The 144179-nt window shown below is 36.1% G+C and overlaps 2 protein-coding genes and 1 non-coding gene across 3 annotated transcripts; 1 reads left to right on the forward strand and 2 right to left on the reverse strand.

Moving 5' to 3' along the window:
* The first annotated feature begins 4448 nt into the window (after positions 1 to 4448).
* On the forward strand, positions 4449 to 9302 carry LOC127838042 (uncharacterized). Its single transcript, XM_052365554.1, has 5 exons — positions 4449 to 4514; positions 5084 to 5305; positions 5622 to 5677; positions 6596 to 6704; positions 8952 to 9302. Exons 2-5 carry the CDS (start codon positions 5159 to 5161, stop codon positions 9036 to 9038), a joined length of 399 nt encoding a protein of 132 aa, XP_052221514.1. The 5' UTR covers positions 4449 to 4514; positions 5084 to 5158; the 3' UTR covers positions 9039 to 9302.
* A 1248-nt stretch (positions 9303 to 10550) lies between these two features.
* LOC127839535 (uncharacterized) lies at positions 10551 to 112173 on the reverse strand. The gene is made up of 20 exons (XM_052367927.1): positions 112020 to 112173; positions 106821 to 106968; positions 93809 to 93963; positions 93274 to 93421; positions 80783 to 80859; positions 79947 to 80118; positions 79229 to 79383; positions 78693 to 78840; positions 68512 to 68666; positions 67909 to 68021; positions 64482 to 64605; positions 63862 to 63963; positions 50359 to 50485; positions 46342 to 46473; positions 28318 to 28456; positions 24200 to 24320; positions 22582 to 22729; positions 19288 to 19403; positions 15603 to 15800; positions 10551 to 14658 (listed from the first exon to the last, which is right to left on the reverse strand). The coding sequence occupies exons 3-20, from the start codon at positions 93893 to 93895 to the stop codon at positions 14359 to 14361; spliced, it is 2562 nt and encodes an 853-aa protein (XP_052223887.1). The 5' UTR covers positions 93896 to 93963; positions 106821 to 106968; positions 112020 to 112173; the 3' UTR covers positions 10551 to 14358.
* Trnag-gcc (transfer RNA glycine (anticodon GCC)) lies at positions 89292 to 89362 on the reverse strand. The gene has a single exon. It is a non-coding gene; the product is annotated as a tRNA-Gly (tRNA).
* Positions 112174 to 144179: the final 32006 nt, after the last annotated feature.

Here is a 144179-nt window from a genome sequence, read left to right on the forward strand (position 1 = left end):
AAAATGTATTGTAGGTGCTTGATTTACCGTTCTATATTGACGAAAACCGTCTTGACATATAGTGTGTGGTCAAGTATGATGAAAAACCCTATCGATGAAATATTAAGCATGTGGATGTATTTACTGTGACATTGTATGTCATGCACTGCGTTGGAATCAATATTTCCGGCCTAAACTTGTGAATGACTATGTGCATGGTGATAAAACTATAGTCGATCCGGGTCCGGGGGTCAAAAAATTGAAAATTTGCTTATATAAGTCCTTTCTTGTGAAAACTTTAAAAATCTTCTTGTCCATAACCGTATGGCATAGGGCTACTAAATTTGGTATGTAGTGACATCTAATAGTCCTCTACCAAGTTTGTTCAATTTATGCCCCTGTGATAAAATTTGACCCCGCCCTGGGGGTCCAAAAATCGAAAATTTGCTCATATAAGTCCTATTTTGTGCAAACTTTAAAAATCTTCTTGTCCATAACCGTATGGCTTAGTGCTACCAAATTAGGTATGTAATGACATCTTATAGTCCTCTACCAAGTTTATTCAAATTAAGCCCATGGGATCAAATTTGACCGTTCCCCAGGGGTCACAAAATTGAACATATGCTTATATTGGGCCCATTTTGTGCAAACTATAAAAATCTTCTTGTCCAAAACCATTGGGCCTATTTCTATCAAATTTCGTAGGAAGTGACATCTAATAGTTCTCTACATTTTTTTTCAAATTATGCCGCTGGGAACAAATTTGACCTTGCCCCAGGGGTCACAAAAATGAACATACGCTTAAATAAGGCCTATTTTGTGCAAACTTCAAAAATCTTATTGTTCTTAATTATAGAGCCTAGGGCTACTAAATTTGGTATGTTGTGATATCTAATAGTTCTCTACCAAATTTGTTCAAATTATTCCCCAGGGCTCAAATTTGACCCTGTCCCGGGAGGTCACAAAACTGAACATATGACGTTTACCAGGGGAGATTACTGCGGCCGTTTCGCTGTGACCAACAACAACAACATCTTGTAAACATGAGATAAAACCCTGTCATTTAGTGCCATTTTAGATCAGATGGTGACTGCTTACAAAGGAATTGAAGTAAGAACATGTGTTCTGAATGTTTTTCTTATAAACTGAAAAAAGTCGGGATTTATTTAAATATGTCGAAAGTGACCATATATACGGATAAAAAAATTTCGGATGACATGTTTATTTAATGTCTTTTTTGTAGTGTTTATACCAGTTTAATAATATGTTATTGATTTTAAAACACAACTTCCATGAACATAATTGTTTCCAGAAAAGTCAGTATATGATACTGCATTGTAAACTCAAACTTTGTATCCAAGAGAAGGTGTTGGAATTAATGAAGTGCAATGTTCTTAACTATCGTATATGCTGCTTTTTAATAACTAATGATTCATTGTTCCATTTGTGAATTGTGACTCATGAATTGTGGAGATATTATTGTCAATTGCTCAACGATCCATATAAATTTCTGATCATTTTATAATTTTCTTAATATAAGTTATGAATTGATCTGAAAAGTCAAATGTATTACTTAATTAAATACATTTATAAATATAAGAAATAATCATTAGATTATCATAATATTCTCAGGCCTGTTGGTCTAAGGGATGTGTGGGTTGTCAATTATATTTATGCCCCTCTTCAAAGAAGAGGGTGTTTATTGTTTGGCACATGTCGGTCCGTCCATCGTCCGTATGTGCGTCTGGATGATAACTCAAGAACGCTTAGGCCTAGGATCATGACACTTCAAAGGTACATTGATCATGACTCGCAGATGACCCCTGTTGTTTTGGAGGTCACTAGGTCAAAGGTCAAGGTCACGGTGACCCGAAATAGTAAAATGTTTTCCGGATGATAACTCAAGAACGCTTATGCCTATGATCATGAAACTTCACAGGTACATTGATCATGACTCGCAGATGACCCCTATTGAATTTCAGGTCACTAGGTCAAAGGTCAAGGTCACGGTGACCGGAAATAGTAAAATGGTTTCCGAATAATAACTCAAGAACGTTTTATGCCTAGGATCATGAAACTTCATAGGTGCATTGATCATGATTCGCAGATTACCCCTATTGATTCTCAGGTGAAAGGTCAAGGTCACTGTGACCCGAAATAGTAAAATGGTTTTCTGGATGATAACTCAAGAACGCTTATTCCTAGGACCATGAAACTTCATAGGTACATGAATCATGACTCGCAGATTATCCCTATTGATTTTCAGGTCACTAGGTCAAAGGTCACGGTGACTCAACTTAGAAACATGGTTTCCGGATTATAACTCAAGAACGCTTACGCCTAGGATCATGAAACTTCATAGGTACATTTATCATGACTCGCAGATGACCCCTATTGACTTTCAGGTCACTAGGTCAAAGGTCAAGGTCACGGTGACTTCACACAGTGAAATGGTTTCCGGATGATAACTAAAGAAAGCTTACGCCTAGGATCACGAAACTTCATAGGTACATTAATCATGACTCACAGATGGACCCCAGGTCACTAGGTCAAAGGTCAAGGTCACAGTGCCAAAAAACGTATTCACTCAATGGCTGCCACTACAACTGACAGCCCATATGGGGGTGGGGGCATGCATGTTTTACAAACAGCCCTTGTTTGAGATGATTCTTTACAAAGAAAGATGCTACTATTGTATTTGTAATAAATCTGTGAAAGCCTCAAAGAAGGAACCAGAGATTATTAACCCTTTACCAAACACCAACAGGACTTTACGGGTTTATAGCTGACGACTTTATAAATATTTATGATTAAATGAGAAATTGCTCAAGATGAGCATTTTCTCCTTTTATCACAATTATTTCTACCCTACCTGATTATTTCCTTAATATTCCATTACAATTTAATTGTCGTCTGCAACCTTTTTCAAATTGGGAAAGTCCAAAATGTGTCGTTTGGTAAAGGGTTAGGGCATTTTAATTCCTACGGGTCTTGTGAATCTGTTTCAAATCAAAAGCGTATATTTGATCTTCAGCATCTAAAAATATGTGAAATAGAAAGAACGACAATATCGTTTGGAGAGATAAATGTACCTACGTTATAAGCAATGGGACTGTGCTTCAAAGGAACTATTCCCGGGCTTTTTAGTCTGTTTAGTTAACACGGTAGTAACTTTTTCCATATATAAAAATGCTCATCCTTCCAAATTTAAGCGCCCAGTGGAACGAGGGATAGACAGAGAAAGTCACATGCTTGAGTACATTTCAACCCATGCGCATTGCGCGTTTTTTTTTTCGCATAAAAAAACAGTGGAGCGATACAGTGTCATCATGGCCCTCTTGTTTACTAGAGCTTTTTGTATCCAATATTTACATTTATCAATATAAAGCATTTAATGACAAACTTCAAAACATGCCATAATCTGTGAAAAGGCCCCTTTAAGCGTCGTTCAGTATCGGAGGAACCTCCTCATCACTATATGTGTCAAAGCATTAAAATACTAAAAGATGTTTTCGATTTTGCAATGTGAGTAAGCTGAAGTTTGTTGCGGTTATGACGTCAAGTTGACACCTAAATCATACACAAACCTTTGTTGCGAAAACATACCATGTTGCGCGGTCATACCAATGATCAATATTATCGATTAAGGTAGGTAATTATTATTACATTTAAATGTCATTCTTAGTAAGTCGGTGCTTACAACCATAGTCGGGAAATTGTACAGCAGGTTGCACTCTATATTTATGTACATGCATGGCATATCATTGCAGCTTTCCTCAAACAATCGTTCAGTCAAACACAACTAGTTTTGAGCAACTCGGCCAAGACATTAACAGTGATACGATAGCTGAAATCATGGCAAGTTTGTAAGGTCGTAAGTTCGATAGTACTAGATAAGTTGTTATATTTTTTAAATTCATCAAATAGTTAGATATTACTCATATCCACTAATAGGAGCAACTTATGTTCTAAATAATTATATAAAGTATGGATTAAAACAGTTATTCTCTGACCTGTATAATATCCGAACTTCTGACTCAATAATAATGTTATGCTCTTAGAATCTTGTAAAAATAATTATGTTGACAATAATCTGAACAATTAATTGATCAATATATGTGTTAACATACAAGTGTACAAGTGGACAGCCTATATTGACGCTTTTTATAATCATCGCATCAGAAATGTTAACATGTACAATAAATACCAAAAACGAAGTTCTTGTTATGTGGGTTTTTTCATGTTTGCATGGTGCAACATTTTTTGAACAAAAGCAACGTTCAGTCAAGACGAATCAATGTAAGAATCCTCTTTAAAGGGGCCTTTTCACAGATTTTGGCAGGTTTTGACGTTTGTAATTAAATGCTTTATATTGATAAATGTAAACATTAAATTTTAAAAGCTCCAGTAAAATACCAAAAATAAATTTAAAAAGGAAATCAAGAAGCCCGCAGCAGGGCTCGAACCAGTGACCCCCGGAATCCTGAAGTAAAAACGCATAAGCCAACTGAGCTATCCTGCCAAGCATACATTAGGTGCGTATTTGATACGTTATATAAGCAATCTTCGTAGTTTCACAAATTTAAACGACAACAACAGAACTCTCCAAATTATTCAATCGTTTCGCGTTGCAACGCTTTATAATTTTTAGGTTTTTAAATCGCCAAAAGATGCATATTATTGCTATATAAAACCAAATGTTCAGTAATACTGTTCCTCACAAATATTATAACTAAACCGAAAATTTGCGAATCTGAAACAACTTTTTTCAATTTTGTTAATTTACCAAACCGTGAAAAGATCCCTTTAAATTAACGATTTATTCTAACGTTCTGTATTAACCCAGCCAAACATTTCATTTCACAAAGTTAACAAAGCCCGTAGTTAATATTTTATTCATTAGTAATATTCAATAAACAGTTCTAGCGAGGCAAAATATTCATGTTTCAGAAGCTAACGAATGGAATATTGAATGCTTAGAGAATCACACGGAACCGGTTTGTCGTCTGTCATGAATAATAAATCATGACGACGCATCAATAGTTTGTTTACTTAGTTCTAGTATACCGAATGTTTGCTTTAGACGGTAGATTATCTGATGTAGGATACATTTAATGCTGAAAAAAAATCGGAAATCTTTCCAAATTGTTGAACGGATATTGATATATCGAAGACATAAATGTGCAACATGTCGGGGTGTACGAGATTTGTCCTGGCCATTTTGTTCGGGATCTGGTCAGTTTCGGGAGTGCTAGCAATTTGTCAGAAGGTTCAGACAGATGTTAAATCAACGAGGGGTTTAATAGCGAACACTACTGTGCCCTTTGTAAGTAGTTTTTACGTTATTTGTTTTTAAATAACAAGAAGTAACAAAAATGAATTTATATAAATAGTTCTTTACTGTAAAGCAAGTGATTAGTTCCATGTATACGAGTAGTCATGGGTACCGTTAAGTTAAAAGTTTTTGTACCGAAATGGTAACATGACTGAAAGAAACGGATTATAAAATAGTATTAAAAAAACCATATACTTCTGTGCAACCAGCAAGGTGAATACGAAATCAGTTAATTTTGATTTATGATACTTATGATTAAATAAAGGTTAGAAGATTCCAAGTGTCTTACTATTTTTCACAATTTCAGCACACGATCACGCTACCGTACGGTCAATGTATTGAGCGGTGTTGGAGAACCTCATCGTAAGCATGTTTCACTGGTTCATAAGCTTCTTTATTACTTTATTTACACAAGAATTTGTATTAATGACTTAAAGTTTTACCCATGCGTTTTGTTTTAATAATTTTGTCGCATGCTGGTTTTTTATTATGTGTATGTTCTTCGTTATTCATTTAGTTGGTCTCAATCAATGCGACTAAAATATCCTTCTTTGTATTGCGGTATTACAATCTGTTCATGTGTTTGAAACTTGCAGCGTTTAATTCAGTCAGTATAAAATTATAGTCGTACAAGCGTCGAAAAAATCGAGGTATTATCACTTATCGAGGTATTATCACTTTTTGAACTTCAGCTTTCCCAACAGATTACAACGCAACATTTGGCCTTGACTATGGCATGTGACTAAATCGACAAAATAATAAGCACATTACACACACGAATAAAGACGAGCGTAAACAATAGTTGTTGGTTTCCACAAACCCGACCGACCCTTTAATTATGTGCCAACCCTTTACTTACATGGGGTATTTCGTTCGAGTGTTAGATTTTATTTGCTATATTTACTTAAAAAAATGATTAAGCATGTAATAACAATTAACTTTAATTTAAAAAAAAAATAACCGAAAAAATGGTTAATTAAAAATCGTAAGATTATTTATGAAAATGACCTACCAACCCCATTTTTGTGGCGACGGTAGAGGACTTATTTTGCCTTATCGAAAATGTTTCCCGTATATTTTCTTCTCTTTTCTTTTTTTCTTTGGTGCGTGTACCTGAACATCAAAGTTAACATCGTCAAAAAGTCAGCATTCAAATAAAATAATATTCATTTTCATAATATTAAATGATTGGTTTAATTAGTAATCAGAAGTTGCAGAATAAGTAAGTTACACAAGTCTATAAATTTCTCCTGTATTATTTGCCTATGTCCCTATGATCAGGTGCACGTTCATGCAGTTTGACGAAAGCACGTCCCTGTGTCAGTTGTATAACCAGGCAGTCCCAACGCCGGGGGAAGGGACGAGGCAGATAGTCTCCATGGCAGACTTTGTAAGTACTTTGCTATGATAATAAGACCTATCGCTCCTTTAATTAATGTTCATGATTACAATGTCCGACAACGTTGCTTTTTCGGGAATACACCTTATTTCAAAATACGCATATTTATTGAATTGTTGCCGTCGTTAAAGGTAATTCATTTTTAATCTTTTTTAAGTTGAAGAATCGAAATGAAAATTTGCATGCAATGTTAATAATATTAAGTCAATTGCTATTAGAGATGCAAACAATACTGTACGTGTCTCACCCATTCAAGAAGATCTTTCTTGTTGCTTACTACCCTTTTGAGACGTTATCCATAGTCAAATGGTCAAATAAAGAAAGGTCATAGAAGCATTACATCTCAAAACACATAATTGTATTATATCTTATATTCCGAAAAAGAAAAATAGTGTTATTGTATTCGACTCATTTAAAACAGTTAACCAATAACTTTAGATATGTTACCTTATATGGTCATGTGCAATCATTTTGTATACACATGTCAATGACCAATACGTTACAACTAGTTTCAATAATGCTTTTTTATTCATCTGTTTAAAACTACATGTTTTAACTGGAACTGGTTTTTGCTACTAGAGATAGTCAAACACAACCAGGCTTTGTTATTTGGCCTAAAACAACTGTATTGCGGCTTCTTCCTGCATTAAATGACGATGATCTGAATGTAAAAACTAGTTCGGATTTTTAATTAAGGCCACATGTAGTTGATACTCGTTTTGATTTCATTAACTGTTTATGTGCTCTGGTCGGTATATAACCATTGAACACTTGTACCTCCTTAATACCGCCTAAACACTCAGAGCTTTTTCATTGACAATTCCAAGACGGTGGACCCAGTTGTGTTTATGTTTGTGTGTTTGCTATGTGCGTGTGTGTGTGTGCTATCTAGTGCATTGGTTTGGGTCTGGTCGGCAGTATGTTCCTGGCCATAAATATAGGACCATTTGTATAATCAGCGTTTCCTTTCCTGCTCTTGCCGCTGATGTTTCACTTTATGTGTATTGGATTCAACAATGCCGCTTCATGTTTTATGCTTTGGAGCGAGACTTGTCAAAATAAAAATACTAGAATTAACATGGACGACTATTCGTCTTTGTATCTCTCTGCCATTTTGTCTTATGTCCGTATGCTTGAAAAAAAGATACTTCAGTGTCTCAAACTGTCACATAATTATGCATTTTTAATGTCTGTCCGTATACGCAAAACTGCCAAGCTAAGTTCACTGTTAAACTGCAATATTTAAACGTGCATGTATTGTTTTTTGCAATATGAATTTGTCCAAATTTATATCATCTTACGATAAAAATTACGAAAGTAAGCCACTTTTTCACACTCAAACTTTTTAAATTTGATTATGAGTAAAAGTTTTTTAGACGTTATTAGCAAATAACATTTTGTACATATCTGTACCCACAAGGTACTAGATTATTAGATTTATCATTTAACATCGAATAGTGGTGTTTCACCACATTTAATGAATCGTTACTAGAAGGTCATAGCTGATCACATTTAGGACGTCTTAGAATTGTTATACAATATATATAGCAAAGTAGTAATCTTTTCCCCAGAAACCGCAAGGCCAAAAGGCTCGTTTATTGTTATTGTTTTAAACGTGTATTGTGATCCTCTGCAAGACGTGTTCGAATCAGGCCCTGGGGTCGGAACTGGCACTGCTACGGGGTGTCATTTTTAGTTGCTACCACTTTCTACTTATTGCAACATGCAACCGGCGTCGGAGATTATTCGTTGCTTCTGTGACACGCTATAGTTCAAGTTACCCTTATAATAAGATTAGGTCATATGTCGCTTCTAACGGAGAAGTGTATAAATGTTCAGTAAAGATATTATTATGATAACTATTTAAACAACGTAAAGTAATTCTGTCATGTTATTAGGACTAAAAAATGCAAATTCAAAATAACGTGATAGAAATAATACCTTGACATTCGTTATGTTTGTTTTCATATTTGTGTAACCCTTCCATTTTTTTATTTTACATGTGTGACCAATGTTATGTTTAAGATATAAACCTTAGGAAACATACATGTTTCTTAAGCAAAAATTAAAGCGAGTTTACAAACTAGTTCTTTGACATTCTTTCAAATAACATTTTTACACTTACGACCGTTCTGATATATCATATAATTTAAGCAAATATTTTGAAGCATAAGGACTTTTACTTGACATGGTTGTTCACAGATTGTTCACAGATTAAATAGCATGTTCTGTCCACAGACTCCTGCCTTCCCCGCCTGTACCTGTGCCCCAGGCCACATGTGTGTAGATACGTCCGTTGGGCAACAGTGCATACGGCTGAAGTAACGCTCACAGACAGCAACATGGCATGGAAGAAATAGATCTTGTCTTTGAATGCCTATTTCTGCAAACGCTCATGGAATAGTTTAATTAAAAAAGAAACGAACAGTGTACCAACCAGAAAATATAATGCTGTAGAAAGACCTGACAAAGACTGTTGCATCTTCTAGAGAAAAAAACCCTTCAATTTAATAGATTCCTTTTTACTTTTACTCATTCATGTTTCAACAATTGATATTTTCAAATATAAATAAACACGTACATATTTTATCGGCCAATTATAAAGTTCTTTGTTATTACTATTATTATTATTACTATTATTATTTATTGTTTAAATAGAAATTTTCATAAGTGCTGCCGTTGTTGTTACTTTTATCATTGTTAACGCTGTTGTAAATAATAAGTATTTCTACTGCTGCTCATATGACATCGCGATTAATTATTATGACGTCAATATACATTATAATTGGCGCAATTATCAACCTATTAAACACCAGAAAGTATGCTCACCATTCATATAAGTTTAACATAAAGCCAACACCATCAAAGTCGTTGAAGATATTGAGTTGTTATAGATTGATTAGAGACACGCAACAGATACTGCAAATAGATACTGCGTGTCTCTAATAGATTTAAAGTTCTTGAATAGTCTTTGAATTATATTGAACAATAATTTCAAATAGAAATATATCTATTTCCTCGAAATAAATTAAAAATATTTTATGTGAATGTTTTAAAACTCGATACTGCAGTGCCACACGGGACATACATGTATGGCCCATGCATGAGTGAACTAAAAGACAGAATGATTGAAAGAGTCTTTGAATGCAACGTCATAATAGGCTCTCGGTGAAGTTGATGATTGGTTTGTGTTGCAGCGTATTATTTTCAGATAGTAAATCAATACACTTGCATCATATATTAATGAATATGCATAGCATATATCGAATAACTATTTCTCACGTAATTGTTAAGTACATGCACAACAGAATACACGCATTTCAAAGCTAGTTAGCTATATTACGGATGCAATGTATTAACTGTTAACTACATTACTATAAAAGTCCCTGTTGATGAATAACGTGAACATACCCACTTGCATCGAGTACACACTATAATTACATGTATATAATGTTGCAGTTTACAAACAAATGCTACGGTCATATACATTAAAGATTGTAACTGTAAGTGAAATTAGCGACAATTCGAATTTCTTATTAATATTTAAATTTATTTTTACATATGAACACATGGTACCTATTGATCAATCTGCCTTTGTGTTGTATCAATGAAATCATTATTTGACGATCAAGCATGATTGCACTATATTAAACAATAAGTCAAATGCTTTGTCTTGATTAGTGTTTCTGATGCTCTTTGGACGAGAAAAGCCAAAATGGTCCTTATAAATTGTTTTGACACGATAATTTCAATACTTAAAATCTAAGTTGTTCATTGAATACAATATGTTCCATACTTAGTCTCTACGAAGTATATTGAAAACAATAAGTCAGATGCTTTGTGTTATTATTGTTTATATATACAATGAGTCCAAAGTTGAGTCTTTAAATTGTTCATGAAGTAAAATAGGTCGAATTCCTTGCCTTTAAGTTGTTTATTGGAAACAATATATCCAATGACTGGTCTTTATGTTGTTCATGTGATTCACTAAGTCCAATGCATTCTCTTTAATCTGATTATTCTATACAATATTTTATAGTCTTAGGATTTTTTATGATACGATTAGTCCGTTTCTTGGCCTTAAAGTTGTTTATGAATACAATAAATCCATGTTTTAGTATACAAGTTTTATATTGCTTGGATAAAGCAATTTCAATGCTTAGTCTATAAAATTTTGTATCTAAAACTATTTATTCAAACCTTAATTATTACATTGTTTATTGAATAGAATAAGCCCAATGCTTAGTGAGTTAGTTGTAAATTAGATACAATAAGTCAGAATTCTTGAATTCGTATTTATCACAAACATTAATTGAAAATTTTAATTTTCCTTTTAACACAAGTGTGAGTCTAAGCATGTGCGGTAATTTATTAGATATAAGCATTTCACTTTTTGTGTTGTAAGCGACGGTTCTAAGGCCCCACGAATCCATTGAAAAACTAAGTGTACAAATAACAGTTCAAGACATGTTATTACAAACACAATGGTTATACATTTACAATTTATATATACATGGTACCAAATTCATTACCAAAATCATATTCTCATAATTTCAGTACATAATTCCTTAAGTACTATTTCATATAAAGATATCATCAACACGATTTTAAAATTATTTTCTTTCAAAAGAATCAAATTAAAAGTTCATTTAATACTATCCAATTATTAGAGTTTCTATAAAATCAACAAATCATAAAATTAAACATATATGATGACAACATTTGCAGCATGTAAAATGATAGGATCAATAAACTAGTAAATTATTAAGCATAGATTATCCAGGTGTCTATCAATCAAATTAAACTTCAATAAACAAACATAAAATCCCAGTACTTAGTTACCAGACAATTAACAGCTACATGTATAGAATAGTTGGTTCAAGTCTTAAAACACCAGCACTATAATAATGGTTAAAAGGCCAAAAACAATGTTTGTATTTAAACTGCACGTTACAACACTTAAATATTTTATAAATAGTAAAAACAAAAGCTTTAAAATGCATTTTCATTTCAATAATATAATTTGACATAAAAATCATTAACAGTTGCACATTTAAAGTGTATACACACACTTCTAACCTGCAGTCATTCATAAATTCCAATTATAAAGAGATACTTGTTTATATATGTATGAAAAATTCCCCATTGCAGCGACCATATATATATTTATATATATTTTCTACAAGTATCCATGCATAAATTCGCAATAACCATGTCCATATAAAGCTTCCTACCCTAAGCAGAAAAGCGTTTTATACAATTGATTTTCCATTATATTTATCAATTCATACACACATTCCTAATTGATGTAAAACATGAATAATCATAGTGATAGCACAATGATTTTCAATAGTAAAAAAGTTCATGTCGTTTTTGCATTGTCCGAACAAATGATTTTTGTTGTCAACAAATATTTGCAAATTTCTTTCCCAATTATTGTTGTTGACATCATCCCCCGATCACATAACATGTATATAAACATAATAAGATGTCTAATATAAAACATACCCAGTCTCAGCATCTATTCATGCATTTCTCAATCCCAATCACAACGTGCTCACACAAATCTAGAATAGCAACTTAAGTTTCAATCACAATGTCTATACACAAAGCTAGTATACAGAGTAACTTTTCAATCACTACATGTTAATTGAAATTATATTGCATTATAAAGATACATTTCAGCATGGGTTATTTTGAATATTGTGTTATTCTGATGACAAAGTATTTAAAATTTCCAAAACAAATGAATGCATTGTTTTCTGTTGCAAGAAAAGAAATAACGTTAAATCTATTCAAACGATGGTGCAATTGAATGTGTTAATCCACTATTTAAACAAAATAAATTCATAAATCATTCAAAGCAATAACAAAACATAATTCAATGTTTGTTTACATCAGATATCAATCCAAACAATCAAATATAATAACGCTAGAACAACAACCGAATGCAAATAGTATACAAACATAAATATATACATTTAACAATGAGTGGCGGTTGTTTTAAGGTTATTGGGCAACTAGATATACAGTTCATGACCCAACAAAAACTCAATACAACCACACCATTGAATAAACATAACAAAATTAATCTGATATACTTTAACTTGTAACATTAAATTTACTGATTTCCACAGCAAAATAACACCAAACAAAGCAGAGTCATTTTTTTTCCTAAAGAGTTAGTTACATTCATGGTATAAATTAAACATCATTCTGCACAGAAAATGAATTAATGTCACAGAATTAAAATATTGCATTAACATTCAAATAAAATATCTAAACAAAAACACTAAGTGGTACCAGCAAAACATCTATTCCCTACTAACAAGTATTATAATAACATTTGAATACCTTAAACTTCAAATAAAAATGTTGCATTGTGGAAATATCACTTGCAGATGATGGAACTAAAAACTATTTTACAAAAGATGAAAACAATTGTTTCAAACAAATTTTGATGCATATATACATGTATGCCAAAACAAAAATTACATGTTTATAAAAAGCAATGACAACAAGACTATTGCCAAGTAATAAAAGTCCCCTACCGGCTCCACCATTGTCAGAATACTTTTTTTATTTGTTACCACAGCAACCACAATTTTTGACGTAGGAACAAAATGAAATGACGTGCATAATTTCCATATTGCCATCTATCCATGTTCCAAGTTTCATTAAAAAATATTAAGAACTTTTAAAGTTATCGCAGGATCCAGAAAAACACCATTTTCAGCAGTATTTCTAGTCTATTTGTTGCCATAGCAACCATAATTTTAGACGTAGGAACAAAATGAAATGACGTGCATAATGTCCATATTGCCATCTATCCATTTTCCATGTTTATCGCAGGATCCAGAAAACCACCATTTTCAGCATTATTTGTAGTCTATTTGTTGCCATAGCAACCATAATTTTTTGACGTAGGAACAAAATTAAATGACGTGCATAATGTCCATATTGCCATCTATCCATGTTTCAAGTTTCATGAAAAAATATTAAGAACTTTTAAAGTTATCACAGGATCCAGAAAAAAACACCATTTTCAGCAGTATTTCTAGTCTATTTGTTCCCATAGCAACCACAATTTTTGACGTAGGAACAAAATAAAATGACGTGCATAATGTCCATATTGCCATCTATCCATATTCCAAGTTTCATGAAAATATATTAAGAACTTTTAGAGTTATCGCAGGATCCAGAAAAGTGTGACGGACTGACGGATACAAAACCGTAAGTCCCCTCCGGTGAAACCGGTAGGGGACTAATAAGCATTCAGAATGCTTGGGTGCTAAGAGATTCATATTCTTGATCTCAACTACTTTAAGTTGAGGTATACTCAAAAATACTTTTTTTTCATATTGTAAAATTATTTATATTCGTAAGCATGACATTTTGTTTTTTTGTTTTTTTCAAAAAATGACTTTTTTGTAGACATTAAATCCAGGATTTGTGATTATGGAAACATAATAGTAATGAGCATAGGTTATTTTTTTGATGTTTGTGTGTTAAATTTGTGGATTAGACAACCCATGAAAACAAAGAAAGTTCCACAAATAATGATGATTAAACAGTTTCTATAAGCCCAGGTCTTCGGATATGAAGCATTCCCTCATTATATGATACAACTGGAACTGTCCATATCCTACAACAGCTCATCAAAACAAGGCAACTGATTGTTCTGTTGATCATCAGGTGGGTCCCTCATACTCCAATCTCTAGCAGCATCGTCTGCTAAAGCATCATCTGTGAAAGGTTGATGTTCTTCTCCCTCATCTGTAACACCCGATGTATCTGCAGTTGACATACCACTTTCATCTGCTTCCTGTCCTGCATGTTGATCCTCTGCTTGGTCCACAACTGCTGTTTTATCATCGATGACTTTTGCTGATTGACTGAGAGTTACTACCAAACCAGTTGGTTTCCATCCTTCAGTATTGGGAGCCTATGAAAGAAATAGAAGACAGATATCAAGTCATAAATATTTATGTTTCAAAACACAACAATAAACTATACAAACAAAAATATTTACATAGAGCTATTTTTTAAATGTAAAATATCAATATAAAGTTTAAATAGTTTTGATTACATTTTAAAAGGGAACATTGTCCATCGAATTTTAGTATAAACAAGAGTTCCGCTTTCAGAGACATATAAACCCCTAAACAGGGCTTTAAACTAGTGACTCCAACTTCAATAGGGGTCATCTACTGTCCAATGCCAATATGTGAAGTATCAAGCCAATCAGTCAATTCGTTCACGAGTTACTGATCGGAAAGGATTTTCACACTTATTGTGACAGTGACTTTGACCTAGTGAACCCAATTTCAAAAGGGGTCATCTACTGTCCAAGGCCTATGCACATGGGAAGTATCAAGCCAATCGGTCAATTCCTTGACAAGTTATTGATCTGAAACGAACTGGTTTATCGACAGACAGACCGACCGCCAGACCAACCCAAGGGGGGGGGGGGCATACGAAGGCTAAATCTAGCTAGTTATGTCTGTTTTACAAAAGGGTATAAGTTTGAAATAGCAAGATGTTTTTGTGTGAAATCAAACTCACAATACAAACTAATAAAAAATCTTAAGAGATAGTTGAAATTTCTAATACAATAGATATTTCTGAGTTTAGAAAATAACTGCTTTACAGAGCAAACACTCTGATTTACAAAACATGGTCAATAAATGAATAAAATTTTGAGCCGTGCTCTATGAAAAGGGGGATATATGCATGTGCGTCAAGTGTCGCCCCACACAATGTCGTCCCTGATAAGCCTATGCGCACTCCACAGGCTAATCTGAGACGACACTTTACGCACATATATTAAACCCCCTATTTACAGATCACAGCCCAAATCATTGAAAATACTTTATAACATGATCTTACCTTGCAAATTGACCTTTCCGTACCATCTTGAGGGTCCAGTCTAGGCTCCTTGAAACTGGCTACAGGCTTCCTTCCTTCAGAAACCGTGTTCACCACTTCGATGTTGGTGGCGGGCAAGTTTTGAACAGTGCCTTCATGAAGGTCGACCAGTGTTGCAGGCATGTTCTCCCTTGGACAGGATACTCCCATGGTTTCATTCTATGAAAAGAAACATGGTAATGCCATGAACTAAGGTTTCAAACCAATTTTACCAATTTAAAAATGTAAATGTAAAACCAAGCAAGGGTGTATGTAAGCTACTAAGGCATATTTTCACCACTGGGGGAATGAGGCCGGAACCTTTAAGGAGGATTTTTTATGCATCATTACTTGAAACGGAGGAAGATTTACCTAGTGTATTGAATATAAACTTACTTTAAATATATAACCTAATTGAAAATAAGTGCAGCAGGTTTTTTGTCAAAAGGATTATTTAATATGTGGGGGAAGAATACAAATATTTGGTCAGTGAGGAATGTGGCAAAATTTGTACATAAAAAAATGGAACAAAATATGCTGTGGCTATCTTCACATAACCTTTCAGAACACAACAGCCATCCAAACTCAATGTTTTTAAGCAGAAAGGATTTTTCTTTTTTAAGTTACAATGACTTTAAATTGTCCCTTGAATGTTAGTAATAGCAAGACTTGCGCCAAATGCAGTCCCACAAAGGTCTGCATGTACACTTAATCACATACAATTTCAGTCTAAAACCTTTATCCAAACTCATATAAGTAAGTAAGGAAGTTTATTGTAAACAAAGGCCTCCGGCCCATAATACATCATGTTTACAAAATATATATATACAGATAATACAGAGAGTTGTCCCTACCTTTATATATATATATATATATACAATATCATTGAATGGAAAAATAATAAAAAAAACAAATACGAACAAACATACTTCCACTACAAGTATTACGTTCCATAAGAAGAATGTATTAAATGGTAAACATAAAAGGCTTTTTTTTAATAACAAACTCATTTTCATTTCTTAACAGATCAAAGAAATTAGAAACAGTTTGCCTGCCATGATACGAATTATACAAATAGATTTGCCTAATGTCAGCATATTTAGAGCATTCAAAAAATACATTATATTCATCCTCTGTTTTTACAGATTCATTTTTTAATTGACAATGTGCACATATTCTAAGATTTCTTGGTATTCCTAATTGTCTACCTAACTCTATTTGAAACCTATGGCTTGAACAACGAAACCTCGCTTACGCTTGTCTGCAATGAAATGGCATTGTTATGTCTAAATATCGTTCCGTGTTTAATAAACTTTTAAATTGTCTGTAAGTATCGCATCTTGAAGAGTCATTTATATTTTTGTGCCAGGTTTGAGTTGCACAATCAGTCAGGCGTTGTTTAAAACGGAGCATGAATAAATCAATATCACCAACATCCTGTGAGAGCCAAATAAAGCCGAACCCATATTTAAAAAGAAGCTCCTTTACATCCGTAGCCCAATTTCACCTTCCAATATCATCAAATGACTTTAACATTTTATAACAGTTTTTTGGATATCTTCTATCAGGCATCTGGAGAAGTTTACACCAGTATTTTATACATTTCGAGTGATAAATGACGTACATTGGTAAACGACCACATTCTCCTAAAGCTACACAGTTATTGATCGTAGTTTTTACGCCCAGAAAGTACTTGCAAGCTTCAATTTGTGCACGCTCTATTGAATCGCTATATATGAATCACCAGATTTCTGATCCGAATGTGAGTATGGGTGTTACCATGGCATCAAATAATTTAAAGAACTCTGTACAGCAGAAATATCCGAACGGAATTTGGTATTCTTTAATGGCAAATAATGCTTTTCGCCCCTGAGCGGCTAATTTTTGCAGCCGACCAGCATAACTTTGGGGTATATAGGATGCCCATATATTTATAGACGGACGTTATATTTATTGGACAATTATTGAAATACCATTTCTCATAGTGACGTAATGGACCCCCATTTCTAAATACCATAACCTCAGTTTTTTTAAGATTTAAATTCATGCTTTTAAGGTACAAAATTCTGCAATAGCATTTATCTGCAACTGAAGATTTACAGCAGTATCTGCACAATTTGCAATATCAGTATACAAAAGATGTCAGGGATATCGTTTGTTACAAATATTCCAGTATCGCACTTTTGTCGAATAAATGAACACAGATCATTTATATATAAAATAAAAATAATCGGCGAGCACAAGTCGCCCTGTCTATCGCCGATATTACAAGTAAACGGGCTTGAAATAGCACCGGGGCTCGTGCGTACATAACTTTTAAGTTTAGAATACATTGAGGTCAAGACTTTAAGTACGTTGCCCTGGATTCCTTTACGCATAAAGCATGTGAACAGTTTATGATGCACCAAGGAATCGAACGCCTTTAAAAAATCCACATATAACACATAGAATCTACCCCCAGGCTTAGAAATATATTTTTGCACCAAGCTCTGTAAAATAAACATATTATCGGAAACTGAATATCCTGCTCTAAACACAGCTTGCCCCTCATCAATTAAATCTAATTCATTTGCAAACCTGGTTAATCTATTATTAATGATGCCTGCAAATATCTTGTACATAACGTCAACTAAAGATATACCTCGATAATTTGAAGGATCACTTCGTGAACCCGATTTATATAAAGGTACTATAATACTTTCACTCCAAGCATCAGGAAAGCTGCCGGAAGTTAAAATCTTATTGAAAATACATTTAAAATAGGAGTTATAATGTGTTTAGTATTTATGTAAAATTCCGCCCCGATCCCGTCTTTACCTTGAGATTTTCCACGTTTAAGCTTACTGATACTTGTTTTTATTTCGTCGTCTGTAATTGGCGAATTTAATATATAATCGGCCTGTTTCTAAGTAACCTATTTAATATACTTGTTAAAAAGACTAAATAAGCCGGAATGGCTGCTTAATAGGCTTGAGAGGCTAAAGATGTATTTTTAAATACATGTAATAAACTTGCAAAATATGCTTAATACATGTAGGCGTAAAATACTGCTAAATGTGCAAATAAGAACGTATTTTTCAGCCAATGTTCCAAACTTGCTAAAAAGGCTAAATATTCTAAATATGCTAAGTATGATGTATTTTCCAACCTATATACTTAACTTGTTAAATAGGCTGAAAAGGGTGCTACATATGCTAAATATGATGCAGGTTTCAACCTATGTACTAAACTTGTTAAATTGGCTAAATAGGCTGAAAAGGGTGCTAAATAGGTTTAATAGGATGCATGTGTCAACCTATGTTCTAAACTTGTTAAATGGGCTAAATACGCTGAAAAGGGTGCTAAATGGGCTAAATAAAATGCATGTTTCACCCTATGCACTTAACTTGTAAAATAGGCTAAATAGCCTGAGAAGGATACTAAATAGGCTGAATAAGATGCATGTTTCAACCAATGTACTAACCTTGTAAAATAGGCTAAATAGGCTGCAAAGGGTGCTAAATAGGCTAAATGGGATGCATGTTTCAACCTTTGTACTAAACTTGTAAAATAGGCTTAATAGGATGAATGTTTTAACCTATGTACTAAACTTGTAAACTAGGATAAATAGAATGCATTTTTCATCCTATGTACTAAACTTATGACAATGCTGAAAAACCCCTGATACCTTGATGTTAATATGAGCTGTATCTTTAGCATCACTGATAGATGTGGAGTCCCTGCTGGTTGGTTGATTGTCTCCTCTTCCTCTTGGAGTCTTTTCCTGGAGTTCTTGACTTTCAACTGCAAATTTACAATCTTCATAATGAAACATAGCATACAATACAGTATGATATACAGTTTTCAAGTTGATTGACAGTCAACAGCAAAAATAACAACTGTTCCATGGTTGAAGACATATGCCCCCCGAAACAGGGCTTTGAACTATTGACCCCAATTTCAATAGAGGTCATCTAATATCCAATACCAATGCGCAAGGGAAGTATCAAGCCAATTGGTCAATACGTTGATGAGTTATTGATCTGAAACAATTTTCACACTTATTGTGACAGTGACCTTGACCTATGACTAAGTGACCTCAATTTTGATAGGGGTCATCTACTGTCAAAGGCCAATGTGCATGGGAAGTATCAAGACAATCGGTCGATTCGTTGACAAGTTATTGCATAGAAACGCTTTTCCTACTTACTGTGCCAGTGACCATGACCTTTGACCTAGTGACCCCAATTTCAATAGAGGTCATCTACAGTCCAAGGCCAATGCACATGGCAAGTATCCAACCAATCGTTGAATCAGGTTACGAGTTATTGATGAGAAACGATTTCACACTTAGTGTGTCACAGTGACCTTGACCTATGACCTAGTGAGCCCAATTTCAATAGGGGTCATCTACTGTCCAAGGCCAATGCACATGGTAAGTAACAAGCCAATCGGTCAATTGGATGACAAGTTATTGGTCGGAAACGATTTTCACACATAGTGTAATAGTGACCTTGACTTTTTACCTAGTGAAACCAATTTCAATAGATCTCATCTACTGTGTAATAGTGACCTTGACCTTTTACCTTGTGAAACCAATTTCAATAGATCTCATCTACTGTCCAAGGCCAATGCACATGTGAAGTTTCACATTAATCGGTCAATTGGTTGACGAGTTACTAATAAGAAACGATATTCACACTAAGTGTGAAAGTGACCTTGACCTTTGACCTAGTGACCCTATTTTCTGTAGGGGTCATCTACTGTCCAAGGCCAATGCGCAAGTGAAGTATCAAACCAATCAGTCAATTCGTTGACGAGTTATTGATCGAAAACAATTTCACACTTAGTGTGATATAGACCTTGACCTTTGATCTAGTGACCCCCAATTTCAATAGGGTTCATCTACTTTCCAAGGACAAAGAACGTTTCAAGTATCAAGCCAATCAGTCAATTGGTTGGCAAGTTATTGATCGGAAACAATTTTCACAATTTGTGTGATAGTGACCTTGACCTTTTACCTAGTGACCTCAATTTCAATAGCGGTCAAATACTTGCCCATGGGCAATGAAAATATTAAGTAACAAGACAATCGGTCAATCCATTGACGAGTAATTAATCAGAAACTACTTAGTGTGATAGTGACCTTGACCTTTGACCTAGTGACCTCAATTGTAATAGGGTCATCTTCTATCCAAGGCACATGAGTAGTATTAAACCAAACCAGTGAATCAGTTGACAAGTAATTGATGGGAAACGATTTCACAGTTACCTTGACCTTTGACCTAGTGAGCCCAATTTCAATAGGGGCCATCTACTGTCCCAGGCCAATGCACATGGGAAGTAACAAGCCAATCGGTCAATTCGTTGACGAGATATTGATCGGAAACGCTCTTTACACATAGTGTTATAGTGACCTTGACCATTAACCTAGTGAAACAAATTTTTATAGGTCCCATCTACAGTCCAAGGCCGATGCACATGTGAAGTATCAACCCAATCGGTCAATTTGTTGACAAGTTATAGATCGGGAACGATATTTCAACTAAGTGTGATAGTGACCGTGATATGTGACCTGGTGACCCTAATTTCAATAGGTATCATCTTCTGTCCTAGACCAATGCGTAAGTGAAGTATCAAGTCAATCGGTCAATTCGATGCCATTACTGATCGGAAACGATTTTCACACTAAGTGTGATATAGACCTTGACCTTTGACCTAGTGACCCCAATTTTAATAGGGGTTATCTACTTCCAAGGCCAATGCACGTGTATAGTATCAAGCAAATCGGTCAATTGGTTGACGAGTTATTGATCGGAAACAATTTTCACACTTAGTGTGATAGTGGCCTTGACCATTGACCTAGTGACCTTAATTTCAATAGCGGTCAACTACTGCCCAAGACCAATGCCAATATGAAGTTACAAGACAATGGGCCAATTCATTGATGAGTAATTGATCAGAAACTACTAAGTGTGAAAGTGACCTTCACCTTTGATCTAGTGACTTCAATTTCAATAGGGGTTATCTACTGTCCAAGGCAAATGCACATGTGAAGTATCAAGCAAATCAGTCCATTCGTTGACGAGTGATTGATTGGAAACGATTTTTACACAGTGTAATAGTGACCTTGACCATTAACCTAGTGAAACCAATTGTTATAGGTCCCATCTACTGTCCAAGGCCAATGCACATGTGAAGTATCAACCCAATCGGTCAATTTGTTGACGAGTTATTGAGCGGGAACGATATTCACACTAAGTGTGATAGTGACCTTGACCTTTGACCTAATGATCCCAATTTCAATAGGGATCATCTACTGTCCAAGGCCAATTCACATGTGAATTATCAAGCCAATCGTTCAATTTGTTGACGAGTTATTAATCGGAAGCGATTTTCACACTAAGTGTGATAGTGACCTTGACCTATGACCGAGTGACCCCAATTTCAATAGGGGTCATCTACTGTCCAAGGCAAATGCACTTGTGAATTATCAAGCCAATCGGTCAATTGGTTGATGAGTTATTGATCGAAAATGAACTGGTCTACCACCATTCTGACTGGCCTATGTCCGAGGCCAATGCACAAGTGAAGTATCAAGCCAATCGGTAAATTGGTTGAGGAATTATTGATCGGAAACAAACTGGTCTACCGACATTCAGACTGGTCTATTGACAGATCCACGGACAGACAATGTACCGATATCCAGCAAAACAATATACCCCTTCTTCTTTGAAGAGGGGCATAACAATTGCATTGAATGAATTCCATGTGTATAGAACTTGAATTTAAAATTGACTTCTTTTAAAACCGTCAATCTAACCAAATATCAATACACTAGTACAAGCTGAATGCATGCACAACCATACACATATAAAAGTAATCAATTATGGACAAGCATGACTTAAGTGTAACACCACTTTATATAAACCACGAACATAGATATTTTGTTGTCCCTAAAAACAAAATTGATATACAATACCATTTTCTTTCAGAACATCCAACACCTGAGACGAAGTCCATCTTTCGGACGGATTGTCCTTCAAGAGATTAACCACCACATTGCGATATAATTCTGTGAACTTCTTTGGGATGAATGGTCTATTCATGTGCAGCCATGCAAGAAATGACTGCAACATAAACCATTGTTGCAAGCCCCAGCACACAAGAAAATAACCTTTGCATAGAATTATGCCAAAACTTACTCAACAATATCCAATCATTAATTAGTGTATAAAGTAAGTCTTTTAAATACTTTTCACTATTAGCATTCTGTCTTGTAAACAATTATAGAACATATCACAGACAACAATTCTTCTAGAAAAGGTAGAGGTATTTCCCCTATTTAAAAATAAAAACTGATTTAAGGTGGCCACCCAAGACCTACCCAGAGCCACGTTTTTATGGATATGAACAATATTTTAACTCAGCCAAGATACTATTTGAACAAATCATCTGACCAAGTTTCATAAATATTAGCCTAAACATGTGATTTCTAGAGTGTTCACAATATTTCACTTTAGCAATAGAAACAGTATTTGAGCCACCAGGTTTTTCAATAGACCGGAACCATTTTAGAACTCATTTGATATATGATTATCATGGAAATTGGATAACAATGTGACTTCAAAAGCGCTCATAAGGTTTCACTAAAGCCATAGAATACTTGATAAGTACCATACAGTGTATGTAGATGAATATCTTGATTAAATATAGTAATATTGAATTGTTTCACAAAAAAAATTACCTGATTTTTTTTAGTACAAAGGGTAATAATACAGCTGAAATGTCTGTCAAAGTTAAGGGCCTTAGTCAGTGAGGGGCATAATTCTGCAATTCAGAGTTGTTGAACTTTCTTAGTAACACAACCCAACCATCCTGATCACATGTTTAAATGTTTAATCGATAAACAGTGATATGGAGATGTTACATGCCAACTTTCACAAGAGCAAAACGTTGATGCTAACATCATTGATGACGAATAGGTTGGCAGTATATCACAAATAATTGGATGAATAGTAAGCTTAAAAGTAATAATAAATAACTAGAAATGTTCCACAGGACACAGATGTCCCCAAATTCCTCGTTTGACTAACACTTTGTTAATTTAAGTATCTAAAAAAAATTGTATAATATCGACTTTTGTGCAAGGTACACGATTTAAGTTGAAAATAAAGAATTTTGTGCCAGTTAAAAATGTTCAGCTTGTAAGCAATGGCCATCCTTAAAGAGTTATGCCCACAACAATGAAGTTATTGAGCAGAAAACAGGTTTATTGAAAGGATGCCAGTCAGACAAGGGCTAATGTAAGTGACCCTCAACCTGTCTAAATTTAGGGTATAAAAATGTGTTTCGTGCAAGTTCAATCCACTTAACAACATAAGCAATCTTTGCAAAGAAATAACACACAGACCCATTTTCTTCCTAAATAAATCCCTTTTAAATCTAAGTTTGAGATGTATAGGATCTGGCACGAGTTGTCATATCATACCATATATTATTAAACGAGTTCAGGAATTTTGTTAGTAAGCGTGTGATAAAAAGATTTAGATACCGATCTCAAAATTAACTTATATCCTATCTTAAAGACTGTACATTACCTTTCCAGCTTTGGACGCATCTCCATCTCTTTTAAGAAAATGATTTCCAGTCAACATATACATCAAGACCAGACCAGCTGAGAACATGTCGGCCTTTCCGGCAATCTCTTCATCCTCACACCTGAAGATCGATTTAAACATCATTTAGAAAGTTATTTACCATTGTAAAAATGGCGTGTTTTTTTTTTAAATATTTGGAATGTATGATCATTACAAATTAAATAATTACCATAAATGTAAAATTAAACATTTCTCAACCATAACTTCAATGATGAAAATACATTCAATTTTTGCCCAACATAATATGTTATCAATAGAATCTGCTTAAAGGGACTGTCAACCACGAATGACTAAAAAAAGGAAAAGTTCATAAATACTGTATTTTTTTACAATTGTTTGTTTATATTGATTAAAATAGCACGAATGGTATATTACATTACTTGAAAAAAGTTCATATTTTTAGTACATTCGGTAATAAAATTTCGCGATGTGACATCGAAAGTACATCGCGAAAAATAGGTGACATAATGATTTACACACTATAAATAACGCAAGTAGATTGATCATTTTATATATAGAATATAAACAATTCACTATGCATGCACAATATGCATTTCTGGGTTAAACACGCTTTGATGATGATTAATCTGCAGTCGTAATTTATAGTTAACTGGTAGTTACCTGGAAGACATACCCAGTTAAATTTATTACCAAATATACAGAAAATATGAAATCTTCACAACTTTTTGCAAGTAATGTAACATACCAGTCGTAATATTTTAATCAATATAAACTAATAATTGTATTAATATGGTATTTTACAACTTTTCTTTTCTTCGTCGTCGTGGTTGACAGTCCCTTTAACAGTTATATAGATATCTTCATTATTGTGTTTAAGCCTTATCCAATCAATCAAAGATATGAATAGGTGAATAGTATGCTTCTGATTGTAACTCAAATATAATATATCAGGCTTATTCAAACATTAAGGTAGCGCACTCGTAATGGACACCTTTCCAAATATAATCTAATGTATTATTTTCTTAATCAACATCATTTCACTGCACTACATGCAACTTTTTTTTTAGGCTTTCCATGCTTCTAAAAAAATATACGGATTTTGTTAAAACCACCACCACGCTCGGCTTTTGTCAAGATAATTTGAACCCCTGGGGTAAATGAAAGTTGCATAATTCATCCTGATTTCCAAATATGGGCATGCAGTTGGTGTGTACAGATGCAGTAAAATTGTTTAAAGTTTTTAAAAGATGAAATAAGTATTCTTTTACATACATTTATTTTTTATAACTTGTTATCTATGGAAGAGCGCCATGAAATGTAAGTGGTCTCAGCCAAGTAGACATTGGATTGGTTAAAAACAAAGTGTCATAAAATTCAAAATAGTATCATTTAAGTAATATTTTGAAATTAGATTTTATAAGTTACACTATATACAGCAAAAATACCAAGAAATAGACAGGTTTACCGTTTACCTTTTGAAATAAAAATGCAACATGCATGATTCGTATTTTCGGCAGTAAATCACCCAATATAGCCATAACGTTATTTTAATTTTCAAAATTGAAGAATGTGCATACAAATTGCAACATATTTAATAATAAAAATAGCTTATATGCTAACTTATATCAAACAAGAGTTCCGCGGTCGGAGATGACCGCATTGAAGCCGGATTTTTGATTTAAATGACAGGAAAGTACCTTTCGTGTTTTTGTCAATGCAATACTTAAATTACTGAAATATTGTTCAAAGGTCAAAATAAAATGTAATTACTTTTCAAGGCATGAGCAAACCTTGTGTTATGTTTTGAATGCATGCATATACATGAACAACAATAACATTCAAGGTCACAGTGACCTTAACCTTAGAATGAATGACCTTGAAATGACCAGTGGTCATCTAAGTGTGCTTGCGAACCTTCATGTCATGTTTGAAGACTCTATGTCCAAGCATACCAAAGTTATAACAATTATAACATTTTAACATTTAAGGTCACAGTGACCTTGACCTTCAAATGAATGACATTGAAATGACCAGTGGTCATCTTCTAGTACTGGCCAATCTTTATTTCAAGTTTGAAGACTCTAGGTACAAGCATACCAAAGTTATAACATAAAATAAGAACTTTAACATTTTTACATTCAAGGTCACAGTGACCTTGACCTTCAAATGAATGACCTTGAAATGTCCAGTGGTTACTTACTAGTTCTGGCCAACCTTCATGTCAAGTTTCAAGACTCTAGGTCCAAGCATACCAAAGTTATAACAACTTTAACATTTTTACATTCAAGGTCACAGTGACCTTGACCTTCAAATGAATGACCTTGAAATGTCCAGTGGTTACTTACTAGTTCTGGCCAACCTTCATGTCAAGTTTCAAGACTCTAGGTCCAAGCATACCAAAGTTATAACAACTTTAACAATTTTAACATTTTTATATTGAAGGTCACAGTGACCTTCACCTTCAAATGAATGACCTTGAAATGACCAGTGGTCATCTGTTAATCCTGGCCAACCTTCATGTCAAGTTTGAAGACTCTAGGTCCAAGCATACCAAAGTTATACCATGAAATAAGAACTTTAACATTTTTACATTCAAGGTCACAGTGACCTTGACCTTCAAATGAATGACCTTGAAATGACCAGTGGTTACTAACTAGTTATGGCCAACCTTCATGTCAAGTTTCAAGACTCTAGGTCCAAGCATACCAAAGTTATAACAACTTTAACATTTTTTATATTGAAGGTCACAGTGACCTTGACCTTCAAATGAATGACCTTGAAATGACCAGTGGTCATCTGTTAATCCTGGCCAACCTTCATGTCAAGTTTGAAGACTCTAGGTCCAAGCATACCAAAGTTATACCATGAAATAAGAACTTTAACATTTTCGAGCACGCCGCCACCCCGCCCGCCCGACAACATCAATCTATAAGCCGAGATTTTTTCGAAAAAAATCCGGCTAATTACGTTAGAACAGAAATAAAACGCGTCACAAAAAGTATGCGTTGTCGGCAGAATTCGAACCTGCGCGGGAAGATACCAAATGATTTCGGGTCTATCCCCTTTACCACTCGTCCACAACAACTTCACATTAGTAGCTGCTTTAATTAGATATCCATAAGTAAACAGGTAAAAAAGGCTCTTCGATCTTTGAAGAAATCGCGGGAAATCATTACGGTGCGCTACCTTAATACATAGTAATACATTCACAGAATTTCATATTTGGGCCTTTCATGTAAAAATTTTTTTACATGCACAAATGTAGACATTTTTTCAAACATTTTTTTTGTACACTTTTATGTCTCATTCCATAGACGCTTTAATAAAAACTTTGCAACAATAGTTTCAAATGGATATCTTTACAGTCAAAATAGAATAATGCTTTGAAATCGGTCAGTTCCAGCAATATATTCTTAAAAGATATAGAGGATATTGGTTCATGTATGTGTAAGATCGTTTGTTATTTCACGAGTAATCATAGAAAATATTATTTTTCTATGACCACGAGTGAAATAACAAACGATCTTACATGACATGAACACATTTTCTGTTTCTCTTATGCCCCTTTTTCAAGAAAATAATTAACAGCTGTTTCCCTTTCGCTGAAAAGTTACCCTTTCTCCCGTGGCTTGCCTCAAAACACAAAATGACGTCATTTTTTCGACCAAATGACGTCACTATTTCAGTAAAACTCTTTAACAATGTAAATAAACGGTTAAAAAAAATAATAACAATAAAATTTATTGGATTCGGTGGAATAACGATTTTAATTAACCAGTGATCATAAAAATCTTGATATGATAATCATCAAATAGAAAAAGTAGTTTTGAAAAATTGTTACCTGTGAAAATAACAATTTGTTTATTCTCACTGCCGTCATTTCACTGCAGAAATGTCATATTTTATCATTAGGTATAAGAGTAAAATGTTTTCTGCTCAAATGAAGAAAATTCAAACATTTGACATTTTACAAAACTGAAAATAGTATATTATGAAATAAATGTCATTTATTTCATAACAATTGTTGTCATTTAGCAAGCATTACATTATTTTCGGCAGACAAGGACTTCTTTTAAGATATTTATTAAAATACTCGCCCTTGTTGTGGATATCTGTCAATGTCTGGAGCTCTGTATTGCGGTGTCATGCCCTTGAAGTCATTCACCTCAGAACTCATTTTGGCAGACCCAAAATCAATAATCTTGAGTAAATCTTGAGAGATGCATATGTTGGCAGCTACAACAATTCAAAAGCTATCTTTACAATTTTCACCAAAGAACTCATTTTTTGGCAAACCAAAAATAAATAATCATGATAAAAACACTGTGACATACAAAATGCAAGCTAAACAAGATGTGTTTGTGAAACACAATGTCCCCCTTTATGACGTTTGACCTTGTAGGATGACCTTGACCTTGACCCTTCACCACTCAAAATGTGCAGCTCCATGAGATACACATGCATTTCAAATATAAAATTGCTAGGTTCAATATTGCAAAAGTGGCATTACATGAGCAATTTTGACCCATATATTTGACCTTGAAGGATGACCTTGACCTTGACCTTTCACCACTAAAAATGTGCAGCTCCCTGAGATACACATGCATGCCAAATATCAAGTTGCTATCTTCAATATTGCAAAAGTATTCATAAAATTAGCGATTTGGGCCACATATATTTGACCTCTGACCTTGAAGGATGACCTTGACCTTTCACCACTCAAAATGTGCAGCTCCATGAGATACACATGCATGCCAAATATCAAGTTGCTATCTTCAATATTGCAAAAGTACTCGTAAAACGAGCGATTTTGGCCACATATATTTGACATCTGACCTTGAAGGATGACCTTGACCTTTCACCACTCAAAATGTGCAGCTCCATGAGATACACATACATGCCAAATATCAAGTTGCTATCTTGAATATTGAAATACTGCAAAAGTGTACATTAAATGAGCGATTTTGACCCATATATTTGACCTTTGACCTTGAAGGATGACCTTGACCTTTCACCACTCAAAATGTGCAGCTCCATGAGATACATATGCATGCCAAATATCAAGTTCCTATCTTCAATATTGCAAAAGTTATTGCAAATGTTAAAGTTGGCGCAAACCAACCAACCAACCAACAGACCAACCAACCAACAGACAGGGCAAAAACAATATGTCCCCCACTACTATAGTGGGGGACATAAAAAGTAATAAAAGCTTCCTTTACAATAAGTGTTGTAAGAAAAACATCCAAATGTTCTATAACTGACCAAAATCCATGTATCAGAAGAAACATAATTTAGGAATAATGTATCAATATTCATGATAGCAATCATGTTAAACAAATTATGTTATGAAAGAAAATCAGAAAATTTGCAGCATTTCTTATGTTGTTTTTTTTTCAAAATATAAATATGATAACGAAAAATATGGGTCCAGGAAACAACTGTGACAACAATATTCATTGATAATGGGTGCTTATATCCACAGTACGTACGAGCCCAAAACATAAGAACACAAACATTGATTCTTTCTGTGACACATAGTTTACAGGTATTAACAATACGATTGTATAAAATATATGTCCCAAATAATTATTATTGATCTAGAAAAGATGATGTGCTATGCTAGTTAATTCTAGAAAGATAATTATGTCTTCTCTTTAAGAACAAGAGCTATAACTAACAACGATTGACACACATATATAACACTTTTACAAAGTATGTTTAGAAAATACAGTTACGTGTGATTTCGGCAGAGACATTAAGGTGAAATAATTAAAGTTATGCAGTGCCCCAGATAATTATTAAGGAAATAGGGTTTTTACCCATTGATTTTGAAAAACAGGGTGTTTTCTTTCTTGAAATAGGGTGAAATGAGTTATAAACATGCATAACTTAACATCATTGCTGCTTTACTTCTGTTGAAGCTGCACACTTGTATTGATTCAATTTAACTGTAAACATAATTAACTTTAATGAACTGATGTTTGTAACATTGCCGCGTTACGATAATAATTCCAAAAAGAAAATACCGAAAATGAGCAAAGCATTTTCGATCGAAGCTTTTGTAGCGTACGCATCAAATTTGACGAATTTGCATAAAAGTCAAAAAGGTTGCATTTACAATACGCATCATAATGTATTTCTAAGCGCTTTTAAACATTTTAATAGGGAGAAAGATTCAGATATGCAGATTATCTGGGGCACTGGTTATGAAGCTGAAACAATAGTTTATTACTGCCTGGTATTTGCGTTTGATCATGTTATCTGACCTGAGCTTTGACATGAACAATATTTTATCACTGCCTGGTATTTGCCCTTTTACCTTGATTTCTACCCAGAACTTTTACAGACAAGCAGAACAGTACACCATTGCTATTTTCAAAATAAGTTCATAATAAGTGGCCTGGAAAACTGCATCATGGGAGACGGGTCTTACAGGTGAATCTCCACATGGTGAACATCTTTTTTGTTGTTTTTAATTTGCATGGTGAATGAGTAAGTTGCAGTCTGGTAAAGCTGAATTATTCTCAAATGTGACCTTTGACATCAAAGTGTGACCTTGAACTTTGAGGTGGGACCAGAGGTTTTACAGATGACATACCTTCTTGACAAGGTCAAACATATTTGACAAGTACTTTAAAAGTGCATAATAAACAAGGGTTGTTTGTAAAACATACATGCCCCCCATATGGGCTGTCAGTTGTAGTAACAGCCATTGTGTAAATGCGTCACTGTGACCTTAGTACATGTATATATAATTATTTCCAAACCAGTTTTCGCGCACAGAAAAACAAACAAGAGGGCCATGATGGCCCTGAATCGCTCACCTGACTCATTAAGATCAGATGAAAACTATGACCTCTATTGTCTACACAATGTTTTTCTATGATTTGACCTAGTGACCTAGTTCCTGACTCTAGATGACCCAAATACAATCCCAATTCAGATTTCATCAAGATAAACATTCTGACCACAGTTCATAAATATTGGATGAAAACTGTAACCTCTATTGTCAACACAAGGTTTTTCTATTTATTTGACCTAGATTTTTACCCCAGATGACCCAAATACAATTCCACCCAGATTTCATCAAGAATTCTGACCAAATTTCATAAAGGTTGGATGAAAACTGTGATCTCTAATGTCTACACAAGGTTTTTCTATTATTTGACCTAGTGACCTAGTTTTTGACCCCAGATGACCCAAATAAAATCCCTACCCAGATTTCATCAAGATAAACATTCTGACCAAATTTCATAAAGATTGGATGAAAACTGTGACCTCTATTGTCTACAGAAGGTTGTTCTATTATTTGACCTAGTGACCTTGTTTTTGACCCCAGATGACCCAAATACAATCCCAAACCGGAATTAATCAAGATAAACATTTTGACCAAATTTCATCAAGTTTGGAAGCAAACTGTGACCTCTACTGTCTACACAAACAAATTGTTGACGGACGGACACACGCAGGCACGCACAACGGACGCCGGACATCACATAAGCTCACTGTGTCACTTCATGACAGGTGACCTAAAAAAATGTGTCGGAGATAAACATGAACAGTTGTGGTTAAAATCCCATAGAAACAAGGGCTGTTTGTAAAACATGCATGCCCCCCTATATGGGCTATAAGTTGTAGTAGCAGCCATTGTGTGAATACTTTTTTGTCGCTGTGAATGGTGGTGGTGGTGGTGGTGGTGGTGTAGTAGTAGTAGTAGTAATAGTAGTTGTAGTAGTAGTAGTAGTAGTAGTAGTTGTAGTAGTAGTAGTAGAAGTAGTAGTAGTAGTAGTAGTAGAAGTAGTAGTAGTAGTAGTAGTAGTAGTAGTAGTAGAAGTAGTAGTAGTAGTAGTAGTAGTAGTAGTAGTAGTAGTAGTGGTAGTAGTAGTAGTAGTAGTAGTAGTAGTGGTAAAAGTAGTAGTAGTAGTGGCAGTAGTAGTAGAAGTAGTAATGGTGGTGGTGGTGGTGGTGGTGGTGGTAGTAGTAGTACTAGTAGTAGTAGTACTAGTAGTAGTAGTAGTAGTAGTAGTAGTAGTAGTAGTAGTAGTAGTAGTAGTAGTGGTAGTAGTAGTAGAAGTAGTAGTAGTAGTAGTAGTAGAAGTAGTAGTAGTTGTAGTAGTAGTAGTAGTAGTAGTAGTAGTAGTAGTAGTAGTAGTAGTAGTAGTAGTAGTAGTAGTAGTAGTAGTAGTAGTAGCAGTAGCAGAAGCAGTAGCAGCATTACAAAACCAATACTTAAGAATGATCAAATGGGAAAAGGTAACCTAGCACTGGCAGTAAATATGGGGCTCATTTACAGGTCAGATTTGGAATCTCTGCTGTAAAATGAGATTTTGAATGAATTAAAGGGAGGCAAATCTGTAATAAAAAGAACATGCATAAACCGTAGTTGTTTCCCTTGTTTGAACCATGCTAAATCCTTACAAGTTTGGAAAGAATTGGATGAAAAATTTGGACTTTATTGCATAAACACCATTTTCTCAATTCAAGGGGAGGTAATTCTGTACTTCATGGACCAATAATGCTCATTTTTTTGTAGGGTTCGTGTCCTCATTGATATAAAGACACTGTGCAAATTTGGAAAGGATCGGACAAAAAATGTGGAAGATTTTTGAAAGTTTTCACAAAATAGGCAAAAACGAATAAACATGCGAAGTTCAACGAGCTCCTGCGGCCATGTCTTTTGACGAATCAAATTTCTTTGAACAACTTTTTCAGAGGAGCCCTCAAAGGTCATCCCTGTGAAACTTTTTTAAAATCTGATGAGCAGTTTCTGACAAGAAGATTTTTTAAGGTTTTTACCATATATGGTCATGGCGGCCATCTTGGTTATGTGATCAAATTTTTTTTAACAATTCTTTTGTCCCATGACCTAGGGATGCTCCACATGAAATTTAGTTGAAATAGGCTCAATGGTTTAGTAGAAGAAGATGTTTACAAATTGTTTACAGACAGACGGACGGACGGACGCCGGACGCTGAGTGATCACATTAGCTCACCCCGAGCTATCGCTCAGGTGAGCTAAAAACTGGTTGGCTCAAAGAAATTTTTGGACAGCGCTAGCCCTGGTAGATAGACCCCACGACACCAGTACATAATATAATCTACAAATGTGGTCTAAACAGCATCCAAGAACGAGTCACTGTGACCTTGACCTTTGACCTAGTGACCTCAAAATCAATAGGGGTCATCTGCCAGTCATGATCAATGTACCTATGAAGTTTCATGATCATAGGCGTAAGCGTTCTTGAGTTATCATCCGGAAACCATCTGGTGGACGGACAGAGACCCCACCACAACAGTACATAATATAATCTGCAAATGTAGTCCTAAACCGCATCCAAGAACGAGTCACTGTGACCTTGACCTTTGACCTAGTGACCTCAAAATCTGTAGGGGTAATCTGCCAGTCATGATCAATGTACCTATAAAGTTTCATGATCCTAGGCGTAAGCGTTCTTGAGTTATCATCCGGAAACCATCTGGTGGACGGACGGAGACCCCACCACAACAGTACATAATATAATCTGCAAATGTGGTCCTAAGCTGCATCCAAGAACAAGTCACTGTGACCTTGACCTTTGACCTAGTGACATTAAAATCAATAGGGGTCATCTACCAGTCATGATCTATGTATCTATGAAGTTTCATGATCCTAGGCATAAGCATTCTCAATTATCATCCAGAAACCATCTGATGGACCGACCGACCGACGGACCGACCGACATGTGCAAAACAATATACCCCCTCTTCTTCGAAGGGGGACATAATAATGAATTGGCAGTCAGGACAAGCAGAATAATGTCTAAATTTGATCTGTGACCTAAACATGTGACCTTGACTTTTAGGTTACAGAAACAGATCTTACAAATGCTGCCATTTCTTCTTAGTAAGCATGATTGGAAGGCCAATTTAATGTTTAAGTTGCATGATCAATTATGAAGTTACAGTATGGACTCAGGCAATGGCCTCTAAGTGTGACCTTGACCTTGGAGCAAAGAATAAGTGTCTTACACGCAACACACCGTCTCTAGATAGTGACAATCTGTGGCAAGTAATTTTAAATTAAGGTGATGAATCATGAAGTTACAGTAAGGACAACATTGTGCAATGCCCAAGATGACGTTTGACATCTAAGTGTGACCCTGATCTTAGAGCTAAGGAGACAGATGTAACATGAACTTGTAGTTTCCTCAAATAGATCATTCTTGAAAATTCATTTAAAATTGACAGATGAATGATACAAATTCAGTTCGGACAGGCCAAGACTGACAAATGCTTGCATTTGTGACTTACACAATCACACACATGCTAAACCATTGTGACAGCTTTATTAAATTTCTGCAAATGGGCTCAATAAAATAAAAATGTAAATGCGACAGTTTGAACTTAACATCAAAAAGCGATATGGTCAAGATTGTGTACCATGTATCAATTCTTTATTTTGTTAACAGTATTTAATTATGTTGCACATCCATAATACCTTGAATTAAAAAAGTGCCAACTTTTCACAAATATGCCGATTACAATGTTTGGGTTACATAGATGTAAGGATATATGATGGCTCAACAAATAATGGATACAAGAATCATTGAACTGAGATAAAACCAGTTCTTCAAAGTTCAACATATTAATCTAGTTTTATTAAAATACTGTGCACTCTCATATTAAGTTTTCTACACAGAATTTTTTTAAGAATAATACCCTCCATCCAAACTCAAGTAATTCAGAAAAACTGTTTTTTTAATCATTTAGCAACATAGAGATTGACCTTTATCCTACTAGCTCAAAACGCAATTCAACGCTAAGTCTACATAACCACAACCTACACACAAACTTTCAGTACTATACCTTCATTCAAATCCAAGTTATCTGGCTTAAACTGTCTTTCTATTTTAGTAACAGTGATCTTGACTTAACATGGCTAGCACTAAATGCAATCTACAGGCATGTAAGCTAACTTAATATGATTCCTTTGTGCAAAGCCTCTGTCCAATCTAAAGTTATAGAGAGGAAACGCTTGTTTTATATCTGGTAACAGTGGAGGGGGGTCTTGAGTTGGGGATGGTTTGGGTGGAGTCTATTGTGGTATGTCAGGTAAGTGTTGTTTTGTCAAAGTATGAATCAAATCTGGTCCTAAATAAAAAAGTAATGGAAATTGTATAAGAAAAAAATTTTAAAAAAATTTGACCTCGAGTCATGGTCATTGAAAGGTCAAGGTCAAAATCAACTTGCCAGGTACAGTACCCCATGATAGTATGAAAGTATATGAAGTTTGAAAGCAATAGCCTTAATACTTTAGAAGTAAAGTGGATCTTAACACAAATTTTAACCAAATATATTCAAAGTTACTAAGTCAAAAAAGGGCCATAATTCCGTCAAAATGCCAACAAGAGCTATGCAACTTGTCCTGTACAGTCCCCTTATGATAGTTAGCGAGTGATCCAAGTCTGAAAGCAATAGCTACGCTTCTTTAGGAGTAAAGTGGACCTAAACACAAAACTTAACCACATTTTCAATTTTCTAAGTATAAAAAGGGCACATAATTCTGTCAAAATGCCAGCCAGAGTTATCTTATGTTGCCTGCCCAGTCCCCTCATGATAGTAATTAAGTTTACGAAGTTTGAATGCAATAGCTTTGATTCTTTATGAGAAAAGAGGAATTATACAGAAAACTTAACCGGACACTGACGCAAATTTTTTTAATTTTCTTAGTATAAAAAGGCCACATAATTCTGTCAAAAGGCCAGCCAGATGTGTCTTATTTTGCCCGCCCAGTCCCCTCATGATAGTAAGTAAGTGTACCAAGTTGGAATGCAATAGCTTTGATACTTTATGAGAAAAGTGGACCTTAACACAAAACTTAACCGGACCCGACGCAAACGCCCCGGTGATGACAATAATAATATTTTATCAAAAGAAAGATAAGCTATAATATATAAGCTAGGTTTCCTTGTAGGGATTACTTTTCAAGGTGATGTGTCACAAAGTGTGAGCTCCTGTGTTTTTGCAAAATACTCAGACAAAGCAGTGATAAACAATGATACTTTTATATGAAAATGTGTGGAATGATGTGAACTATGCAATGGACTAATTTTCATAGAATTTTTTTGTAAAAAAAAGTAGTAAAAAGATGAAAAAGCAAAAATCTCCTTTGTTTGAATACTGAGCTAAAAATAAACATTTCCTTTCATCAGAAGTAATATTGGATCAGTTATTGGATAAGCTGGTAGATAATTGGAAATAATAGGAGAAAATTGAGGATAAACTGTGTTTACTCAAACAGCAGGGACTTGTGGCTAATTGATTGCACTGTCAGCTTTTACCTGTCACTACTAACGGTACATACAAAATACATACAAAATAAACTCTAAATACATCTGAATATATATCTAAAACACAAATACCAAAACCTAATCAGATTGTCTATGAGTGCTATGAGTGCTAAAGACTCTACAAAATCATCTAAATACCAGCCAGCTGGTAAAATGGCTGCAAAAGGAAGCGAACGACCTAAACGTAACAATTTAGAGGTAAGCAACGATAGCATCAATGACAGTGCCACCATTAAACTGCAGTTGGACACCATGGAACTGACACTAACAGATCTGCGAGAACAGATGCTTAAAAAAGAGGACATTGAAAAATTAATATCAAGCACAGTAACTAAAATAATGAATGAAATGGAAAAACGAAACGAAGAATTTCTAATGAAAATGAAACAAAATATCCGACTGGAACTTGAAAATAAACTTATTAAAATCACAGAAAATAGCTTGAAGGAAATAACCAAAGAGTTTGCTGACCAAATAAAAAGCTTACAATTTGAAAACGAAGCTATACGAGAAAAACAAGTTGAATTAATAAAAGAACACAAAACAGCAATAGAAAGTATGAACGAACGTATAAATAACAACGCACGGTTAAATGAAGAAAACAGCAAGAGATCCAATCACAATGAACAGTATTCGAGAAAAAACAATATAAAAATTATGGATGTTAAAGAGGACCAATACGAAAACATACCAACTCTCTCGGCAAAAATAACAGCTTTATTTCTACAACAAAATATTGATATCAAGCCAGAACAGATCGTTGCTATGCATCGAATCCCTACTAAAAAGGGGCAGACAAGACCTGTTCTCATAAAGCTCAGGAATAACGACGATAAAAGCGCAGTGATGAGGAAGCGAAAAGAAATGAAGAACGCTGGCCACCGCCTGGTTGATGACGTCACCGCCCTTAATACAGGACTGATGAGCCGACTTCAGCTCCACAAAGACATAGAGTCAACGTGGTTCTTCGATGGCTCTGTGTTCGCGCTAACTAAACGACAAGAGCGCATTAAATTTGACCTGTATGACAATATTGACACAGTGATTCGTGAATTCCGTGAACTCCGCGCCAAGCGTAATTAACACATGTTTCCTCGCCTGAGTGTGATCACTGAATTGATCTAACCTGCCGCTGCTGATCCAGTGAGACGAATCTAGTTTTGTTGTGTTTTTCTTCATTTTTACTCCAACATTATGCATGATATAAGTTGATTATGCTTTTTGTAGATAGAAAATTATATAAAATAAATAATATATAAAATAATATATAACTTAAGTTAATGATATAGAAAATAACATATAATAAATAATATATAAAATAATATATAATTTATTTTGAAAACATTGGTTATGTCATCTCGCTTAATGAATACCATGTATAATATTATTTCTTTTACGAAAAAAAACACCTACAAAGTATGATAAGTGTATCGAGCTATGCAGTTAGTCGTGTCTATGTATGTATACACTGATATTTGTTAAAATTTGTTACTATTATTTGTCTACTCCCAATATCTCTTGCAATATATTTCAATGCAAAGGGAAAAATAACGTTTGATCAATACATGTGTACACCATATGGAAAAAACTCAATATATGTCTTACTTTTCTTAACAAGACCTAACACAATTTTTAATCTATTCTTTAACTCTTACATTGTTTAAATTCAATAGGATTTGTGGGCGTAATTCAAACGCAGTGACTCGTGAAACTGTTAATAATGCGCACTGTTTATATTCTATTTATAGAATAGGATTTTACCACTATTGACCTTAAACTCATATAACCATCTGATGTCCCACTGTTTACATTCTATTTATAGAACAGGTTTTTCCATTATTGACCTAACTATATAATAATGCAGAGAGTAGCCTTTACAGGGTAAAGCATATATACATATATATATTGTAACTGGCTGTGATCAACTTTCGTAAGGATGAGGTTGATGTTATCTTGTGTATCCTGCCATATAGCTACCATTATGCCACTATGCTTAACACAACTGTTACATACTGTAAATGCTCATGTCAATAAGACATGCTTTGTGATTGTATAACTCAACCATAGTGTACATACATTTCTTACTATAAGATAAGAAGCAATCCAATAGTTGTTGTCTTTTTCAAATACTTTTGTCCAAGTGTTTATCTTTAATTGTATGAGTACTACTATATTATACAATGATATACAGTAGTGGTTGTCTTTTCCAAATACTTTTGTTCATCTGTTTATCTTTAATTGTATGAGTATAACTGTTATACGATGATATACAATAGTAGTTTTCTTTAATTGTATGAGTATAACTGTTATACGTTGAAATACAATAGTTGTTATCTTTTTCAAATACTTTGTCCAACTGTTTATCTTTAATGATATGAATATTACTATTACACAATGATATACACTATGAATCTTATCCCTACAAACCATCTATGGTTTTGTTTTCGCATAGGTGGTCGCATATGGGTTTATTCATTCATTGGTGAACATAAAAATATTTGTCTCTTAATAATATTGTACTATATATGTGTGTATAGATAGATATATATATATTATATATTTCCCCATAGATCACCTATTCAAATAAATAGGTGATCCTTTTTTGGGGGTAAATTTAATACTAAATAAATACCAATAGCCGTATTTTATAACCTTCATGACTATAATATGTACTCATGACTAATCAAAGCAAATCTTTAAACAAGATTATATTATACAATTGTTATTGTAATTGCTAAATAATCTTGACAAATGTGAATCCTCAAAATGTGCTATATACAGAATCTTGTTGAGCTGATAAATTTGTGACACAAAATTCATATCAATTTATTGAACTGCTTCAGTAATATTACAGAAATATAATATATATGGTTAATCTGTCATAAGATACACTATGTAATCAATTTCTAACATCTTGAGTGGATGATCTTAAACTTTTACTTTCAAGAAAAGGCTGCACACAATAAAAAAGCTGCAGTTTTTAACTGCCTATGAACTAAAAGATGCCTTGTAAACAGTTTTTTTTTCTTTTTTCTTCTAAACTGAAAGGTACCTTGATACAATTTGTATACTTAAAATACATAAAAACATGTACTATCTGAAATACAAGGTCATAATCACATAGTGTAATTAGCTATTCTCTTTCAGTTATGTAACTAAGAACTTGTACAGGTATGGACATTTTTTTGTTTGTATGTGTCTTTTTTCCCTCAATCTGTAGATAGTAATATTGAGAGGTAAAATATATATTTGCACTGACTTTTTCAAACTCTACCCAGATACTGTGTTATGCTCCTTGAATGCTGAGTGACACACCTATTTATTATACACAAGTAGTATGCATAAGCTCATTAGCTTGCTGGTGTTTTCATTTTGTTTGCACTTTGTGCTGTATGCCTGTTTGATTGTTTGAACAAAGATATAATGTATTGTATGCATTGCTGTATGTGTATATGTATTTCCAGAAAAATCAATGTGCTATTTGTTATCATATTTTAAAGGCATGGGATCTGAATTTAGTATTATTAAGCTTAACTATACAAAATGACTAGTGTTCTGAAAATTGTCTCTTTAAATCATAACTTTATGGTACCTTGATATTAAGTGTTATACTAATAATACATAACAATATACTATCTGAGATACAATGCCATAGACACATAGTGTAGTTAGTTAGTTCCTTTTTAACTAGGCAACTAAGAACTTTTACAGATATGGAAAATTATTGTTTGTGTGTTTTATTTTTTTACCTCAATCTCTGGATTGTAATACTGAGAGGTTAAATATAACTTACACCGGCTTTGTGTTCTCAAACGCTACCCAGAAATTGTGCTGTGCTCTTTGCATACTAAATGACATACTTATTAACAACTTATTGATTACATACAGGAGTATCATTCATAAGCATATTGGCTTGTGCTTATTATTCACATGTTATGTTGTATGATTATATACATGTGTTTTATGCATAACCTTATTGGCTTGTGCTTCTCTCCAAATGGTATGTAGTACAGTTATATACATGAGTATTATTTATAAGCTCATTGACTAGTGCTTTTTTGTTCACATGTTATGTTGTATAGTTATATACATGAGAATCACTCATAAGCTCATAAGCTCATTGGCTTGTGTTTTTTGGTGTGCACAATTTGTGTTGCATAATTATATACATGAGTATTATGCATAAACACATTGGCTTGTTTTTTTGTTCACATGTTGCTTTTTATGGTTGCTCATGTGTTTTATTTTATTTTATTTTTTTCTATGTCTCTACTAGGGACACGTCTTTTATTGTGTTTTCCTCTTACTTGTGTGATTATCTCTTTTTACTTCTTCAAGTCTATGGAATATTTATTTTTTTGTATTCTTAATTTTTGTTTTCTATTTTTGTTTGTATGTATGAACATCTTATGTCCTATTAGAGAAACCAACTGGACACATTTTAAAATAAACATTTACTGGACAAGCACATACAAATTACGATTCACACCACCCTCCACCTACTTAAATGATTAAACTATGTACTTTAAATGTTAAAGGATTAAACAATAAAGACAAACGCATAAAAATCTTCAAATGGTTAGACGAAAAAAATTATAGTATATGCCTTTTACAAGAATGTCATTTGACACATACTTTAGCACAAACCTTAAAAGATGAATGGGACGGAGAAATCTATCTCAGTGGAGAACATACTAATAAACAAGGCATTGCCTTTCTGATAAAAAATAATATAGGTGTCACAGTCGATAACTTTAAGGAAATAATAATTGGCAGACAAGCAAGTATAGATATCAAAATACACGAAACACAAATAACATTTATCAACGTCTACGGCCCTAACATAGACGATTCCAAATTTTACGAAACATTACAACCCTTTATAATAAATAACCAAGATAAAAACATTATAATCGGTATTGATTTCAATACGGTCCTGAACCCATTAATAGATAAAAAGAATGGAAACCTTTATACTCATACTAAAAATAGAAACATTTTAAACAACATAATTGAAAACTACAATATGATAGATATCTGGCGTACAGTATACCCAAACGAGAGCAAATTCACCTGGCATTCAAACACAAAACCAACAATATTTTGTAGATTAGACTATTTTTTAATATCTGAATCTCTTATTGACACATGTAAAATAAAACCAGGATTTATGACTGACCACTCTCTAGTTGAACTTAAACTGCACAATATACTACCTGAAAGAGGCCCAGGATACTTTAAAATTAACAACAGCATCTTATTAGATACACAATATCAAACACAAATAAAACAGGAAATATTAAATACAGTTCAAAATATTAAAGATGCAAACCCAAACACCTTATGGGAAGTAATTAAAGGAAATTTACGTAACACAACAATTAGATACACATCATTTAAACAAAAAGAAACACACAAACTTGAAACTGAAACCATCAAAACCATTGAAACACTTGAAAAACAATTGCATCAAACAAACACAAATGACACCACCGACATTGAAAATGAAATAACATTAAAAAAACAAATATTAGATGGAATCTATCATACACATCACAATGGAATAATACTAAGAGCGCGGGCACAGCATGTTGAACACGATGAAAAGAATACAAAATATTTCGCAAACATTGATAAACGTAGAAGTGAACAAAAAACTGTACACAAATTAGTAGTCAATGGCAAAGATATAACAAACAGAACTCAAATACTAGAAGAACAACGTTTGTTTTTCGAAACCCTCTATAAACGAAAACATGTTGAAAATAACACTCTTTTTAAAAATACACATCATGCTTTAAACCAGGAAGAAAAAGAACTGTGCGACGGATTGCTTAATGAATATGAATGTGGATTAGCCCTAAAAGAAATGCAAAATAACAAAAGCCCAGGATCTGATGGCATCACAATCGAATTTTATAAAATATTCTGGAATGATATAAAAACACATCTAATTAATTCACTTAACCATTCATTTAACAACGAAAACTTAACTACGCTACAAAAACAAGGTATTATTTCACTTATTCCAAAACCTGGAAAAAACTTAGAATCCTTATCAAACTGGCGCCCGATTAGTTTACTAAACAATGATTACAAAATTGCAACTAAAAGTATAGCAAACAGAATAAAAAAAATATTACCATCAATCATTTCAAAATCTCAATCTGGTTTCATAAAAGGACGTTACATTGGTGAAAATGTTCGTCTTATCCAAGAATGCATTAACTATTTCAACAATTCAAATAATCCTGGTCTAATATTCTTTGCAGACTTTGAAAAGGCATTCGATTCGCTTGATCATTCATTTATGTTCTCTTGCTTAGAAAATATGAACTTTGGTGAAAGTCTCATTCAATGGGTCAAACTATTCTATACCGATATAAACAGTATAATCATCAACAATGGCTTCTTTTCAAACAGTTTTAACATCGAACGAGGGGTTCGACAAGGATGTCCACTCTCATCATCGCTTTTTATTATTTGCATAGAGTATCTATCACATCACATCCAATCAAATAAACACATAAAAGGCATATCACTAGAACCTGACGAAGAAATCAAACAATCCCTATTTGCTGATGATGCAACTTATTTTTTAAATAACAATAGCGATTCTTTCCATAAACTCATAGAGTCGCTAACCATTTACGGAATGACATCGGGTCTTAAACTAAACAAAAGTAAACGTACTGTGCTACGAGTAGGTAAAATAAAACAAAGTAATGTTCAATATAAAAAAGAAATGAAATTTAATTGGACATCCGATGAAGCCACAACGTTAGGAATTACATTCACAAATAATGAAAAGGATACAGTTCTTAAAAACATAATACCTAAATTACAGATTTTTAAAAAATGCTTAAAATCATGGCATCATCGTAAACTTACACTAATCGGAAAAAACACAGTATTGAAAACGTTTGCACTTCCTAAATTAATATATGTATTAACAGTTCTCCCAAATCCACCAAGTGATGTTATAAACGATATAAAATCAGCAATATTCAATTTCATATGGGACGGTAAGCCTGATAAAATAAAAAGAACTCAGTTAATTCAATCTGTAGACAAGGGACAAAATTGTCACAAAACCAGGTTTTCATTGTGAAAAAAAAATCTGATAAAGGGAGAAAACTCAAACTGAACTTTTGAAATGACCAAAAAAAATTAACCCCCTTTGTATTTTTTTTTTTTTTAAATCTATTTTTAGTCGTGGCGACCTTGACATTGGAGATATTGACGTGATTCTTTCGTGGGACACACCATCCCATGATGGTGAACAAATGTGCCAAATGATTTTAAAATCTCACAATGAATGACATAGTTATGGCCAGGACAAGCTCATTTATGGCCATTTTTGACCTTTGAACTCAAAGTGTGACCTTGACCTTGGAGATATCGACGTAATTATTTCGCGCGACACACCGTCCAATGATGGTGAACAAATGTGCCAAATGATTTTAAAATCTGACGATGAACGACATAGTTATGGCTCGGACAAGCTCATTTATGGCCATTTTTGACCTTTGAACTCAAAGTGTGACCTTGACCTTGGAGATATCGACGTGATTATTTCGCGCAACACACCGTCCAATGATGGTGAACAAATGTGCCAAATGATTTTAAAATCTGACAATGAACGACATAGTTATGGCCCGGACAAGCTTATTCCGCCAGCCCGCCAGCCAGCCCGCCAGCCCGCCCGCATTCGCCAATATAATAACCAGTTTTTTCCTTCGGAAAACCTGGTTAAAAATGGAGGTATCCAATTAACGAACATTGAATCATTCTTGAATGCAATCAAATGCAGCTGGGTTAAACGATACCTAGATAATACCAATACGAGTAAATGGAAATTATTCTACCAGAAAATCCTAAAAAAATATGGTGACTCCTTACTCTTTGAATGTAACATCAGCAATAATATCTTACATGAAATTGCAAACGAAAACATATTTCTGTCTGATGTTCTATCAGCGTGGAGTGATGTCACTCATAACTTAAGAGACCCAAACCAGCAGTAAAACAATTTTATGGAACAATAAAGACATAACTTCAAACAATAAGACGTTTTTCTATAAAGACTGGTTTGAACGAAGCATTAAATATGTCCACCAATTATATGACTACAGAATTAAGGATTTCTACTCTTTTGATAATATATGCTACATATACGGAATACCTTCAAATAATTTTTTGAAGTACTACACACTTATCAAAAGCATACCCATACATATTAAATCGAAAACCAATACAAATAATACACCATGTACTCAAACAACATTTGTAGAAAACATACTTGGAAGAAAAAACAAAACAAAAAAAATTAAAAACCCTACAGAAAACTCCAAAATCCAAAATAAATGGCAAGTTCTTTTTGGAGAAAATGAACTTAATTGGAAACACATATTTACCATGCCATATAAAGCAACTATTGAAAGCACACTGAGAAATGTTCAATATAAATACATCCATAGAATTATAGCTACAAATAAATATCTCTTTAAATGTAAATTATCTAACTCAAATCTGTGTGATTTCTGCAGTGAAAACATTGAAACTATAGAACATCTTTTTTGGGAGTGCAAACACATCCAGCCTATTTGGAATCAATTCATATCTTTTCTTGAACAACATCAACTAAACGTTAAACTATCTCTCTTAAATGTAAGTTTCGGAATTAACTCATTGAAATTAATAGACTGTAATAATATTGTGAATTTTATGGTTATATTAATGAAATATTTTATCTTAAACATGAAGTACAACAAACAAGTACCAAATTTTATGTGTTTTGTCCATAGTCTTAAACTAAAAATTCAAATTGAGAAAGAAATAGCCCTCAGTAATGACACATTACACATCTTTGAACAAAAATGGAATCGGATTAAATTCTCATAATGTTTTGTCCACTTATATACATTTCACTCTAATGTTAGTCTATCTCTCTAAAATATTTTTTTTTTTATTCTTATTTTTTCAGTCAGACAAGATCATTGGGAATATACAACAAAACACACAAGTCAAGTATCTTTTCTTTCAACTTTATACAATTCATCATATTTCATAACTATTCCTCTGTTGTTCTTTTCTTTTCTCTCAAAAAAAATAAATATATATTAGCATATCTTGTATAACATGTCTGAACTATATTGCTTTGTACAATCCCCATGTTGTATGATCATATACATGTTTACATTGTATGTGTGATATTGAATAAAAAAAAAAAAGGTTTCCTTGCAAGCTACTTATACAAAAAAAAGAATGCATTAACTCCAAACTTAAGTTATTGACTTGAAACTGTATATCTTTGCTGATAATAGTTTCATTGACCTTGATCCGAATAACCCCAAAGCAAACCAAGCTAAGGCTTGATTCAAACTAAAGTTATTGACTAAAAAAAAACTACCAGAAAACAGACAACATTAATTTGGCACAGTTGGAATAGTTCAATGGCTATTATTTCATGAAGTGTGTCATGCAATTTGGCTGTTTAGTGAGCTTGGTTGATATAATAATATGACCCCAAACATTACTACTTAGTTTCAAAGTAAATTTGGCTATGTTTTATATTTCAATGGTAATAATTATGTTGTGCTTGATACAATATGGCTCGTTATCAAATTTGCCGAGATATTATGCCCATAAACAACATAACCTAATTTCATTATGATCGGATTTAAACAGTTTGAGTTATTGAGCATACATCGTTCTCCACAGGCATTGCCACAATATGCCCACACATTTGTTAAACCAGGATAGACAGCAGAAACACAAACCACTCACGTTTTATATCCAGATGTCGATGGCCACCTTCATGAAGATATTGTAAGCCGCTCATCAGTTGCCTGAACAACGTCAAGATAGTGGAATGTTGCAGTTTTGGATACAGCTTCATGTAATCACACAGATTCATGCCTGTAAATAAAGATCACATGCATTGTTTTTAAGTTATACTAACAGTAGATCATACATCACTTTCTACCTTTCAAAACATAAGTAAATCGATTATGAGTATTAAATGTCTATGATATAAAATTTACATCTGGCTATACGGGCATGACTAAAATGTGTCCTATAATGATTGATAAATACTGATTGGGAAATAAAAAAATATATTATTGCAAATTCACACAAAAAGTCATTTGCATTGATCCCAGGGTCATGATTCTAACAATCTTTGTAGAGTAATACGATCTGATGTCATATACCAAATATTTAAGCTATTTGCTTTGTACTTAGATTTTTTATAGGAATTTTGGATTCACTGGCGTGGCAGTTTTTGACATCATGGGCATAATTTGAAAACAATTTGTAAGACCACCACCTTATGATATTACATGCCAAATACCAAACCTCTATTTTAGCCTTGTTGTTCAAGAGAAGATTATTGAAATGTTAACTATATACACATAAGATTAACAATTAACCCCTAGCTAAGGGCCATTTCGACCCCTTGGGATTGATTTAAACTAACTGCAATATGATGTTACACACCAAACATTTAACCCTTAACACTTGCCGTTTAAGAAAAAGAGCTTTTTATGCCCCTGGATCCAATGATCGCAGGTATATTGTTTTTGGCCTGCGTGTCTGTCCTTGTCTGTCTGTCTGCCAGTGTATGTGTCACAAACTTTAACCTTGGTCATAACTTTTGCAATATTGAAGATAGCAACTTGATATTTGGCATGCATGTGTATATCATGAAGCTGCACATTTTGAGTGGTGAAAGGCCACGGTCATCCTTCAAGGTCAAAGGTCAAATATATGGCTTCAAAGCGGCGCAGTAGGGGGCAGTGTGTTTCACAAACACAGCTCTTGTTTTAAGTTACATGTACTTACTTAATGTCATTATTATGATACATATGTCTCCTGGGGCATGGCCAGTTGAACTAAAAGGAATGATATGAAATAATCTAGTCCCGAACCACAACAAATATTGCATACCAAATACCAAACCTCTTGGTTTCAGATATGTTTTTTGTTTTCACTATACACATTTATACAAAACAATTAATCCACAGGGAGGTGCCAAGTTTGGCTCCAGAAGAATGATTTCAACAGACTTAGTAGATTACAACCATGAGATATTACACAACGAATATTAAATCGTGATCTTTCTGCCATGAAAAACACACAGCATATCATCACAAACACACATCATACCATGACAAACACACAGCATACCATCATAAACATACAGCATACCATGACAAACACACAGCATACCATCATAAACATACAGCATACCATGACAAACACACAGCATACCATGACAAACACATAGCATTTCATGACAAACACACATCATACCATGACAAACACACAGCATACCATGACAAACACACAGCATACCATCATAAACATACAGCATACCATAACAAACACACAGCATACAATGGCAAACACACAGCATACCATGACAAACACATACCATACCATCATAAACATACAACATACCATGACAACACACAGCATACCATGACAAACACACAGCATACCATGACAAAAACACAGCATACCGTGAAAAACTCACAGCATACCATCATTAACATACAGGATACCATGACAAACACACAGCCTACCATGACGAACACACAGCATACAATGACAAACACACAGCATACCATGACAAACACCCGGTATACCATCATAAACATACAGCATACCATGACTGACAAACACACAGCATTTCATAAAAAACACACAGCATACCATGACAAACACACAGCATACCATGACAAACACACAGCATACCATCACAAATATACAGCATACCATGACCAACAATCAGCATACAATGACAAACACACAGCATACCATGACAAACACCTATTTTGTGGTAAAAACTCGCCCATAGAAAAAAAAGAAAAGAAAAAAAAAACAAACGCAAAACCCTTAACGCTGTACATTTATTGTGTGTTCTAGGCTAATCGATACAGCTGTAGACAGGAAATATTATGTTTCGCGCACCTGCATGATTTGTAACTCTAAACTGTTTCCGGATAATAAAATGTCACACAATGCTAAGTCATACTGAAAAAAAGCTTACGAAAAAAGAACATTTCGTCCTGCAAAATAAATAGATTTTTTTTTCAACATTCTGCGTTAGATAGTATTAATAAAAACCAAACAAACAGTCACACACAGGCATCGGCGACCACGTCATCAAAAAACAATTCGATGGAAATTGAAGATGAACAATGGTCTGTGTAAAATCATGAAACAGAATGTCACACACATGCATCGGCGACCGCGTCATCAGAGTCATGTTCTTATCCAACAGTTCATATTTAAAAAAACATTCGCTGACTAAAAACACTAGTTAAGAGATGAGAGAAGAAAATGTGTCAGTTCAATGATTATTTAAGCACTGATAATGGTAACTTGCCATAAATAAAGGACCATGTATGTGTGTAAAATAGAAGAGAAATACAGCTGGAACAACAGAAGTTTCACCTTTTTATTATAAATGTGTATTGACATTCATTTTATAATACATCATTACAGTTTAGTCTAATATGAATGTCAAATATACTAAATGATAAAAAAAGCAATGAATATAGTGCAAACATGTACAAAAAATGAAGTAATGAAAGACTAAGTAAAAACAAAAAAGGTAATCTGCCGAAAATTCCCCCTCATGAGGGATGTGGGTGGCTTCCCCTGGCAGCAAGAGAGGGCCCTGAGCATACCATCACATACACATAGCAAATTCGCCTTGGCATAATTGACAAGGTGTCCGCCTATGAATCTGTAGGTCACAATTTGATCCCCACTTGGGGAGCATTCTCTAGATCTTCCCAAAAAGAACCAAGTATTGTTTTTAGGCCCAGGAAACGGTCTCGAGAGAATTTCTATCAGCCTGAGGCTTTTGATGCAATCGAGCTAAAAGTAAATAGGTTTAAACAAAACACATAGCATACCATGACAAACACATAGCATACCATTACAAACACACAATATACCATGACAAACACACATCATACCATCACAAACACACAACATATCATCACAAACACACAACATACCATGACAAACACACATCATACCATCACAATCACACATCGTACCATCATAAACACACAGCATACTATAACAATCACACATCATACCATCACAAACACACATCATACTGTAACAATCACACATCATACCATCACAAACACACAGCATACTATAACAATCACACATCATACCATCACAAACGCACATCATACTATAACAATCACACATCATACCATCACAAACACACATCATACCATCACAAACACACATCATACTATAACAATCACACATCATACCATCACAAACACACAGCATACTATGGTAATCACACAGCATACCATCACAAACACACAGCATACTATGGCAATCACACAGCATACCATCACAAACACACAGCATACTATGGCAATCACACAGCATATTATTATATTCACATGATTTAAAAACACAGTATTTCAATGAGACAACAGATATATCAATAGTCAACAGGAGACAGATGAGGCGTTCCATTATAACAAAACAACTTGTATTTAATGCTTTTCCACAGTTTATTACATTTTAAAAGAGTTAATTGGGAGAATTTGCTAGAATAATAACAGAAAGACGTTATTTCACAGTTAAACAGCCAAATATATTAATAATTTTCACTCCACAAAAAAGCAATAAATAAATAGGCAGGGGTAGAATCTGCAATCCTTAGAGATTTTATGGGATTTTTTTATCAAGGGCTCTAACAACTGAGCAAGCTTGTCCTGTTTTCCTCCAAGCAATTAAAAACTAGTCTGCACTTCTTACCGCCATTTTCCATTAGTAGGTCAACATGTTCAGGTGTTGCGACAACTCCATAGAGTTTGATGATGCTAGAATGTTTGATGTTGCAAAGTATGATCACCTCATTCTTGGAAAACTCCTGCCTTTGTATCTAAAACCAGAAAAATACATGAAGCATTATGGGAATTAAGTTACGATTTGGTGTAATAGTTTTATGGTTTGTATTTTTAATTTCAGTTTAAAACAAAAACATAATGTATAATCTCTTCAAATTTAGATTCAACAAGAGATGTGTCTGTCAGAAACACAATGCCCCCTACTGCACCGCATTGAAGCCATATAATTGACCTTTGACCTTGAAGGATGACCTTGACCTTTCACCACTCAAAATGTGCAGCTCCATGAGATACACATGCATGCCAAATATCAAGTTGCTACCTTCAATATTGCAAAAGTTATGGCCAATGTTAAAGTTTTTGGATGGACGGACAGACTGACGGACAGTTCAACTGCTATATGCCACCCTACCGGGGGCATAAAAATATGCCCTGTGGTAAAGGCGTCATATTGTTTAGCACATTCGAAGTTACACGTTGACCTTTGATTGAGTTTGTTTTAGACATGGGTTTCGTTTGAGATCAATTCTGGGGTAAAGAAGGTTGGCTAGCCCTAAAACAGGTTTAAACTTACAAACAACCATTTCAAGGTGGTGATCCGTCTTTAAATCATTTTATGTTTATGGACGGTGTTCTATTATAAAAGTAGTGGATAAAAACAAGACTTTCTCTTCAAATATATTTTGGAGTTTTGTAGTTTGCTAAAGTTGACCTTCAACCTAGGGACTTGGTGATAATGTAGGCCACTCAGTATGCTTGTAACTACTGCAAAGTTATTTCAAAATCGTTAATTTACTTAAGTCTATGTTTTAATCTTTCACCTTAGTTTGTGACCTTGACCTTAGACATAGTGACCTGATTTTTGTGACTGACACTCTCTCATCATGCTTTTGCCAAGTTATTTGAAAATCTATTCATGCCAGTCAAAGTAATGATCTGGGCCAAGTCTTAAGGCTTATATTTCTTGAATTTGACCTTTAATCTTGAATTGTGCCCTTCCCTAGCGACCTACTTTTGCGTGTGACACTATGTCTCCTCTGTAAGTTGAAGTAATTCAACTGCGAAAGTTTGAGCAAGACCCAGTGGTTTAAGAATTTAAAAACACGTTTTTTTAACTGTATATTAAATAGTGGATAAACAGACAAAGGGCCATAACTCTGCCAAAACTCATTGCAGCAGAAAATCCTTTTGTACCAATCATCTACATATTATCTACACATATGACCGACAGACAAGTGCAAATCTATATGACTACCTCTCCGTGGGGATATAACAATACTTTGAGCAACTTTCATTAAATTGGACAAAAAATGTGACTTCTGAGCGTAAAAAAAGTTTTACAAAAGCCGTTTAAGGAAAACTGCTCACCCCCTGGTGGCAATTTTCTCAACGGACCGAAAACATTTAGTTACTCAGTAGGAATATCATTTTACCAAATGTTCTGAACATGTTCCTTGAAGATTTAAATATAATTGTGACTTCACTGTGTTCACACATTTGAACTAAAGCCATACAAGAAATACTGGCCAACACCTGTGACAACAATGTATCTTTAACGGACTGTAACCATTTTAGAACTTTGCTGAAATATAACAAGAACAAATGTTCTAAGCAAGTTTCATGAGGAATGGGATATCGACACAAACTAGGCCTGTTTAAGGGTCTGGGTTACATTTATCAAGTTTTTTTGCTAATTTTTTGACAAAGTTTATTTGGCCTATTTTTTATAATTCAAGTGCAATTATTACGAAGTGCGTCATATGGTCTGGCTGGTTATGGAAGTTGCCTGAGATGGTATCCCCCCAAAAAATTATCACCAAGTTTCATGATGATTTGATTTAAACTGCTTGAGTTAGAGAGCAGACGAGTTTAATATAACCTTTTTATAATTCAATGGTAATATTCAGAAGTGCATCATGCGATCTGGGTAGTCATCAAATTTGGCCAAGATATTATGCCCACTAACATTATCACCAAGTTTCATAATGATTAGATTTAAACTGCTTGATTTAGACAGCTGACAAAATTTATGTGACAACTTTTAAAATTTAATAATCCTTCAAGCAATCTGGCTGTTTTTCAAATTTGGCATTGATATTATGCCCACAAACATTATTATCAAGTTTCATAATGATCCAATTAAAAATTGTTTTAGCAGCAATAATTCTCCTGGACGCTGACCAAAGGCTGCACGCCGCCCCCCATCAGTCATAGGTGTTCCTATTTTACGCTATGTTTTGCAAAACAAAATGGCCCTTCGGCACTCACCTGAGACCCTAAAGAACTATTGTGACCAGGTGGAGTTCAATATAATGAAAGAAATGTATGCAACATATTTAATTGTTCGGCCCATTTTTTTTAACTCGGCTGAGATATCATTAGAACAAAAGTTCCGACCAAGGTTCATGAAGATTTGAAAAAGAAAGTTACAGCTAGAGTATAATGAGTTTTTTTTAATTTGACCTAGTGACCTATTTTTGGGCGCACATGACCCAGTTTTGACGCAGCCCATATATCACATATGTTCCTACAAAGTTTCATGAAAATTGGCCAATAAATGTGGCCATTAGAGCATTAACAAGGTTTCACTATAGACACATAAGGGAAACTGCACCGCCCCATTGCAGCCATGTTTTTAAAAAAACTGAAAACATTTTAGAAATTCAGCCAAGATAAAATTGGAGCAAAAGTAATGATTTCACCAAAGTTTTATAGAGATTGGACTGTAAATTCACTTCTAGAGTGTTAACAAGGTTTCACTTCAGCCATAATAGAAAACTGCCCAGCCCTCTGGCAGCCATGTTTTTCAATGTACCGGAACCATGTTCGAACTCAGCCAAGATAACATTGCGTGCACGCGTGCATGAACAGGGTTTTAAAATACAGTCAAAAAGATAGAAAAAACACACCATTTTAATGAAAAAGGCACACAAAGCTTTGTATACTAAACATATAAACAGAATTTTACAAAAACAAATTTTAAAGTAAAATGCATTTTTATCATTAAATACTTACCTGCTATCTCTTAGCTATCTCTTAGCTACTACCATTCCAAGGGGGTTAACTCATTCCGAAATTTAATCAAGCTGGGAACCGGCCACCTCTATACTGAAATTATAGACTTGGCTAAACATTGTGCAATTCAACCCAGGCAAAAACCATAAACAAGTCCTCAATATTCTTTCAATATATATACAAAAATATTATTCCAATAGCGGGGTCTGAGATGGGACTCACCGATAGCAGGTAAGTATTTAATAATTAAAATGAATTTTACTTTAAAAATTTGTTTTAATGTCATAAATACGTTACCTGCTATCTCTTAGCTAATTCTGCAGCTGCGGCGGGAAGGTTCGTATGTATTTTCCCAACACAGTATAACCCATATACAGGGTAATTAGCTAATGGTAGCAAAACCCAAAACAAGGGTTATCAGCTTATCTTCATAAGATGGGTATTAATGGTGACTTCTCGGACAGAGTAAGCATGTCTATGTCGTAAAAGACGCTACCGTTTGTGAAATCACAACGAGACAAAACATATACACATTGTATTGTTGGCACTTCAGAGAACGAAAATAAACAGATGAAAAGGGTGGTTGGATTCCTCCAGAAAACAACTTGGAGCACTTCAGAAAGTGGGGTGTGATTAATATACGCCCACGAAACAGACACACCTCTTTATTCACGCGGTCAGATCCTAAAAAGGAATGAATCCTTAAATTAGAAATAACAGTAAACCTTCTTAGTCGATGTTAACCACAAGGAATAGAAGCCGCAGACACATCTCCCCCTCCTCTTTTTAGGGAAATGAAGAGTCTATTGCGAGAACCTCGATTGGACTAACACTGCTGAGAAAGAACTGCAAGGCCCCGAATGACCAGAGAAGTCTATGTTCATCTTCATGTCTACCAGTTTTAGAAAAACTTGGGAACTTGAAGATTTTTAGGAAGCCATTTAGGGGAGTTGAAATTAAGAAAGGAATCCTTGATGACACAACAAAGTGAAGACGCCATTTAATCAACTGAAAATATTCGTATTCAACAGAAAAAGCATGAATTTCACTTCTCCGTATGGCTGAAGCCATAATAAGAAGGAAACCAGTCTTTAAATTATTTTGGATCTGTTACTAAGCCTGATGAAGAGGTTTATATGAAGTCTAGTAAGCGACCAAATAACACAAGCCAAATCCCCTTAAGAGGTAAAGGAACGAAATACATAGTGTTGAATTTCCATGGCTTGGACCAGTTCCGAAATAGCTAAGTCAGCACAGACATGTGATGACTTACGAAAGCCAAGCTATGCGAGAGCATAGTCTGTATCCTTTGATGGAGAGATAAACAAATTTCTTATCATCAAAGAAAAAGATGAGACAACCTCTATGCATCTAGCAGAGCGAAGAGGTAATCAATATGCCCTCAAATACCAGTCAGAAAAGAATTCCTAGAGAACTTCATAGACAGTTCTGGTGGAATTATCCTTGCACAAGTAACAAGGGTTGAAGCTCTAACAAAAACGTTCTTCTGTAGAGATAACCAAATAATGGACAGTTTGGATCCGTATAAAATATGTCTCTCTGAGATAGGATATTTGACCTATGAAGAAGTTTCCTGGAAACATTTTACAGGAGACTGAAAAGGTCGTTGAACTATAATCACATGGGTCACCAAGTAGCGATCAGGAGGATATGGCAAAAAACTCACCCTGATATTCCAAGAAGAATAGAATGGATGCGATATAAGCGTAAGCATCCATTTGGTCTCAAGCGGAAGAATGTGTTACAATCGCACACGCTTCTGGATCATAAACTGGACTCACATACAGAGGAACTATGTGATTGTCTCTGGTCGCATACAGATCGACCAATGGAAAACCAAACGTAAGAAAGTTCTGGTATACCACTTCCTGAATAAGTGTCTAATGCGACAGAAAGAACTGCAAGGCAAAACGTCCAACAGGGCGTTGAGACAACCTGGTATCTTTAAGGCGATAGAGAAAAATTGATGTTCTTGCAAAGAACGAATTAGTTCCTGGTTTCCAGATACAAGGAGTGATAATCTGTTCACCTCTGTGTCTGGATGTAAACCACGACTGATGTGTTGTTAGTTGACATCATCATACAGGAGTCGTGAAGATGTGTTGTAAATGAAAAACAGCTAAAAAGAATGCTCGCTTTTCAAGATGTTGATGTGCAGGTGATATTAATAAGGATACCACATACTTGAGAATATCAGTATAAGTGGTTCCAGGTGATCGTCCCCAACCTTCCCTGCTCGCATCTGTATAAGATGTAAGGAAGGTTGTGGTAGAAGAAGCTATACTCCTGCCAAGATAATCTTCTAGTCTAGGCACCACTGAATAGTGGGAAGTAAGGACACAAAGATGGAAATCTTTTTGTATTGAGTATTGAGATCAATTCCAACAAACTTAAAAACAAGGGCTGTTTGTAAAACATGCATGCCCCCCATATGGGCTGTCAGTTGTAGTGGCAGCCATTGTGTGAATACGTTTTATGTCACTGTGACCTTGACCTTTGACCTTTGACCTAATGTAAGTTATCATCCGGAAACCATTGTACTATTTCGAGTCACTGTGACCTTGACCTTTGACCTAGTGACCTGAAAATCAATAGGGTTCATCTGCCAGTCATGATCATGGGGGAGTGACAGGGGTGTATAATGTGGGATGTGGTAATTAATTAGATATTTACAAAAAAAAAAAAATTGGGGGGGGGCCGGGTGGGGGGGGATAGGGGGGGTAGGGGGGGGGTAGGGGGGAGTGAGAGGTGGGTATAATGTGGGGTGTGGTAATTTATAAGGTGTTTAAAAAAATATATATTATTTTTTTTTGGGGGGCCGGGGGGGTAGCCGGGGGGTAGGGGGGGTGGGGGTGAGAGGGGGGTATAATGTGGGGTGTGGTAATTTATTAGATGTTTAAAAAAAAAATTATTTTTTTTTTGGGGGGGAGGTGGGGGGGTGAGGGGGGAGTGAGAGGGGGTGGTATAATGTGGTGTGTAGTAATTTATTGAATGTTTAAAAAAAAAAAAAATTTTTGGGGGGGGGGGGTCGGGGGGTAGTGGGGGTGGGGGGGGGTTAGGGGGGTGTGGGGGGTGAGAGGGGGGTATAATGTTGGGTGTGGTAATTTATAAGATGTTTAAAAAAAATATTATTTTTTTTTGGCGGGGGTTGGGGGATGAGAGGGGTGGGTATAAATGTGGGGTGTGATGGTAATTTATAAGCTGTTTAAAAAATTTTTTTTTTTTTTCTGGGGAGGGGTGGGGGAAGGTAGGGGGGGGTAGTGATAGGGGTTATAATGGGGGTGTTGTATTTAAAAGATGTTTTTAAAAAAAAAATATAAACAAATTTTGGGGGTTGGGGGGGTAGGGGAGGTTTAGTGTGGGGAGTGAGAGGGGGTAAATGTGGTGTGGGGTAATTTATAAGATGTTTTTTAAAAAAAAATTGTGGGTGGTGGAGGGGATGGGGGGGGGGTAGGGGTAGGGGTTGGGGGGTGAGAGGGGGTTGGATAATGTGGGGTGTGGTAAGTTATTAGATGTTTTAAAACAAAATTGGGGGTGGGTGAGGTTGGGTGGGGAAGGATTCTGGTAGGGGCGTGGTGTAGTGTTTGAGTGGAATCCATTGTGGTATTCAGGTAAGTGATGTTTTGTCAAAGTAATAATAAAATGTGATCATAAAAAAAATAACAAATGATCTCACACTGACATGAACAAATATCCTATATTTATTAAACATGAAATTTAAACTTATTGCATTTGTTTCCCCTGTATATAAGAAAGATATAATAGTGTATTACCTCCCCTGTCCTGCTTATATTTATATTAATCAACAAAATTAAACATTAACACAATATTTAATATACAAAATATACAAAAAATCTCATATTCTGATAATATTTTTACTGATCCACTTTATATTACTCAAAGGATGATGTTTCATTGGACTGATAATTATAGATTTAGGATTACAGACCAGTTGCTTCAGTTATATTGTTCAGAGTTCGCCCTGTTGGCCGCGCATGCGTTCTTGAGTTATCATCCAAAAACCATTTTACTATTTCGGGTCAACGTGACCTTGACCTTTGACCAAGTGACCTCAAAATCATAGGGGTCATCTGCGAGTCATGATCAATGTACCTATGAAGTTTCATGATCCTCTATGCATCTAGCAGAGTGAAGAGGTAAAGGGGGTGGGGGGGTAGGGGGGGGGGGGTGAGAGGGGGTATAATGTTAGGTGTGGTAATTTATAAGATGTTTTTAAAAAAATATTTTTTTTGGGGGGAAGGGGGTGGGGGGGGGGGGGGTGGGGGTAGGGTGAGAGGGGGGTATAATGTGGGGTGTGGTAATTTATAATATGTTTAAAAAAAAATGCTGTTTTTTTTTTTTTGGGGGGTGGGGGGTGGGGGGGTAGGGGGGAGTGAATGGGGGGTATAATGTGGGGTGTGGTAATTATAAGATGTTTAAAACAAAAAAATTGGGGGTGGGGGGGTGGGGGGGTAGGGGGGGTAGTGGGGAGTGAGAGGGGGGTATAATGTGGGGTGTGGTAATTTATAACATGTTTAAAAAAAATTGGGGGGGTGGGGGGATGGGGGGTAGGAGGGTGGGGGGTGAGAGGGGGTATAATGTGGGGTGTGGTAATTTACTAGATGATGTTTAACAAAAATTGGGGGGGTGAGGTTGGGGGGGGGGAGGAGGGATTCTGGTAGGGGCGTGGGGTAGTGTTTGGGTGGAATCCTTTGTGGTATTCAGGTAAGTGATGTTTTGTCAAAGTAATAATAAAATGTGATCATAAAAAATAACAAATGATCTCACACTGACATGAACAAATATCCTATATTTATTAAACATGAAATTTAAACTTATTGCATTTGTTTCCCCTGTATATAAGAAAGATATAATAGTGTATTACCTCCCCTGTCCTGCTTATATTTATATTAATCAACAAAATTAAACATTAACACAATATTTAATATACAAAATATACAAAAAATCTCATATTCTGATAATATTTTTACTGATCCACTTTATATTACTCAAAGGATGATGTTTCATTGGACTGATAATTATAGATTTAGGATTACAGAACAGTTGCTTCAGTTATATTGTTCAGAGTTCGCCCTGTTGGCCGCGCATGCGTTCTTGAGTTATCCAAAAACCATTTTACTATTTCGGGTCACCGTGACCTTGACCTTTGACCTAGTGACCTCAAAATCAATAGGGGTCATCTGCGAGTCATGATCAATGTACCTTTGAAGTTTCATGATCCTAGGCCCAAGCGTTCTTGAGTTATCATCCGGAAACCACCTGGTGGACGGACCGACCGACCGACAGACCAACATGAGCAAAGCAATATACCCCCTCTTCTTCGAAGGGGGGCATAATAAAGCTGAAACGGATGTAAGAAAAGATGTCCCAGCAGAAAGACAGGTAACTGGAGCAGTAAATAACCAACCGGTGGCCAGAACCATAAGTCAAAGATGGGTAAGGAAGAAATCACGAAAAGCCGAACTTTTCCACTCCCATCAGACTTGAAAATTGGTGGATGAGAAAAGTGTTGAACACTTTTAAGACTATGACCTATCTACAGTATCCTCTTTCTTGAACCAATAAAAGGCTACTTTAAAATCCTGGAGAATAAAGGTCGCGAAGTCATCGATTTGCGAAGTACAGAAGTATGACTGAAAGTGGTACCTCGGCATCAGAGGTGTGGTGGCAGAAAAGGTGAAAACCCTAGGAATAACCTTAGGGAGGTCCACCCTTGCCGGTAGAAAGCTTGGAAGTCTTCAAATCTGGCTTGGTTAAGCTAGTGTTTTTCTCAGGCCATTTTAGCGTGGCGAAAAGCCACGCCGCCCTCACGGATAGCCACTCTGCCCTTTTCAAAGGCAAATTTCGCCACGCGCCCTTATCGATAACATCTTTATTGCCTTATGACCTAACTTGGTCCGCAAAATCAGCGTCCTTGATTGTCAGTGACGCTCCGACTGTGCTTGATTTACTCGAGAGACGTCAACGTCTAATCGACTATATTAATTGAGCAGATTTAATCTATTACAGTGCTCGATTTATAGGTAGACTGCTCCAAAGCTGTGAATTAGTCATGCGTGAATAACCCCGTGTCAGTATCAATCGATATACCAGAGGCTTTGTTATACCAAGCGCACTTTTCGTTCGGCAATGTGTACTCCTCCACACTAAAATCGTTACTTCGGAGACTTTTGATGAAAAACTTGATGTTATTCTCGTGGCAATTGTGCATTACATGCATTATTCAGTTATATCAAAACATATATTTTTACGCATAATTACATTTAAAAACACAAACAAATTTTTTCTTTATCGCTTTTGTCTTTAAGATAATTAGATCTAATTATTGAAATAATTACTGAGACGTATACTAATTTAACAAAATGCTAATCGCTTATACAATTTAACGTTGCTATGCGCACCTGTCGCTTACATCATTTGACATTTTAACAACATGGCGGACTATACAGAATTAAATTGTGACTCGGCAAAAATGGCAAATAACGTCGTAAACGATCGAATTAACGATGGAGATTATACATTAAGAAGGAATTAATGAAATGTCTGTGATAATCAACGATGCATAAAAATGTTTTAGATAGCAACAACATTATTTATTTATTTGTAATCTACTCGGTGGATGTATGTCACGGAAACGAGTGTTTGCATATTGCTAGCGATCAATTTACTCGCAGCGTTATTTTAAACATCTGGCAAGATTATTGTTAGAAAATGGGATAAGACAAACATGGTTTCATTTATATGTTAGTGGATCTGTGTATAATCAGATTCATGTGCATATATTGCTTTATTATGTTTGTCGTGCTGTACAGTTTATTGAAACAGCATGGAACTTAAATGTACATTGCAAGGTAAATATATTAATAAAAATCATAGTAAGTTAAATACATCAATTACCATTAAATATGCTTGTTTATATGTTATTTTTTCCACAACTGCTTCTGATGCGATATCATGTTTCCCCGTAATTCAGGTATTCAAGGAACGTTTTTGCCCTTTTTTGCCTAAACTGCGCGCTAAAATGCCCTTTTTGAAAGTAATGCGCCATGCCCCTTTGCCCTTTGCTTAAAGCCCTTTATTTCAAGAATCTTAACCAGACGAATTCCGATAGGAATACGACCAGTTATAGGAAGACGGCCTTTTAGGGCCAAAAGTGTAATAGAAGAAGAACTTTAAAAGGGAAAAGTTGTTCTTTCAAATAAACTTGTCTCCAACAAGGGAATCTTAAAAACCAAAAGAGAGGTTGAGGTCCCTCCAGAACCTTAGCATCTAATATCTGAGTTTGATAGCTCCAAAGCCATATACAACGCTGTGGCCGCCATGCAGTCAAGCTGGTAGGCAATCCTATGTATCAGCCCTCTCTCAGTTGCCAAATCTCGAACATGGAGTAAATAACTGAGATAGTAGTAGAAACAACTGGCATACGAAGCGAAAGTATGATAATGTCAGAAATCTGAACCGGCAGTTTGAAAAATCCAAATTGTTTGTCGGGTCAGGTACAAGAGACTTGAAGCTTTTAACGCTATCAAGCGGTTTAGGCTAAGTCAGGTCCTAAGAGACTTTCAATAACGATGGAGCTGGATTATTGTTGATTCCAGTAACTTGAAAACATGCACCGTCGTAGAAGCAAAAGAAAAGCAGAAGTCGACACGAAACGTCGTCTTGCTAATCCTGCTAGGGTCACGTACACGGCCCACCTGTTCCGTGACAGTGTCTGCAAAGTATGTAGCCTACAGGTAATCAGCTATTGGATAGTTCATTATCCAGCACCAGAATGGATCAGCTGGGGATGAAAGTAAACCATAGACCAAGTCAGCGTAGATGACTTGGAAACCAACGGTCGCCAGTAGAACATCAGTATTAAAAGGCACAAATTGTCATCGAGACTGTTGAATCCAAAAAGTATTGGATTCGATGGAGTCATAACCAGGGGTATACAGCTAGGTAATGAAGAAGATACCCGTGGGGCTACATAATGTGACCGATGAAAACACAGGGTAATACCTGGTGATTGGTAATTGGTGACCGAACCGGACCGGTCAGTGACCGGTGACAGTTGCCAGGTGAACGGACCAGTCATAATATGACCGGAGACGTTACCAGTTAAAGACTGAAATATGGTGGAATCCATATGGTCTGACATCAATGCCGAGAACTTCTCGGAAAAGAAGAGTGTGCCAAATGTCCAATCCGATGGCGATGAGACATCATTAAAGCAGATGACGATGAGTCATTAAATGACGCAGAAGAGAAGGAAGAATAGTCCGATGATGATGCACGACTTCTTGCTCTGACCCGTGACCGGCGATATGACCGGTGACCGGATCGGTCATAATATGACTGCGTCGGAATGGAAATATCTGGTGAAGAAGAGTGACCATCAACGAAGTCATCGAACTGATAATGTTAACCGGAAAACAACGGAAGATTATCAGTATTGATAGGCACAAAGTGTCCAAAATAATTCTGAATCTATAATGTATTAGGATTCAATAGTATAGCAGCAGGGGGCACACGACTAGCCAAAGAGCGAAGTATGGCGGGTGCCATATGGTCAGACGTCGATCGATGCAGAGCCAAAGCTCCATGAGCAACGTCCTCGGGCAAAGACCGACGTATGGCGGGCGCCATATGATCTGACGTCGACCGACTGACAGCATTAGCCTGTTTCGGTCAACGTCTTGCCCGGATGGCCAAAGACCGATGAATGGCGGGAGCCTTATGGTCTGACGTCGACCGACTGCCAGCATTAAGCCCGTTTCGGTCAACGTCTTGGCCAATGTCCGTGTAAAAAGCATCTTCTCAACTCTTTTGTCTGCGACCATCATGTAGTCGATATATGAAAAACAAGAGCAAAACACATTCAACAAGCAAATTCATTGAATTGATATCCCCCGCCAATATACTTCTGGACACAAAAGTTTTCTGGACGGATGGACAACGCCAACGTGCATCATCATCCTTTTATCCATATATATACTCATACCAAGTTTGAATGAAATCCGTCAAAGCACTTCCAAGATATGGCTCCGGACACACAAAAAAGTATTTTCAAGATACAAAGGGCCATAACTCCTTTATTATCCAATGGTGTACAATGCCATTTGGCGTCATCATCTTCTTATCCATATATATACTCATACCAAGTTTCAAAGAAATCCACAAAAGCACTTCCAAGATATGGCTCCGGACACAAAAAAGCCTTTTTTAAAGATACAAAGGGCCATAACTCTGTTATTAACAGATGGTGAACAATGCCATTTGGCATGCATCATCCTCTTATCCATATATATACTCATACCAAGTTTCAATGAAATCCGCCAAAGCACTTCCAAGATATGGCTCCGGACACAAAAGTGCTGGACGGACGGATGGAAGGACGGACGGACGGACGGACGGACCACGCCAAAACAAAATCATTCCGCCTATGGCGGGGGATAACAATAAACTGGTCATAGACCAGATTGCCATACGGCACATTAAATCATTATTTGCTCATAATGAAAATAATTAACATTATCTCTGTCATTATTGTAAAAGAGAAAGTCAATTGTACGTAATCTACCACTGCCGTAGAGCATACATTAAACACAAGTTTAATTCAAAACAGATGAAAAATAAAATGACCATCAACTAGATTGCCATATGGAACGTTAAAATCATAATGGCACACAACGGCAAATGATAAACACTCAAGTCAGCGTAGATGACTTGGAAACCAACGGTCGCCAGTAGAACATCGGTATTAAAAGGCACAAATTGTCCTCGAGACTGTTGAATCCATAAAGTATTGGATTCGATGGAGTCATAACCAGGGGTATATAGCTAGGTAATGTAGAAGATACCCGTGGGGCTACATAATGTGACCGATGAAAACACAGGGTAATACCTGGTGATTGGTAATTGGTGACCGAACCGGACCGGTCAGTGACCGGTGACAGTTGCCAGGTGAACGGACCAGTCATAATATGACCGGAGACGTTACCAGTTAAAGACTGAAATATGGTGGAATCCATATGGTCTGACATCAATGCCGAGAACTTGGTCGATCCAGAAAGAATATTGAGGACTGGTTACTGGTTTTTGCCTGGGTTGCATTGCACTATGTTTAACCTTGTCTATAATTTCAGTAAAGGGGTGGCCGGTTCCCAGCTTGATTAAATTTCCGGATGAGTTAACCCCCTTGGAAAGGCAGTATCTAAGAGATAGCTAAGAGATAGCATTTATGACATTAAAATACATTCTGAACATACAACAAACAGTTTTGTTTAAGAAAATCACAAAAGTGATATCCATTCCAAGTTTGATGTCTTATCTCAATTCACATAATAGAGTGTTTCAAGTAGAAACATACCCTTTTCCTTACGATGCTCTTGCCACCAATAAGTGTTATTGATGTGACTAATCCAAATCGACCTTTTGGTCCACTTCTCTGTACTTCCGTTTGACAAATTTGCTAAAATAAAATCATCAAACACGATAAAACGTACATGACACTATTGAAAACGGATAGAGATTAGTGGATGGTCGTTAGCGCGAGGCGTGCAGATTTTGGCCCGGGCAACTCAATTTCAAAAGTTTGCAGTCCGGCTCGGCAATAGTTTTTTAAAGCTTGTAACGATTTCATGCATTTAATCATTGAACAAAATTGGTGACAGTTGATCGATAATAAATTTAATAATATTCATTTTTATATGGAACAATTCCTTACAGGTTCAAACTAGGACATAATGCATTGAAATTGCTGTATGTCAGCAGTGGTGTTGTTCCATGTATATGGTTCTGGGCTTGTTACTCTTTGGCTTGACAACCAAATAAATAAAGATGGTTGCCCATGTAGGCAACCAATTATAAAGTTAGTTTTGATCCCTGTCAATTATACATTACGCAATAATTTCCATTCTGACATTATTTCTGGCGTTTCGTAAGTCCCATATATTTAAGAACAATATATAGCTAATAGTTAATTTTCACCTGTATATTTGTATAGACATCAAGGTTTGTTATTACTCCTGTTGTCTCTGACACCGAAGGAGATGATAGAAATAACTTGGTTGCAAACTCTGCACACATTTCTTCAGTACCAAATTTTATGGAGCTAAAAACAAACAAAAAAACAGCACTTTGTTATAATTCTTACACACATATCTCAACCCATGCGAAAGAGGAAAATATCTTACCGGACACAAGGTCCAAGAATTTTCAAATTTACCGGAACTCACCAGATTTTACTGCACCTCGTTCTTATTCAATAAACAATAGAAATTAATCCTTTTTAGAGTTTATTTTCATTATAATGATGGTCACATTGTATATAAATACAACATACACGAAAATAACAACTTAATTGAAACCCGTTCTGTGAAATTATATGGTAAAAATTTCAATTAAAAGTGAAGAGAGCTTTATGTTTTTGTTATACATTACAGTTTAATTATATATTAATATAATAATAATATTATCGGACATCAGACGTCTTTCGCATGGGTTGTATACCGTACAATTATGAAATATATAAGCATTATTTAATGATTGAATAGTTGCCAATATTTTATTATAGCGTTAGTTTATGGCTTTTCATATAATCATAAAATATTTATAATAAATGTATTGATGAAAAAAGGGGCATGAAGGCCCTGTTTGATAACCTGAGTTAATGGTCACAAATGGAAGAAGTCTTTTAGCAGGTGTCTAGCTTTTTACCACATGTGACCCAGATTTTAAAATTGAATATCAAATGAGGTCTCAAGAGTGGTAATATGCTTTTTCAAAGCTTTGGCCTATCAACGTAGTTTATGAAACGCATATTACCCATATTCGAATTCAGCCTAAAAATGTCAAGTTAAACTTTCTGATCAAGTTTCAAGATTTGAAGATTGAGTCACAAATGTTTTTCTAGAGGGGTAACAAGGTTTTTTAAAGATAAGACCTGGCAACCTAGCTTTCCACATGAACAAGATTCAAACTTTGACTAGAAATCGTCAAGATAAACATTCTGACTAAATTTCAGAGTTACATATGTAGCCTCTAAATAGATTACAAGGATTTTATAAGATTTGACCTGGTGACATAGTTTTTGGTTGCATGTGACCCGTTAGAACTTTGCCTAGAAGATATCAAGGTAAATATCTAACCAAGTTTTATCAAGATCGAGTCAAAAGTCTGACCTCTAAAATGGTATAAAGGTCAATCTTACATTTGACCTAGTGACGTAGCAGTGATTTTTATCACTTTATTTTGTACAGCCTGTGTTTTTTTAATTGGAAAAGAAGCGCGATAGACCATGAAGTTGAGAAGTTGGGAAAAAATAAACATCATTAATATGATTATAAACAAGGGCTGTTTGTAAAACATGCATGCCCCCCATATGGGCTGTCCATTGTAGTGGCAGCCATTGTGTGAGCACGATTTTTGTCACTGTGACCTTGACCTTTGACCTAGTGACCTGAAAATCAATAGGGGTCATCTGCGAGTCACAATCAATGTACCTATGAAGTGTCATGATCCTAGGAAAAAGCGTTCTTGAGTTATCATCCGAAAATCATTTTACTATTTCGGGTCACCGTGACCTTGACCTTTGACCTTGTGACCTCAAAATCAATAGGGGTCATCTGCGAGTCATGATCAATCTACCTATGAAGTTTCATGATCCTAGGCAAAAGCGTTCTTGAGTTATCCGAAAACCATTTTACTATTTCAGGTCACCGTGACCTTGACCTTTGACCTAGTGACCCCAAAACAATAGGGGTCATCTGCAAGTCATGATCAATCTACCTATGAAGTTTTATGATCCTAGGCGTATGCGTTCTTGAGTTATCATCCGGAAACCATTTTACTATTTCGGGTCACCATGACCTTGACCTTTGACCTAGTGACCACAAAATTGATAGGGGTCATCTGCGAGTCATGATCAATCTAACCATGAAGTTTCATGATCCTAGGCGTATGCGTTCTTGAGTTATCATCCGGAAACCATTTTACTATTTCTGGTCACCGTGACCTTGACCTTTGACCTAGTGACCTCAAAATTGATAGGGGTCATCTGCGAGTCATGATCAATCTACCCATGAAGTTTCATGATCCTAGGCGTATGCGTTCTTGAGTTATCATCCGGAAACCGTTTACTATTTCGGGTCACCGTGACCTTGACCTTTGACCTAGTGACCTCAAAATCAATAGGGGTCATCTGCGAGTCATGATCAATCTACCTATGAAGTTTCATGATCCTAGGCGTATGCGTTCTCGAGTTATCATACGACAACCACCTGGTGGACGGACCTCCCGACCTACCGACCGACCGACCTACCGACCGACATGAGCAAAGCAATATACCCCCTCTTCTTCGAAGGGGGGCATAATAACAGTATACCAATTGTTTACAAGTGCATGTTTAACTGCTTTTTAAAAATTTGTTTAAAAGTGCTAGGGAATTTAATTGCTACATAATAAACTCAATAAACCAATTATTGAGGTTATTGGAAAAGTTTGGCAAATTATTGTCGGAAATTTTGGTTAGATTTTAGGGGAAAATGTTTCTTTTTGCTATTGTGAAACAGCTTTTTCTACTTTTTGCAATAGGGAAAACAGCCTGTAAGAGGCTGTAATTTTGGGCAAAAAAAATCACTGCATACTTTTGGACTCACTTGACTCACATGACCATCATTCACACGTATGACTCACAATAAGTCAAGATAAACATTCCAACCATGTTTCATTAAGATTGAGTCATAAATCATGCCTCCAAATTGGTTACAATGAATTTGTATGATTTGACCTGGTGACTTAGTGTTTTACAAATGTGACCCAGTTTTGAAATCAGCCTAGATATTTTCTAGTTAATCATTCTGACCAAGTTTGATCAACAGTTGTAACAGTCTAAAAGTTGAGATTGCATGCCTCACACCCGACACTGCACGACACGACATAGGCTGATCACAATGACACACACTGAGCACTTCATGCTTATGTGAGTGAGCTAAATATATACATAAACAACAATTTGTACAGTTATGAAAACTCAAGGGCATAAGCCTAACAAACACAGGTATTTTGATCAATTGAAAATATTGAAAATGGAAAATGTGTTTAAAATCAGAAATATTTATTTAGTGTAGCGTGGTAATCGATTGTGAACAGTTGTACTCTTTCTTTCATATTAATGTATCCAGTTATCCAATAACTGTATGGAATTAGTCTAAGTGGAAGAAACTAGTTTAAATGGATTACAAGTGAACTGTGATGCTTTTTATGCTGAACAGCAATAACATATTATTCTAGTTTATTCAGTTTGTAGTCAGAATGCATTTTAAGTTTTTAGGGACACCATAATTAATACATGTGAAATCCATCAATGTAAAATATTTCAAGTTCTGTGTTTCACTTGGCTGATCTTAAATCTCACCTTGAGTCAACATTCTCTCTGTAGAGTGGTTTGGGTCCATCATGATCAAACCTCACTACAGAAGACTGTCTTCTCTTGTTGACTGGTTCCAAAGCAGAAGGTGGTGGTAGGGCCTGTAAATATAGTAATACACACGTATTTGATATAATTAAGTTGAGTACACATTCCCTTCAACGGTTCATACATAATAAAATGAGCAAACAATGTGCCCCATTTACACATTCCCAGCATAAAGATAATGAAAAAACCTCCAGCTTGGATATTTTTATTTAAATATTACATAGGAAAAACGACTGACACAAGTGTTGCAGTTTTCCACATATTAATGCTCGAGTTTGAAGATGGTTATTACTTATTTAAGTGTAAACAATTTCGCCTTGAGAGATTTATTTTAATAATAGTATTCAAACTAATGATTTTTGAGTTCCAAGAAATTATGCCACATCTTAATGTTATACTGCATCTGAATATTATGTTATCTGAGTGTAATATGATTTTTTTAAGATTTTTAGGTAATGAACTCTGTTCAGGAGATCGTGGTACAATATAGACTGACATGTTAAACATGTTTATAAACAATATGGAATGTCTTGCAAACCATACCATTTTAGAGGCAGGTTGCAACTGTAATTCTGGCTGCACCCGAGATACTTTTGTTTCAGGCAGACTAATTTTCTTGCTGTAACTACACTCTGGCTGGGGTCCATCTGCTAATGGCACGGATGCACCTTTTACAAAGCGTTCCATTTGACTCTCAACTGTAAAGGCAAAGTCAACTTATACTTTTCAATGTTCCAATGTCCACATATTTCATAAAGAAATCATAAAAATAATTATGTCCACTTATATTTTTCTAATATTTTATTCTTAGAGAGATATTTTAACATAAAAACTAAATAAAGATTGCCATGATGACTGAATGTTGCTTATATTTGGCTTCACATGCAATTTTATGGTTACAGAATTGTGCAAGATTGATAAAGATTGGATGAAAAATAAGGTGTCTATTCAAAACAATGGCAAGTGATTGTACATGTATTCGAAACAAAAACATGGGGCAATTACTCCAGTGATACTAATATGACCTTTTTTATACAATTAATTCTTCAAAAAACTTTTATTAATTAAAATCTTATGATTGTAGATACATAATGATTAAGTGATGATTGGATAAAAAAAATGAAGAATCTTTCCTACAGAAATCCCCTATTCACATATGCTTTAAAAGCCAATTGGAAAAAACTCTCTTGTTTAGGGTGTGATCCTATTGACATTTCACTTCACTATTAATCTTGTGTGTGATTGTGCAAGATTAGTAAAGATTGGCTGAAAAATGAAGTCTCTACACTAGCAATAACTTTGGTGATTGTAGCCTGATATTATTAACTTTCAATTCAAAACATAAACCTTTGAAGGCATTGTACTATTTCAATAAGCTACTACTAAAACAAGAGCTGCCAAAAGACAGCGCGCTCGACTTTTCGAGTGCTTGACAGTATACTGTAATGGGGAAATTGTTCATATTCATTAAGGTCAAGATAATATAGTCATATTCTAACTGGAAGAGGACCATAATTGAAACATATTGATCTTTTTTGTTTTAAAGAAGTGGTAAATTATAGACGATTCTGAGTTTAGGTATATTTTCCACAATGTATTCAACATTTGTAAAGACATAAAACAAACTAATAAGATTATATTTTAAGTTTGATATCAATAGCTTGGGTGTGATGGTTGGACAGTCTTTCAAAGATAAAATTATAAAAATAAATATTTGTGTTTTTTTTAACTTGTTTAAAAAAATATATTTCTGTTCGTGGGGGGTGGAGAGGGGGAATAAAGTGGGTGTCATTTATTAGATGATATTTAAACAAATAAGAAGAAACAAAAGGAAAACAAATTCCGGGGGGTGAGGGGGGTGGGTGGTGGGGATTCTGGGGAGTTGTGTTTGTGAAACACAATGACCCCTACAGCGCCGCTTTGAAGCCATATATTTTACCTTTGACCTTGAAGGATGACCTTGATCTTTCACCACTCAAAATGTGAAGCTCCGTGAGATACGCATGCATGCCATATATCGAGTTGCTATCTTCAATATCACAAAATTTGATATTTGACATTGAAGGATGACTTTGACCTTTCACCACTCAAAATGAGCGTCTACATGAGATACGCATGCATGCCAAACATCGAATTGCTATCTTCAATATTGCAAATTTTGACCTTTGACCTCGACATTCGACCTTGAAGGATGATCTTGACCTTTCACCACTCAAAATGTGCAGCTCCATGAGATACGCATGCATGCCAAATGGTGAGTTGTTAACTTCAATATTGCAAAATCTGACCTTTGACCTTGAAGGCTGACATTGACCTTAACCTTTCACCACTAAAATTTTGCATCTCCATGAGATACACATGCATGCCAACTATCAAGTTGCTATCTTCAATATTGCAAAAGTAATGACCAATGTTAAAGTTTTCAGAAGGACGGAAACGCCATATATTTGACTTTTGACCTTGAAGGATGACCTAGACCTTGACCTTCAACCACTAAAAATATGCAGCTCCATGAGATGCACATCCATGCCAAATATCAAGTTACTATCTTCAATACTGCACAAGTTATGGCCAATGTTAAAGTTTTAAGACGAACGCACAGACTGATGGGCAGTTCAACTGCTACCGGGGGGCATAAAAAAGGAAAAAAAATATATATATTTGGGGGGGGGTTCTGGGGTGGAGCCTGCGGAATGGTTTGGCTGGAGTCCATTGTGGTATGTCAGGTAAGTATTGTTTTGTCAAAGTATCAATCAAATCTGATCCTCAATAAAAAAGTTATGGCAATTTAAGCAAAATTTATTTATTTGACCTTAAGATTCGATTTCATTCAAAGGTCAAGGTCAAATTCAACTTGCCAGGTACAGTGACCTCATGATAGTTAGAAAATATTTGAAGTTTGAAAGAAATTGCCTTGATATTTTAGAAGTTAAGTGCATCTAAACACAAAATTTAACAAAATATTCAAAGTTACTAAGTCAAAAAAGGGCAATATTAATGTCAAAATGCCAACCAGAGTTATGCAACTTGTCTTGGACAGTCCCCTTATGATAGTTAGCAAGTGTTCCAAGTCTGAAATCAATAGCTATGATACTTTAGGAGAAAAATGGACCCAAACACAAAACTTAACCAAATTTTCAATTTTCTAAGTATAAAAGGTGCCATAATTCTGTCAAAATGCCAATCAGAGTTACATAACTTTGCCTGCACAGTCCCCTTATGATAGTTAGTAAGTGTTGCAAGTATAAAAGCAATAGCTTTGATACTTAAGGTTAAAGTGGACGAAACACAAAACTTAACCAAACTTTCTATTTTCTAAGTTTAAAAAGGGGCAAAACCCTAAAAATAAGTCTGACATAGTTAAGCAACTTGACATACACAATTGTCTTGTTGCCATAAAAAAGTATTCCAAGTTTGAGTTAATTATCTTTGATAGTGTTAAAATTATTTGACTTTATAAAAAACTTTAACAACGGCGACGCCGACGCCAGGGCGAGTAGCATAGCTCTCATTTTTCTTCGAAATGTCGAGCTAAAAACAAACCTAACAGGAAATCAAGAACCACAACTCATCTTTCCTTTACGCAAACATAAAAAGGCGATGAGCGGGGTGGGAGGTGGGACTTACCGATAACAGGTAAGTATTTAATAATTAAAATGAATTTTACTTTAAGAAAATTTGTTTTAATATCATAAATACGTTACCTGTTATCTCTAGCTGATTTTGCAGCTGCAGCGGCGGGAAGGTTCGCATATTTTTTCCCATCACAGCAGAACCCATATAGAGGGTTTACAGCCAGAGATAGTAGAATCACGTCCTCTTATAATCTTTGTTAGTACAGTATAGTACTTAATCCTCGGATGGCACCAGTGTACTTACGCCATAAAAGAAACTACAGTTTGAGCCACTACAAGAGGACCCAACTTATACAAATTGTCTTGTTGGCACTCAAGAGAACGAAGATAAAAAGAGGAGAAGGTTGTCGGATTCCTCCAGAAAGCAGCTTGAAGCACTTCAGATAGTGGGGTCTGATTAATATAAGCCCACGAAGCCGAAAGAGCTCTTAATTCATGCGGTCTTATCTTAAACAGGGATAAATCCCTCGATGAAAGAGAAGAATAAGCTTTCCTTATAGTCGAGGCTATCCAACGAGAAATAGAAGCCGCAGACACATCGCCCCCCCTTTTTAATGGAATGAAAAGAACCTCGAATAGACTTTACCTTTTTAAGGTAGAACTTCAAAGCCCTGACCGGGCAAAGGAGTCTATCATCATCTTCATGTCCACAAGTTCTAGATAGATTTGGAACTTTGAAGGGTTTGGAAGCCATAGAGGGGAGTTGATTTTTAGCAAGGAATCCTGACTGACATAACAATGTAACGGATCCATCAGAAGAGTCAAAACGAAGATGACTATCCTCGATAGAAAGAGCATGAATTTCACTTCTCCGTTTGGCTGAAGCCATAGTAAGAAGGAAAACGGTCTTGCCCCATGTTAGGAATTGTAATGAAGCCTGATCAAGAGGTTCATAGGGAGCCTTAATAAGCGAACCTAGCACACAAGCTAAATCCCATTTAGGAGCAAGTGTACGAGATACAGGACGACTAAGTTCCATAGCTCGAACAAGTTCTGAAATAGCTGGATCAGCACAGACTTGTGAAGACTAAGTGAAAGCCAATGTATGCGAAATCATAGATCTGTATCCTTTGATGGAACTAAGAGAAAGTTTCTTATCATCAAAAAGATAAATGAGAACATCCGCTATTCGTCTAGCAGAGGGATTGAGGGGATTAATTTTCCCTCGAAAACACCAATTGGAGAAGAGTTTCCAACGAGCATCATAGACTGCTCTGGTGGATTTTCTCCTTGCCGAAGCAACGAGGGTTGAAGCCCTGACAGAAAAACATTTCTTCTGCAAAGATTGCCTGATAACGGCCAGACGTGTAAGTGGAACATTTTGGGTCCGCATGTAGTCTGCCGCTTTGAGACAGAAGATCTGACCTGTGAGGAAGATTCCTTGGATAATCGTACAGGAGACTTAGAAGATCGTTGAACCAAGATCTTCTGGGCCACCAAGGGGCAATCAGGAGTATCCTGCAAGAGCTCACCCTGATTTTCCCCAATATTTGGGGAATTAGAATGGGTGGGGGATAGGCGTAAGCGTCCAGTTGGTCCCACGCGAACGAAAGCGCGTCGATTACCCACGCTGCTGGATCGTAAACTGCACTCACATACAGAGGAAGTCTGTGATTGTGTCTGGTTGCAAATAGATCGACCAGGGGATAACCGAACTTGAAAAAGATCTGGTTGGTCACTTCTTGATGAAGTGTCCACTCCGATGGAAGTAACTGGTCTTTGCGAGACAAACCATCCGCCAGGGCGTTGAAGCGACCTGGTATATATTTTGCCAGCAGATGAATGTTGAGTGTTTTGCAAAGAACAAGTAATTTTCTGGTTTCCAGATACAGGGATTGAGAATGTGTTCCCCCCTGTGCCTTGATGTAAGCCACCACAGATGTGTTGTCTGTTGACACCATCACACAAGAGTCTCGAAGATGTGATTGGAAATGAGATACAGCTAGAAATACTGCTCGCATTTCTAGATTGTTGATATGTAGGTGAGATTCCTGATGAGACCACAACCCTGAAGTTATCAGACTGAGAGGTTCCAGATGAGCACCCCACCCTTCCTTGCTCGCATCCGTTATTAGATATAATGACGGTTGCGGAGGAAGAAGGGGTACTCCTGCCAACAGAGTCTCCTCGTCTAGCCACCACTGAAGATGAGACCTTAAGGAGGGAAGGATTGGAATCTGTGTTAATAGATTGCCTGGAGACCATTTCCAACAAGCTGAGAGATAGTGCTGAAGAGGACGTAGGAAGAGACGTCCCAACTGCACAAAGTCTGCTACTGAGCTCAGGATACCGTTGAGAGAGAGGAATTCTTGAGCTGTTATATGAGATTGGGACAAAACCCAGTTGACCTTCATCAGAAGGTCTGATATACGTTGAATAGACATTCTGACCCGATTGATGTGGGTCAAGAAATTCATTCCCACAAACGTAAAGTCCTGTGAAGGAAAGAGGTCTGATTTGTCTACATTGAGAAAGAGCCCTAACGAGAGGAGTTCCTTCCAAGAGAATTCTAGGTTGTACAGAAGCAATTGACGATCGAGCTGGTGTAAGAGCCAGTCGTCGAAATACTGAAGAAGAATAATCCCGTGAACTCTGAGTTGTGATCCGACTGCCGACATTAGTTTGGTAAAAACTCGTGGGGCTGTCGCCAACCCGAAAGGCATAGACCGGAACTGGTAGACTTGGCCTTGAAAGGCAAATCGCAAGTACTTCCGGTAGTTGGGATGTATAGGAACATGGAAGTAAGCATCTTCCAGATCCAAAGACACCCCCCAGTGCAGGGGTTTGATGGATTCCCGTATGAAAGAAGGAGTCTCCATTTTGAAAGTTGGTTTGAGGAGATACATGTTGAACACTTTTAAATCTATTACTGGTCTTCAGGAACCATTTTTCTTTTGAACAAGAAAAAGACGACTGTAAAATCCTGGAGAATAAGGATCTTGAACCCTTTCTACCGCCTGTTTTTCCAAGAGCCCGAGAATGGACTCTGGAATATGTGGATGCTGAGATACCAGCTCTATAGGGACGCGAGAAAGTGGAGGCCTTTTTTCGAATTGAAAAGTCAGGCCTTTTGTCACAAGAGAATGAACCCATGCGTCTGAAGTAATTTGAAGCCATCGATTTGAGAAGTGGAAAAGTCTGGCCCCGACTGGTATTTCCGGCATCGGAGGTTGTGGCGGTAGAAAGGGAAGGGACCTAAGGCTGATAAGCAGGAGGTGCGCCCCTGCCGGTAGAAGGTTTGAAATTCCTCTGTCCCGGCTTGGGTTTGCCCTTTTTCCCAGAATCTTTATTAGAAGACTTGTGTGACAAAGAAGGTATGTTATAGGAAGACTGCCTATTAGGACCTGACCGTGGATTAAAAGAAGGCTTTTTAGAGAAAAGGTTATTTCTCTTAGCCGTCTTGAATGCTGGAACTGCTGGTGGCCTAGAAGCAGGATGCTTAAAGACCCTTGGCGTTGTCCAGAGTTGTTTCTAGCTAAAGAAGCATGAAGTTGGTCATCCTTGTCAGCTGTGATTGCTTCTTGTATCCTCCACCAAAAAGGAACCCTGATGTGAGAGGAGCTGTTCTGAGCGAGTTCATACCAGGTTCCAACAGGAAATCTTTAGGTAAAGAAGTAAGGATAAGATCTCTACGAATCCTTAGCATCTCGGACATTGAAGAAGCAGAAGTGTGAGATAAGGCCAGTGTGGTCCGTGAGAGATGAATTAACAAATCACGGAGTTCCTCCGGAACAGATTCTGACCAATCACACACCATTTGTAAAATTGTCGCTAGCATAAAGTCAATTTGGTAAGTCAAACCTAATGATCTACGTTCCCTCATTTCCCAAGTTTCCAACATTGAAAACGGAACAGAAACTGAATTGGAACCACTTGGCATTACAAGAGATAGCTTGCTAATGTCCGGATCTGGAACCGGAAGTTTTGAAAAATCCAACCCAGATGTTGCATGTGGTACAGGAGGTTTGTAACTTTTACTACCTTCCTGGTGTTTTGGATCAGCTAGTTCCTAAGGAATTTTCCATGTTTCTCCTCGTTTTGGAATAGTCTTATTAGCTGATTCCAATGATTGAAGAATAGATAGAACCAATGGGAAGTCGCGGGTCAGGACAAGCCGTCGACTAAATAACCCTGTTGGGATCAAATGTACGAAAAAGTTGTTCTGTCACAGAAATCGTCGCATTTGAAGACAGTTCAGCAGGTCTTGGACAGTAATCTTCACCAAGAGTACGAAACATCAGTTCATAGATCTGACCAATCGGAGCTAAATATTGATCCGTCTCAACATTAGATTCTGCATCTGAATCAGCCTCACTCTCTACAACACCAGTGGTTTGTATAGAATCAGCAGGAAAAGAAGTGAGAATATCTTGTACCGGATTGTAAGTGTCTGGTAACAGCGAATGATCATCCCCGACGTCAGTAAACTGATAATGTAAACCGGAAGATGGTAAATTATCAGCATTGACCGGTACAAAATGTCCCGCCGAATTCTGTATCCATAGTGTATCAGGATTCGACAGGGTAGCTGTAGGGGGTACACAACTAGATACGGTAGATGATACCCGTGGTGTTGACACTGACGCCGTAGTAGTGAGATGAGCTCCTGAAGATGCAATACGTGTGGCAGTCAACGTTGGAACCGACACATTTGGCATGGAAACATGCGATTCCATAACGGAATACGATGGTGAACGACTATACGAATGGTAAGTCTGATGCTGTCTACGTGAACGTTGCCAACGTCCTCGTTTCCTGCAATGTCGAGATCTGGATCGGCTGCGCTGTCGAGATGTGGACCGGCTGCGATGAGATCGAGATTTTTTGGAATACCGTCTCCATGAGTGACGACGTGATCGCTTATGAGCGCCGCGACGATTATAACTGCTCGACGAAGAAGAGCGTGTCCGATGTCCACTCCTTGATGAAGACGATGTATTCGACGACGAAACGGATGTAGAAGAATACGCCGATGATGAAGACCGAGTTCTTCTTGACCGGCAATTGGTGTTATCGGTGGCAGGCCTAACTGATGACTGTTGACCAGTCCGGACACCGGTCCGGTCCAGTCCGGTCACCGGACCGGACCGGTGATCAATGACCGGACCGGTGACCGGACCGGACCGGACCGGTGACCGGACCGGTGACATGACTGGACCGGACCGGACCGGTGACATGACCGGTGACCGGACCGGACCGGTGACCGGCCGGTCATATTATGACCGGTTACGTCACCGGACAAAGACCGTAGAATGGCGGCTGCCATGTGGTCTGACATTGATCCAGTCGTTTCATGATCAATGTCGCCGGTATGCATGGTGTGAATCATAAGATCTGATGACGATCGACTGACAACAACACCATCTTGCCCGGTACCCAGTGACTGACAAAACCGCTGGTCATCCTTGACCAGTGGAGTCATCGGGTAATCAACGTCGGATGGAGGTTCGTTGCGTTTGCGGCTGATCGACGTCCTCTGGCGACCTGCTTTTGTCCATACGTCGTAAGCCCACAAATCGCAAACCGCACATTTGTTATTAAATGTGCAACCGGTACATGCCAAGCAAGTATCGTGGGAATCCCACCTTGCTTTGATATGACCACAAGAACCTCTATCCTGTAAGTTCATTCTGAAATAAAAGAAGCAGAAAGAACCTACAAAAGACAAATTAATGATTATAAATTCAAATAAAAAGTTAAACCACAAAATGTAAACACAAAGAACGCTGTCCAATTGACCTCAATTACTTATTGGGGAATAGGCACGAATTCCTCGTGGTTCACGTGCTCATGACGTCATGTACATGAGCGACGATGCAAACAAAGAAACCCAGCAAAAGCAGAAATATGACAATTACTGCAACAAAAAGTATAGAAATATAAACCGAATGATACAAATAAAAGATAAATAAACTTTATCCTTTTAAACTCCGACAAAAACACAGTGAAAAGAACACATAAGTCCTGAGCCTAAAATAGGCGTGCACATGGTTTTATCCGGAAAGGAAAGATGAGTTGTGGTTCTTGATTTCCTGTTAGGTTGCATTGTACTATGTTTAACCTGATTTGGATTCTTATAGAGGTGGACGATTCCCAGCGCTTGAATATTTTCCGGATGAAATAACTCCCTTGGAAAGGGGTAAGCTAGAGATAACAGGTAACGTATTTATGATATTAAAATTAATAATACATGAATACAATGCGATTTATTGAAAACAATAACAAAATGTTTGTATCATAATAAATTCTCTGTTTCTGAATGCAACATAAAATAAATAAGAATTCGCTAAGAAGGTTACAAGTTCTCTATACAAAGAGAATTGAGCAAATTTAGATATTATTAATAGCTAAATTTTCTTCCCGCCAAATTGACTTTATTGCATGGTGCCATGTCAGTTTGGTACATGTATTTGCATTTTAACCTAATAAGGGCATTAGTCGAAATGTTGTGAAATACAAGTTTGACACAAACATGTTTTATTGCGGTCTTCTCATATTATTTATTCCTGCATAACATAGCACATGTTGTCATCGAGTTTCAGATTATTTTTTTTCAGTTTCGGTACTAAAGAACCAAGCCCTCTATAATATATCAAGAAAACTGAGAAAGGGAAATAAATTGAACAATGTAAACATTTGGGAAAATTATGTATTTGGTCACTGCTGAAGAAGGTAAAGAGTCCTTGAGTACAAATGTTTATGATTACTTTGGATTACTAACAGACTAACTTGGGTGGTGCGGTAGTCTAGTGGTAACACACTGGTGCACCATTCCAGAGGTCCCCGGTTCAATTCCTGGCCTGAGCACTGGAAATTTCAGAAATGCTTTAAGTGTTTTCCACCCAACTAGAGATGTACTGGTATGAAACCCACGTAATTCTCGCGTGTATTGGTGCTATATTCGCACCCGCATTCCTTGTATCACAATACTGTCTCTTCTGCTTGCTGTCTATTCAGCCAAAAAAAAGAACCCCATTGGAAATAAGTACTTGAACTTTCATGGTTATCCTTGACTGCAAGGTCAAAATAAATACATACATACATAACATAACCAGCCCTGGGTGAATACTTAATGATTCAATATCCTACTTGTTGTTCCAAATCCAGTTTGTTTAGAGGCTTCGAGAGCGAACGCCCCTGACTGCTGGATCGACATGACAGGGAAGGCGATTCCGAATCCTGTTGTCATCAGTGCCCGTCCTTTGCGTCCCGCTAGGTAATCCTCCACTCTAAGTTCCTGCAGAAAAGACATTCAATAATTAAGGGGATAATAAATGTTTAGCATTAATGTTAATTCAGGGATCCCATCCACAAAGCTTATTTGATTTTAAGAAAATATTCATATCATATTTAACCCTTTACCACTCAGATACCGTTTGTATTTCCTAAGAAAATCAAATTTAATTTAACACCCTTCTTAAAAGTGTATTTCATTTCATTGCAAATCCTGAGAAACTGATGAGCAGCAAACAACATAAACCTGAACGAGCTGCAAGTTAATTGCAGGCTGTTCTGGTTTATGCTGTTTGCATATTGCTATTTTCACTTTGCTTCTGAGCAGAAAAGGGTTAAAGGAAACTTTAATTCAAAATTTAAATCAAAATTCAGTCCAGTTCCAGCCATACCTCCAAACTTTTATTCTCATACTCCTTCATGGCTGTGATACACTGGAGCCGCGTATTGATGGTCCGGGTGGTACCTTTGTTTACCATTGTATCCGTGCCCGTTATCGGAATAAACTTTGCCAGTGTACCTGGCTGCTGGGCCTGACCGCTGCACCCTGAACAGTGGATTCCATACAGAATTCAAGACACATTTAAACCAATATGAGCCTTGCTCTGGGAATACTGGGCTTCATGCATGTGTGTAAATTGTTGTCCCATATCAGCTTGTGCAGACTTTTGATCTCAAATTGTCTTTTTTGTTTAAAATAAGTCTCTTTTAAGCAAAAATCCAGTTTAGGGGGAAAGTATTGTCCCTGATAAGCCAGTGCTGACTGCACAGGCTAATCTGGGATAAAAATTTCCGCACATGCATCAAACACATTCTCCCAGACCGAGGATCATATGATATCAGAAAACAAGGCCCATAACTTCGCTAAAATTCAATGGACCAGAACAAAACGCACACTTCATCTGTTAGTCATGTTGGTAGACTCAAATACCTAAAAACAGCTCAATATCTGAAAGCTTTGCGTAAAAAAATCAGGAAAAAGGTTATAGAAGAATTTCACACTTCATCTGTTGGTCATGTAGATAGACTCACATTCCAAATATCAGCTTAACATCTGATATTTTATAAAAAATAATACACTACTGTCTCTCAAACTTTTTAAAAACTTACTTGCACCAAAGTCAGTGGGCTGGGTGGTTTCCGTGGTGAATACGCAATACAACGCGGTGCGGGTTGAGATTTGCTCAGAGAACAGGTTGGAACCGGTCATAGATCCAGAACCAAAACTGGTTGAGGCCGTAGTCTGAGTGTCAAATGCTCGCTTATTACCAAACAGTCCTTCCTGTCAACAAACAGTGTGTTTAATATAACATTTTGAACAGAGGGCATCGTTTAACTTTTAAATGAAGAGTGGGTGGGAAGTTGTTGGTTCTGGATATTACTGCGTTGCTGGGTTCTACAGACATTTAATACATCTAAAACCATCAAATACTTTTACAAACTTACAATGAGTGGTAACTATTGCATGTATTAATGGTAAATTGTCATCGAAAAAGTTAAACATGATTGCAATCAAAATACAATAAAAAAAATCATCTGTACGAAACAATTAAGGTCTGACATATTTTCCTAGTCACGAGGTTCTTGAAGACTGCACAGCAGAAAACTCTAAAGGTGCATAAAACCACAATGTTCAAAGGAACCCTTTCATGCTAATCTGATTTGATACACTCAGACAACAACTCTACACCTGTGTAAGTATGCGAAAATGGCTATATGTAATAAGCATAAACCAGAACAGCCTGCGAGTAACTCTCAGTCTGTTCAGGTTTTATGCAATTTGCTGCTCATAAGTATCTAAGGGTTGGAAATGAAGCCTTTAAAACTTGAATGCAAACAGAAAAGTATTCTATTTTATTTGTCTAATTGACTTCGAATGCGTCAACATGCGCCTTAGTCCGAGTGGTAAAGAGTTAAACATCAAAGCCATCCTTTCACAAACTCACTGTTGCTGGAGTGGACATCCCAAAGCTTCCACTCCCCGTGCTGGCAGCTGGCTGGCCGAACCCAGTGGTCCCCGTGCCTGCGCGAAACCAAACAGGTGTGTTTACATAAACAATATTTTTAAATAAAATTAATTTTAATTATTAAATACTTACCTGTTATTTCATGCTTCTTCTTTCTAAGCGGAATTAACTCATCCGGAATTTTAACTGGGAATCCGCCACCTCAATACCGTAATACAGGCCAGGTTAAACATAGTGCAATGCAACCTTGCCAAAAATCGGTAACCAACCCTCATTATTCTTTCAATATATATACAAAAATATTAATAGAATAGCGGGGTGTGAGGTGGCACTTACCGATAACAGGTAAGTATTTAATAATTAAAATGAATTTTATTTTAAAAAATTGTTTTAATGTCGTAAATACTGATCTGTTATCTCATGCTGATTTTGCAGCTGCGGTGGGAAGGTTCGTATATATTTTCCCAACACAGTAGAACCCATAAACAGGGTTAGCAGCTAATGAAAGCAAAACCCTAAACAAGGGTTATCAAGTAATCTTCGTTAAAACGGTATTAATTATGACATCTCGGACATAGAGAATAATAGGTTAGTGTTGATTATAGATCAGGTTTATCATGCGAGGCTTAGAAAAAACAAAAAGCACGAGCCTTGGCGAGTGCTTTTTCGTTTTCGTGCCGAGCATGATAAACCTTATCTATAATCAACACTAACCTATTATTCTATTTATCCCACTTTTTTATTCAGTAAACCTTTTTATTTTAACAAAATTAGTTTTCATGAGTGTTTGTCGTACTTTGATAATGACTGTAGTGTAACCAAGATCAGTGTATTACTCAGCGTTCCAAAAATAACCGCTGATCAAATTGTCATTTAAAAAAATCAGAATATCGTTCTGTGACAAAGAATCGTGCGTTACTAATAACAATTTTATTCATATTGAATTGCAAATCTAAAAGTTTTATAACATTAATATAACATTTAGTTGTTATACACAAGGAACTACATTTGTATACAACGTAGCCTAACACCACACACAATTCACTTTCGATGTTCAAACTATCAACTAGAACACGATGTGCAAAACATTTGCTTCTTTGTTATAATATGTGGTTATTTCGTGACGAAATAACAATAACAACTTGGATTTAATCTAATTATTCACATTAAAATTTTGAATGTGGAAAGTGGCACCAAAGAATTGTGAGGCAAAGTTGTTCGAACGAGAGAAAGACATTTGCTGGTGAAGTGACTGGGTGGGACGAAAATCAAGATCAACTTGTTCAACGGTAGACAGTGGTTGTGTAGGCTGCATTTCGACCATAGTTTCAGTGCATGAAGGTGAACAAGAGGAAGCTGTTTGTTTGTTACATTTACTGGACTGAGCAAGAATGTTGGAACACTTTTGCTGCTGTTCAACAGATATGGTGGAATAATTGGTTATGGACTGGACATTTTTGTGCCCTGTTATGGCCATAATTTCAGTGGGTGGAATGTTTGCATTTCGAAGTTTTTGGACCAGGAATTTGCGAACTGAGTGGTTGGTTATTCTCTTGTGCTCGGGAAAGCTGGCGTCTTTTGCCATGGCCTTCAGCATCTGACCCAGCTTGTTGACACCCAATTGTTGACGCAAGAACCACTGGGATGCAGTGTCAATTGTGCGTGTTGCCAGGTAGAAAGGGTGCTGATCTGAAGAAAAATCAGATGGACGCATATTCGAGTACAGCTTGTAAATTAACACGGGATTTCTTGGTCCAGAAGTGCCGAACATCTTGGGAGACACTTTTCTTATGTCAGCGATGTTCTCTCCTGTGCGCGTTTTCGTTTGCCGCTCGTTTAACTCGAGATACTCGACACCATTCGAGTCTACACGGAGGCGGACGTCTCCCCACCTAACAAAATACAATAATCTTAATTTAATGTCAGATATGAACAATAATGAAATACAGCATTTAAGTTGAAGCGGATGTACTTAGTGAATGGGGTGAAAAAATAATGAGAAAAATTGATACATATTTTGTGTGTTTGTGTGTAAAAATGTTTCTTACCGCAAATTGTATTGCTCCGTTGTACCTCGCAAGCCAAAATGAAGGCAGTTGTTCAACCAGACTGTATTTAACAAGGCTTTCGGAGACTCCGTGCCAAGGATCCCCTTCTCCCAGAGCAGATCGATGTCGGTATCACTCAGCGGATGGGCCTCCCTAGGACGTTTTCCCATACCCTAAATTGGTGATTTATATTTATTATACTGTTTCATTTAACTTTTCGACTATATTTTTTAATTTAAATTTATTTTTTGAGTATTCTATCTTTCGTAGGCTTACAGTATTACTTTTAATGAGACTTTTAGACTTTTATTTATTAACTGCAACTTTATGTCGACAGGGTATTAGTTTCGTACAGACTACACTTGGGATTTTTTCCCAATTTTGTCATAAATGATACGTTTTCTGTTGAATATGTTATTTTTGCCAAATTTCTTTTAGTTATAACCGTTCATCTCAATTTTACCTGTTTCTTAAGACTTTTTTTCTTTGCATTGTAGGTGTCCCTTGTGAGTGCAAATTGGGCTCCAGTCCCTGTCATGACTGAACATCCATAGCGATGTCGTTTCAGGCACCTGTCAACACTAGCAATGATGCCACGGAGAGACTTGGTTCAAAATCTGTGCCATTTGACTTTTTAAGGGACAACAGGAAAGTGGCCAAATACTCATCAAGAAGAGTTGGTTATATGTGGTGGATTTCTTTTGATTCAGCTTTTGACATAAGAAACCTTTTAAATTTGTTTATGTCAGACAAGGTCTTCGATACAGTCTTTTTATTTTCATTTTGGACAATGAAATCACCAACATCAGTGAGGTTAACATCTAAGAACTCTTTATTCTCATGCAGATCTAAAGTTGGGGGGAAGACATTGCTACTGGATGGTGCGTTACTACTGGGGCTGGTTTCATTCTCAATGGTCAATTCAATTTCATTTGTGAACAAAATAGATGGATCAAACCCATATTGTTCCTGGAACTGGTTTAGTGTTAATTCCACTTCAGTTGCTTGTTGCTCATGTTCATTATTTAATTCATCCCAAGTTAATGAGAAATTGACTTTGTCAAATTCGTCAGACATTCTGAGGGGTTTACGATTTCGCAGACGATTGTGTTCTATAGTCAAAGGGGAGCAACTCGAGCTGACTTCTTCAAAGGGGAGCAACAACAACAAAACCTATTTGCAACATAGTGTTAAATTTACATAATACTAGAGGTTTTAATAAAAATAAATGACAAAAAACACGGTTTTTTGCTACTTTTATTTGTTTTAAGGTCATTAAGATTGACAAACATTTGAGATTGTTTTTATTATTGATGCACTTGGCAAATACAGGCGACGAAGTGCGTGGGAAAAAGTAGTCCCGGTTCGGCAGTTGATGACGTCATTTCGTGCCATTGATTATAGCCTTGCCGTTGATTATAGATGAAATTTAATCAACGGGGCTTTAATCAACCGATTTCGGTGTAAAAGTGGGATAAAAAGTAATATGTCTATGTCGTAAAGAAGAAACTACCGTTAGTGAAACCACAACAAGCCTAAACATATACAAATTGTATTGTTGGCACTTCAGAAAACGAAGATAAAAAGATGACAAAGGTGGTCGGATTCCTCCAGAAAACAGCTCAGAGCACGTCAAAAAGTGGGGTGTGATTAATATATGCCCACAAAACAGACATAGCTCTTAATTCATGCGGTCAGATTCTAAAAAGGAATGAATCCTTAGATAGAGATAAAAGTAACTTTCCTTAGTCGAGGTCTAACCCCGAGAAATAGAAGCCGCAGACACATCTCTCCCCCCCCTTTTTTAGGGAAATGAAGAGTGTCTTTTGAGAACCTCGAATGGACTTCCGACTCACACTGCTGAGATAGATTTTCAAAGCCCTGAATGCCCATAGAAGTTTATCCTCATCTTCATGACTGCCAGTTTAAGAAAAACTTGGAAACTTGAAGGTAGAAGCCATATAGAGGACTTGATATTAAGCAAGGCATCCTGGCTGACACAACAAGGTGAAGACGACATTAGATCCAACTGGAATTGGTCGTATTCAACAGAAAAAGCATGAATTTCACTTCTCCGTATGGTAAAAGCCATAATAAGAAGGAAAACCGTCTTAAAATTATATTGGAACTGTTAATAAGCCTGATAAAAAAAAGTTCATAGAAAGCTCATTAAGCATCCCAACATGTAACACAAGTCAAAACCGCTTAAGAAGGTAAAGGAACGAAAAACATAGTGTTGACGTTCCATAGTTTGGATCAGTTCCAAAATAGGTAAGACAGCACAGAGTTGCGATGACTTACACAAAACAAGGTATACGAAAGCATAATCTCTATCCTTTGATGAAGAAAAGAACAAATTTCTTATCATTAAGAAAAAGATGAGAAAAACCTCTATGTATCTAGCAGAGTGATTAAGGTAATAACTATGCTCTCGAATACCAGGTCAAAAAAGAACCTTTATACAGTTCTGATGGAATTATCCTTGCACAAGTAACAAGGATTGAAACTCTTAACAGAAAAAACGTTCTTCTGTAGAGATAACTAAAAGTAAGTAATGGCCAGACATGTAGTGGCACATGTTTGGATCAGTAAAAATATGTCTCTCTGAGATATATTTGACCTGTGAAGAAGTTTCCTGAAAATAATTGTACAGGAGACTAAAAAGGTCGTAGAACCATAATCCCATGCTTCATTAAGTATATTGCATGAAATTATGGCAAAAACTCAGTTATTGCAAAAACTCACCAGAAGGCAAGATATTCCAGTTTATGTCAATGGACGAATGTATAACAATCGCACACCCTTCTGGATCGATTTCTGTGAACTGCATTATTGACGTTGTTCAGCATACCGGTATATACTGCGATCTACGATCGCATAACGCTAATTACTAGCGTTTGATGAAAAACAACATTCTTCGATATACTATGTATCAATTTTTGTACGCCATGCACATTCACTGCCGCGCATGCGCAATTATATTATTTGAACCCAACGGAAAAATAATTCGACAGAAAGAACTGCAGGACAAAACGTCCAACAGGGCGTTGAGATGACCTGGTATGAGTAAGACGATAGAGAAAATTTGTTGTTCTTGCAAAGAACGAATAAGTTCCTGATTTCCAGATACAAGGAGTGATAATATGATCACCTCCGTGTCTGTAAGTAAACCAAGACCGATGTGTGATAGTTGAAACCATCACAAAGGAATCGTGAAAATGTGTTGTAAATGAAAAACAGCTAAAAAGAATTTTCGCTTTTCAAGATGTAGATGTGCAGGTGATATTCATTAGGATACCACATAATTGAGAAAATCAAGATACGTTGTTCTATGTGATCGTCCCTAACCTTCTCTGCTCACATCTGTATAAGATGTAAGGAAGGTTGTGGTAGAATAAACTATATTCTTGCCAAGATAATCTTCTAGTCTAGACACCACTGAAAAGTGGTAAATAATGACACAAAGATGGAAATCTGTGTCATTGAATAATCCCGAGATAAATACAATTAACTTAAAAATAAAGCTGAAACGGACGTAAGAAAAGACGTCTCAGCTGAAAGACCTGTGACCGGACTGGTAAATACCGACCGGTGACCGGAACCATTTGTCAAGGATGGGTGGGCAAAGAAATCACGGCAAGCCGAACTTTCCCACTCCAAACACACTTGAAAATTGGTAGAATAGGACAGTGTTTAACACTTATAAGTTTATGACCTATCTACATAATATAGCCTCTTCTTGAACCAATAACAGGCGCCTTTAAAATCCTGAATAATACAGGTCGTGAAGTCATCGATTTGCGAAGTACGGAAATATGATTGACAGTGGTACCTCCGGATTCGGAGGTGTGATGGCAGAAAAAGGTGAAAATCCTAGGAGTAACCTTAAGGGGGTCCACGCTTGCCGGTAGAATGCATGGAAGTCTTAAATTCTGACTTGATTAATCCATTTACTTCAATATAAAGAAGTGAAACTCCAGCTGCTGGAGCAGTATTGAATTTTCATTAAAAACAATTAGTTGGTCCTTTATTTAGGGCAAGTGACCGATTGCCCAAACAGTACAAAACAGCACAATACAGCACAATAAAACCAACATAAACTCAAAATATGAATAAAGCTGGGGTCACCGCCTATGAACGGTCAATGCAAAGCATTGGGGGTTTAAACCTGGTTATAGAGCGCTCAACCTCACACTTGGCCCAGCAATATTCATAATACATTTAAGTGTAAATAAAATTTACCGTCATAGCATTGTAACTCAAATTAAACAATAATAAAAGGGAATTAAAACGCATTCAATTTAATTACTATTTAATTACTCAATTGCATTGAAGATACAAGAGTAGCAGAGTTACAACTTTTTGACGAACGATCAAATAAAACTAATAACAATTGTAAACTACATTCCTTCTTTAAAGAAAAAGATTTGAGAATATAGTGTCAAGGAGTTAATATCTCAAATAACCATCGCGCAAATACAGGAAGAAGCAGCAATAATGGGTGTAAAAATTCCATATTACATAACTTGGTTGTTTATGTGACTGTTAAAAAAAATAAAAATAATTAAATCAAACAAGAAACGCCTATCAGAGAGAAAATATAAATAAAATGGAACGTTATAAACCCAATGACCTATGCATGTAGATTACAACTGGGAAAGTCGGTCGTATGACGTCACAAAAATCCATAATGACATAATGACGTGAACAAATTCCAGGGCCAGTACTAAATAAAAATATTAATGGGGCTGTGCTACTAATAAAACAAGTTTAGGTGATTTAATATTAAGAAGCAAATTAATAAAAATGGTAATTCCATTAAAGCGACATTATTGGAATCAAACAGTATATAGGTGTTTTGACAACTGAAGACAGAAATGATTTGATGTACGATTTGAGTCCAAATGTAGTTTTCATGCAGATTTGTTCATACGACACAATGACACAATTTTATTACACAGTGAAAAATGCCTATCATGTAGTTTTCATGCAGATTTGTTCATACGACACAATGACACAATTTTATTCAACAGTGAAAAATGTCTATAATATCACTAAGGATTCCAAATTTTAAGTGAAGAAAGATATAGTGATTCGAAAACCATCAGACACGTGTTTTTAAGTACATAAGCATCGTATCCTTTTGATAAAAACAAGTTTATTAAATTGAAAAGTTTAATATGAACATTTGGTTTAACATATTTTAATTTGCGGACACGCTTCAAAACATCTCCGTAAAATGATGGATGGGAGATTCCATTATTTAAATCCCATTTTAAAGAAACATTATATTTTGAAATTAAATCACCATACTTAGAGTAAAATCTAGCAAATTTATTTCTCAGGTTATGATATAAAAAGCCTTGTTTTAGCATTTTTTTTAGTTAATATTAGATTACTATAATTAAAATCAAGACTCCTAACCGGGACGAATTCCGAAAGGAATACGACCAGTTATAGGAAGACGGCCTGTTATGGCCAGAAGTGTAATAGAAGAATAACTTTGAGATGAGGTCCCTCCAGATCCTAGGATCTAAGATCTGAGTTCAATAGCTCCCAAGCCATCTACAAGACTGTAGCCGCTATGCGGTCAATCTGATAGGCAATCCTATGTATCAGAACTCTTGTTGATTCCAGTAGCTTGAAAATATGCACTGTCGTAGGAGCAATAGAAAAGCAGAAGTCGATACGAAAGGTCGTCATGCCAATCCTGCTAGCGTCATTAATGTGTCCCAACTGTTCCGTGACACTGACTGCAAAGTCTGTCGCCGACAGGTAAAGGCGGTTAAAACAATTCATCCTTCGGGTTTCGAACATAAATTAATAGAGGTCAAATAGTAATGTTCGACCTCAATTTTAGTCTCCGAGCCCACTTCAGCCGATCTATCTGCAAGACCAGTAGTCTGCATGTAGCCGGTTGAGATAGAAGTAGAAATAACAGATATAGGTATTTCATAATCTTCTAGTATTAGTAGGTCATAACCAGCACCAAAATGGATGGTCAGGAAAATCAACCATAGACCAAGTCAGCGGAGATGTAGATTGTTGAATCCATAAAATATAGTATTCAATTCAATCATAGCCAGGGGTATACAACTAGGTAATGTAGACGATACCCGTGATACTAAAAATTGACCGATGAAAACACAGCTGAATACCGGTAATTGGTAACTGGTGACCGAACCGGACCGGTCAATGACCGGTAACTGTAGCCAGATGAACGAACCAGTCATAATATGACCGGTGACGCTACCAGTTATAGACCGAAAAATGGTGGAATCCATATGCTCTGATATCAATGTCAAGAACTGCTCGGAAAAGAAGATCGCGCCAAAAATCCAATCCGATGGCAAGAGACATCACTAAAGCAGACGACGAAGATTAATTTGATGACGAAGAAGAGGAGGAAGAATAGTCCGATGATGATAACAAAGAAGTGGTGCATCGGCCGGGAAACGAACCCGGGCCGCCCGCGCGGCAGGCGAGCATTCTACCACTGAACCACCGATGCTAATCCGCTGATGATGAACGACTACTTATTCTGACCGGTGACCAGTGATCGGTGATATGACCGATGAATGGTGACCGATGTCCGGTGATCGGGACCGGTATAATATAACTGCGTCAGAATGGAAATATCTGGTGCAGAAGAATGACCATTCACGAAGTCATCTGATAATGTTAACCGGAAAATAACGGTAGATTATCAGTATTAATAGGCATAAGTGTCCTTGTAGTCGTAGTGGAGAAAAGAACAGCTTATCCCGAAGCCTGAAAGTTAAACGAACTAGTGTTCGTATACAAATACGGCTCGGTGACTGCAACATGTGTTGATGCCATAAGAAAAAACATCACACGTGGAATGGAGACATGATATTCCTAAAGGAATAAAATGGAGAACGTCGATATGACCAGTAGGTTCATCAACGCCTACGTGAGAAGTGGCGACATCCATATAACTGCGATGCCGAAATATTGTTCGGCCGCGCTGGAAATATTGTCTTCTACAATATTGTCTCCATGAGCATTGACGTGATCGCTTACGAGCGTATCAACGCCGAGAACTGCTCAATGAAGGAGAGGTATGTTCAAGAACTATCATGGTGTGCTCAATGAAGTCCGATGATGTCTACGTGAAGGTTGACGACGTCCTCGTTTCCTGCGATGTCGAGATCTGGATCGGCTGCGCTGTCGAGATGTGGATCGGATGCGATGAGACCGAGATCTTCTAGAATACCGTCTCCGTGAGTGACGACGTGATCGCTTACGAGAGCCGCGACGATGAGAACTGCTCGACGAAGAAGAGCGTGTCCGATGTCTACTCCTAGATGAAGACGATGTTTTCGACGTCGAATAGGAGAATAATCCAATGATGAAGACCGAGTTCTGCTTCTTGACCGGTGACTGGTGTTATCGGTGGCAGGCCTAACTGATGACTGTTGACCGGTGACCGGACCGGACCGGTGATCAATGACCGGACCGGTGACATGACCGGACCGGTGACATGACCAGTGACCGGACCGGTGACCAATGACCGGACCAGTGACCGGACCGGACCAGTGACATGACCGGTTACCGGACCGGTGATCAATGACCGGACCGGTGACCGGACCGGTGACATGACCGGTGACCGGTGATCAATGACCGGACCGGACCGGTGACATGACCGGACCGGTGACTGGACCGGCCGGTCAGACGTCGATTAAAGGTCCGTGATCAACGTCCCCAGTGACGTACCGGTCATATCATGACCAATGTTGTCACCGGATAATGACCGTATGGCGGATGCCAAATGGTCCGACATTGGTCGATGTCCTTGACCAATGCCATCGGGCAAAGACCGGCTGACGGGTGTCGCCATATGGTCTGATGTTAACCGACTGTCTAACAGACTAAACATAGTACGGTCGCCATCGTGCCCGATACCCGGTGACTGATGCTGCAACTATCATCCATGGTCTGCGAAGTCACCGGGTATTTATCCACTCTTGTTTCTGCGACATTCATGTAGTCGAATATATGAAAAACAAGAGCAAAACATATTCAACCATAAACTGGTCACAGACCAGATTATCATACGGCACATAAAATCATTATTTGACCATAATGAAAATTATAATAATACTGCCGTAGATCATAAATCAAACGAAAGTTTACTTCAAAACAGATGAAAAATGAAATGACGATCAATTAGATTGTCATACGGAACGTTAGAATCATTATTGCACACAATGGCAAATGATAAACAATCTGTCAATAGAAGAACACGCTTTGCACGATCTCTTAACACATAAGAAGAACATGCTTTGCACGTTCTAGCAATGTATTAGAAGAGCACGTTTTGCACGTGGTCGTTCGCGCCTAAAAACACCCAGCATGGTAGAAATAAACCATTGTTCGATAAAAACAAGCATGGCTTACCTTTTACAAATGAAACAAAATCCATTAAATCCACACAAAATAATCCGAATGAGAAATACGAAGATAAATAACACAATTTATCTATTCAAAACCCCAATCAACCAAGTGAAACAAATCGAAAAACAATATTTTAATTCAGAGCCGTAAAAGACCTGTTTACACCAGGTCGATCCGGAAAGAATATTGAGGGTTGGTTACCGATTTTTGGCTAGGTTGCATTGCACTATGTTTAACCTGGCCTGTATTACGGTATTGAGGTGGCGGATTCCCAGTTAAAATTCCGGATGAGTTAATTCTCCTTGGAAAGGAGAAGCATGAGATAACAGGTCAGTATTTATGACATTAAAACTGTGTGCTATTATAAAATATATATGTACATCATTTTTTCAAGTATTTAATGTAAAAAAACTGCATACCAACCACAGGTCTGGTAATCTCGTAACCTTACTTGCATGGACTTTATTTAACCCGCCAGTCAAAAACAAATAACATACATATTAACTTGCCAAAAACATTTTCACTTGCATTGACAGAGGTCTGACGGAATTTACCAGTATGTTATTTTACACTGGAGCATCTATAAACAAGAGCAGCGCATAACAGATGCCACGCTCGGCTACGGGTGCAGTTTTGAATAAATGAAAGCTTGTCAGAATTTTTTATTTATTTACAGGTCACAGTGACCTTGACCTTTGACCTAGTGACCCCAAAATGGGTGTGATGTGTAGAATTCATCAAGGTGCATCTACATATGAAGTTTCAAAGTTGTAGGTGGAAGCACTTTGATTTAAGAGCAAATGTTGAGGGTTTAGCACGACGTGGACGGCGGACAACACGACGAGCTGGCTATGACAATACCTCGGGTTTTCTTTAAAAAAAAACAGAGCTAAAACCTATACATTCTATCCGCCAAATTGACGTTATTGCATCGCGCAGTGCCAGTTTGTTATTTGCATTTTTACCTGATGAGGGCGTTAGCCGACATGTTGCAAAATACTAGTTTGACACAAACATTTTTATTGCAGTCTTCTCATATTATTTATTCTGGCATAACATAAGTAATAGCCCATGTTGGATTATATTCCAGATTTTTTTCAAAGTTTTTGTAAAAGACACAGCCCTTCATAATATATCAACAACAAGAGATTTGTTTGTCAGAAACACAATTCCCCCTATTGCGACGCTTTGAAACTAAATTTCAATGTATCATTTGATAGGTTTACAAATAATCTCCCTTTTAAAGATTATAACTTTCATTGGATTGTATTTTTTGACTTTTGCCCTCGAAGAATGACCTTGACCTTTCACCACTCAAAATAAGCAACTTTATGAGATACACATGCATGCCAAATATCAAGTAAGTTGCTATCTTCAATATTCAACAACAGATGTGTTTGTCAGAAACACAATGCCCCCTATTGCGCCGCATTGAAGTCATCAATTTGACCTTTGACCTTGAAGGATGACTTTGACCTTTCACCACTCAAAATGTGCAGCTCAATGAGATACAAATGCATTCCAAAGATCAAGTTGCTATCTTCAATATTGCAAAAGTTATTGCAAAACTTTAATCGTGATTAAAGTTTTGGGACACACACATACATGTGCAATGACTGACTGACAGACACAATGACAGACAGACAGACCAAAAACAATATACCCCCGATCTTTCGATCCGGGGGCATAAAAAGTTATGACCAAACTTTTAAGAAGTTTAAAGTTTTGGTTAAAGTTTTGGGACACACACAATGACGGACGGACGGACAGACAGACAGACAGACAGGCGGAAAACCATTTTCCCCCCAATCTTTCGATCCGGGAGCATAAAAATGAGAAAGGGATATAAATTATCCAATGTAAACATTTGCGAAAGTTATGTATTTGGTCACTGCTGAAGAAAGAAAAAAGCTCAAGAGTTTGAATGTGTCAATGATTACTTTGGGTTATTTACAGATTAGCCTAACCAGCCCTGGGTGAATACTAAATGATTCAATATCCTACTTGTTGTTCCAAATCCAGTATGTTCAGAGGCTTCGAGAGTGAACGCCGCTGACTGCTGGGTCGACGTGACAGGGAAGGCGATTCTGAATCCTGTTGTTTGCAGTTCCTGTCCTTTGCGTCCCGCTAGGTAATCCTCCACTCTAAGTTCCTGCAGAAAAGACATTCAATAATTAAGGGGATAATAAATGTTTAGCAATAATGTTAATTCAGGGATCCCATCCACAAAGCTTATTTGATTTTAAGAAACTATTCATATCATTTTTAACCCTTACCACTCAGATACCGTTTGTATTTCCTAAGAAAATCAAATTTAATTTAACACCCTTCTTAAAAGTGTATTTCATTTCATTGCAAATCCTGAGAAACTGATGAGCAGCAAACAACATAAACCTGAACAAGCTGCAAGTTAATTGCAGGCTGTTCTGGTTTATGCTGTTTGCATATTGCTATCTTCACTTTGCTTCTAAGCAGAAAAGGGTTAAAGGAAACTTTAATTCAAAATTTAAATCAAAATTCAGTCCAGTTCCAGCCATACCTCCAAACTTTTATTCTCATACTCCTTCATGGCTGTGATACACTGGAGCCGCGTATTGATGGTCCGGGTGGTACCTTTGTTTACCATTGTATCCGTGCCCGCAATCGGAATAAACTTTGCCAATGTACCTGGCTGCTGGGCCTGACCCCCGCACCCTGAAAAGTGGATTCCATACAGAATTCAAGACACATTTAAACCAAAATGAGCCTCGCTCTGGGAATACTGGGCTTCATGCATGTGTGTAAAGTGTTGTTCCATATCAGCTTGTGCAGACTTTTGATCTCAAATTGTCTTTTTTGTTTAAAATAAGTCTCTTTTAAGCAAAAATCCAGTTTAGGGGGAAAGTATTGTCCCTGATAAGCCAGTACCGACTGCACAGGCTAATCCGGCATAAAAGATTCCGCACATGCATCAAACCCGTTCTCCCAGACCGAGGATCATATGATATCAGAAAACAAGGCCCATAACTTCGCTAAAATTCAATGGACCAGAACAAAACGCACACTTCATCTGTAAGCCATGTTGGTAGACTCAAATACCTAAAAACAGCTCAATATCTGAAAGCTTTGCGTGAAAAAAATCCGGAAAAAGGTTATAGAAGAATTTCACACTTCATCTGTTAGTCATGTTGGTAGAATCAAATACCTAACAAGAGCCGGCCTTGCGGGTGCTGACCCCTCGTCTATTTTTCTTTTAAAATGTGTAGGGACCTATCTCAATTTCAATCACAAAGGAGGGAGGGGTGGAGTGGAGAGGGGTGTATAGTGTGGGGGTGTGGTCATTTCTTACAATATCTTCCAAAAATGCAAAAAAATGCAATTTTTTTTGGGGGGGGGGATTTTTGGGTGGGATGGTTTGACAGTATTTCAAAAATAAAATAAAAATAAATATGTGTGTTTTTTTTAAATGTTTGAAATAAACAAGAGATGTGTTTGTCAGAAACACAATGCCCCCTATTGCGACGCTTTGATTTTTTTAAATTTATTTTTTTACCTTTGACTTTGAAGGATGACCTTGACCTTGAACTTCCACCACTCAAAATGTGCAGCTTTATGAAGAGGCCGCTTTGAAATATATTTTTTTACCTTGAAGGATGACCTTGACCTTGAAGGATGAACTTGACCTTGAACTTCCACCACTCAAAATGTGCAGCTTCAAGATAACGCCGCTTTGAAATGATTATTTTTTTACCTTTAACCTTGAAGGATGACCTTGACCTTGAACTTCCACCACTCAAAATGTGCAGCTTCATGATAACGCCGCTTTGATTTTTTTTATTTTGTTTGACCTTTAACCTTGAAGGATGACCTTGACCTTGAAGGATGACCTTGACCTTGAACCTACACCACTCAAAATTTGCAGCTTCATGATAACGCCGCTTTGGATATTTTTTTTTACCTTTGACCTTGAAGGATGACCTTGACCTTCCACCACTCAAAATGTGCAGCTTCATGATAACACCTTGAAAATTGTATTAGTTTTTTGACCTTTGACCTTGAAGGATGACCTTGACCTTGAAGGATGACCTTGAACTTCCACCACTCAAAATGTGCAGCTTCATGAGAACGCCGCTTTGAATAAAAAAAAAAAAATTTGACCTTGAAGGATGACTTTGACCTTGAACTTCCACCAATCAAAATGTGTAGCTTCATGAGATACACATGCATGCCAATTATCAAGTTGCTATCTTCAATATCAAAAAAGTTATGGCCAATGTTATAGTTTTCGGACGGACAGACACCATAAATTTAACATTTGACCTTGAAGGATGACCTTCACCTTGACCTTTCACCACTCAAAATGTGCAGCTCCATGAGATACTTGTGCATGCCAAATATCAAGTTGCTATCTTAAAAGTGAAAAAGTTATGGCCAATTTTAAAGTTTTTTTCGGACAGACAGACATTTCAACTGCTGTATGCCACCCTACCGGGAGCATATTTTTTTGGGGTGGGGGGGTATAGTAGTGTGAGGCTGTGGTGGTCATTTATTAGATGATCTTTAATAATAATAAAAAAAATAATGGTGGGAGGATTGAGGGGGGTGGTTTGGACGGAGTCAATTGTGGTATGTCAGGTAAGAGTTGTTTTGTCAAAGTATCAATCGAATCTAATCATAAATAAACAAGTTATGGCAATTTTAGCAAAATTTAATAATTTGACCTTAAGAGGCAAGGTCATTCAAAGGTCAAGGTAAAATTCAACTTGCCAGGTACAGTACCCTCATGATAGCATGAAAGTATTTAAGGTTTAAAAACAATAGCCTTGATACTTTAGAAGTAAAGTGGATCTAATGTCTTAAAATAATGTGGGTTATTGTATTAAACAATAAAACCCAGTTTATTTTAGCAGAAATGTGGACCCTTCAAGGGAGAGTATCTTGGGCATACTATATGTATATTCCAAGGCTTCAACCTACAGAAAAAACTGAAATTTTTAAAAACCCACCCGCCACACCCATTCATGATATTATTGAATTTCATACTTATTCCAGAAAAAATATTGTTTTGTTGGATGCTTTGTATGAATCCTACTTTCTCTGCGCTTGAGATTTATGTTTCAGAAAACATGCCATGGCTCCATGCACAGGCAACAGTTCCAGATGGTCACCAAAAACATCAAAAACCTACACGCTGCTGAGATGCAAGTGTTGCTCAAACCTCTGCAGCAGACCTGGTGACGATTGGATCTGAACACTGATTTCACTGTTGCAAAGACTCCATCACTACCAAAATTTCTTTGGAGAACTGTCTGTGTTTTATGGAGATCATGTGTTTGCTAATATCAAATACTAAAGATGAATGTAGAAACTGTGTTTGCTTCTATTAAATGCTTGTTCATATAAAAGGTTACTATTTTATATATTTTAATCTTTGTTAGGTGCCGCAGTTACATATCGACGGAAAATTCTAGGCCGCTCATGATGGGATGGTGTCACTGTCAACAATTATAAATTATTTCACAAGTTAACAATATTTTATATAGGCATGGGTGGTTCTCCTCTCCTTAATATGGCTCCTTTTGGAGATAATCAGTTTTGGAGGGAAGCCATCCTATATTTGGCACATTTCACAAAATTTCATTTCAAAATGTTCATTCTTAAGTTTGCATTTAGATGCTTTGGGTCGGCTCGGACAAAGGCGACCCGAAGCGGATTTATGGAGATAAGTATATACATGGAGTATATACGAGGAGTATTATACACAGTATATATGGAGCTATATATATACTCAGGAGTATAATACATGGAGATTGGACAGTATATATGGAGATAAATATATACTGAGGAGTATTGATATTTTCAATGGAGGTTGGATATAGTATATATGGAGCTATATATATACTAGATTATGCGTGGTACATATGTAAAATAACAATAATAAATTGTAATTACTTTAAGCAAGCGTTACACCATCCTGTCATTGATGTCTAGATTTTTCAAAATTTCCATGTGGCAACTCTTGAAAACCAGTGGAATTCTAACTATCTATTACTGCGGTCAATAAACTACCAAAATATTACACTAAATTACCATTACATGTTATTTAACAGTATTCATACAAAAATGAATAAAATGAATGTGTACTTTTAATTTTGTTTTGTGTTCTTTCTAACTATGCATTTATGTCTTAAAATAAACACAAAATGAAAGCATATATTCAAAGTTACAAAGTCAAAAAAGGGCCATAATTCCGTAAAAATGACAACCAGAGTTATGTAACTTGTCCATTACTGTCCCCTTATGATAGTTTGCGAGTGTTCCAAGTATGAAAGCAATATCTATGATACTTTAGGGGTAAAGTGGACCAAAACACAAAACTTAACCAAATTTTCAAGTATAAAGGGCCCATAATTCCGTCAAAATGCCAGTAAGAGTTACATAACTTGGCCTGCACAGTCCCCTTACGATAGTTAGTAAGTGTTGCAAGTATGAAAGCAATAGCTTTGATACTTTAGGAAAAAAATTGACCTAAACACAAAACTTAACCAAATTTTCAATTTTCTAAGTATAAAAAGGGCACATAATTCTGTCAAAATGCCAGTCAGAGTTATATTACTTTGCCTGCACAGTCCCTTTATGATAGTTAGTAAGTGTTGCAAGTATGAAAGCAATAGCTTTGATACTTAAGGAATAAAATGCACCTAAACACCAAACTTAGCCAAAATTTTCAAATTCTAAGTATAAAAAGGGCATATAATTCTGTCAAAATGCAAGCCAGAGTTATCTAACTTTGCCGGCCCAGTCCCCTCATGATAGTAAGTAAGTGTACCAAGTTTGAATGCAATAGCATTGATACTTTATGAGAAAAGTGTACCTAAACGCAAAACTTAACCGGACGCCGACGCCAAGGTGATGACAATAGTTCTTTTTTTTTCAAAAAATAGATGAGCTAAAAACAGCTCAATATCTGAAAGTGTTGAGTAAAAAACCTCAATAAATCAGATTATAGAAGAGTTAATTTCTAAAATTCAAGGCCATTACTTTGCCAGAAATCAATGGACCTGAACTTATTTCACACTTCATCTGTAGGTCATGTAGATAGACTGGCATACCAAATAGCAGCTCAATATCTGATAGTTAATTAAAATAAAACACAACTGCCTCTCAAACTTATTAAAATCTTACTTGCACCACAGCCAGTAGGCTGGGTGGTTTCCGTGGTGAATACCCAATACAATGCGGGGGAGGTTGAGATTGGCTCAGAGGACAGGTTGGAACCAGTCATTGATTCAGAACCAAAACTGGTCGAGGCCGTAGTCTGTGTGCCAAATGCTGTCTTATTACCAAACAGTCCCCCCTGTCAACAAACAATGTGTTTAATATAACGTTTTGAACAGATAGCATCGTTTAACTTTTAATTGAAGAGTGGATGGGAAGTTGTTGGTTATTACTGGATATTACTGGGTTGCTGGGTTCAACAGACATTTAATACATTTAAAAACCATCAAATACTTTTACAAACTGACAATGAGTGGTAACTATTGCATGTATTACCGTATACGTGCGCTTATAAGACGCCCTCGCTTATAAGACAAACCCCGATTTCGGATTTTTTAATCGGTGGATTTAAGACTGACCCACGTGTAAGATGCGGTCAAATTTTGCCGTTTTCATCGAAGAAACACATTGAGAATTTTTCAAACTCGCGCTGCATACAATTGTAATTCACGCAAGTCCGAAAAATAAAACAATCAAACAACAAAGTAAATAATATTTGTTTATTTCATGAAATATAAGTAGGTTTTAATTTATTTTCAAGTATTATTCATACAGTAAAAATAATTATCAAATTAACACAATTTCTAACAATCGCGTATTTAATCAATTTGCCATAACAATTTCAAACATATAACGTTCGTAATTGATCGTATCAGTCATCTTAAAATCGCTCTCACCGAACAGTTCGTAGAGATCCTCACTAGTGAGATATTCATCGTAAATCCAGTCGCCGATATCATAATCATCATCGTAGCAATCACTAACCTTTGCACAGACCGATACATCCTCAGATTGATCGCGCTTTTCCACAAGATCATCAAACAACTCGTCGTCCTGTGTACCATCCATTGAGTTTGAGATCATAAGAGTTACGTTTGCGTTTCATTTTGACGATTCCAGTAGTTGTAATTTGTAAATATAATTGTATTGTTTGACGGGTATTGAAAACTAAGAGGCAGATATAGATTACCTTGATAATGCAAATTTTACGCCCATTGTCTATAGGTAATGCCTACTTTCATACAAGAGCACCGCCTTGCGGGTGCAGACCGCTCATCTATTTTCTTTTTAAAGGTGAAGGGACTCTCATTTTCAATCACAAAGGAGGGAGGGGTGGAGTGAAGAGGGGTGTATAGTGTGGGGGTGTGGACATTTATTACATTATCTTCCAAAAATGCGAAAAAAAATAAATATTTGTGTTTTTTAACCGTTTCAAAAAAAACAAGGGACAAAATTGGCACAAAACCAGGTTTTCATTGTAAAAAAAATCTGATAAAGGGAGACAACTCAAACTGAACTTTTGAAATGAACAAACAAAATTAACCCCCTTTGTAAGTTTGTTTTAAAATAAATCTATTTTTAGTCGTGGCGACCTTGACATTGGAGATATTGACGTGATTCTTTCATGCGACACACCGTCCCATGATGGTGAACAAATGTGCGAAATGATTTTAAATTCTCATAATGAATGACATAGTTATAGCCCAGACAAGCTCATTTATGGCTATTTTTTACCTTTGAACTCAAAGTGTGACCTTGACCTTGGAGATATTGACGTAATTTTTTCGCGCGACACACCGTCTAATGATGGTTAACAAATGTGCCAAATGATTTTAAAATCTCACAATGAACGCCAAAGTTATGGCCTGGACAAGCTTGTTCCGCCCGCCCGCCAGCCCGCCAGCCAGCCCGCCCGCATTCGCCAATCTAATAACCAGTTTTTTCCTTCAGAAAACCTGGTTAAAAATTGGGGGGGTGGGGGGGGTATAGTGTGAGGGTGTGGTGGTCATTTGTGAGATGATCTTAAAAAAAAAAATAGGGGGGGGGGAATTCGGGGAGGGGGGGGGGAGGGGTGGGTGGGGGGGGGATTCTTGGGTGCGATGGTTGGACGGTACTTCAAACAGAAAATAATAAAAATAATTATTTGTGTTATTAACCGTTTTTTTTGGGGGGTGGGGGGTATAGTGTGAGGGTTTGGTGGTCATTTGTGAGATGATCTTAAAAAAAATAAAAAAATTGTAGGGGGGGGGAGATTCGGGGGGGGGGGGGAGGGCATGGGGGATGGTTTGGGTGGAGTCTATTGTGGTATGTCAGGTAAGAGTAGTTTTGTCAAAGTATTAATCAAATCTTATCATAAATAAAGAAGTTATGGCAATTTTAGCAAAATTTAATAATTTGACCTGGAGAGTCAAGGTCATTCACAGGTCAAGGTAAAATTCAACTTGCCAGGTACAGTAACCGTATGATAGTATGAAAATATTTGAAGTTTGAAAGCAAAAGCCTTGATACTTTAGAAGTAAAGTGGATCAAAACACAAAATTTAACCAAATATTCAAAGTTACTAAGTCAAAAAAGGGCCATAATTCCGTAAAAATGACAACCAGAGTTATTCAACTTGTCCTTTTACTGTACCCTCATGATGATAGTTTGCGAGTGTTCCAAGTATGAAAGCAATATCTATGATACTTCAGGGGTAAAGTGGACCAACACACAAAACTTAACCAAATTTTCAATTTTCTAAGTATAAAGGGCCCATAATTCCGTTCAAATGCCAGTCAGAGTTACATATCTTTGCGTGCACAGTCCCCTTATGATAGTTAATAAGTGTTGCAAATATGAAAGCAATAGCTTTGATACTGTAGGAATAAAGTGGACCTAAACACAAAACTAAACCAAATTTTCAACTTTATAAGTATAAAAAGGGCACATAATTCTGTCTAAATGCCAGTCAGAGTTACATTACTTTGCCTGCACAGTCCCCTTATGATAGTTAGTAAGTGTTGCAAGTATGAAAGCAATAGCTTTGATACTTAAGGAATAAAATGGACCTAAACAAAAAACTTAACCAAAATTTTCAATTTTCGTAAGTATAAAAAGGGCACATAATCCTGGCAAAATGCACGCCAGAGTTATCTTACTTTGCCTGCCCAGTCCCCTCATGATAGTAAGTAAGTGTACCAAGTTTGAATGCAATAGCATTGATACTTTCTGAGAAAAGTGGACCTAAACGCAAAACTTAACCGGACGCCGACGCCAACGCCAAGGTGATGACAATAGCTCATAATTTTTTTTCAAAAAATAGATGAGCTAAAAATTAGTCAATCGCGTGATAGAGTAAAATCACGGGTCAAGAAGAAAGCCACCTGTGGATAATTGCATGTGGTCGCTCTTTGCTCCCGCTGTCGTGGGTCCCTAATAAATAAGGTGACATCGGCATAAGGGGGTCGTCTGAATGAACGTGTTTATTTAACAATTGACAGCTGCAAACTGGTAACTATTTTCAGACGATACCCTTATTGCCAATTATGTCTTTATTGACAATTACCAGCCCTGAACAAAGAAGATCAGGTGATACAAATTGTCAAGAAGCACTTGTAATCGCGTGTTTATTTAACAATTAACAGTTTCAAACTGCGAACTGATTTTGCTGTTATTTTAAGAATGTTTGGCATCGTGTCGCCGCTTACACACGTATACTATTATGTCCAATTTATAAGACATTTAACGACGTCGCGCGCAGACAATCGGGTGATACAAACTTTTCAAGTAAAACCATGGACAATATAACGCCTTACGACCCCAAAATAACAAAATTCAAATAAAAAATAATAGACAACAAAATCAATAACGATACATTTTATTTCAAGTAAATTGGTAACTGAACATAGCGTTCCGATAGACGGTACGGGCAAATACAGACTTAAGAGAAAATGCAAATGGCTGCCGCGATGATTCAAAACAATTGACAAGTGTCCAACTTGGCCAGCGTAAGCCCAGTAAACTCGATATTTTGAAAAATTTCGCTTATTTTCACAAGTATCTCGCTTATAAGACGCGACCCCCACTTTAACTTATTCATTTTTGTCTTAAAAATGCGTCTTATAAGCACACGTAAACGGTAATGGCAAATTGTCATCTAAAATGTTAAAGATGATTGCAATTAAAATACAATAATAAATGTTCATCTGTACAAACTGATTAAGGTCCAACTTGCCCAAGATATCATAAAACCAATTTCTTGACTAAGTTTCACGATGATTAGGCAAAAAAATGTGACTTCTAGAGTGTTCACAAAGTTTTTCTATTATATGATAGTCATATAAGGAAAACGGCCCCCCTCTATCCCCTGGTGGCCATGTTTTTAGACCAATCTGGACCATTTTCGAACTCATCTGAGATATAAACAAGAGCACCGCATAACCGGTGCCAACGCTCGGCTGCGGGTGCATTTTTTTAACATGAGCACCGCCTTGCGGGTGCAGACCGCTCATCTATTTTCTTTTTAAAGGTGAAGGGGTGTGTATAGTGTGCGGGTGTGGACATTTATTACATTATCTTCCAAAAATGCGAAAAAAAAATAAAAAATTCGGGGGTGGGGGGGTGGGGGGTGGGGGTGTGGGGGGGATTCTTGGGTGCGATGGTTGGACGGTATTTCAAACATAAAATAATAAAAATAAATATTTGTGTTTTTTAACTGTTTTAAAAAAAAATAAAAAATTGGGGGGTGGGGTGGGGGGGGTAAAGTGTGAGGGTGTGGTGGTAATTTGTGAGATGATCTTAAAAAAAAAAAAAAAATTGGGGGGGAGGGGAGGTGGGGGGGGATTCTTGGGTGCGATGGTTGGACGGTATTTCAAACATAAAATAATAAAAATAAATATTTGTGTTTTTTCACCGTTTAAAAAAAAAATTTGGGGGGTGGGGGGGGGGTATAGTGTGAGGGTGTGGTGGTCATTTGTGAGATTATCTTTAAAAAAAAATTAGGGGGGGTGGGGGGAGGGCACGGGGGATGGTTTGGGTGGAGTCTATTGTGGTTGATGCTATTTCAAACATAAAATAATAAAAATAAATATTTGTGCTTTTAACCGTTTCAAAAAAAAAATTGGGGGGGGGTGGGGTGGGGGGGGGTATAGTGTGAGGGTGTGTGTGGTAATTTGTGAGATAATCTTAAAAAAAAAATAGGGGGGAGGGGGGGAGGGGGGGAGGGGGGGGGAGGGTGGGGCACGGAGGATGGTTTGGGTGGAGTCTATTGTGGTATGTCAGGTAAGAGTAGCTTTGTCAAAGTATCAATCAAATCTAATCATAAATAAAGAGGTTATGGCAATTTTAGCAAAATTTAATAATTTGACCTTGAGAGTCAAGGTCATTTAAAGGTTAAGGTAAAATTCAACTTGCCAGGTACAGTAACCTCATGATAGCATGAAAGTATTTGAAGTTTGAAAGCAATAGCGTTGATACTTAAGAAGTAAAGTGGATCGAAACACAAAATGTAACCATATATTCAAAGTTACTAAGTCAAAAAAGGGCCATAATTCTGTAAAAATGACAACCAGAGTTATGCAACTTGTCCTTTTACTGTACCCTTATGATAGTTTGCGAGTGTTCAAAGTATGAAAGCAATATCTATGATACTTTAGGGGTAAAGTGAACCAAAACACAAAACTTGACCAAATTTTCAATTTTCTAAGTATAAAGGGCCCATAATTCCGTCCAAATGTCAGTCAGAGTTACATAACTTTGCCTGCACAGTCCCCTTATAATAGTTAATAAGTGTTGCAAGTATGAAAGCAATAGCTTTGATACTCTAGGAATAAAATGGACCTAAACACAAAACTTAACCAAATTTTCAATTTTCTAAGTATAAAAAGGGCACATAATTCTGTCAAAATGCCAGTCAGAGTTATATTACTTTGCCTGCACAGTCCCCTTATGATAGTTAGTAAGTGTTGCAAGTATGAAAGCAATAGCTTTGATACTTAAGGAATAAAATGGACCTAAACACAAAACTTAACCAAAATTTTCAATTTTCTAAGTATAAAAAGGGAAAATAATTCTGTCAAAATGCACGCCAGAGTTATCTAACTTTGCTTGCCCAGTCCCCTCATGATAGTTAGTAAGTGTACCAAGTTTGAATGCAATAGCATTGATACTTTCTGAGAAAAGTGGACCTAAACGCAAAACTTAACCAAAATTTTCAATTTTCTAAGTATAAAAAGGGCACATAATTCTGTCAAAATGCATGCCAGAGTTATCTAACTTTGCCTGCCCAGTCCCCTCATGATAGTAAGTAAGTGTACCAAGTTTGAATGCAATAGCATTGATACTTTGTGAGAAAAGTGGACCTAAACGCAAAACTTAACCGGACGCCGACGCCAACGCCGACGCCGACGCCAAGGTGATGACAATAGCTCATAAATTTTTTTCAAAAAATAGATGAGCTAATAAATGAAGCTTGTCAGAATATTTTTTTTTAGAGATCACAGTGACCTTGACCTTTGACCTAGTGACCCCAAAATGGGTGTGGCATGTAGAAATCATCAAGGTGCATCCACATATAAAGTTTCAAAGTTGTAGGTGGAAGCAGTTTGATTTTAGAGCCAATGTAAAGGTTTTAGCACGACGGCGGCGGACGACGAGCAGGCAATGACAATACCTCGGGTTTTCTCCGAAAACAGCAGAGCTAATAAAACTAATGTTTTCACCAAGTTTCATGATGATTGGGCAAAATATGACTTGTAGAGTGTTCACAAGCTTTTTTTACTATATTAATATAAGGAAAATGCACCCCCCTCCTAGGTGCCATGTTTTTCAACGGCCCGGAACCATTTTTTAACTCAACTCTCGTATCTAGGAAAAAAAAATGTTCTGACCAACTTTCATGAAACTTGGGCCATAAATACGACTAGAGTTTTCACATGTTTTCACTGTATACATATAAAGAAATCTGCCCCGCCCACTGGAGTCCATGTTCTTTCACCGATCTAGACCATTTTTTAACTCGTCCGAGATATCAATATAACAAATGTTTTGACCAAGTTTCATGATGATTGGGCAAAAATTGTGACTTCTAAGAGTGTTCACAAGGTTTCTCTATAGCCATATAAGGAATACTGCCCCGCCCCCTGGCGGTCATGTTTTTCAATGGACCAAAACCATTTTTGAACTCAACCAACATATCATTAAGACAAACATTTTGATGATTGGGCAAAAATGTGACTCCTTGACTGTTCACAGGCCTTTTTTACTATATAAATATAATGAAAACTGCCCCGTCACCCTGGCAGCCATGTTTTTCAACAGACTGGAACCATTGTCTAACTTAACTCACATATGGAGGAAACAAATGTTCTGACTAAATTTCATGAATGGACCAAAAATGTGACTTCTAGAGTGTTCACATGTTTTCACTATGTACATATAGAGAAAACTACCCCGCCTCTGGTGGCCATGTTTTTTCACCGACCTGGACCATTTTCAAACCCTTTTGAGATATCTATAAAACCAACGTTTTGACCAAATTTCATGATGATTGGGCAAAAATTGTGACTTCTAGAGTGTTTGCAAAGTTTCTCTAAAGCCAAATAAGGAAAACTGCTCCTCCCAATGGTGGCCATGTTTTTCAACGTGTCTGCACCACTTTTTAACTGAAGCAACATATCATTAAGACAAATATTTTGACAAAGTAACATGAAAATTGGGATTAAAATGTGACTTCTACAGTGTTTACAAGGTTTTTCTTTTATTCGACCTAGTGACATAGTTTTTAACCCAGCACGACTCAGTTTCGAACTCGATCTAGGTATCATTGGGACATATCTTCTGACCAAGTTTCATGAAGATCGGACAAGAAATGTTGCCTCTAGAGTGCTTAAAAGGTTTCTTTATAGCCAAATAAGGAAAACTGCCCTGCCCACTTGCAGCCATGTTTTTTTTAACAGACCCGAACCACTTTTGAACTAAACCAACATATCATTTAGACAAACATTTTGACAAAGTTACATGAAGATTGGACATGAAATGTGACTTCTACAGTGTTTACAAGGTTTTTCCTTCTTTTGACCTAGTGACCTAGTTTTTGATCCAGCATGACCCAGTTTCAAACTCGATCGAGGTATCATTGGGACAAATCTTCTGACCAAGTTTCATGAAGATCAGACAAGAAATGTGGCCTCTAAAGTGTTTACAAACCAAATGTGGACGACGGACGGATGGATGGACGGACAGATGACCAACAAAGACCGATCACAAAAGCTCACCTGAGCAATCAGGTGAGCTAAAACAGCACATGTTGGGATTCAGTTCCAGATTTTCTTCTTAGTTTGGGTAAAGGACCTAGCCCTCTAAAATATATCAACAAAACTAAGAAATGGAAATAAATTGTCGAATTTTAGCATTTGGGAAAGTTATGTATTTGGTCACTGCTGAAGCAGAATTCAAATGTGTCAATGATTACTTTGTTTTTTTTACAGACTAGAATAACCAGCCCTGGGTGAATACTAAAAGATTCAATATCCTACGTGTTGTTCCAAATCCAGTATATTTAGAGGCTTCGAGAGAGAACGCCGCTGACTGCTGGGTCGAGCTGACAGGGGAGGCGAATCCGAATCCTGTTGATGGCAGTTCCTGTCCTTTGCGTCCCGCTAGGTAATCCTCCACTCTAAGTTCCTGCAGAAAAGACATTCAATAATTAAGGGGATAATAAATGTTTAGCATTAATGTTAATTCATGGATCCCATCCACAAAGCTTATTTGATTTTAAGAAAATATTCATATCATATTTAACCATTACCACTCAGATACCGTTTGTATTTCCTAAGAAAATCAAATTTAATTTAACACCCTTCATAAAAGTGTATTTCATTCATAAAGAAATTATAGTAAAAGGCGATTTTGGGTGGGCGTGGCCTATGTGGGTGGTGTGCCCTAGGGTGTGTAATGGGGCCATGCATAGCTGATATTGACCGTATTGTCATAAGAGAGGTTCAGTATCAATTTGAAGTGAATCGGTGTAGAAATGAAGAAATTATAGTAAAAGGCAATTTTGGGTGGGCGTGGCTCTGTGGCCGGGGCGCCCCAGGGTTGGTAATGGGGCCATGCATAGTTGAGATTGACCGTATTGTCATAAGAGAGGCTCAGTATCAATTTGAAGTAAATCGGTGCAGAAATGAAGAAGTTAATGTAAAATAACATAAAAAAAATGAGTGAAAATCTCTGACCCGGCCCCGCCCCAACCCCCATAACTTTTGACCCAGGGGTCAGATCAAAATTCCGTCACTGTCATCGTCGCACATATGCTCATAGCTACCATGTATGTAAGTTTCAAGGTTCTAGTGCTAATAGTGTAGGAGGAGCAGGTGGCCAGGACGGACGGACGGACAGACGCACATCACCACAATATCCCCACTTTTTCTCCGAAAAACATGGGGATAATAAGCACACCTCACTGTATTACTACAATTAACTATGAATAACATACACTCGTGTCGTGTTTCCGATGAGGAAATTGGTGTGATATGAGAATCACGCTATCAGGTTGCACGAGTTTATTTAAAAAACAAGCTTCGGAAAACAATCATTAAATAATATAATTTAATGTATACAGTATGTATTTCCATATACAATGTATGAAATCGATTTCGTACATGTTACAGCAAACTTCGTTTACATACTTCACTGGCAGATCCATTAAAGATGCATTTTAATCCATAGACTTTTCATTACAATTGAAATCTATAACAAAATATATAATTTAACATAATACATTAAATTAGTTTAAAAAATAACAAGGGCTGTTTGTAAAACATGCATGCCTCCCATATGGGCTGTCCGTTGTAGTGGCAGCCATTGTGTGAAAACTTTTTTTGTCACTTTGACCTTGACCTTTGACCTAGTGACCTGAAAATCAATAGGGGTCATCTGCGAGTCACAATCAATGTACCTATGAAGTGTCATGATCCTAGGCAAAAGCGTTCTTGAGTAATCATCCGAAAATCATTTTACTATTTCGGGTCACCGTGACCTTGACCTTTGACCTTGTGACCTCAAAATCAATAGGGTTCATCTGCGAGTCATGATCAATCTACCTATGAAGTTTCAAGATCCTAGGCATATGCGTTCTTGAGTTATCATCCGAAAACCATTTTACTATTTCGGGTCACCGTGACCTTGACCTTTGACCTAGTGACCTCAAAATTAATGGGGGTCATCTGCGAGTCTTGATCAATCTACCCATGAAGTTTCATGATCCTAGGCGTATGCATTCTTGAGTTATCATCCGGAAACCATTTTACTATTTCGGGTCACCGTGACCTTGACCTTTGACCTAGTGACCTCAAAATCAATATGGGTCATTTGCGAGTCATGATCAATCTACCCATGAAGTTTCATGATCCTAGGCGTATGCATTCTTGAGTTATCATCCGGAAACCATTTTACTATTTCGGGTCACCGTGACCTTGACCTTTGACCTAGTGACCTCAAAATCAATAGGGGTCATCTGCAAGTCATGATCAATCTACCCATTAAGTTTCATGATCCTAGGCGTATGCGTTCTTAAGTTATCATCCGGAAACCATTTTACTATTTCGGGTCACCTTGACCTTTGACCTAGTGACCTCAAAATCAATAGGGGTCATCTGCGAGTCATGTTGAATCTACCTATGAAGTTTCATGATCCTAGGCGTATGCGTTCTTGAGTTATCATCCGACAACCACATGGTGGACGGACCGACCGACCGACCGACATGAGCAAAGCAATATACCCCCTCTTCTTCGAAGGGGGGCATAATAAATCCATTTTATGAAGATGATTTTCTAAAAAATCAATATACTAAAGAATTATACAATTAAAATAATCTCCAAAACATGACCCAGTTACGTGGTTTAGTAAAGTAACTAAACATATTATAAAAGTAAAACAACTAAAGACAGTTATGGTGAAAGTCAACATAAGTAATTACCCAAAACATAACGGTTGGCATCCCAGATTTTTTGCGATATGTCCGCTAATAAATGTATGGTAAGAACACACTCTGGATCAGCAGACGATTTATTTCATAAATCAATCTCTGGGTTAATGGTCGCCATCTTTCGAACTACTTTCAAAAGTACAACAACAACAATAACAGTAGAAGACAATTTTAATTGCGAAAAGTTGAAAAATTGAGTACATGTGTCATGGTTGTTGAGTGAAATAGTGTTATTTTCAACTGTGTATGAAGCATGTGAACTGGTAGTGGAATAACCGAATTGTTGGTGGAAATGGAATTTAGAAATATATCTAATAATTCATCATCGTGTAGAATTATCATCAGCATCATTTCTGTGGAACATTGAACTATTCAAAAAACAAGTGTTTCATAGATATGGTGCTTTTGACATAGTTCACTAACCATCAAGACTGAAATGATTCATGCACACATGTAAAGTAAATAATTGAATTTGTGCAGAATGTTTATTTTTTACAAATTATTATTTAATTGGACCAATATATTTTAGATTGATTGCACTGAAACTCAAAGTCTAAAGCTTAGTAAGACACTTAAGCCAGTTTTCTGAGAAGAAACACTAGGTTGGCGCTAAGGAAAAATAATAAGTAGCCAAATTTCAGCACTATAACCTTATTTGCTCAATGAACAACATAATCATTATCATAAATCTATAGGTATCAACAATGACTGTATTAAATTATCAATGAAGTCACATTTAAATAAATTATTTGTTACCTGAAATCAAATAATTTTATGTTTTTTTATTTTTTCATTTATATATTTTCATGCACTGGCATAAACAGTATACAATGTAAATATAATATATAAATATGATTTATGTTAGAACTTTCAGATATGCCCCGGTCTTTGATTTGGTGGGTCTTGCGTAACTCTTATTCGCCATCCCCCTTCTCCCAATAATTTTTGCCGTAGTCTGGTGCTTCTTGATTCTTGAGAAATACATTTACTGCAATGTATTCTTGAATTGACATATTTTTCCATAGTTGCAATATATAATTTATTGAAACGTACCGGTAAATATGTAAGTCTTAAATAATGCATGTACTGATTGGCTAGGCTATATTAAGTTACACATCGTCTGTTAAAAAAAATGCTTTGCATGCGTAGAACTTGGCATTGCAGACGGCAGCAATAATTTCGCGCTCTTTCTTATAACACGGATTTTACATGGCATACCAGTATTAATGCATGGTGAATAGTTATTATCACGTGGCTGTAGAAAAACGGTGTAAATTAGTTCTACAAATAGACATTATAAAGTATACATGCAGTGGATTTAATTTGTTACCGCATCAAATTATTAACGGGTTTTGTTTTTCACAACTTACTCGCCGTAAGTAATTTTTCACTGCTCGCCAATTGCAGTTAACTTCTCATAATTAATGATTGTTTACAGTACGGTAAATAGGTGTGATGATGATGCCTTGAATGAACTGCTTTATTAACTGGTTTTATATCACGTATTAATGCTACAACTGTGATTCATTGTTAATCAACGCTAACTCTGTGACCGACGTCAATCAAAAATAATAATCGCTATATAACTCCGCCTCCATAAACATTCTCGTAACCGATTGGACGTTAAATATCACAGTTTGGCGACTGGAAAGTTACCCGAAAATTTCCCGTGATGCATCCGTCAGCATACATGACTGTGTTATGTGGCTTGAATATACGATAAGGGCATCCGGTTATCTCTTATCAATGGACTATCCATTTATGATTACCACCTGGAGCTTTTATGGCGATTACATGTGGAAATCGGTACCGAGTTCTCTTTAAAAGTAGGGGATATTATATACTTATAGAGAAATATCAGGGGTTTTTTGCAATCGCCATTTTCATTCACATTTTAAACTTTAATCGCCAGCTGAAAGATTCAATCGCCTTTGGCGATTTTGGCGATCGGAAACGCTAACATAGTTATTTCCACTATTTCAGGGTTCTGCTATAGTGGATGTGTTCCTTGAGATGCAATGCACTAAGTCAAAGGGTTTTTTAATTAATTAAAATAAGCACAAACAGTCTCTGCCAAACATGGCGGGACCAACGGACATGTCCTGTAAAATTTTGTAAGGTCCAGCCTGTGGGTCTTATTTACAAGACCGATTGTTGAATCTGTAATTTTTTTAGAATTAGTTTGTTGGTTTGTTGATGTTTGTTTTTTTATCGACTGTTTGTTTTGAGCATTTATCCACACACAATACGCAAATTGATATCAATGGTAAAAGGTATTGTGTTTGTTACGATGTTTAAGGTTGATTAAATTCGATTAGAGACACTTGAAACTTAAGTTATTGACATTTAATTTGGTTTTATCGGGAAGAAATATGACCTGTACGCTGTAGAATCACAACGCATTCAAGAAGAACTATAAAAAAGACCTGCTAAGTACTGTCCTGTACAAATTTGACAAGTTAGGATTTTACTGCTCACAGCAAAGCTATGGTTATTTTTTAACATTAAAAATTATACCAACATTCAAAGATGTGAAATAATAAGCTTTTAAGTCTTTATCTTTATTTAATAACTGATTATTATGAATTTATCGACATCGAACATTCCGGAATTAACAACATGGCGACCGCCATCCAAAACATGTCCTACCTTGCCTATTCTGGTCTGAAACAAGAGATAAATACTCTAAAATGTCATTCCTTATAAATATAGCGTACTTAATAAACGCAAACACGGGATTTTACTTACTCAAAACGTAGTCCAAATAATTAGACGTAAGCTACCCCAAAATCGACCTCATATTTATAGGAGTAACAAAAACACTGAACGCTTTTTAAAGAAATAAATAAATATTGCACAACTAATCGACACTTGTACACTAACACTTATGTTAACAGTTAACTAATAGTATCTCTAATAGTGGTAAAATGTGCGTTATCGTGTCGTATTCCGATTTATCTACCCGAACAATTGAGCGGGCGTCTGTTGTTAAACTATTACTAATACTTTGCAATCAATAGACCTCCGGACTTTGAACCTGCTTGTAAACTGCAGTAAAAATGAAACTATTACAATAGACCAGTTCACGCGTGACGTCACGCGCACCTGCGTGTTTACATCCGGGCTATATTGGTAGTCAAAAGATAGATACAATCAATGGGGAGAAATAGAGCGTGATCAGTTAAATTTAAACGATTATATTTAGATTTTATTTTTCAACATGGCAACAACAAATTTTTCTACGTTACTGAAACAAATAAGATTGAACACAATGAATAAATAGATCAATTCCAAATAAAGAACATTTACAAATTAACCATAATGGTATTTGTCTGGGCAGGGACTTTTACCCTGGTCCGGGAAAACTAACATGTTGACACATTAAATAAACATTTAATTAAATTAAATGCAATAGTTTTCATTTGATTGTTTGCATCAATCTTAAAATCGTTTAAGCCTTTGTATTCCGGTGTTTAATTGCCCCTTTGTTCTGCCTAATCCGATTATCTCGTTTTGATCAGATATTGTCCAGACCTAACTAACAACATGGTGTCATAAATCACACTACAGTAGGTGGCAGATGACAGTCTGGTCATTAAACGCAATTGATGATGCCACCATGTCTTCATTCTGGTAGTATTAAGTAACTAGGCATTTGGTTGAATAAATTTACCACCGACATACTTAACAGTTGCTTAAATTAGATATGTTACATAATTATTGTACAAATTTGAAGTCTATAGATAATCGGAAATTGAACACGGTAAAGATACAAGCCCGTTTTATTTATAAAAAAATAAAGTAATAATGAATTATAAAATGTAAATAAAACATATTTAACGTATTTAGCGGTCATCGGTCATCGGTTAATTATAAATACGTCATTCCGTATGAAGATGTAATGTTACGGCAATGCACGAAATACATCATAAAAACAAGAAATTACGTTTGACATCAATGGGGGTAAATAATAATGAAACAATGTGTATATATTATATTATATATGTATATATATATTATGTTGTGTGTGTGTGTGTTTGTGCGTGTGTGTTAATGTTAGATAGTTGTCACTCATACTCGATCACTAGTAACGAGTTTACAAAATACATGAATACACAGTTCAATTTACATCATGTGAGGTTGTGTTTTTCAGTTGAATGTTAATATTCCTCAAGTCATTCTCTGAACAACACCCATCCAAATTAAAATTACATGTAAATACCGTCATGAACTTCGCTTTTAATAGGGCTTTGTAGTACGTTTATTTTCAATGAAACACTGACACATTCTAGCTATCACTAATTTTTTATTATTCTCGTTTACGCATGCAATTGATAATTATAATTTTATAATTAGATGTATCATTATTTTTATTGAAGCTTTTCTGCAAATAATAATACGGCTAATGCAAAGAGCTCTTTGTTGCGTCGAATTTTCTGTCGTTCAGTCTTCAGACAATCTTAATTACTTTTATGCTAATGACGCGTTCTTTTAAAATGCAAATAAATGTGTTAATGCATTCTTTTGGCACTAAACATGATATTTTAAAAATATTATTTAGGTGTTGTTTTTTAGTTTCTTTTCGATTTATTGACTAAACAAGTCTCGTTATCCATATGCTTTGCGTTAACTGCAAGCAATGCTTTTGACTACCAGTGCATTGCGCATGCGCGAAAATCGGGAATCAAAACAATAACAATGAACTGGCCTATATTGACGATTGTCCAACAATAATAGCGTGGACGAACCGGCTTTCGAACCCCTTAATATTAGATGCAATACAATAATAGTTTTTATTACAATTACAACGAAATAAACAATACCTCCAAAAAATATAATGTTTGCTACATACCTGCATAAATTTACGTATGTATATCCCAATTCATAACTTTAAAATATGCTAGGTAGTTTCCACCACCCTGTCACATTCGGTACCCCTCGCAGATTATCATAATCGGACTCGGGAGAAATACTTATCCGATGTTTGACGGAAAGGGCCGAGAATGTGCGATTGCACCCTGTCACAAAAAATCCCAATCGCACATTCTCGGCCCTTTCTGTCAAACATGGGATAAGTACCTCGAAGGAGATAGTATGAATACACATTTCGGAAGCGGTATTGCAGTCTACCTACGCGGGCCTACGCGAATCGAAATTATATAGTAAAAACAAACATGGCCGGTTTTGCGAGTTGTTTACATTTTGCAATGATGAAAATGGGGATTTTCTATGCTCTGAAGCCAGAGCAAGTACAAACTCTTCAGGAATTATGGACGCCATCGTTGTTATTGTTTTTGTTGTTGTAACATTCTTAGAGTGGTATCACGTGGGCGGACTACTTTCAACCCGTATTTCTCCCGAGTCCGATTATGATAATCTGCGAGGGGTACCGAATGAAAAAATCCAATATGGCCGCCTCTTAAGAACACCAATCGGGACTCCTCGGACAATTCCGCCATAACGGCGATCGTCTCTCGGGTGTATTTGGTGGAAGGATATGTCTAACGCCTCCAATCTGAACGCATCGGACAGTGGGCTACACCACACCGTCTCTCTGATGTATGTAGGCGGCCGTCATATTGGATTTGGAACTACTTTAGAAAACAAGATGGCGGCCCCCTCGTAAAGAGGAAAAATTTAAACATGTGTTTTAGCTCGTCTTTTTCAAGATAACATTTTTTAAGTAATAATTTAATGTAGATCTGTGAATTCCCACAACGTACTTAAAAACTTGTTAAAATTTAAAGATGCCATTACTGACATACGTGTAACTGATAGGGAGTACAAAATTTTAAATTTACTCGATGTCAATACTATAAGTTATAGTATTGACATCGAGTAAATATAAAAATTAAATCGACTGTTTTCGTTATATTTTGTGAGATACGAGGATTGCTTACATAAACTTGATAAAGTATGAAACACATCACTCATTGTATTAGCATGGATGGCCGAGTGTAGTTGCAATAATCCAACTCCCAGCTATTGACCCTCCGGGTACGTATGTACTCATAAAAAGCTCAGATCATTCAAGAAGAACTAGGCCGAGTGGTCCAAACGGTAGACTTTTACTCCACGGGGTCAATGGTTCGAGCCCATTTGAGGGTTACTTTTGCTCGATTGGTCATTGTCGGCTAGGGTACTACTTACATGTACCCCGGGTACTCTTAAGTATACTTACATGTACCCCAGGTACGGTAAATATACTTAATCGTACCCAGTCAATTTTAGACTGTACCCGAGTTATATTTCGCCCAAAATCCGATGTCGTAAAACGCGCTACCGATTATCTTAAACAAATTTCTCTTTTAACAAAGCTGCACTAACATGCTTTTTGAGTATGAGTTTCGATAATAATTTTAATATAGAGGCCATCTTACAGAAAATTGACATACATGTTAATATAATAAATTTCAAAAAGTAGCCGACAAAGACCGATTTAGCGTTACATTTCCCGGGTATGTTTTAGTATATTTACCGTACCCGGGGTACATGTAAGTATACTTAAGAGTACCCGGGGTACATGTAAGTAGTACCCGAGCCAACAATTACCAATCAAGCGTTACTTTTTTATTTTTATTCTTTTATTCTTTTTTTTATTGCAGCTTTTTAGATCCAATGTTTGCATTTATCAATATAGCATAGAGTCTATAATGAAAAAGATAATTTTGGGAGTTCTTATGTTATAGTTAGATTTTGTGACATTTAAAGAATTGCTTATATAAAGTATAAAATAAACCACTTACTATATGGGAGCACTGATGGCCCATTAGTTTAAGCTTTTACTCCAAGGGTCAGTTGATCGAGCCCAGTTAAGGAAGACTTCCTTTCTTTTGTTTTCTTTTTTATTATTTTTTATTGGAGTATTTTGCTCAAATGTTTACTTATCAATTTTAAGTATTTAATAACAAACTTCAATACATGTCTAATCTGTGAAAACGTCCCTTTGATATTGCTAGTTTTCCTCTTACATGCCCTTGTATTTTAAGATAGAATACTTTCCTCTCCAGAGGAAAGAGGTATGGGTTTGAATCCCATCGGGGGCTTCAGAGGATGATTCATTTTGAGACAAATGTTAATATTTGCTTTAGTGTATCCCAAAATTATATTAAATATATAACTGTGAAAGATAATTCAAAATTATGTTTGTTTCTTTATACATTGTGATCCATGGACATAACCATTTAAAGGGGCCTTTTCACAGATTTTGGCATTTTTTAACTTATTCATTAAATGCTTTATATTGATAAATGTAAACATTGGATCGTAAAAGCTCCAGTAAAAAATCAAGAATAAAATTAAAAAAAGGAAAAGAACATTGCCCGGAGCAGGTTTCGAACCAGTGACCCCTGGAGTCCTGCCAGAGTCCTGAAGTAAAAACGCTTTAGCCTACTGAGCTATTCCGCCAAGTACGCTTACTTGTTATTTTATACCTTATATAAGCAATCTTCGTAGTTTCACAAAATTTAACGACAAACACAGAACTCTCCAAATTATGCAATCGTTTCGCGTTGCAACGCTTTATAATTTTTAGGTTTTAAAATCGTCAAAAGATGCATATAATGGCTATATTAGACCATGGTAAATGTTCAGTATTACTGTTTCCTCACAAATATCATAACTAAAACGAAAATTTGCGAATCTGAAAAAACTTTTTTCAATTTTGTCAATTTACCAAAGCGTGAAAAGATCCCTTTATTAATGCAAGAAACATGTATGATTTGAGGGAAGAATACGACAGCAAACTTAGAATGGACATTCATTTAAGATTGTTAAGTAACCAAAACTATAAATGTTGTAAAGCTTAAAATTGTGTATGACGTCCTTGCTTCTGGACAGCAGAACAGTTTAGGCATAAATGATTACTCTTTTTCTTTAGAATCAACATTGATGCATTATAACTAAAGCAAAGTTGAACTTTTTAAAAACTCGATGAATTGGGAACTGAATTTTTCATGTTCGTTACCAGTACTGAACATAATGTTACTGGTGAACAAATGCCTTCTCTCTTTACACTCTAAAGGGAGATGGTGTTTTTCATAAATATCCAGGTTAATTTGTATAAATACCGGGTAAGACCTCGTATCATATTTATATACATGTAAGCTATACATTTATGATGATGACATTTTGTGTTTCGCTGTAAATTTACAGAGAAAATATACGACAGCCGCATGTCCAGGTTTTTTTTGGCCCGATTTTATAGCCGAAATTCGGCTATGTTCCCAATCCCAAAAAGTATACTTTTTTCCAAAAATGTGGCAAAAAATTCCCAATTTCCAAAAAAAAAAAAAAAAAAAATTTGTTTTTGTTTTTAGAAAGAAGTCTAATGCGTATTTTATCTCAATTTTAATTCAATTACATCTAACAAAGTATTATATGATTTTATTCTTTTAATTTGAATGATTATAAAGAGTTATATCAAATTTAGTATTTCCCTAATCAGTGGACTTTTCATGTGGAAAAAAGGCTAATGAATTAATTTTCCCAATTTCATGAAAATGCCGATAAAATTCCCAATTCCAAAGCCATGGGCTATCTTCCCAAAAAGTGGAGAAAAAAACCCTGATGTCACCAGAGTTGTTAAAAGAGCATTTAGACAGTATTGTCCCTGACTTTTGCCCATTTTGACATATTCTTATAAACAAGAGGGCCACGATGGCCCTGTATCGCTCCACTGCTGAAAAAAAGGCTGAAACAAATATTCTCGGCATGTGCAAATACTTAAGTTTAGGCCCTATTTAAGCACATGTACACTTTTGTGACCCCCTGGGCTGGGTCAAAAAACCCAGGAGCATAATTTGAGCAAACTTTGTAGAGGATTTCTATACATCACTACATACAAAATGTGGTAGACCTAGGTCCTAGAGTTAAGGATAAGAATATGTTAACAGTTTTCATAAAATAAGCAAGATATAAGCGTATAATATAATGTTAAATTTTGTGACCCGCGGGTCAGGGTCAATTTGACCCAAAGGGCATAATTTGAACACACTTGGTAGAGGACTATAAGATGTTACTGCATACCAAATTTGGTAGCCGTAGTCCGAATGGTTTTCAACAAGAAGATGTTTAAAGATTTCACGAAATAGGAGCTTTATAGGCGTTTATTCAATTTTGTGACCCCCAGGGCAGGTTCAAACTTGACCCCAGAGGCATTATTTGTACAAATTTGGTAGAGGTTTATTAGATGCCACTACATACAAAATTTGGTAGCCCTAGGCCCAATGGTTATGAACAAAAAGATTTTTAAAGTTTTCACAAAATAGGCCCCATATAAGCGTATGTTCAGATTTGTGAACCCCTGGACAGGGTCAAACTTGACCCCAGAGGCATTATTTGTACAAATTTGGTAGAGGTTTATTAGATGCCACTACATACACAATTTGGTAGCCCTAGGCCCAAGGGTTATGAACAAAAAGATTTTTAAAGTTTTCACAAAATAGGCCCCATATAAGTGTATGTTCAGTTTTGTGAACCCCCGGGCAGGATCAAATTTGACCCAAGGGGCATATTTTGAACAAACTTGGTAGAAAACTATTAGATGTCACTACATACCAAATTTGGTAGCCCTATGCCTTATGGTTAAGGACAAGAAGATATTTAAAGTTTTCACAAAATAGGCACTATATTAGCATATAATCGATTTTGTGGCCCCCAGGGCAGGGTCAAATTTGACCCCAGGGATAAAATCTGAACAAATTTGGTAGAGGACTATTAGATGTCACTACATACCAAATTTGATAGCCCTAGGCCGGATGGTTATGGACAAGAATATATTTGAAGTTTTCACAAAATAGGCCTTATATAAGCAGATGTTCAATTTTGTGACCCCCCGGGGCAGGGTCAAATTTGACCCCAGGGATAAAATTTGAACATATTAGGTAGAGAACTATAAGATGTCACTACATACCAAATTTGGTAGCCCTAGGCCCAATGGACAAGAAGTTTTTTAAGTTTTCACAAAAAAGGCTCCATATAATCGTATTTTCAATTTTGTGACCTCCAGGGCAGGGTCAAATTTGACCCCAGGGGCATAATTTGAACAAACTTGGTAGAGGACTATAAGATGTCACTACATACCAAATTTGGTAGCCTTAGGCACAATGGCTATGGACAATAAGGTTTAAAAATTTCACAAAAAATTAGCCCTTTATAAGCATACATTCAATTTTGTGACCCCCGGGGCAGTTTCAAATTTGACCCCAGGGGCATAATGTGCACAAACTAAGGAGAGAACAATTACATGTCACTACATACCGAATGTTAGCCCTATGCCATACAGTTATGGACAAGAAGTTTTTAAAGTTTTCACAAAATAGGCCTTATATAAGCATATGTTCAATGTTGTGACCCTCGGCGCAGGGTCAAACTTGACTCAAGGGGCATAATTTGAACAAATTTGGTAGAGGACTATAAGATGTCATTACATACCAAATTTGGTAGCCCTAGGTAAAATGGCTATGGACAAGAATATATTTGAAGTTTTCACAAAATAAGCACTTTATAAGCATATATTCAATTTTGTGACCCCCGGGGCAGTTTCAAATTTGACCCAGGGGAATTCTTTGAACAAATTAAGAAGAGAACTAGTACATGTCACTTCATACTAAATTTGGTAGCCCTGTGCCATACAGTTATGGAAAAGAAGTTTTTAAAGTTTTCACAAAATAGGCCTTATATAAGCATATGTTCAATTTTGTGAAACTCGGGACAGAGTCAAACTTGACCCCAGGGGCATAATTTGAACAAACTTTGTAGAGGACTATTAGATGTCACTACATACCAAATTTGGTTGCCCTAGGCCCAATGGATATGGACAAAAGATTTTTAAAGTTTTCACAAAATAAGCACTTTATAATCATACAGTGTATATTCAATTTTGTGAATCCCGGAACAGGGTCAAATTTGATCCCAGGGGCATAATTTGAACAAACTTGGTAGAGGACTTTATATGCCACTACATACCAAATTTGGTAGCCCTAGGCCCAATGGTTATGGACAAGAAATTTTTTAAGTTTTTACAAAAAAGGCCTTATATAAGCATATGTTCAATGTTGTGACCCTCGAGGCAGGGTCAAACTTGACCCCCGGGGGCATAATTTGGACAAACTTGGTAGAGGACTATAAGATGCCACTACATACCAAATTTGGTAGCCCTAGGCCCAATGGTTATGGACAAGAAGTTTTTAAAGTTTTCAGAAAATAGGCCTTATATACGCATATGTTCAATTTTGTGACCCCCGGGGCAGGGTCAAATTTGACCCAGGGGCATAAATTTGAACAAATTTGGCCAGTGGAGCTAAAAACTGATTCTTTGTTTAGCGTGCAAAGGGGATGGAGGAACATTTGTTGGTGCCTTTTTAAAAAGTTGTTTCATTGTGTGGAAAATTGAGTTTAAAAATGTATACACAATGCCTAATATGTGGCAAATTCCAACAATGTCTTTGGTTTTTCATGTAAAGATAAGAGATGTGTTTGTCAGAAACATAATGCCCCCTATTGCGCCGCTTTGAAGCCATATATTTGACCTTTAAGGATGACCTTGACCTTTCAGTACTCAAAATGTGCAGCTCCATGAGATACACATGTATACCAAATACCAAGTTGCTACTTTCAATATTGCAAAAGTTATAGGTAATGTTTAAGTTTTCGGACAGACAGTTCGCACATATAAGTTGGTTTTACAAATTCACTGAGTGTAAACATTGGGCACTTATATTGCTCAAAGTGACCGGGAAACAAATTCTTGTGTTCTGATTTAAATACATGTATTTACACTTGAAAAATTCAAAGTTAAGAATGGTAATTGTTTTCTTATTGCCAACAACTGCATAAATCTTAACATTGTAAACTGGTTGTTTTGTCTTTATTACTACTTTTGTACATTTTTTTTCGTATTGCCCTCTTTATATTAACTTTCAACATCTATATATTATATCCAGTACTTGTAGATATCAGATGTTTTGTGATGTAAATGTGTAGGGTTCTTGTTACTTGTCACACCCATTTCCATTTCATAATGCCTTAACACTGATATAGGATATTAGTGATTTTTGATTATTGTATTTATGTAAACTTATTCTATATGCTGATAAAAGTGTCATCCTTTATTTTTACAAAGATCCTAGTATCATCAGTAGTGATTTTTGTAAAGAACTTGAAAATTGTATTAAATGGTTAGTGGATAACAACACTGTCTTTACACATTGGAAAAACTGAATGTATAGTGTTTGGTTCCAAAAGGAAATTATCTAAACTTCATAATTTTACTGTAAAATGTAATGATCACACTATTGTTTCTCAATCATCTGTTGAACACCTTGGTTCAATATTCGACACTGATCTATCTGCTTCATCTATTGTTAATAATATTATTAAAAAGGTGAACTCAAGAATAAGATTCTTCAGGGGCGTAGCTAGCATTTTTTGAACTGTAGGCCCGAATATGTTACATGAAAACATACATCTAAATGTGATAACAAGATAATAGTATAACCAGTGCTCTCTAATAATATATGCTATTTACTATTTGATCTCAAGACTATAGTCTCAAGTTTAAATGAATGATATGTTTATGTGTATTAATGCCACCATTTGTGTACATTTGCCACCCATATATAGGACCCTATTGGAAATAAGTTGCAAAACTGTCATGGGACATCCTGTGGTATATATATATCATGTCTTGATTTCAACATCTTGTAACTACTTGTTATTTCAGATCTCTGCTAAATACACTGACTAGTTACTTGTAACTGAATTTAACTGATTAACTTTGACTGTGATATTCAAAATGTGATCTGTCACTGCATTGTGATCCAAAACCTGTGATAATTGTTTTCCAATTGTTAAATGTTGTAAATTGACTGTATTGTATGATCTGTATGACATATATATATACATATGCATGAATAAATCAATATTTAGAAAAGTGTGACTGACACTGTTTCCAGACATATTACAGTTAAATTACTTCATGTCAGTAATGGCAGTCAGGGATGGAAAATATCTTTTTACAATTGTTGCCTGCACTGTCGACCATATTTAGTGTTTTTGTTTCCCATGTTAAGAGTACCGACCCAAAACCATGGGCATGCCTGTGATATGTTTCTTAAAGTTTCTTAAAAGATAAATAATATAAATTTTAACAACACCACTGCTCAGTTTTAACATTTCCAATACAGTATGTCTTATTTTGAGGGGCCATTCTGAATTGAGTTCATTTCCAAGGGCAAAGTTATGCTTTAATATATTAATATTACCAAACTGAACATTGTTACACTGTCCCTAATTTTAATGGCACTGGATTATTTAAGGCTTTGAAAAGCTAGTTGCCTGGCCGGGATAACAACATCTGAAATTAAAATGCCTAGGATAAAATATAAACAATATCTGCAAGAAGTACTGTAGGGTTGCCATCATCAAATGCACAGAAAGAATCGTTTTTCAAATTCAATCAAGCCCCACTAATTCCATTCCATGAAATCTTTCAGGTGTCTAAATACTGATAATAGCCCCACTGAGGGCCGTATGGCTATGGTCCATATACAGTTTGTGACTGCCTGGCTGGTTACTATAATGCCATTGGGACCAATATGGAGTTTACTATTTCTTATATTACACCGAAGAGTTTTCTCTGTACCACTGTACAGTGTTGTACGATTGTTAATGGTATAGAACATAAACATATTGATTAAATCTCAAAGTTTGTCGCCTGCAGCCGAACATCAGCAATGTTGCAATGAATATAATTTAAGAAATACTGATTCTTTTAAGTTTGAATAATGTTGTTGTTTTCACTTCAATAAACTACTAATTGGCTTTCTTAAAATTTATTAAAATTTGAATATTTTGCATGCAATAATATCTAATTTTAAACAATAACATTAATAAATTTACTATTATATTACTCCTTAAAGATATTGGTCCTTATATATCTATATTATCGGTTGATTTAGTGCAAGTTTGTTTGTGTGTAACCCGAACTATATTTTCGGCATTGTGTACACACCGGTCTTACCGACAATAACGTAGTGTTGTCACCATCTATGTATAGAATGTATTTTCGGTGTAATATCTTCCGCCTAGAGGCGTTACAATCGGGACTCCTCGGACAATTCCGCCATAACGGCGATCGTCTCTCGGGTGTATTTGGTGGAAGGATATGTCTAACGCCTCTAGGCGGAAGATATTACACCGAAAATATAGTTCGGGTTACACACAAACAAATTTGCACTAAATCAACCGATAATATAGATATATAAGGACCAATATATTTAAGGAGTAATATAATAGAATATTTATTAATGTTATTGTTTAAAACAAAATAGATATTATTGCATGCAAAATATTCAAATTTTAATAAATTTTAAGAAAGCCAATTAGTTGTTTATTGAAGTGAAAACAACAACATTATTCAAACTTAAAAGAATCAGTATTTCTTAAATTATATTCATTGCAACATTGCTGATGTTCGGCTGCAGGCGACAAACTTTGAGATTTAATCAATATGTTTATGTTCTATACCATAAACAATCATACAACACTGTACAGTGGTACAGAGAAAACTCTTCGGTGCAATATAAGAAATAGTAAACTCCACGTTGGTCCCAATGGCATTCTAGTGACCAGCTAGGCAGTCACAAACTGTATATGGACCATAGCCATACGGCCCTCAGTGGGGCTATTATCAGTATTTAGACACCTGAAAGATTTCATGGAATGGAATGAGTGGGGCTTGATTGATTTTGAAAAACGATTTTTTCTGTACATTTGATGATGGCAACCCTACAGTACTTCTGGCAGATATTGTTTATATTTTATCCTAGGCATTTTAATTCCTGATGTTGTTATCCCGGCCAGGCAACTAGCTTTTCAAAGCCTTAAACAATCCAGTGCCATTAAAATTAGGGACAGTGTAACAATGTTCAGTTTGGTAATATTAATATATTATGGCATAACTTTGCCCTTTGAAATGAACTCAATTCAGAATGGCCTCTCAAAATAAGACATACTGTATTGGAAATGTTAAAACTGAGCAGTGGTGTTGTTAAAATTTATATTATTTATCTTTTAAGAAACTTTAAGATACATATCACAGGCATGCCCATGGTTTTGGGTCGGTAGTCTTAAGATGGGAAACAAAAACATTAAATATGGTCGACAGTGCAGGCAACAATTGTAAAAAGATATTTTCCATCCCTGACTGCCATTACTGACATGAAGTAATTTAACTGTAATATGTTTGGAAACAATGTCAGTCACACTTTTCTAAATATTGATTTATTCATGCATATGTATGTATATGTCATACAAGTAAAGATCATACAATACAGTCAATTTACAACATTTAACAATTGGAAAACAATTATCACAGGTTTTGGATCACAATGCAGTGATAGATCACATTTTGAATATCACAGTCAAAGTAATCAGTTAAATTCAGTTACAAGTAACTAGTCAGTGTATTTAGCAGAGATCTGAAATAACAAGTAGTTACAAGATGTTGAAATCAAGACATGATATATATATACCACAGGATGTCCCATGAAAGTTTTGCAACTTATTTCCAATAGGGTCCTATATATGGGTGGCAAATGTACAAAAATGGTGGCATTAATACACATAAAAATATCATTCATTTAAACTTGAGACTATAGTCTTGAGATCAAATAGTAATTAGCATATATTATTAGAGAGCACTGGTTATACTATTATCTTGTTATCACATTTAGATGTATGTTTTCGTGTAACATATTCGGGCCTACAGCTCAAAAAATGCTAGCTACGCCCCTGAAGAATCTTATTCTTGAGTTCACCTTTTTAATAATATTATTAACAATAGATGAAGCAGATAGATCAGTGTCGAATATTGAACCAAGGTGTTCAACAGATGATTGAGAAACAATAGTGTGATCATTACATTTTACATTAAAATTATGAAGTTTAGATAATTTCCTTTTGGAACCAAACACTATACATTCAGTTTTTTCCAAGGTGTAAAGACAGTTTGTTATCCACTAACCATTTAATACAATTTTCAAGTTCTTTACAAAAAAACACTACTGATGATACTAGGATCTTTGTAAAAATAAAGGATGACACTTTCATCAGCATATAGAATAAGTTTACATAAATACAATAATCAAAAATCACTAATATCCTATATCAGTGTTAAGGCATTATGAAATGGAAATGGGTGTGACAAGTAACAAGAACTCTACACATTTACATCACAAAACATCTGATATCTACAATTACTGGATATAATATATATGTTGAAAGTTAATATAAAGAGGGCAATACGAAAAAAATGTACAAAAGTAGTAATAAAGACAAAACAACCAGTTTACAATGTTAAGATTTATGCAGTTGATGGCAATAAGAGAACAATTACAACACTGAATTATGTGAATTGGGAATAAGACATCAAACTGGGAATGGCCATCATTTTGGTGATTTTCTCAAACAAAACTATTCATTTCATGATCTACATATATTTTTGTAATATATTATCTATAATTTAAGCTTAATAATAAAATTTCCATAACGTTTTCATTAGCAGTGATTGAATTTGTATCATTTAAAGTGTATTTTTTAACCGTGTCCATGCGCGGCATGGACACAGTTTCATTTCATGAGGATTTTTTTTTAAATTAATAAAAAATCCAGTTTTTAAGTAAAATCAATTTAAATGATGCTATTATATATGCAAGTATATGTTTTAATTATAATTTGTAAAACTAGATAAATGCAACATATAAAACTGCATATTATGCACTTTTGATAAAACACAATTTATTCCCAAATTGATGTCTTATTCCCAATTCACATAATACAGTGTTATTACCATTCTTAACCTTGAATTTTGCAAGTGTTAATACATGTATGTAAATCAGAACACAAGAATTTGTTTCCCGGTCACTTTGAGCTATATAAGTGCCCAATGTTTACACTCAGTGAATTTGTAAAACCAACTTATATGTGCTAACTGTCTGTCCGAAAACTTAAACATTTCCTATAACTTTTGCTATATTGATGATAGCAACTTGATGTTTGGTATACATGTGTATCTCATGGAGCTGCACATTTTGAGTACTGAAAGGTCAAGGTCATCCTTAAAGGTCAAATATATGGCTTCAAAGCGGCGCAATAGGGGGCATTATGTTTCTGACAAACACATCTCTTATTTTTACATGAAAAACCACAGACATTGTTGGAATTTGCCACATTTTAGGCATTGTGTATACATTTTTAAACTCAATTTTCCACACAATGAAACAACTTTTTAAAAAGGCACAAACAAATGTTCCTCCATCCCCTTTGCACGCTAAACAAAGATTCAGTTTTTAGCTCAAATGGCCAATTTTGTTCAAATTATGCCCCTGGGTCAAATTTGACCCTGCCCCGGCGGTCACAAAATTGAACATATGCGTATATAAGGCCTATTTTGTGAAAACTTAAAAAACTTCTTGTCCATAATAATTGGGCCTAGGGCTACCAAATTTGGTATGTAATGGCATCTTATAGTCCTCTACCAAGTTTGTTCAAATTATGCCCCTGGGGTCAAGTTTGACCCTGTTCCGGGGTTCACAAAATTTAATGTATGCTTATAAAGTGCTTATTTTGTGAAAACTTTAAAAATCTTTTGTCCATATCCATTGGGCCTAGGGCTACCAAATTTAGTATGTAGTGACATCTTATAGTCCTCTACAAAGTTTGTTCAAATTATGCCCCTGGGGTCAAGTTTGACCCTGTCCCGAGGGTCACAAAATTGAACATATGCTTATATAATGCCTATTTTGTGAAAACTTAAAAAAAAATCTTGTCCATAACCATTAGGCCTTGGGCTAAACAATTTGATATGTAGTGACATTGTATAGTCCTCTACTTAGTATGTTCAAATTATGCCCCAGGGGTCAAATTTGACCCTTCCCTGGGGGCCACAAAATCGATTATATGCTAAAATAGTGCCTATTTTGTGAAAACTTTAAATATCTTCTTGTCTTTAACCGTAAGGCATAGGGCTACCAAATTTGGTATGTAGTGACATCTAATAGTTTTCTACCAAGTTTTTTCAAATTATGCCCCTTGGGTCAAATTAGATCTTGCCCGGGGTTTCACAAAACTGAACATACACTTATATTGGGCCTATTTTGTGAAAACTTTAAAAATCTTTATGTTCATAACCATTGGGCCTAGGGCTACCAAATTTTGTATGTAGTGGCATCTAATAAACCTCTACCAAATTTGTACAAATAATGCCTCTGGGGTCAAGTTTGACCCTGCCTGGGGTTTAACAAAACTCAACATACGCTTATATGGGGCCTATTTTGTGATAACTTTAAAAATCTTTTTGTTCATAACCATTGGGCCTAGGGCTACCAAATTTTGTATGTAGTGGCATCAAATAAACCTCTACCAAATTTGTACAAATAATGCCTCTGGGGTCAAGTTTGACCCTGTCCGGGGGTCACAAAATTGAATTAACGCTTATAAAGCGCCTATTTTGTGAAATCTTTAAACATCTTCTTAATGAAAACCATTTGGACTACGGCTATGTATGCAGTAACATCTTATAGTCCTCTACCAAGTTTGTTCAAATTATGCCCTTTGGGTCAAATTGACCCTGACCCGCGGGTCACAAAATTTAACATAATATTATTATCTTATATCTTGCTTATTTTATGAAAACTGTTAACATATTCTTATCCTTAACTCTAGGACCTAGGTCTACCACATTTTGTATGTAGTGAGGTATAGTAGTCCTCTACAAAATTTGCTCAAATTATGCTCCTGGGGTTTTTGACCCTGCCCAGGGGGTCACAAAAGTGTACATGTGCTTAAATAGGGCCTATACTTAAGTATTTGCACATGCCGAGAATATTTGTTTAAGCCTTTTTTTCAGCAGTGGAGCGATACAGGGCCATCGTGGCCCTCTTGTTCATAAGAATATGTCAAAATGGGCAAAAGTCAGGGACAATACTGTCTAAATGCTCTTTTAACAACTCTGGTGACATGCGGCTGTAGTATATTTTCTCTGTAAATTTACAGAGAAACACAAAATGTCATCATCATAAATGTATAGCTTACATGTATATAAATATGGTACGAGGTCTTACCCGGTATTTATACAAATTAACCTGGATATTTATGAAAAACACCATCTCCCTTTAGAGTGTAAAGAGAGAAGGCATTTGTTCACCAGTATCATTATGTTCAGTACTGGTAACGAACATGAAAAATTCAGTTCCCAATTCATCGAGTTTTTAAAAAGTTCAACTTTGCTTAAGTAATAATGCATCAATGTTGATTCTAAAGAAAAAGAGTAATCATTTATGCCTAAACTGTTCTGCTGTCCAGAAGCAAGGACGTCAAACACAAGCTTTACAACATTTATAGTTTTAGTTACTTAACAATCTTAAATGAATGTCCATTCTAAGTTTGCTGTCGTATTCTTCCCTCAAATCATACATGTTTCTTGCATAATTGAATGTTCATGTCCATGGATCACAATGTATATAGAAACAAACATTATTTTGAATTATCTTTCACAGTTATATATTTAATATAAGGCTAATTTTGGGATACACTAAAGCAAATATTAACATTTGTCTCAAAATGAATCATCCTCTGAAGCCCCCGATGGGATTCAAACCCATACCTCTTTCCTCTGGAGAGGAAAGTATTCTATCTTAAAATACAAGGGCATGTAAGAGGAAAACTAGCAATATCAAAGGGACGTTTTCACAGATTAGACATGTATTGAAGTTTGTTATTAAATACTTAAAATTGATAAGTAAACATTTGAGCAAAATACCCCAATAAAAAATAATAAAAAAAGAAAAAAAAAAGAAAGGAAGTCTTCCTTAACTGGGCTCGATCCACTGACCCTTGGAGTAAAAGCTTAAACCAATGGACCATCAGTGCTCCCATATAGTCAGCGGTTTATTTTATACTTTATATAAGCAATCCTTGTAATGTCACAAAATCTAACTATAACATAAGAACTCCCAAAATTATCTTTTTCATTATAGACGCTATGCTATATTGATAAATGCAAACATTGGATCTAAAAAGCTGCAATAAAAAAAAGAATAAAATTGAATAAAAAAAAAAGTAACGCTCGATTGGTCATTGTTGGCTGGGGTATTACTTACATGTACCCCGGGTACTCTTAAGTATACTTAAATGTACCCCGGGTACGGTAAATATACTAAAACGTACCCGGGAAATGTAACGCTAAATCGGTCTTTGTCGGCTACTTTTTGAAATTTATTATATTCACATGTATGTCAATTTTCTGTAAGATGGCCTCTATATTATCGAAACTCATACTCAAAAAGCATGTTAGTGCAGTTTTGTTAAAAGAGAAATTTGTTTAAGATAATCGGTAGCGCGTTTTACGACATCGGATTTTGGGCGGGAATATAACTCGGGTACAGTCTTAAATCGACCGGGTACGATTAAGTATATTTACCGTACCCAGGGTACATGTAAGTATACTTAAGAGTACCCGGGGTACATTTAAGTAGTACCCGAGCCGACAATGACCAATCGAGCAAAAGTTACCCTCAAATGGGCTCGAACCATTGACCCCGTGGAGTAAAAGTCTACCGTTTGGACCACTCGGCCATCCATGCTCATACAATGAGTGATGTGTTTCATACTTTATCAAGTTTATGTAAGCAATCCTCGTATCACACAAAATATAACGAAAACAGTCGATTTAATTTTTAAATTTACTCGATGTCAATACTATAACTTATAGTATTGACATCGAGTAAATTTAAAATTTTGTACTCCTATCAGTTACACGTATGTCAGTAATGGCATCTTTAAATTTTAACAAGTTTTTAAGTACGTTGTTGGAATTCACAGATCTACATTAAATTATTACTTAAAGAATGTTATCTTGAAAAAGCAAGCTAAAACACACATATCAATTTTTCCTCTTTACGAGGGGGCCGCCATCTTGTTTTCTAAAGTAGTTCCAAATCCAATATGACGGCCGCCTACGTACATCAGAGAGACGGTGTGGTGTAGCCCTCTGTCCGATGCGTTCAGATTGCAGCTTTCGAACCCAATCTCTTGCACGACGGTCACATTACATTCACATTGTGTTGGGCTCAGAACGGACTATTGTTTTGAAAGCGTCTCATTCATGTCATGATCATTCCAAGCGTTCATCATTGAGGTTACAGTATACTAAACAATCTCTTGTACGACGGTTACATTGCATTAACTGCATAAAAGGAAACCATCTCATACCATGATATCTTATATCAGTTTTAATTAATTATTATAAAATTGATATGTTTTTTATGTTAAGAAACCAACATACATAAATACGTCGAAGCAATGCCTAACGTCACTCAATAAAAATATGTACAATTGTTTACATTTGTGAAGTGCGTGGAATGATTACATCTGTGTAAATGGGCAATAAAATAGTTCCAAAGAGTTGCATTAAAACTCGCAAGTTTTTGCACGATTTATCGTACATTTAAAAGTCATTTTTCTTAATTAAATGCATGCGATCTTAAATATCCACTCAAATATACATTGTATGCGTTTGTTCGGTTTTAGCTATTTGGTAGACAAAATGGCGTGCTGAGCCTTATGCAGAGTTGTATGTGAGAGCAAGGAACGACAACTCTGCGTGGAGATTGTTTCGAACCATGTACACAATTACAGTATAGTTCATAACTTTTGGTCCAAAACAATAAAACTTGAAACAGTTAATAACTTTAAACATTTAACTACTTAAACTGATCATGTTTATACTGTTTTTATTATTTTATTATTCTTCAGTGCTTGATTGGCCATGACAAGGACAGATGAATATGTCATTACGCCGATTGACTCGCTGCTTGCAGCAATATTCGAGATGTGTCCAATGTTTGCAGCCATTGAAGTCACACTGTGCCCATTTAGTGAACACAAGGGACACACAATTTTTCAGTTTTTCAGGTTGAAATTGCTTGCAAACGCAGCACTTATCCTCGTCAGCAATATCAGAGTCAGAGTCATCTGAATATGAATCTGACTGAAGGTTTAAGTTTATGGTTGATGGACCAGGAACCGGTTCTGGAATGGGGTAACAACAGAATTGTTTGTGTTTTTGTGAGCTGACAGACCTTTTACAGACTTTCAGGTTGGAATTGTTTTTGCGCTTCTTTGGTGCTGGCGGTTCACACATAGGCTGGGACTGTGCTTTGCTGACAATTTCCTGGCATATGTCTGATCGGGTAATTTCTTGCCCGGAAACAACACTACTTAGTGTTTTATTGATTGATGTTTTGTTATATTGTTTTTTTTATCGATAACAGACTCTGCAGCCTTGAAATATGAGTCAACGTCAGACTGATCAGCAGCTGGGACAGGTGTAGGGTCTAAACCGACATATGGCTCGGAGGGCTTGAAGTTGTCAACAGGGACTGCTGTTCTGTCGAGAGGATATATGCCAGCTTTCTGAAAAGACACCTTTAGATTGCTGTTAGAGAGTGCTTTGACATATGCGTTTGAAGCCAGTGCAGCTACATTGAATTTAGTGATTTGGGAAGATGGGTTGTCCCTCACAAATTTTTGACACATGTTATTGTAAATCTTTTGTAAGGGACCAAAGCATCCAATATCCAAGGGTTGTAGGCAATGGCTTGTATGGGCAGGAAGCACAAACAAAAGCGCATTATTCTTTTGTGCCCATTCTAGTACAGGAACATTGCTATGCGACTTGTGTCCATCAAATATCAATAGGATTGGCTGACTTGCATTTTGCCTTTGAATGTAGCGTACAAAATGACGTTCCAAGTACTCAAGGAATATGGTAGAATTGGACCAACCACTTTTAGACATAGTGCCAGCAGAGCCAGGTGTTGAACCTTGAAACAAGTCTTCATTCATTCGCTGCCCCTTGAAAATAAAAAATGGTGGAATCTGTGTTCCTAGTGCATTGCCACCACCAATAATAGTGGTTATTCCTTACCTTGATGAAGTTATGGCCGGGACACATGCCTTGCCACTGACAACATATGGGGGAGAGTGTTCAGTCTGTATACCTTTCTCATCAATGTTGTATACACATTCAGGCTTATTAAGTAGATCATTATTTTTGATGACAGTTTCTAGATTGTCAAAGTATGAGTACACTGCCTGCTCAGTTGTGGATTTTGCTCTACACTGACTAAGGGCTCTAGGTTTTACTACCTTTATTTCAGGCCAACGTCGTCTGAAACCATGAAACCACTTGACTGACAATGGGTTGTCATGGGTTCGCTTCTTCAAGAACACTGCATAGTCAGTTGCCTTGGCTACAACCTCAGTTATTGTCAAACCATACCCAAGGTTTGCCATATGTTTAACATGGTCGACAAGTTTTGCTTCCTCTTCAGTGGAGAATAATGGACCCTGTTCTGTCATGACAGTCTGTGGATCTACTCTGCCCTTCACTCTATCTCTTAGGGTGTTATGTGGTACACCGTACTGTCTAGCAGCAGTTTTTACTGGTGCACCAGTTTCCATTACCATTTTATATGCATTCATCATAGCTGATGGTGAGTATCCTTTGTGTTTTGATACTCTTTTTTGTGGAAACACCTGAAACATTATTAAATTGCTACCAGAAAAGAGGAGAGAAAAAAGAAATGTTTCTCTAATGTCAATTTTTGCAAAGTGGATCAGCTATGTTGAACTTCACACTAACTTTACTGTGGTGTAACCTATTGCAATGTGATTTACCATGGTCACGTGACCCTTGACGCAGACCATAATGTGGGTCATCTGTCAAAAAGTTGTAAGTGTAAAATCATTGGTCTAGATGAGTAACAGCAATAACCGACCGCAAAAATGCATGTATTGGATATGATTACTTAAGAATAATACTTATATTCCATTTTGTCTCATAAAAATACAATGACCAAATAAAACCGCATATTGCTCAATGGTTTACGTTTTGAGATAGGGTTACTGGCCATTGAATGGGAATACTAGCTAAGTTGGACCGTTAAAAATACATTTAACAGATAATAATTTTAATTTATTTAACAAAGTTGTATACAATTAAATATGTTATTCAAAATTTCAAATTTGAACACATATCTGTATTAATTTGAATAAGGATTTTTTTAAGAAGTCTCATAGGAATTATATCATCCATTTTCCATTAATATCTGCTACTATGGACACGATGTGGATATTTATTAACGGGTTTGTAAAATTGGGCAGCTGCCAAAAAAAATCAACATTTCATGATCTCAAAAGAAGGGTGGAGCGGCGCATATTCGGGTACATTTTTTTTTAAATTACGCGGCGTGAAAAGAATGAAAAATGTTATAAAACTTGACCGTCTCTCTGTGCGAGGAACGAGCGCACTATTAAATGAAAATACGTTTGTTTGCTTGTTTTTTTTTTCAACAGTACATGTATTTAAGTCAAATCACGGTTTTATATGCTCCATATATCTGATGGTTTGCCTGTATTAAGTGCACGTACTTGTACCCATTTGAATCAGAGGTACGGGGAGAATGGCCGTAAGAAGAATTTCTTTACCAATCCCCACAAGACCATGAAAATTGTAGTCCAGCTACTACAAGGTAGTATACCAACTAAGCTAGCTAGCCCGACTTTATGAAAGTAAAATATGAATGATAATATGAATTATATTATCAAATTATTGATGCTATAAAATAGAAATGTAATTAGGTTGAAAGTCTCACCTTGACAAAAGTGTTTTCGCAGTACGAGACAACTTAAACTTCTAACACACTTTGTTGGGCGTATCTGATTGATGCTTTCCAATACACATCTGGCGACATTATCTACATATCTAATTAACTACCGTACGGAATGAACAATAATATGCGTATTTGTTTACAGCATTAATTCGCTGATGTAAGAATGATTGCACTTGATTTCTAGACAGCTGCCGATCGCCAATTCAGCTAAGGTCTTAGGTGATGTGTTCGATACCTGCTTTTCTCTCCACACTTTCAAAATCTTGTATTGTTTACTAGATACATTGCATCTAAGCTCTTTAATGTTTATATATATTTTTGTATTGGAAAACATGTTACCTCGTGTGGGCTAATTTTAACAAAATCAAGAACAAGAAGAAAAAACAATAAGATCAAGAACGACAATGATTTTATAAGAGTTAACCCATTTATGCCTAGCGTCTAGAAAAAAGGCCTTGGCAAACAGCGTAGACCCAGATGAGACGCCGCATCATGCGACGTCTCATCAGGGTCTACGCTGTTTGCTTAAAGGAATTTCTGTAAGAAATATTCTAAATATAGAAATAAATAAACTAGACATCCCTTATTTTGGAAAAATTGATCCAAGTTAGCAGGATGAGAGAGTCCACTAGGCATAAATGGGTTAATGTGACATTAGTAGCAATTCAATAACAATCTGCTATCTACGATAGTGAACGGTCATGAACTTTTTAATTATCTTTGTAAATAATGACATTTTGCGTTTGACAATAGTTTACAGACGTGAACTTGTTAATTAACATTGTTTTGCCTGAGGTCCATATGACACTTTAACTTTATTTCCACCAAAATTGCTAAATAATTTGCTCTTAAACTCTGATAACGTTGATACAAATCTTCGTTAATTTATTTAACAAGTTCACAAGGTGAAAACATAGGGGCATGGTAGCACAACAAAACAATCTATTTATTACTGAAGCGCTAAGAATATCAGTGAAACTACATGTAATTAAAGAGAATATAGCAATATTAATTAAAACCGCAACGTAACTTGTTCAAATAGAAAGATTGCATCTCAATGTATTTTCTCTCCATTACTTAGTGGCCTTTATTTTATTTCAATTTTTCGCAGGGACGTTACTTTTACTTATATGAAAACCCCAAACAAAAATGCAACAAAAAAAATAAAACAAAGATTGATACTCTCATAAAATCGTTGATTTACACGTAGTGAAAATATTCTTCATTTTTCTACCTTAATAATTTGTTTCGGAGAGTGTTACCTAAAAATCATATGCGTATTGATTGTCTGTTCTATTTACGTTTTGGAAATACAAAGGAACACCAACGCATTCTTGCTACATGAAAGTTATAAAAAAAATAATTTTCAATCTATGGCACGTAAAAAACAATGAAATTATAATGCGTGCAGCATTGAGCGTTAAGTCACGTTTTATGAACGAACTTGCGAACGTAGGTCGGCGTTACAACGTGAAACTAACGGCGTTGAAACGCGAAACTTAATACTTTAATTCGCGACGGTACGTCCTTTTTGCAGTAATGCAAAGAATTCGCACCCTTGAAATTCTGCGAACTCGGGAATAACGGTTGGTGGAACATTATACAGTTGGAAACGATGAGGAATTTCAACTGATATAAATGACTACTCCTAGGAGAAACATAGTTGTGGTTTCGCAGAACATTCCTCGACCAGATCCATTAAACCCAGCTGTATATCAAGAGCCTCGCTCTGGTAAAACGGAGTGTAATACACGTGCGTAAAGTGTCCTCCCAGATTAGCCTGTGCAGTCCGAACAGGCTAATAAGGGACGACAATTTGCGCTTTAATGTTTTTTTTTCCGTTTAAAGGAAGTATAATCTAGGCGAAAATAACGTAAGGGCGGAAAGTTTCGCCCCTATTTAGCCCGTGATTTTACGAAATAACTACACATTTATAATATAATTCATTGATAAAAAGAAAGAGGTCGCAATTGCCGGCTTTCTCAATAAGAAACAACTATAAACTAAACAAGTACAATTTCAGGTACATATATAGCAAAAAAACTATTTTTTATAAAAACTCAGTTCAGAAGTTGTTTATGATAAAAACAGCAAACTCATCATATACATGTATCACCCATAATTGTAAAAATGACAGAAAATCACTTACCGAGAAGTGCATGCCTATAAAGTTTTAAGTTACGCAGGCAGGCATGTTAAACTCCTTATCAATGTAACGGAAAACAATCGAGTATATATAGAAGATGGCCATACTGTACATTTAGTACACATGCGCTCGTGCAGTCATTTAACTAACACGTATTACTCATAGTTATGAGTAAATTTATTATTCTCTATTCTCAAAATACTTTTAAACACTCATCATCATTATCAACCATAATAACATCATCCTTTCAACATCATTATCATACAAATAATAACCCAAAGACAATAGGAGTGAGTGCTTGTATTTGACAGGACTTTCGACATATAAATGCAAAAAACAATTCTTCTGACGCCCGTATGTGTTCCATGTGCAACGTATACGGAAATCGACCTCAATGGCACCGCTCAGTTCACGAGTCTCGAGCCGACTGTAAACGGTGTAACATCCTTGTTCGGATGTGTAAAGAACTGAAACGATACTATTTAAATGATGTAGGTCATGTCATTATGAATACTTAACATGCACATGTGTGACATGTTAACAAGTGCAAATTTATTCATAACAATTCGACGGCAAGTTGTCAAATAATGATGAGAAATTGGGTGAAATATTTGGGTTTTCTTTATGTACGAAATATTGACAAGTATATCAGTAGCGAGTATGCATTAACAACAAAGGGGTTACAATACTGTTGACACATGCCTTAGGCTGTATTTGCATTATTTATTATTTGTACCACAACGCTCATTAACGTGTGCATACTTGAATAGTGACTTCTCCAGATTGTAATTCAGCCAATTAGAAATAAAGACACATAGAACACTGACCAATGGGATTCATAACTGAGTTTCACGGGCCAGATGTTAGAGGGAAACAAGACAGTTAGCGTTTAGACTTGGAGACGTACGGATCGAGAAAAATACGATCATGTAGCTATCAGACTGTATTTGTATAACCGAAAATATTAAGTATATTAGACATTAAATTGGACTAGAAACTGATACATGGTGTTGTTGAATATTTTATCCTATATTATGCAGACAAACCGATATAATCGAGAGGGACCGACTTGTCCCATGCGTGACACGAGAAAATGTTAGTTAATGCAAATCTCGTCATCTTGGCAATTCGCGCATGACGAGATATCGAATGATAGGCTACATACCGGTAATTTAAGAGTAATGAACATTGTTAGTAACTATGTGTCGTCTATGAATTATGAACGATTACGGGACACAGGACGTTAAATGGTGCTCGTGAACCAAGGATTCGAACAAAGAAATACTACCACTTACAATTACGAAGCCATGGAAAACAACGCAAAGAAACTCCGTTTCGGCAACTTCTGTAACCAGTAACAACAACCGTGAGCCGGGAACAACGACATCAGACCGCACACATTCTGCAACTTCCGGTGAGTGACTGTTTTATTTCCTAACGCTTGTATCAAAATGGCAAATCAAATAATCCCTGAATTATTTCAAAATTTAAATGAACAAATTAAAGATGTTAAAACGGCCATAAGCACTCAGACTATTTCACAGGTGGTACAATCATTTGATGGAAATTCAAAAGAATTTAAACATTGGATTAAAAATGTAGAAAAATATGGAACACTTACCAATTTAGATGAGAATAAATTAAAATTTGTTGCTTACCAATCTAGTAAAGGGCTTGTTAGTGATTACATACATCGTTTTTTGACTGATGATCCGACAGGGACGTGGACAGATTTAAAGGAACAGATTAAATTAAGATTTGCAGAAATTCAAGACCCACAATACGCTTTCTCATTATTAAAGACGACTAAACAAAAGACCGACGAAAATGTTCAAATATACGCTGAGCGACTTTTATCTCTCGCGACTGACGCATACGAAAATATTGAAGGCAATTTAGACTATAAAGAAAAACAGTTAGTAGAAATTTTTATTGACGGATTATCGCACGATTATTTGAGACTTAAATTAATGCGCGAAAATCATGCAACGTTATCAAATGCTTTAAAAAGCGCTATACATGAGCAAAGTGTCAGAGCTAGGTTTGAGTTACGATCGCAAATAAATGGACTTGATAACATTACGACCGATAATATTCAGACAGGTATCGATTATATTAGGTCATCTATTGTTTGCACATATTGTAAGAAACACGGTCATTCTATTGAAATCTGTCGCCGTAGGCAACGCGAGATAAGTGCATATACGGTAGGGCGGAACGGTCATACGATAAATCAAAACGATAAAAGGCGCAAGAAAGAATATGACAAAAATTGGAAAGATAAAGTTGATTGTTGGAATTGTGGTAAATTAGGACACTTTAGTAGAGAATGTACTCAAAGGAAAACGTACATAAATCGAAAAAACTAGGAAATTCTTACCAAAAAGGGGTCTATGGTAAGAATGAAAAAGTCGAGACATATAATATCGCTTTGTGTGGTAGTCCAAATTCTTGTGTTATTTCAACAGGTGGTTATCAATTTAGGAGCTTGGTAGACTCGGGCGCTCAAGTCAGCATCGTGAGTAAACGTACTTATGATATGTTAAAACAAAAACCCGCACTGATATTTCAAAAAGTAAATCTAAAGTCGGTAAATGGAAATTCATTACATGTCCACGGAAGTGTAAAATTGAGATTCAAAATAGGGAGCATATATAAAGAGCACATGTTTTTTGTAGTAAGTAACGTTAATAGAAATGTTATTTTAGGAAGAGACTTTTTACAAGATAATGGTGTCCGTTTATACTTTGATTTAGGATGTTTGAGGATTGATAACTGTTATGTACCTCTAGAAGAAGATGTACATCTTTCAACGATAGCGAGATTAACCAGACATACTGTGTTAAAACCACAAACTGCATATAGACTCTTTGCTCAAGCTAAAAGAAACTGCATACGTTCAAATACGAATTATGAATTCAATGGAATAAGCAATTCTTTCTTTGATAATGAACCCGGTTTAACAATTGTTAATTCAGTCGTCAAGACAACGCGTGATAGACAATTTCCCATTTTAATTATAAACAATACGCACAAAACAATAAGGCTTAGACGACACTGTGCCATAGGGCGAATAACTTCGGTAAATGATAATGAAATATGCTCAGTACAAGAAGTTATTAAAAATAATCAGCCGAAATCAGGTTTATCTAAAGATGAAATCTTATCAGATTTACGTGTAGATGAAAATCAAAAAGAAAATATTCTACCGATACTCTTAAAACACAGAACTCTCTTCGCAAGAAATAATTTAGAATTAACACAAACTTCAGCAATAGAATTTACCATAGACACAGGGGATCATCCACCCATTAAATTAAGGCCGTATCGAACACCATTAAACAATAAGGTATTCATAGATAAAGCCATCGACGAAATGCTAGACGCAAACATAATAAGTCCGTCAAGAAGTCCGTGGAGCTTCCCTATTGTTTTAGTAGATAAAAAGAAATATAACCATGACTCAAACAAAGATAATAAAGACGAGAAAAGGTTTTGTGTTGATTTTAGACAATTAAACAAAATTACAAAACCAATTGCCTATCCATTACCATTAATAGATGATATATTGGCGTTATTAGGTAAAAGCAAATATTTCACCAGTTTAGATTTGATATCGGGATATTGGCAAATACCTATAAAGGAAGAAGACAGAGAAAAAACGGCTTTCGCTTCGGGATTCAGGGGTCTATTTCAATTTAATGTTATGCCCTTCGGTGCCTCCTCCGCCGGTGCTATATTTCAAGAATTGGCTAATAAAGTACTCAAAGGTTGTGAGAGCTTCGCTGTGGCGTATCTAGACGATATTCTAATATTTTCACCTGACTTGCAATCTCATTTATCACACGTAGATACAGTACTACAGAGTCTCAGTAAACATAACCTAAAGCTAAAACTATCAAAGTGTCAATTCTTACAAAGAGAGACTAGATACCTAGGCTTCATCATAGATCAAAATGGTATAAGGCCGGATCCGTTAAAAGTGGAAGCGATCCGACAATTCCCTAGGCCAAAGTGCGTGCGCGATGTACGATCCATCTTAGGTGCTGCAGGATTTTATAGGAGATTCTGTCCGTCGTATTCAGAAGTAGTCGAGCCACTCATTAATCTCACGAGAAAGAATGTCCCATTTAAATGGTCAAAACAATGCGAAGATAGTTTCCTACAATTAAAAGACTCATTTACGCAAATCCCTTATCTTTCATACCCTGATCCAAAAAAAGGTTATATTCTGTATACGGATGCATCTGATAAATGCGTCGGAGCCTGTTTAACTCAAAAATGCGACAACAACGAGACCGGGGATTATGTGGACGAAAAGCCGATATTTTTCATATCGCACAGATTAAGCCCCACGCAATGCAAATACAGTACCATTGAAAAAGAATGTTACAGCATATTTTACAGTCTAAGTAAATTACACCATTATTTACACAACGCCGAATTTGTTATCAAGACGGATCATACGCCGTTGAAATTTCTTTTGGAAAGTCCGATGCAAAACAAGAAAATACAATTATGGGCCTTAAGTATAGCGGGTTACAACTGCAAAATTGAATATATACCGGGAAAAAAGAATATTATTGCTGACTTTCTAAGCCGACCTCCAAAAACCAAAATAAAGAATAATCAATGCGATCAAACAGAACTAGAATTAGATATTAACGATAAACATTTGACGATTAGTTCGGAAATAAATGGACAAAACCAGACGCGCGAAATTAATGTAATTGACTCTACAAACATTGACCACAAGCAAATAATCGATAATATTATTACCCCGCAGCCAATCCCAGTCGACGACACAGCGTCGAACAATAATATATCAGGGCTTAATATGCAAATAGAACAAGGAAAAGACCCTCATATATCTGAGATTAAAGCGAGATTAAGATTAGGGAAACAGAACAAGAGTGAAGATGATAGATATTTAACGGTTGATGACATACTGTACTACATATCAAACGTAGATGAGGAACCTACTCTCAGGCTGTTTGTACCTAAACACCTGACTGATTCAGTTGTCAAGCAATACCATGATGAAAACGGACATCCTGGGTCTCAAAGGCTTTTCCAGACGCTAAAAGAGAAATATTACTGGCCTAAAATGTTCAAAGAATTGAATGATTATGTATCTAAGTGCATTATATGTCAAAGTAGAAACTTAAAAGCAATCAAAGCTCCCATATCGTCGGATACCTCAATACCGCCCTTTCCGTTTTCAGTTGTTTCCGTAGATATATGCGGTCCATATCCGAAAACGCTTTCCGGAAATAGATATATAATATGTTTCGTAGATCAATTCTCAGGATACATAGAAGCTTTCGCTTCGCCTGATAAGTCGTCTGATAGCGTAATACACCTGTTAATGAACGAGATTTATTGCCGTCATAGTTGTCCTATAAGAATTATAACTGACAACGGAAAAGAATTCACAAGCACAGCTTTCACTGAAACATTAAAATCAATGAACATTGACCACGTAAAGACGACAATATATCATCCCGCGTCTAATGGCATGAACGAGCGTTCACATGGGACTATGAATAATATACTATCAAAACGGGTTCAAGAAAATGTACAACAATGGGACGTACATTTAAACATGTCTTTAGCGGCAATGAGATTTTGTACATCCGAGACTTCGAAGCACACACCGTTCTTCTTACTTTTTAATAGAGACCCTATTCTTCCAATAGACAACTTGTTAAAGCCTAGACGTAAATACCACGGTGAAGATTATCATAAAATAATATTAGAAGAACAACACAAATCATTTAAAAAGGTATGTGCCCAAATTCAAAAATCGAAACGTAGACAAGCTGATTATGCGAATAAAAATACGAAAGATATTAAGTTCGAAATCAATGACCCCGTTTACTACAAAAACTTTCAACGTACGAATAAATTAGACAGTAATTGGAGGCCATATTATCGTATAATCGAACAAAAGTCGCCGTTAACATACGTAATAAAGAATCAGTTAGACAACTCAACTATTAAAGTTCACGCTGATCAAATAAGGCACGCAAATATCGATGAATGGCCAATGATAGATAAACCACTAGCGCGCCCGATTAGAAAAGCAAATTTAGCCTTTGCGGACGACACATTATCTTCTGATAGCGATTCAAATACGTCAGTACATGGGTTACCTGTAATTACGCAACAGACCCGACAGATTAGAGATAACACGGATGACGAGGAAAACATACCGCTCGCTGAATTGCAAAAACATTTGAGAAACAAACAATTCGCGGATATACAGTCAAACTCCAGTGAATCAGCTACGATGCATTACGATAACGGTAGTTCACAAAACTCACCTGTACGTAGGTTTGAAAATGATTCTTCAGATGATCAGATGCAAATTGATGCGGTAGCGTTAAAACACAAAAAACGAAAATTGACAAAAAAGACTTCACGTTCAAATAACGCCATGAAGAAAGCAATTTTCACGTGCCTTCAGACAATGGCTGAACACATGTGAATGGACTACACAATAAAGTGAGATAGATGTCGAGACTTAAAGACCCCAAAATTTTGTATATAGAGAAATATGTTTCGAATGTATATGTATTAAATATGTAAATCGATGATTATAGAGGACGGTATCGTCCGATTTTGATAATGTATCGTCATTAGCATTGATTTACGGGTTTAGAATGAAATGAAAATGTCATATTAAAGTCTACGGGTGATATAATAGATATATTTCAGTAATATGTAACAAACAGAAAATATAAGAATCGTGACTCGCAAAATGCACATAAACAATTAATAGGTACATTAAGAGGGGAAAAAACGCGACATTCCGATGCGTAAAATATAAGAATCGTGACTCGCAAAATGCATACAAACAATTAGTAAGTACATTATCTGTCTATCAACGACAAGATACACACGTTTGACGCCCATTACTTGATGACAGGCGTGGGTCACGAATTAGACGAGTACGTAACGAAATTGGTATAAATAACCCTCAAAATAGGCGGACTCACTAAGTACGTTCGATTACATGACAACTTATGACAACGCACTTGACAACGACATTAACCAACGCTAGCTTATGCCCTACAGCGCTCAGGTAAACAACATTTTATGCATACATAACATTTTAATACAGTTTGTAAATATCCTTAAAAACAAAGCAGTGTCTCTTTTATTAGTATAATGTAAAAGATACAACTATATTGCTATGATTCATTACAAATTTGATACTGATCGAATATGTAGTTTATTCTTTTTCGTTTCTTTATAAGAATACCTACATTAAGACAACGGATTTTGTTTGTAAATTTTTGTTCTCAAGTAAATAAAACATAATAAAGCACAATGCATTTCATTGAATAGACAAACGCGTATAGTTTAAATAACACATCATAAATTTGCGTCATGAGAATCGCGTTCCTTTAGCACATTAATTTTATTTGGGTATATCTTATAATAGGTGTGAATAGTAATCTGAGTGCTTATATAGCAAATTCCATTAATATGTAAATAAAAGGCCCGTTTATCATTTCATGTAATTGACCCTATAAGATTTGCCAATGCGATACAAGTTAAGGAGAAAAGCAGCGCTCCTGACATCGTTGGCGTGGTTTGCCTGCAGCAACATGCGTTCATAACGCATTTGAGATCGTGATCAGATCTTAACACCCCGACAAAGAAGAATAATATGTCATCGACATACCGATATCTTCGACGACGATGTATCCGTCGAGAATCAGATGACGTAACAGACGACTTCAATTAGGATCCAACATTGTCGACATGGATCCAAATTGTGAACCAGCATCAGTACCATACAACGAGTGGACTGTTAATGGACATTTCACGCGTCGTCGAAAATGATTTTTAAAGATACGATGATATGAATGGACTTTATGATGAAAAATCGCGCGTACTTTGTACATATATTAGGTGAACATTTTATCGTCTATGAACTTATATATATATGTGTGTTACCTTTATTACATGTACATAAACACTAATTATAATACTACAGTCATGAATGCAGACATT

This window comes from Dreissena polymorpha, chromosome 7, assembly GCF_020536995.1.
Source record: "Dreissena polymorpha isolate Duluth1 chromosome 7, UMN_Dpol_1.0, whole genome shotgun sequence".
NCBI classification, from domain to species: Eukaryota; Metazoa; Mollusca; class Bivalvia; order Myida; family Dreissenidae; genus Dreissena; species Dreissena polymorpha.

Bases quoted from the DNA above. Each gene is read 5' to 3' on its own strand.
- LOC127838042 (XM_052365554.1), top strand. From the start codon at position 5,159: ATGTGCAACATGTCGGGGTGTACGAGATTTGTCCTGGCCATTTTGTTC. The intron at 5,678-6,595 runs GTAAGCATGTTT...CCCTATGATCAG, and splicing joins CGGTGTTGGAGAACCTCATC to GTGCACGTTCATGCAGTTTG. The intron at 6,705-8,951 runs GTAAGTACTTTG...TTCTGTCCACAG, and splicing joins TAGTCTCCATGGCAGACTTT to ACTCCTGCCTTCCCCGCCTG.
- LOC127839535 (XM_052367927.1), bottom strand. From the start codon at position 93,895: ATGGTAAACAAAGGTACCACCCGGACCATCAATACGCGGCTCCAGTGT. The intron at 79,384-79,946 runs GTAAGTTTTTAA...TCCACTGTTCAG, and splicing joins GCCCACTGACTTTGGTGCAA to GGTGCAGCGGTCAGGCCCAG. The intron at 68,022-68,511 runs GTATGGTTTGCA...CTATATTTACAG, and splicing joins TGCAACCTGCCTCTAAAATG to GCCCTACCACCACCTTCTGC.